At 46.9% G+C, this 142,160-nt stretch overlaps 5 protein-coding genes across 16 annotated transcripts in view; 2 read left to right on the top strand and 3 right to left on the bottom strand.

The window, feature by feature from the left end:
• SCN8A (sodium voltage-gated channel alpha subunit 8) overlaps positions 1-30,982 on the bottom strand; it is a 42,787-nt gene extending 11,805 nt beyond the window's left edge. For 2 of the 8 annotated variants that reach the window (XM_009992284.2, XM_086628652.1), the window contains exons 1-19: positions 30,707-30,982; positions 23,285-23,403; positions 21,749-21,838; positions 21,508-21,636; positions 19,045-19,136; positions 15,217-15,438; positions 14,409-14,472; positions 13,616-13,757; positions 12,727-12,933; positions 11,892-12,179; positions 11,146-11,505; positions 9,271-9,406; positions 7,113-7,351; positions 6,514-6,687; positions 5,238-5,594; positions 3,650-4,120; positions 3,158-3,275; positions 2,316-2,470; positions 1,268-1,441 (exon numbers count right to left, since the gene is read on the bottom strand). In XM_009992284.2, coding sequence (XP_009990586.2) covers positions 1,268-1,441; positions 2,316-2,470; positions 3,158-3,275; positions 3,650-4,120; positions 5,238-5,594; positions 6,514-6,687; positions 7,113-7,351; positions 9,271-9,406; positions 11,146-11,505; positions 11,892-12,179; positions 12,727-12,933; positions 13,616-13,757; positions 14,409-14,472; positions 15,217-15,438; positions 19,045-19,136; positions 21,508-21,636; positions 21,749-21,838; positions 23,285-23,403; positions 30,707-30,982 — 3,813 coding nt within the window. Of the gene's footprint in view, positions 1-1,267; positions 1,442-2,315; positions 2,471-3,157; positions 3,276-3,649; positions 4,121-5,237; positions 5,595-6,513; positions 6,688-7,112; positions 7,352-9,270; positions 9,407-11,100; positions 11,506-11,888; positions 12,180-12,726; positions 12,934-13,615; positions 13,758-14,408; positions 14,473-15,216; positions 15,439-18,815; positions 18,908-19,044; positions 19,137-21,507; positions 21,637-21,748; positions 21,839-23,284; positions 23,404-30,706 lie in introns of all 8 variants that reach the window. The other 6 variants (XM_086628650.1, XM_086628651.1, XM_086628649.1 and 3 more) reach the window with 5 other exon arrangements.
• A 16,411-nt stretch (positions 30,983-47,393) lies between these two features.
• TMT1A (thiol methyltransferase 1A) lies at positions 47,394-49,018 on the top strand. Its single transcript, XM_009978618.2, has 2 exons — positions 47,394-47,897; positions 48,782-49,018. The coding sequence occupies exons 1-2, from the start codon at positions 47,394-47,396 to the stop codon at positions 49,016-49,018; spliced, it is 741 nt and encodes a 246-aa protein (XP_009976920.1).
• A 723-nt stretch (positions 49,019-49,741) lies between these two features.
• TMPRSS12 (transmembrane serine protease 12) lies at positions 49,742-54,593 on the top strand. Its single transcript, XM_086628497.1, has 5 exons — positions 49,742-49,838; positions 50,436-50,634; positions 52,134-52,405; positions 53,349-53,491; positions 54,360-54,593. Exons 1-5 carry the CDS (start codon positions 49,742-49,744, stop codon positions 54,591-54,593), a joined length of 945 nt encoding a protein of 314 aa, XP_086484623.1.
• A 1,451-nt stretch (positions 54,594-56,044) lies between these two features.
• Positions 56,045-70,313, bottom strand: ATF1 (activating transcription factor 1). Of its 2 annotated transcripts, XM_086628487.1 has the most exons (8): positions 70,281-70,313; positions 65,437-65,553; positions 63,417-63,545; positions 61,559-61,659; positions 59,877-60,007; positions 58,917-59,096; positions 58,667-58,826; positions 56,045-58,268 (listed from the first exon to the last, which is right to left on the bottom strand). In XM_086628487.1, the coding sequence occupies exons 2-8, from the start codon at positions 65,548-65,550 to the stop codon at positions 58,124-58,126; spliced, it is 960 nt and encodes a 319-aa protein (XP_086484613.1). In that variant the 5' UTR covers positions 65,551-65,553; positions 70,281-70,313; the 3' UTR covers positions 56,045-58,123. The 2 variants fall into 2 exon arrangements, with proteins under 2 accessions (XP_086484613.1, XP_086484614.1); XM_086628488.1 differs by lacking the exon at positions 70,281-70,313 and having other exon boundaries at positions 65,481-65,512.
• A 3,746-nt stretch (positions 70,314-74,059) lies between these two features.
• DIP2B (DIP2 acetate--CoA ligase B (putative)) lies at positions 74,060-140,164 on the bottom strand. Of its 4 annotated transcripts, XM_086628603.1 has the most exons (38): positions 140,077-140,164; positions 110,903-110,974; positions 103,766-103,912; positions 102,637-102,762; positions 100,732-100,944; positions 98,268-98,411; positions 97,353-97,472; positions 96,567-96,764; positions 96,134-96,225; positions 95,547-95,657; positions 93,937-94,060; positions 93,299-93,408; positions 92,484-92,586; positions 91,440-91,504; positions 91,087-91,180; positions 90,406-90,525; positions 89,506-89,620; positions 88,722-88,861; positions 88,367-88,503; positions 87,981-88,061; positions 87,442-87,569; positions 86,560-86,674; positions 85,407-85,608; positions 84,890-84,999; positions 84,666-84,746; positions 83,985-84,108; positions 82,814-82,935; positions 81,983-82,094; positions 81,415-81,524; positions 80,631-80,761; positions 79,884-80,052; positions 78,717-78,887; positions 78,110-78,171; positions 77,929-77,986; positions 77,265-77,339; positions 76,479-76,656; positions 76,195-76,318; positions 74,060-75,670 (listed from the first exon to the last, which is right to left on the bottom strand). In XM_086628603.1, exons 1-38 carry the CDS (start codon positions 140,162-140,164, stop codon positions 75,418-75,420), a joined length of 4,725 nt encoding a protein of 1,574 aa, XP_086484729.1. In that variant the 3' UTR covers positions 74,060-75,417. The 4 variants fall into 4 exon arrangements, with proteins under 4 accessions (XP_086484729.1, XP_086484730.1, XP_086484732.1 ...); XM_086628604.1 differs by lacking the exons at positions 110,903-110,974; positions 140,077-140,164 and having other exon boundaries at positions 95,565-95,657; positions 103,766-103,905; XM_086628606.1 differs by lacking the exons at positions 74,060-75,670; positions 76,195-76,318; positions 76,479-76,656; ... (1 more) ...; positions 110,903-110,974; positions 140,077-140,164 and having other exon boundaries at positions 77,301-77,339; positions 103,766-103,905.
• Positions 140,165-142,160: the final 1,996 nt, after the last annotated feature.

The raw sequence follows: 142,160 nt of genomic DNA, 5'->3' as shown, positions 1-142,160 counted from the left end.
GAGATACAGGGTTATTTTTGGCAAAAAAAGAGTTACTGCTGCAAGATGTGTGTTAAGAGGAAAGGTGTTAAGGGGATCAGAGAGGATTTTTTTTTCTTTTTAAAAAAAAATAATTTAAAAATTCCGTTTTCCGCAGGAAACGTAGACATCTTGAGTCACTTCTGCCCCTGAATTCCAACTCCAAGCATAGTTCCTCCACCTACTCTGAAATATTTCCAGAGTGATAATGTCACTGAACAGCAACTTGGCATAACTGAATCATATTCAAAATGTTCCAAACGAGAAGCTTGGAAAAATATTTTATTTTTTTTTATATACTTGCTCATGGAGCACTCACTAAGGACACTGGTTCACAACTGGATGTGATGAAACATTTTAAAACGAATTCAAGCACTTGGGATTCCAAAGTTCCTTTTTTTTTTTGCAATTCTTTGGACTTCAAGCCCTATTGAATTCCACAATTTTCTGCCGCTTTTGACAGCATAAATTCCATTTATTTCAAATGCCCTTGCTGTGCTTCAGAGTCAAATGTATTTCTAGCACTTCTCTCTATTTTCTTTCTTCTTTTAATTCTGAGATTTATTTTTCCTACCAAGATGCTCTGCAGGGGAACTCCAGGGCGATCACCTGCTGGACCGTTTCCCTTGTTCACGCTACGATCTCTTATCAGCAAGAGATCTTGTTTGGTTTGTTTGGTACGGTCCTGCCTTCTCTCTCTGGGGCACTACATCTCTTTAACAGAAGGAGGAGGATGTTGAACTTCATTTTGCCCAAGAAGCTTTCAAAGTACTTGGGTTTTCACAGGTGTATGCACCCAACGTTCAGAACAACCAACCTGGTGAGGTGGAAGGATGGGAAGACTTTGCTGCCTCATCACCCCCCCAGCGTTAATAACGCCCGCAAACGATGACAGGAGGAGTGTGTCACCAAGGAAGACCACGTCTGCACAAGTTCTCCCACTGTTAACACCTTCCAGTAGCTCAACACGTGGGCAGGCCTCTTTAGAAACAGTATTTTCCACGGAGCAAAAGAGCCAAGGGCTGGAAAACCCTCCTCTGTCTCTGCAGGCTCATTAGGACCTGCAGGGCAGAAATTCCACAGTTGCACAGGAAGCGCTGGTGGAACTCAGAGGGCTCAAGGGGTTTAGATATCTGGGATCGAATCCTCATGATTCAGGCTAGGACACTTCTCAGGAGACAACATTACCCCAGCATTCTTCTACCTAACATTTTTTTCCAACCAAAAACAAGGAGGAGAGGATACATACAGCCACGATGAGGAAATCCAGCCAGCACCAGGCGTTCGTGAAGAACTTGACGAATCCGTAAGCGCACCATTTCAGCAACATCTCCAGGATGAAAATGTAAGTGAAGACCTTGTCCGCGTACTCCAGGATGGTCCGGATGGTTTTTCTCTGTTCTATGTAAATATCCTCAAAAGCCTGGGAAATAACCAGGTACTCGTGTCATTAGATCGGATTTATTCCGTACGTCAAGGCTGTTATCCAGAAGCTCATTCAAACAAGACTGAGATGAGCAGTGGAATTGCATTTCTTATCTGCTCTGGTAGTTGCAACACCAAACCAAAATTAAAAAAAAAAAAAAAAAACACCATAAAAAAAGGAAAGTCTGGAATAAATAACACAATAACTCTGCCTTTTAGGGATCTGAGTATAAGCTTTTACATCTAAACATTCAGGAACTGGTATCGCTACAGTAACACACATGGGCAGGTTTTCTCTGCAGCTCAGCACATCCAAAAAGGCTGAGTTTATTGGCAATCAGACTGTTAATTACTGTTAATTACTAGGAAAACCGTGCACGTCAAGAAAACCAGCCCACTGCTGTGGGACACGAATCGTTGTGGACTTCTGTCCTAGAACTCGTGCTTGAGTTGTTTGTTGTCTGACCCTGTCTACTGACCACGCACAACCACAGCCTTAATTTGGGTCTGCGTAACACCACCAGGTCAAGAGGGTCTGCAAGGACAGGAAAGTGAAAAAGGCAAATATAAATATTCTTGTTCAGGAATGGGAACAGGAGACATAGACACAGGCTGACTTTGTCCAAAATCTTCACGTTTCTAGCCAAGCTCTGATCAAAACCCACATTTTCAGGCTTTCAGTCTTCATCCTTCATTTAAACTAAACAAAAATCTTTAATCAAGGGTTTTGCACAGTACCCACCACAATGGAGCTGTGTTGCTTTTCCAAGTGAGAATCAGCACAGCCTTCTTTTCCACCAAATTTCCTACATGCAGCTTTCCCAACTAAACGCCCCACCGCTCAGCGACGTGTACTCCTGTACTTTACTCACCAGAGCACCGCTGCTCAGCAGGATCATAAAGATGATGAAAGTCTCAAACCAGTTATGTTCCACGATCAGAAAACAAGTCTTCCTCAAGGTCCACCAAGACTTCCCCAACCCTTCTTCAATATTGACCTGACAACATTTACAGCGCTGCATACAACCTGGAACGGGGACAGGGCACAAAGGAGTATGAGCCCGAATCTTGTTCAGGTAACGGATGAAATAATGTAAGAACTTAAAATTGTCATTGTCTAGAAGCAGTCTTGATGCCAACAATATTCAACGTGCTCAGTTTCAGTTAAAACTCTTGCTTTCTTGAGGATTTTAGGACTGCTTTTGCCACTTTGGTATCTGGGCACCCGAATTAACATCGATTTGTGAACAGATTAGGCTCGTTATGTTCGGAGAGGTATCCATGCACTTGATGGAAGAGGAATGGAAAACTTGATAAAATAACCTTGAACCATTTAGAATATCTTTGCCATGGGAATACCTGTAATGGATCAGCTGCTGAAAGACATTGAGGCCAGCGACAGAAGGGAAAAAAAACTCGACCAGAAGCCAGGTTCTTCGGCTTCTAAGTACTCAAGGCATCAATTGTACAAACGACCAACTTGCCCTACTATAGGTCATCTAGAGCCTTGCAATGGCAATAAGACCTCCAAGGCCTTCACGATGCAAATTCTTCTAAACTAGTTCACCTGTGATGCAGGGTCCAAGAAGGGTCTCAGAATGAGCTGACAGCCAGCCCTGATCCAGACTGAGACCCAGACTTAAGGCAGGCTTACAGCAGACATAGGTGCCCATAACAGCTCAGAGGCTTCTTTCTACTCTTACAGTCATCCTACCTTCCGTGAAGCACGCGTCTGGGTCCAGATACTCCTCTGGTGCCTCCACAGGGACTTCTTCCACTTCAGGCTTTATATCAATGGTGCTACCTTCAGAGGAGCTGGTATCATCAAGTTTCTTGAACACAAAATAAAACCCAATCCAATGTATAATTAGTTCTCAATAATATCAAGTGTCATGATGACCCAGCAATTTGTTCACCAGATTTACTGTAATAAAAGTTATTTCCTTGCTTCACCTCATTAAGATTCTGACCCATCTTACATCTCTAAGTTAACAGGAGAGACAGTATTAAGCATTTATATTATATATAAGTATTTGTGGCTCTCCACAGGGCAACTAGCACAAGAAAATTCCATCTTGGGTGCAAAGACAACATCATACTGTAAACGGAAGTTTTGTGGAACTATCTAGTTCTCCCTCCCAAGATGCTTCCAGGTGCTGACACGAGGGTCAAACGACTAGGGTGAATTTTTAGCATTTCATCCTACCTCTTTGCTGCCATCGGGATCTGTGTCACTGCTGAAATCTTCTGTGTTGAGATTTTCAAAATCCGATTCACCAACAGCAATAGGCACCCGGACAGTGAGGTTGGGGTTATTGATGAAGGACATGTGATCTTCATCTATTATGTACTTCTCCACACTGCTCCCGATTCCGCTCGTCGTGCCATTGCCGTTCTTCTGATAATCGATGTCCCTGTTGATATCGGCCCCGGTATGGTTAGCGATGCAGTTCACCTTCTTGTCGTACAACTCATCCAAGGGTTTGACCTCATCTGCCTCTCTCTGCTTGAAATGAGCCTGCATGAACTCCCGCACTTTCGCCTTGGTCCAGGCAATGCCCTTCTTGATGCGAATAACAGAAATCTGCAGGTTGTTCATCTCCCCGTCATCATCTGTTGCTGCTAAGTTGTCTGCGCTGAAGGAGCTCAGCAGCAAGGCCAAGAACAGGTTCAGCACCTGAAGGAGAAGAGGTCACGCGTGGCAGAGCTGACACACAAGGGCTGGATTCCCAAAGCTGACCACGAGTGTTCAGCCACCCGAGTCCTGCTGACGTTGAGAGGGGCTGCAGAGCGAAGTCTCCAAACCCCACTCTGAGAACCAGCTCTGGTGCCCCACGGACCTACTGAGGACTCGAGGAACAAGACCCTGATCCTGCAACGCCCTCCGTGAGCCGGGGAGCCCTGTGCAGCACAACTCTGCTGGCGTCAGCGGGGTTCGGTGCAGGAAACGGGGCCCCAAGACCCTGACGCAGAACCCCTTGCAGGATCCAGATTGGATCCAGGATCCCTCCAGGATCAGTAATTGGAGGGATTTAGGCAGGAGCCATCCAAGGGATTTAAATTCAGTGCTACTGGTTTAGTCCTGTCTCTGGCTCAAAGGAGAAGGGCCCAATTTAGGCATTTTGAGTGATCACTCCCAGCTCTGTTTCCTTACCCACATCTCGTGACAGTCCTCAAGACTTATTTTGTCAAAATCTCTAGGTGAGACGAGTCCCCTCAGACCTCACAACTGTTTACACCACTTCATTCTTGCTTACGTTTTCCTCCAGAGACTTTTCTTCATGAAGACCAGAAGGAAAACGTCATGATCCAGCCTGACCTCCCACACAACAGCCCGTGCAACTTCACCGGCCCATTCTCACACCCAGCTAAACCTCATGATTGAGCAGATTTTAGAAGAAATTTCCAGCCTGATTTTAACACTTCAGGACCTTCCCCTGCGTGCCACGTTATTTCCCTTCCCAGCATTTGAAAAGTCAGGTTGTGCTCCTTTGAAGCTTCTTTTACCCCCCCAGGCAAGGCTGGGTCTGTCCCCTCCGACTGAGGATTTTGGGCCTCCAGCTTTTGTTACAAAGCCTTCGGATGCTTTACTCATGGGCAACTGTTCAAGGTCCTTACCAGGCAAAGCACATCCTTAACACTGTGCTACCAAAGCCAACAGGACTGTTCATACGTCGAAGGCCATGAAGGACCCCAAGAGACTCACACATCATCACTCCCTAGTCCTGTGGTCTCCCCACGTTCTACCCCACCCAGAGGCAACCAATAAAGACCATCAGTAACCATTTACTGACCACTAAATTTCCGATGACCATGACCATCATGAAGACAATCAAGCACATGGCCTGTCCCGCTACTTCCATACAATCCCACATGGTCTCAATCCATTCCCCACACAACACACGGAAGACAATAAGGAAGGAGTGGAAGAAATCGTGCATGTGCCAGCGGGGTAGCTCACACTCCGGATTGATCTTGCAGACACACTCCTTGTAGCTTTTGCCGAAGAGCTGCATGCCCACCACAGCAAAGATGAACACGATGATGGCTAGCACCAAGGTCAAGTTCCCCAAAGCACCCACTGAGTTACCGATGATTTTTATCAGCATGTTCAGAGTGGGCCAGGACTTGGCCAGTTTGAAGACTCTCAGCTACAAAAAAAAAAAAAAAAAGCACAAACAGAAAAATGACACAATTTAATTTCAAGAAAAGCAGGTAGAACTTTCTAAACATCAACCATCTTGTATTTCATGTAAACATAAGCCCATGCTCTGCTACTGAAGTCAGTGGGAGTAGGGAATGCTTAACTTCTCCCTGAATTTGGCCTCCTGTACTTTGTGCTTAGTTATCCCTCACGTCGTGACCGCCCTTTACAAAGGACAAGTATGGAGCTTCCATCTTGCTTTGCAAACTCTGCAACATTAAGGAAGTCGGGAGATTTATTCAAAGGGGCTGTGTCACCAAAAATTGCTTTTTTCTTTCCTGAATGCTTCCCATCTTCCTTTGGAAAAAAAGGATTTGTTTTCCTGGCATATCCAGAACACGCAGTCAAAGTTTAATTCCTAGAGAATCTCATTTGGAGACAGACTGGATACAAGCAGGAGCTTCTGAGTGCTGTGCTCGTTGGAAAATCTGACCTCGGTTGTGGTTCTCTGCACCCAAAAAATCTAACCTTGAGGTTTTTATAATGTACTTTTTAAAAAGTTTAACCACTGACAGCACAAGTTAAAGCGCATGAAGGCTGTAGGTATCCAGCACTTACAATATACAATCCTTCAAATTTGGTCACATGAAGTAAGAGGCACATTCTAACACGCTCCATCTCCACCCATACTAAGTATCCTGCACCAAGGTACCTCCCCAGTCATCCTTCCCTGCCTAAATGTAACGAGCTGTTGCTCAGATCTCCTGAACAGCAGTTGTGAAGTAAGAAGAGACCACAAAAACAACGCTACTCCAGCTCTGTCCTCCACAAAACCAGAGAAAAGTGGGTTTTGCCTTTTCTTACGTAAAAAGCTTTCTAGCAGCTCCAAGATAGCAACATTCAAAAAGAAGCGGAACATGGAATACCAATCGGAAAGATCGCAGCACAGAAAGTCCTTCCACATCTGCTAGACCCAGCTCCATTAAACTGAGGGAGACAATAAATCCATCAAAGATGTTCCAGCCTTCCTGGAAATAATAGTAGGGATCCATGGCAATGAGCTTCAGGAACATTTCTGCTGTGAAAATCCCAGTGAAAACCTGGAGCGGCGAGGAGAGAGACAGACAAAGAACAGGCAAAGTGTCGTTTCTCTTCATTTTCTGACCTTCAGGCTGAACATCGAACAAGGCGACTTGTCACGCCGTGCCGAACGCGCGGCCTGTGCCATGCCACGTGCTTGCCCGCGGTGGTCTCCTCTCCCCTGGCACAGCACAAATATCACTGACCTACTCAGGCATACCAGGAATTCACTGATGGATTTTTCAGTAGGAACAAATTCTGACCAGAGAAGTGCACCCTTGGCAAACACCTCTGAGTGGTCACAGACAGCGGCGAGGGCAAACTCATGCTGCCCAGTGCCCTCCAGAGCCTGGAACCGCAGTTCTTTCAGTCTAATTCTACATTAACAAGCGATGTATCCCAGTAGGAGTGGATCTATAAGGAATATTTACCAATACTGTCTTACCAGATTTCCTACGGCGAGCACTTCTTCAAACTCTGGGGTCATAGGATGGTGCTCCATGGCCATGAACAAAGTGTTCAGCACAATGCAGATGGTGATGGCCAAGTCAACAAAAGGATCCATGACAATTAAGTTGACAATCTCCTTCAGCTTGATCCAGTAGGGGTGGCATTCCCAGATCAAGAAGGTGTTGGCGAATTTGTACCAGCAAGGGGGACACTTCCTCTGGGACTCTTCCAGCTCTACAGTTACAAAACAAAACAGCAACAGAGCTCAGTCTTCACCTCTGAAACTGCTGGATCTGTCTCTCAGCACAGCTAGAACACTGTCTGATCTTGCCTGTCATGAGCCCCTCTCATGGCTCCCTGCTTCCACAATTCCATATTCTTGGGCCAAATATATGTTTTGCCGTATGTACATACGACACTCCAAACAAAAGAACTTCTGGACACTTGGCCATAGTTTAAGACAGAGTTGCTAAGCCACAAACGACCACTGGCAATCGTGCAAATGGCCACGAGAGAAGAGTTGGGTCAAGTCTTTGTACTGAGCTTCACTGACATCTCCTTGGTCCCTGCTCCATCACACCCGCACGAGGCCACCAGGAAGTGAAGTTCTAAACCCACGTAACAGCCTCACGTGGACGTTGTGATTCAATCCCAATTATTTTAAACCAAGGGATATATTTAACCCAGAACTGATCAAGGTAAAACGGCTGAAATTGAAGTTACAGATTCTAAACTGTCTTTGGTGCCAGTTTTTAAATAACTTAAATGAATTCTGTGCTGAATGCAGACACGGTCTAAAAGAGGAAACACATGACGTAATGCTGCAAAGGATTTTAACAGGAACAACCTGATTAAGACAAACAGCATACATTTACAGAAATCAAACACGATTATGTGTCCATTTTTTTTTGTTGTTGTTGTTAAAGTGGCTTATTTTGAGTGCTTAGGGGGAAAAAACTAAAAATCAGGAGTTCCCCACCTCTATTCTTTGACTTGCAGTGGTTCCATTCAGACTACACAGCTGTTCATGCTGAAGTTTTGGGTTTTTATGGGTAGGGAAAGGACCACTGCGCTCTCTCTCTCATTGGTTCTCTGGTTGCTTAGGACTGAGTTGCCTTGGAATTTCTGAAGTTAAAAAAGAGGACCGTAGCACTGTAGCCTGTGGGCGTTTGCGCAGGAGGGAAGCAGCAGCAGAACCTTCTCTGTTTCTAAGTATATTTAGTTTTCATACAATTTTATTGCAGGAGACAGCAGGAATTTGAGATCATCAACCTCATATGGCTGCTGTTCACAAATTCTTGCTGGCTCCCGCATAACAGATTTGGAAATCTCATCGCCGTGTGCTGTCCGTTCCAGCATTTCCCTCCTGCAGAAGTCCCTTTCTCTTTTGACAGCTGTCACATCTCAGATCTTAGTGCAGCTCAAATCTTTTTCTCCCACGGACTGTAAGCAAAGGAGGGTCTCTCCAGTCCTTGGGAATGGCAGAAGACAGAACATTCGTATCAGACATTGTCTTAGTGCTATCACCTCCACAACTCATTATTGTAAAATTACAACTCTTTGTTGTCTTCACCTCTGTATCTATAGAATTCAGATGCAAAACCAAGTGAAATCGAGTCTAATAAATACTTCTGCATCAATAATGACTCCGAAGAAGCAAGTTCAGGCAGAACTAAAGCATGAGTGTGTACTCCTGGGAAGCAGGGACAGTCAGTTGTGCATGTCTGAAGGGCACAGGTCCTCTGCCAGCTACTCAAGGCTCAAACCTGGTCTCTGCTGTGCAGCACTTGCCCGAACAGATGGGGCCTGACCTGAGCGTGTGCTCCCCACCTGCACCCTCTCCCTGCTCCCTTCCAGACCTGCTATTGCTCTAATCCCCTCAGCCATCTCCTGAAGTTCACCATGACCATCCTCCATCACCTTGGACAAACGGAGCGGACGCCCGTGCCCGTACCTGTACTTCGTGCCCGGCCGCACCTCTGGCCGTGCAGAGGGACGGCTCCGGCACAGGGCACCCAGGGCAGATGTGGGGTGAGCAACCATCCCACGGCTGCCAGGTGGATGGTCCTCTGCCCTCCTACAACACACCACGAGAGGGCAATCGATACCCACACACTGAAACCCACCAAAGGCGACCTTCCAAGCACACCTACCCTCAACAAGGGTGTTTGTCAACCCAGTCATGACGCTGTTGGTTCGATCCTTTCTTCCATAGGATGCGTTCACCTGATCCATCGAGACCAAGAGAGACCCACCAGGCTTCTTTCTGATTTCGATTTCCGTAGTACCCTGCAAAATCCATATGATAATTAACACAAACTCGTCGTCTTCCCAGGATTTTACATACTCTCAGTCCAGAAATATGGCAGGCATGCCCAAGAGAGAAAGACATCCTTGTTCCTGCCATCCTTCTCACTTTCCTACGTTATGTAAGTGGTCAAACCAAACCTCAAGCCCTCATTTCTGCTACCACCAGTGCTTTGCAGCCTTAGACAAATTAAGGACCGTATTCTAAAGAACATTTCTAATGAAGACAGCTGCAGTACGAAGTAATTTACACTCTGGACTACTATCGAACAGCACAGACGGGCAGCGACTCTTTTAACTCGTTCACTTTACAACCCATCTGGTCAGAGCACGAACTCCACCATTAATTAACAAGGTTTAGCAACTGAGAATTCGACAGGATCAACATTTCTTTCAAAATCTGCACCTGGAAATTAGGATAAAAGCAGCTGGGCCACATCACTGGCCGAGATCCGGCGGAGATTTCTCCCACTCTAACCCACTATGAAGCTGATTTTCCAACACGACAGGGACGTGACGCCAGGTCTCGACTTCGCCCCTGTGCAGGATCACTTTGCTCCCCCTGGAGCAAAGACCATGCCCAGCTAAAGGCACCTCACAGCCTCCCTCCTGAGATGGCTCCGGAATGCCACTCTCTGCCAGGCACAGATGATCTCGTGGACTAACAGATAACTGTTTTTTTCCCTCATTTGTGAACCGCGCTCTCTGCGCAGCCCATGCAGCTCTCCTACCACGACAGTTAATTGCTCGTTGAGTGTTGAACTCTCTCTACACACAGAGTCAGCAAAACAGCTGCCAAGTAATCCTTTCTCTTCTACACATGCATCGTGCAGGTTACTGTTCCTACCACGTTCATGCTGTGTTAGAAAGGGTTAAATACTGAAGCAAAACATTGTATTAACATGCTAACCAGGGAAGAAAAAAAACAGGTAGCAACTGATGCTTAAGGTAACTAATTAGGGTCAAATAGGTTGCAAGAATTGAAATAATTAAAGAAAAAAATAGCTTGGAATTTATAGGCACGGTAACCAGACTTTTCTCAGAAACAATTGATTCAGGTATCTCCCAAAAGTTGTTGTTTCAATCTCATCCCAATTCTTTTACGCCCCACTCAGTAATACTCTGGTTTTTAGAGCTTTGTTTCTCTCCTGCATTCCGAAATGTTGATCCACTAAAAAGGTTACTCAATACCAATTCAACTAATTACAGAAAGTCACAGTCAAGGAAAACTCAAAAATTCAAAAAACTTCTTTTTAAAAAAATCCTTATTTTACTAACAGTTTCCCTCGCAAAATTCAGCGAGGGCTAAAAGATTGTTTGTATTTCCCTTTAAATCCCCAAATATTTCACTGTGGAGAGAGCATCAGCAACAAACTCGGGTTGGTTTCCCCAACATACGCCGAGGACTCCTGCTATTATTAGTCCTTTAATTAAGGACTCAATTCCAAGCCTTTTTTTTTTTTTCCCCAGGAAGCCAGAGGGAGAAGGGAGGCGGGTCGCTGAGTTGGAGAAGGGAAGAAAGGGGAAGTCAAGGCACAGGGTGTTTAACCCAACACAGACTTTATCGTCCGTGGTCAAGACAGACCAGCTCTGGTTTCGCCAGGGTCCTGGCTCGCTCCCAGGGCGGCAAAGAGGAGAGGAGAGGACGCACGGCCATGCCTACGCTGCCTACTCACTGCCTTCCTTACACTGCCATCGGGAGCTGCCTTATCTATTTTCACCTCAGGCAGAAGGCGTCCCCCAGGCATGCTGGAGGGTGGGCCACCGATGAGGGACACCACGCCGTTACAGTCCACCGTGCTGTTCCTCTTCACGTTGCGGCGGAGGTTGGGGAAGATGCGGGAGGAGCGGCTGCCTTGGCTGTAGCCGCTGTAGCCGCTGTAGCTGCTCCGGCGGTCGCGCCCGCGGATGGGGATGAAGAGGGAGTCTCTCCTGCCTTCGCTCTCCTCCACGGTGCTGTGCTCGTCGTCGGCGAACTCGTTCTCGGAACCCGGGTCACGGAACCGCCCTTTGTAACTGAAGATGCTGCTCTTGCTATTGTGTCGGGAGAGAAAAGGGGAGCCTGGGATACTGAGGAGAGACTAGGAGGGAGAAAAGAAAGAACGACAACAGCGTGAATAGCGTGGAAGGAAAGCACTGCAGTGCTGTCAAGTGCTGCTGAAGTGGTTTCGCTCCCTCTGCGGGTCTACACAAACCATCACCACTTCGTCGTCGGCTACGCTTGAAGAGCTGTTTGCTCTTGGCTGGCTGAGCTACATTGGTGAAGGCGTTATCCAGTCACATTCCCTACTCCCAGGAACCAGCCGTGCCAGGCTGAGCGTGCAAACCTGGCCTGTAAGTGTCCTCCTGGCCCACGGCACGTTTAAGACAGTGGGCAGCTTCCTTTGACACACTAATCAGGATCTAAACTAGAATATTATCCTGACTATAAGCAAGCACAAACATTAGTGAAGGAAATGAAAGCTACCTGGTTCATGATGGAAAATTTCCTCCCTAGCCTGTTATCCGGTAGCCGGAACGCTTTCCTCCTCATGCCGTCCTCCGATTCGGACTTGAACACCTTTTCGTTGTCACACTTCTCCTCTCCTTCCGACAGTTCTTTGTCCTTTCGTTTTTTCCTCCTGTTTCGACGCTCCTTGGCGCTCTTGGAACTGAGTTTGGAAATCTCCGAAGAGCTCCGAGACATCCTCCCCCCACCGTCATCTTCCACGGCCTCCTCCGAGACTGTCCCTGCCGAAGTGACCATGGCAGCAGCCTGAGGGGGAAGGCGAGAGAACGGAAAAATAAATCGGATCTTACCACGATCAATACTCGGCTTTAAGAAAGAGTGTGGCTTAATGCACGGAAGCACGAGTCTCTGGGACACGACTGAGATGTTTGTTCTTGCCCTCGGAAGAAACCTGCAGCCAGGACTTGTAGAAGTCTTTCCAGTCCACTTTTGCAGGTCCTAAAATCCCTCCAGTCTCTCAGCTTTGTTTGCAAGCGTTTGACCAACAAAGACGTACTCGTCTGTCCTGCAGAGATATTCCTGCACTTCACTGGAAACTCTGGGAACACTTAAAAATTCCTTCATGAAGGCAGTTTTCTAATACAGAATAAACGCAGCAAGCTTGCATATAATTCAGGAAAAACCAGCAGCAGCAGGAAGGAGATGAAGCACAACGTCAAGCCCAGGCAACAGAGGACGTGACACCAGGGTAAGGCAGCCACAGAGCTGCTGCGTTTTTTTATTATACATCACTGCCCTGTAAAAACAGGCAAATAAATCTTAACAATATCTGAATGCATCAAAAATCACCGACCTGTGCTTCTTCCTGCTGCTTTTTCAGTTGTTCTAACATGGCCTTAAATTCTGCCTCCTTCTGCTCTGCCTCCTCCAGCGTGGCCTGGTTCTGCTCTTCGTAAGCCATGGCCACCACAGCCAAAATTAGATTAACCAGGTAGAACGATCCCACAAAGATCACCAGGACAAAGAAGATCATGTAGGTTTTTCCTGCCGCTCGTAAGGTCTGGAAGTAGAAGAGCATGGTAGAGGGAAGAGAAAAGGAAAGGGGAAAGCAATTTGAGAGGGACACCTGATACGTGAACGGATCCCAAGTTTCTTGACCTGAAAGCTTCTATGAAAATATAGCGGTGCTGAACGTTTAACGTCTCAGCACTTCCCTGCAAAGCACTACGACACTGCACATTCATTAGCCATAAATGCAGAAGGTGACATCCCTCCTCTTCTCCTAAGGGAACATCCAACAGATGCAAACTGAAAAGGATTCAGAAGCACAGTGTGAAACTCAATGCTCGGATTCCTTTAAAACACAACAAAACAGAAGAAAAGCCATTTCAGCAAGGTCCCCACACCATCCTCAGGTTACAACGAAACACTCTGCCCTCCAAAGCGCCCGAGCACCTTCCGTGGGCAGAGCTGAACCGCACACCACCTCCCGCAGCACGCGGTCAGGTTCTTCCAGAATTAATTCACAGCTCAGCTGCGCTCACGCTGAGGACCCACCATCCCTTCTGGGCTTAAAAGTACGACACTGGCTTGCAGGTAATGTCCCCTTCCTCCTGAACACCCAACATCTCATCGTGCAGCTTTACTTGTAGTTACTCTCTCAGATAGGAGGAATAAACCAAAGCTTTTTGTGGTCCCGAAATTCTCATCACGTCTAACACTGAAGCAAAATGTTTACTTACTAATTGATACAAGTTTTCCCAAAAGTCCTGAGTCATAAGGCGAAATAAAGCCAGAAAAGCCCAGCTGAAAGTGTCGAAGCTCGTGTAACCGTAGTTGGGGTTCCGTCCTGCCTTCATGCACGTGTAACCCTCCGGGCATTGGCTGTGGAGAAGACAACGGCCGTTTCAGGGCATCGAGGCAGCAAAAGGGACAGGGCAAGTGGACAACATGCACGTTGGCCGTGCTTACGGGGATTTTCACAACCCTCCTAACAAAGGGCACGCATTTTGCTTTCCGGGTCAAGTAAGAACAGCAGATGAGGCACAGAGAGGATTTCAGAAGAGCCCTGTTATCTTTGTCCTACGGAAACACGACGTGGCAACGCGAGGCTCTTCACCCGAGGCGAGCTGGAAGGACCAGCTTTTGCCCAGGTGTCTTTAGAGCTTAAGGAGTGGGTGAAAAACCAACTGGAGGCAATAGCACATGGAAAACTTCCACTCCTGAACCTCCATCCCATACTTCTCTGATGATTCTTATGGTTGGGGTCAGAGGGAAGTAATGCCACTAGTTGGCATCATTAGCCGTAGCTGCCTCCTGAGATGACATGAAAAATGTCAGCTTACATTGTATTAGTCAAACAGATGGTAAAACAATGGATTAATAACTAGATTAAGAAACATGAAACCTTCTTACATTTGAAATAACACCAGAACCAACAAAGCAAGCAGCAGGAAATATTCCAAAGGTTTTGCCATCGTTAGCCAACACCAACGGTAAGGAGAGTCTCTACTTTTAATAACGCTCAACACTCACCCTGCGTCTGAGCTGTTACCACAGAGCAAAGGATCAGGGGCACCAGGAATTATGTAAAAATTTGCTGAAGAAGATGAAAAAGAAAAGATTACACGCACACACAAATGGAGTTAGAGGATTTAACACACTATAGCACTATAAAAACCTTCACTTCAGAGCCCTCTAGATCCCCCTACTGATAAAATCATCAGTAAACTAGTTCAGCCTTAAGCAACACCAGCCCCACTAACTGTGCCTGTGTCTAAACACCTCTCTGGAAGTCAGTACAGCATTTTGAATAAAGATTTAAAACCAGCTGACTGCAGAGTAGAGAAGCTCCAAGTGAGAAGGGAGGAAGAAACTGAGTTACGAAAACTCGGAGGCTGGTTCCTGGATCATCCACAGCTCGGAAGCCCTGCCAGCGTGGAAGGATGCTGTGAAGCACAAACAGGCACCAACAACTTCATGTGTGTTCTCCGAAGAACTCGGCAAAACTAAGTGAAGGACCCGAAGTTCAGCCCAAGGATTTAAACAGGCAGTTACTTCCCCTTTACCATATTTAAACAGTTTTTAATCGGAAACAAAACAGGAAAAAAAAATGCATTTTTGACAAAATACACAGCTGAAAGAGCACAGCCAAGATCTTCTAACAGGATGAACCCCACTAGATACACCTTAACAAAGCCAGGCTTCTGAAAATGGAAAATATCTGAGCAAGGGGCTTTTACTGCACAGAGCTGGACACACCACGTTACGAGCCAGAAATCCTGGTCAGCAGCGTTAAGTCAAAGGAGAAGGTTTTAGGGAGCATCAGTGCAGAAATACCTACACATATTGTTGGTGTATTCCTCCCAGTCAAAGCCCTTCGAGCCGTTATCCAGCAAAGTCTCGTTCACATTAATTGGCCATATCACACACTTGTTCCTCAAATTGCCCATGAACAGCTGCAACCCGATCAGAGCAAAGACACTGAGACAGAACACTGTCAGGATCATCACATCCGACAGCTTCTTCACAGACTGGATCAGGGCACCCACGATGGTCTTCAAGCCTGCAGAGAAGAAAACAAGACTAGAAATCGCTCCTGTAGGATGAAAAAAACCATTGAATATTCCAATACATACAGTACTTTAGGACTGCTACAGGGTGGCAAAAGATTGTTGCTGCAAAACAGACTACAACAACTCTGGAAGATCAAATGCCTTTCAGACCATCTACATCTCAAGTTTCTACTGCTTAACTCAAGAGCTGAATCTTTCATTTAACTAATGGGGTTTGTTCTGGGTTGGGCAGGATTTCAGCCAGAGTGGGTTTTACCAAGGCTGTTGGGATCATTAATAGGCAGGGCTCGATAATAAAAGTGAGCTCTGGCATAAGCCAAGATTCCTGCCCGTTTTCCACACCAGCCTGGTCTGTAAGAGGAACCATCCATGACCTGGGGGAAGAAGACAGCGCTAAGGCTTTCAGGAGGCAGATCTAAACAAGTGAGAATTTGGGATGCAGGAACAATAGAGCCCTTTAATGAGCCTTTCGGATGTTAAGTAGGACGATCTTGCGTTTTTAAATGAGTAGTGAAGGAGGCTGAAGGGAGGAAGGAGGGGAAAAATAAATAATAATAATAAAAAAATCACAGATCCAGCTGAATTTGGGGCTAATCAGATCCAAGTCTCTGGCTGAGGCCACGTGAGCATTCTGCAATAAACCTGTGACCATTCTGTACCAGCAGAGGTTTGATCCAAATCCAGAACGTAAAAGATCCAAAAATACATAAAGAAAAAAGAATTCTTATAGGAGGAATAACTTTTAAAAAAGTCTTTTACTTCAATCTCCAAAACTTTCAATCAATGCCAAGGCCCTACTCCAACACAAAGCAGTTTTTTGCTGTTCCTTCTGGCAGACAACCAACCATTCCAGCACTCATTGGCATGCTCATCTCCATCGCTCAAAATGCACCGCTCGGCACATGCAGCCATTTACACCAGTGCTCCTGTTTCTGGTTTGTATGTTGCTCTCTCAGAGGCATCTAAGGAGAATGGGGTTTTGAATCAAGATGACAAACTGGCAGCAAGATTGTCCCCAGTCCAAACACAACTTCGATAACTTTCAGCTGAAGCAATCGCCTTCGTGTCCCGCAGATCCAGATCCCTTCATGTACTGGGTCCTGTTTAACGCAGGTGTGTCACAGGCTGGCAATGCACGGAGACTGATGGCATTAGTCAACTAAAATACCAATAACTCCAGTGCCAATAAAAAAAAAAAACCAGCTTTAGAGCACCACAGAGTTTGGCACAGTCTACCAAGCCGTAAGACAAAAGTGGTATAAAATTCCCATTCCGTTCCATGCGCTGAAGCAGAAGGGGAATCCCTTTATGTTTTAATATTAAGCTTATTCTAAAAATCACTCCTTCCCTGAGACAGGACAGCACTAGAACCCACAAAGAGCACTCGATGCCTAAATTCACATTAAATAACCCAAAAGGCTAATTACACGAACGCTTTGCATTCCTCACATTGCTGAGCCACAAAACCCAGAGGGGAGCGAGGTCTGTGCTTTACCTACGTGCTGCACAATCTCAGCTGGGGCAACCCTGTCCCAGAGCCCAGCAAATAACCAAATAACCAAAGTTTTGCCATTTACAGCCGCGGACGTGTTCAGTGCCCATCACTCCAACAGGATCCCTCGGCTGCGTGTGCACCAGATCACCCCCTTAATAAAAAGCCTGGCTGCACTGAGGTTAGAAGGGCTCGGATCCACCCCCCCCGCTGTCATTTGAAATAAATGGAAAACTCCATGAATTTTGAGGAGTATGGAGAGAATGACACAAAACTGAAGGGCTCTGCTCCTTTCCACAGGGAGACAAGGCATGCTGTCACACGTTTAGTACCCAGCTCATTAAAGTTGCATCATCTTCACTTTGCTACGATTACGAAAGCAAAACACATCCCAAACTTATGTTAACATCGATGCTTTTCTTTGAGCAAGCCAGTTAATACCAGCAGCAGGCTGACAGAATCCCAACTGCACTTCAGATCCATCTGGGGCACTGCTAATAGCAATTACCAAATATTTTTTGCCCTTTGTGTGTGCGCTGCCAGACATTAAGGAGGGCTGAGTAAGAACGTTACTCCGGCATACTCTCATTCGGTGCAAGGGAAGCAGGTGCCACTTAAGAACATCATGCACAACAGCCATGTACATCTGATGGGTTTAGCAGTCTGGAATGGGGACAAAAGTGATGGGCCCCTACAATTCCATAGTCTCTTTTCTGGCAAACGTATATGCAAGCGTAGCCTGAGAAAGCAAAAGAACCATTATCAGTTAATGCATTAGGAAATAAAACACAAAAAAAAAAAAGAGAAGAGCAAAACTCATCCAGGGATTACTTAGGGTGCCTACCTTGAGACAGGTCAAGCACCTGAAAACTGGAAAACTACAGATGCTACAGTGCCTATGAAAATTGAGTCTGGAGCTTGACCTTAAAATTAGGGACATTTTTGAGAAACCATCTGCACGAGACCTTTCTACACAAGAATTCAGGATCAGAATCATACTCTCAGTCCATAAAGCCTCCACGGTCTCTTACACTGAAGGAAAGGCCATCGGTTATTCTTTGATTCCCAGATTGAGTTAAGAGTCTAGAAGGAGCTTTGTAACTGGTGGTCCTGCAAAGTCCATCTCTGGGGGAGGCACGTGAAACGGGCAGGTCTATGAGTCAGGACTGGAAATGGGCAGGTCTATGAATTAGGACTGGAAATGGGCAGGTCTATGAATTAGGACTGGAAACGGGCAGGTCTATGAGTCAGGACTTCTGGCTTACTGGAAGCACAGTCAGTACCTTCAGGCCACCCACTGTTGCATTAGCAGCTGGCAACTGGTTCCACTACAACACATAAATGCAAAAGCTGGTAACGCCAACACTCCATCCAGCTCAGGCTATCTCGGAATGGCAGCACCAGCCCTTTCTGACCACGGGGCAGCAAGTTTATTGTCATTTCCCTGGAAGACGACCTGCCCCAGGTCCCATCTGACTCCAAGTAACTGACGTGGCCTCACGCAGAAAGGTTTTAATCACGGTTGGGTTTTGCTCACTGATGATAACGGGATGACCCCCTGAGCAAGAAACCAGCCTCAGGAGGAAGGGAATGCCTGATCCTTTATTCTTCTGGAATTAAACTTTAGGCCTGGCTTTGTTTTTGGCAATCAGCTATAGCCACATGCGCAGGGAGGGATGAAGAAGTATGGAACAGCAGATGCTCCATCCCATGGCCCTGAAGCTTTAATTTCAAACTACTCTGTTTGTACAGACTGCAAAGCCCATCAAAAATATCCCAGTGCCGTTTCCAAGAAATAAGCAATGCAGGACGAGAGGGGAAGAGATGGAAAAGGGACACACGCAAGCCCAGCCTTTAATGCTTAATGGTTCTCACCTGGAATAACAGAGATAGTTTTCAAAGCTCGGAGAACTCTGAAAGTTCTCAATGCTGAGACATTCCCAAGGTCCACAAACTCTGTGACATATCTGCAATGAGGGAGGTCACACACAAAAAACACCATGACAATACACACACCGCAAGGAAACAACAACTACAGACAAAGCGATACGGCACTCACAGGGACCTGTCCCCAACAGCTAACACCAACCGGAGGCCGCCTTACCTGGAATTACAGAAATAGTTTTCAAAGCTCTCAGAACCCTGAAAGTGCGCAGAGCTGAAACATTGCCTAGGTTTACAAACTCTGTTATATACCTGCAGAATTAAACCAGAGTTAATGGCACCGTCGGGGTCACCTTCCTTCTCACACAGCTGGCTGTCTGCAGGAAACAGCTCGTCATTTCAAAACGCTTCAGAATTGGCATTTCAAAGAGAGAGAGAGACGTAAAATTTCAGAGCCAAAACGTGGTTTGAGTCTCTCCACACTGCAACCAGCTCGCCCGGGCGCTCGGTCAGACACCGGCGCTCTCGCCTACGCGGGACTTGAAAATTTAACGCTGTGTCTACAGGAGGGGTAAGTGTAACTGCTGAATCTGCGAGGGGACTTGGTGGCATCACGCCAGTTCAGTGGCTTCGGGTGTATTTGCTTTGCTTCATGTTTTTAGCAAAGTGTGATCACCTTTTGCTTTGATTTGTGTCCTTTGTTTCAATCCTTTACGCTTTACTGAAGCTGGAGAGGGACTTTTCCAAGGGCGTGTAGTGATAGGACAAGGGGTGACGGCTTTAAACTGGAAGAGGGGAGATTTTGATGGGATCTAAGGAAGAAATTTTTCACTCAGAGGGTGGTGAGGCACTGGCACAGGTTGCCCAGAGAAGCTGTGGCTGCTCCATCCCTGGAAGTGGTCAAGGCCAGGTTGGATGGAGCTTTGGGCAACCTGGTGTAGTGGAGGGTGTCCCTGCCCATGGCAGGGGGGTTGGGACTGGATGATCTTTGAGGTCCCTTCCAACCCAAACCATTCTATGAGTCTACTACCTGTTTGTGAGCTGCAGGTGGGTGTGATTATCCCCATTTTACACGGGGATAAACCTGAGATACACAGAGGATAAGTGCAAAGGGTAACGGAGTTGTATTTTACTGCAGCTTAGAACAGAATTATCTCCTCTGTGCTGTCTGGGGAGAAACACGGTATGAAAAAGAAAAGAAACGCACAAAATTCAAGATTTTGTGGTGTGGAAAGGCCACCACAAGCGCTTCATAGAACTTGGACCCTCTTAGTGGGATTTAAGGAAGGGTAAGGCTCCAACCCTTGTTGCAAAAAAAGGATTGTATTTGGAGGCTACAGTTGGAACTGGATGATCTTTAAGGTCCCTTTCAACCCAAACCATTCCATGATTCTATGACAGGCAACCTCCCTGGAAACGAGGAGGTCACGGGGTGGGATCACTTGGAAATTGAGCACATTTATTTGAGACCAACGCCCTGGGCCTTTTAAAGCCAACACGCTGCTACTCGTTCATTGATCCAGAAACAAAGGAAATAATCAACGTGCCGGTCGAATCCGATCGTGTGCGCAGAACCGGGGGCCCCGGCCGCGTTTACGCTGCGCACGGCAGGTCCGGTGAGGAATGGGTGATATTCCAAAGTAAAACTAAAGGGTCAGGGAGCTCCTGGTTATTTTGCCTTTTGTCCGACTCGTTGCATGTCATTTAAATGCACGACTAAAAGGCAAGTAGAAAAAGAGCAGAAACTCAGGTGAATCAACAACCTTGGATGCAGAATCCAGCCAAAAAAAAGGCTTTTTATATGATTAAAGTATTTTACTTGCAATTAAAGTATTTTATTAAAGTATTTTATTTGCAATTAAATTCAAGAGCTCTGAACCTTTGAAAATGAGGCTCCTGAGCTGCCCTACATGATCCCTCAGTTTTCATCGGCCGTTCTTGACTACGGGAGCCCAAACACACACATGTGTGATATTCCAAAAACAAATGTAAAAGGGGGGGGGGGGGGAAAAAAAAAATCTTTTCCACTGGCGACTCAGACTACCAGTGACACACACCTGGGTTTTCACCAGCAGTACTAAGCCTAAGCAAGCATCAACCCAGAAATCTGGCGTGCATCTCCCAGTTCAGCTGTGAATTCAGGCATCCCCAGGAATCCTCACTGTCAGCCCAACGTAAGCTGAGCTGGCACAAGAGAAAAGAACGAGGAAGGAAAATAAAGTGTCTCCTTTTCTGACACCACACCTTTGTTGGAAATGGGTTAATAACTGCCCGACCTTAAGTCGCAGCCCGGGAAATTTTAACATGCAAGTCCAGGGAGAGAAGGAGTGGTAGGGACTAGAGTAGAAAGATGTTTGGCTCCTGGTCTCAACAGAACAAGCTGCCACTCTGGCACATGAGCAATCGAAAATGCCAGACACTATTATAAAACCTTATATTAATACAGAATAATTTTTCAGAAAATCATTATTTTTTGCAGCAGCAACTCCACGGAGTCACATTTTACATCTGTGACCCCGGTCAGGCTAAAGCTTTCCTTTGAAAAATCCAGACAGAAATCTTTTGGGGATTCACTGAAGTTTTCTTTGGTTTATTTTTTTCCTTCCACATCCACCCTCTTCCTAAGGTCTCATCCCCTCCCGTGTGCCACAAAGACCTGAAATAATTGGAAAACACAACTTACGCCATCATGATCACACTGAAATCCAGCCAGTTCCATGGATCGCGTAGGAAAGTGAAGCCATCTATACAGAAACCTCTTGCAATAATTTTCACAAGTGATTCGAATGTATAAATACCAGTGAATGTATACCTGTCACGGGGAAGGAAGAGAGCCGCGCTGAGAAGTTTGTAGGAACGGATTTCTCAACAGAAGGAAAAAAACATTCCGTGGGATTCTTAAAAACACAAGAAGCGTTACTTACTCCACATTCTTCGACCATTCGGGTGGGTTACTAAAAGTCATGAATACACAGTTGGTCAAAATAGTGCACATAATGATCATGCTAAATACTGTAGGACACAGTCAAGGATCAAAGGGACACCAGTGCGGCTCTTCGCATCACCTGACGGCTCCCTGAAGATCTCTGTACCCCGAAAAATTCAACAACTTCCAGTCTATTCTCTGCAGGCTACAAATAAGAGCCCAGGTGCTTCCATGCGAAATAAGACTATATCTAAATAGTATTTTTATGTCACCGTTCAATTTATTTTACGTTTTCCGGTATGTCTTAGCAATTCCAAAACCACATGCCTGAACGAAAATGTCTCCCCAAATAATTCCATCTATTCAGTGACATCGAAATACATCCAAGAGGAAAGCAGTGTTGCAATCCATGGACACCTAGGACTGAGCCTGGAGAAAACCTCACGAATCTTTCCCAACATCTCTGCTCCCTCTGCATGTTGGGGATCTGGTGTGGTGTGTCTGCAGCTGGAAGGTGCTGGACTGACCGACTGGAGGAGCGTTGCAGGGACAGCACAATTTCAGAGTAAGAAATCTGATTTTAACTATTGAATCATTAGCAGAATGGTGAAAACCAGGGTCAGATCCAAAGCTGTTTGACTTCCAGAACTGTTTAAGCAGACTCAAATGGATCTTCCATCCACGCTCAGGATCCACTGCCAGCACCGCGGTCTCAACCGGACAGACCTGCACCTCCCAGCTGCATCCCAGCACACCCAGAGGGGAGGAAAGTCTACGAGAAATAACGCACGAGCCAAAGGAAACGTTCCCAGCCTCAGATCCCAAGCCGACTTTGAAAAGATGGAAAAGCTTTTTCTTCATACGAGATGCAGGAGGGAAGGACACAGAAGCCTCTAAAACAACAAACATGTTTCCGTTTTAGAGTCACTTTCTAAAAATAAATGAATAAACAGGGCAAAGCAGCTCAGCCAATACACTACTTTTTCTTTTTTTTTTCTCTCCTAATAACATGCAGATGATGTTTCAGAAGCTATCAGAGCTGTCTGAAGGCCAGCAGCGGAACGTTTCTCAACAGCCTTCCCGTTAGAAGGAAGTTTGAGAGACGCCAAAAAAGCAAGAAATTAGTCAGCGTCTAATTCCATACACGGTGTCTTTGGCTCCTTCTCCAGATACCAACTCTATTTAACCACTTTAGCAACTTGTTAAAGCTCAACTCCTTCATGTGAAGCATAACCTCAAACCATACCTGTTCCAACACTCACCAGTGTCCGTGCACTGATGGAAGCACGGACACGGATAAGTACGATTTAGCAGGGAAAATAAATTAGAAGTTTACTTGATCGGTTGTGTCTGAAGGGCCACGCTTTTTCATTCAAAAAAAGCACTTTTTTGTGTGTGCTCTGAGGCCAATCCAGCTTCACCAGGTGCAGAACTGCCACTCATACACATATTTGAATTGAGCGATACGACAACAGGCAAGAGATTTTTCAACGAATATACAAAGGCAAAAATCACTCGGTAATAAAAAGGATATGAATGTATCAAAATTTTAATAGCTATTCTTCTAAACAGATTAAAAGGACTTAAAATGTACAAGGCAGGTGTGGCACTAAATCGGAAGAGTGTTTTCCCTCTGTTTAGTACTACAAAGGTCTGTAGAGAAACAAAGAAAGAAAAAGAGAGAGAGAGAGAGTTAATGCACGGAAATCGAAGCATGAATTATACAAAAGACGATGAACAACCTCCACTGTAAAAAAAACAGCATTTTCTGCTTTTTTAAAGAATAATCCCCTTTATGAAGCTACCATTAGGGTAAGACATACCTACCAGTACATCATGAATAATTCTACTCCAAACCATCGGATTTACTGGACACCTCAGACGGAGCAGAAGCCCAGTGTGCCATCCAAGAGCGCCCGTTTCCATCACGCGAGGGCAGGAGCACCATCACCCCCACCTACCAGATAAGAACCGAGGCCCAAAGCAACTAAGGACCCATAAATTTGGGAGCAGAACTGGCAGCTGAACCCAGGCTTCACGCTATCACCCAGTGCACACCACCAACTTTAGGGCACAGTGTTCGTGTCACCTGTGCCTCCTTCCCAAACCTCCCACAACGAGCCGTGTTTTTACAAGACAGCACCTCACCTGCAAATAAAGATTGACAGGTAAGCAGAAAGAAAACGTCCCAGCAGAGTCCCCCACCCCAGCAGACACCAGTCAGGCACCCATCGTCCCCACTCGGTGCAATTCTGAGCACGTCCCACGTTGGTGCACCAACTCCCAGCACCGTCACGTGCTCTCGTTGACTTTAATTAGTGAGATGTTAAGGTTCCCTACTTTCTACAGAACCTGTGGAATGAATCATGTAAACGTGAGGCAGAATCGATCTCATCTCTCCATCACCAGCCTTAAAATCCAGACCTGCTATTTCATCTCCCCGCCAGCGAACACGCACACGGAAAAGCACCGGGAGAATCACACGCGGCCATCTGGAGAGGCAAAATTAGATCCGTGGTTGCTTGATACCAGCACGCTCACTGCACCTACCACTCAACTCGATGGAAAAAAGGCAATTTGTGGGCACTGAAAAGCCAAAGCCCTTTCCCCAGCACCATTTTCCCGTTTGGTCCCTCCGGGATGCTGTGGCATCGGCGAGGCAGGATGAATCCCAGAGCGCTGTGGGGGAACGGAGTGAAACTGGACCAGTTGCAGGCTCCGTCCCCGGCACCAGCCCACCGTTTGGCACAGCCCTGAGCTTCCCGGAGTCCAACACGAGGGAATCCACGAGGGCTTTCTGCCAACGCAGTCGCTGTGCTTCCCCAGGAGACTCACTCTTAGGAAATTTGTCATTTCCCTCCTGGTAAGTGAAATAACGTATTTTAGCTCGTTTGGCTAAATTAGACCGTTGAGCAGTAAATTATTTGAAAAGGAAATCAAAATCAGATTGTGGTTCAGCACTGGGTGAGAAGGATTAGTTAGCATAACCACTAATGCATCTCCCAAGAAAAGCACTTTGAAGACAACCCTGGACAGCTCTTAAATTGCAGCATCACGAACTAATGAACAGATCACCTTGGCGAGTAACAATGTTCTAAAAGTTCAGAAGTTTTCAAAAATTGGGGATTCCAGAGTGGTTAAGGGACACTCGATTTTAAGAACCGGCTGTTCCTCCTTCCCTGGCACCACAAACTTTTCCACTCACATACCATTCGTTTTTAAATCTTTCGCTGTCACCGGCAGAGGCTTCGGAACAGGACACCCATCCCGCTGGGATGCTCACAGGCTGCGTTTGTGTCCCTCGCCCAACACTGAGCTCTCAACTCTACCACATCTTTTAAGCACTGAAATCTCCGACGTGACTGTGCTGAATGTTACGTGGGCACAAGGTGAGCTGGACAAAGTCAGACATTCCCCCAAAACCCCATGTCGTGGTTCTGTGAGGTGGCTCAGCGTCCTCATGGCTCCATTTCTTCACGGGAAGGACCACTGCGGAGGAGCAGGATGGTTTGCTCAGATACAGCTCAGCAAGCCAGAAGTAAAACCGTTCCCCCCGTGGAGCCCCAGGCACTTGTGTGCAGCTTCACAGACCCAAACCAACCCAGAGACTCCAGACATGCACTAGCAGAGCAAGCCAGACCGTCACGGAAAGCGGACGTCACCTGCTCCATATGGACGGTCAGAGCAGTCCCTCCTTTGTGTGCTGGAGGGATTACTTGGAAATGCACCTTTTCAATAGCTATTTCATAAAAATCAACCAGGAATTTGGCATTCCCTGTTGTAACACAAGCTGTTTCATGCAACGATCAGGGCAGTCACCCACCAAACATGAACTCCACGTCCTGCTTGCCGGCTTCGTCCTTCACCTACTACCTGACCTTACATACGGCAGCTCCTTGTTTTCCCTTCTGTGCTCCGTCCAGTTTTCTCTTTTTAGACCATAATGCTGGTTGAAATTATTCCTGTCTATAAGGCCCATCATATCTGGGCCTCTCAGGACAACCGTAACGCAAACAAGGTGCGTACATTCCATCCTGCTCATCGATTCCCACGCTTCCGACATCCACTGCTCCACTTCCCCTGTGGATCTTATAAAATCCCAGGTAAATCTCCACTTGGCCTCGTCAATAGAAAGAAGAGCACAAAAGCCAAGAAGCATTTGGCAATTTAAAACCTTATCTTAGTTTTTCGTTATGCTGCTGACACAGGAAAACTCCATTTCAAAATGGCTGCGCGCTCTTAAAACGTTTGCTGGTTCAGGTCCAAGAACATCCTTAAGCCCTTTCAAGATCGGCTGAGGCAAAGCTCAGATCTCAGAGGAAGGTGCTACCTGGAGAAAGGCGTTTTGCAGTCTTCTCCTAAGAGAGGAAGGCTGGTGGAGCTTTCAAAAGGCTCAGTTTGTTGTTAAAGAGTTGGGAAAAAGACTCTGTCCGCTTTGGTTTTCTTACAGTCGGCTTTACAGACATCTGGGAAATAATTCCCATATAGAAAGAAGTAGGATCACAAAAGATGAGTCTTCTCTACATCAATTTGTGAAACAGCACGTTGAAGCAGCTGTGCCGGAGAGCACGACAGAACTGATCAAGTGATGGCGAGAAGCATCCCAGTTACACCAAGACTTAAAATACAGGTTTTATCTGAAGCGTTTCTGTAATGGCTGAGCAGTGAGGAGGAGTGGGCAGCAGATTTCAGAAGAAAACAGCTTTCTGAACAGCCTAAGAACATATGGAAGCATATTCCTACGGTGGTAACCAATGACTGTCTTACTCTTGATGTGGAGAGCGACGACTTTCCGATGGCACCCTGAGCACGTCCACAGAATCCCAGAATCCCAGAGATTGGAAGGGACCTCAAAGGACCATCTAGCCCAATCCCCCCTGCCGGAGCAGGACCACCTAGATCAGATCCCACAAGAACGTTGCTTGAGCACAGCTATTTTCAAAATTAATTCACAGGGAACTCTGGCACCCCGTAGGCTGAAGAAGTACATACCGAATTCAACGTCAACGCAAAATATTTGTCAAGCCTGTTTTGGCTCGCAGAGGTGTACTTCCTAATACAGAAAACACATTATTTAATATTTATTTTTACATCCCTTCCCCAAAAGGGGACGAATTTATTCTTTTTTAGTAACTTACTCTTCACCACTGAAAAGCTTATGCCACATTTTGCTCTTGCTTTAATCTCGTTTCAAGCCCAACATTGGAAAAACCCTTGACCTTTCTTGAAACGTACTGAATACAACATTTGAAAGATATATTTTAAAAAATAAATATTGTTCAACATGCAATACCGAGAAACTGATTGGAATCTAAGTTTCAGTGACATCACAATCTGCCTACGTAAGGAAACAGCGGGGAGAGGAGCGAGGAAGAGCACGCTCGCTTTTCCTGCTCCTTTTAAGCCTACTGGAGAGATGGAGCGGAAGAAAAAAATAACATTAAACATTCAAGACCCAGAAAAGGTAATTAGCTTTTGGAAATAAGGATAAAAGTCTGATTTCTGAGATGGTCCCGATTCTTCTCTCTGTTTCAGTGACGTCACTGAAACGCAAAACCCAGGAATGGCGCGGTGACCTCGCAGGGCCATCGCCTTGCTCTACAGAAGTCGTAAGCGAAGGCTCCTTGAAGCACACGTGTGCCTCCTGCAAGCTGGTCTCTCGCATCCCTGTAGTTTTCCCAGTTCCACGCAGTCAAGGTGACATTCTGGACCGGAGGGCCCATTTCCAAACCGTGCACGCGACTTGACGAAGTTGCAAGTCATTCCATTGGCACATATGCACCAGAGAGATCCTCAGGTGCTCATCTGCAAGCTATAGGTGACCTCAGACAATCCCACTCTAGCCTGAGATGTTCCTGGATGTACGGACCAGTCTTCTACAACTGCAGGGATTATTTTTTTCCATTGAAATCAATCCACCCAAGCTTATATATGGTCTCAATTCCCAAATATTCAGGGACCTTCTACTGCCTGGTAAATGGAGGCATTGCAGAAGCATTAGCAGCACCTTTACCTTGTTTAGCAGCAAGTATGAGATTCATACTGAGTGAAACAGAAGTTGCTTGTGGAAAATGACCACAACCTGGCAAAAGTCACGCTCAACAGGAAAGAACGGGGCAAAGAGTAGTTCAGTAGGAGCGGTAGGCTAGGCCATAGATGGAAGAGAAGGAAAGAGAGGTCTAAAAGATGGAAAAACGTTAAAAAGTAGAAATATTAATAAGGAAATAAAAGAGGATGAAGGTCTCTACCTCTTGCTTAAGCAAACTCTGAAGGAAGACTAGACTATGAGGCCATCAGCTGCGTTGCTTTCACTGCTGGGATGCACACCTAGGGAGCTTTCCCGAATTTTGTTTGCACATGTGCACAAGGAAGCTCATGTACCTGCCTTTGGGGTTTTTCCAATTGGAACGTTTCAGGTTTCCACAACAAGCACCACGGGCAAGTATCGCTTCTCCCATGTGCTTCAGGGTAGGAGCTGAAAGGTGATCCCTATTTGCAAGACAAAGAACCATGAGAAAATTCTCTCTGGTGCTTACATAAAGACAAAAAGGAGCTAAATTAGCTCCAAAATCTGCGAAGGGTGAGCAAAGGGACTTTCTGGATTCTGCTAAGAGTCATTACTCCCGTTTTGCAAAATGAAACTGAGCAGAGAAAAGAGAAGTAGCTCGGACAAAACCATCGCTGGCAGGGCTGGGCTCCAAACCCAGGAGTTCCGACTCCCTGTGCCACGGTTCTGTTTCTAGGTCGCACTGTTTCTCCTGCCAAAATCAGTTACAGGCCACGGGAAAGTCCAGCTTCTCCGTTAAAACGCAGTTTCAGTTTCCTTGGATAGACCAAGATCACTGTGTCCTGCCGCAAGGAAACGCTGGTTTGTTCCTACGCGTGCTGTACGTTCAGCTTTAGAAGGAAAGACCTATGATGCAAAACCTTCTGGCAAATGCTGGAGAGGGGGGGGAAAAAAAAAAAAATCTTGGAAAACTTCCCATGATTCAAGCAGATTCGCAATTCCTGATGATTCAGAGAAGGGCTTTTTTTAATGACCTTAAAAAAAAAATTCTTAGTGGGAAGTCACCGACTCTTTGAAGCACACACCTCGGCTATCGCCGCGCCGGGGCGGATGCGGAAGCAGCGGAGCCATAAAACGTGGATCTGATGTTCATGGGAAGAGAAGGCTCTTCACCCAGAACAGCAGGTACGAGGCTGGCAGGGCTGTGCCAGCCACTCTCCTGGCTCCAGAACCTTCCCCTCCACCCGCAGCTGCTCCGGCTCCGCGCAGAGCTCGTGTCTCCGCACCGCGGGCGCGTCGAGCGAGCAGGCGCTCCGCAAGCGGCTACCTGGAGACATGACAGATGCCTTCGAAGTTGGGAACGTGGCTTATTTTTCTCTAAAATGGAAAGATTTATTAATAGCGTTGTGTTGGGAGGCAAATACGGAGACTGACAAAGCGTGAGAGCTCGTGGGCTTTCCCTCTGCCTCCTACTTCTGGTAGAACGTTGAGCCAACCATGAAGCCTTCGCACAACGCTCCAGGACGTGGCAGTGCCCACTGGGCACTGCTCTCCTACTCCAGCGAGAAAGACCATGGCCCAATTCTCCCCCGTGCCCTGTCTGTTCAACCACATGAACACACGGAGGGCACAACCCACCCCTGCTCGGATCTGCAGCGACGTTCCGTAACACCTACTCCGGTTGGGTACGCACAGCCAAAGAGATCCTGGGAACTGCTCTTCAACTACAGGTCCCTTTTTCCCAGCCTGCCCACATCAAAACCAGGCAACACCAGGCTTAATACAGAGAAAATATTTCTGAGGGATAACGTAAGCCACCTTCTCAGCAGCACCAGCAGCTGTCAAGACGTTTCCTAAGTACAACGTCCACCTGAACACCAGTTGCCTGGTATTCAACACATACACAAAGCACCTATTTCGAGGCCCTGTTGCGAGTTGGTACGTGTACCCGTGGCGCTACTGACACCACAAATAAGCATTAAATTCACCAGTGTAAATGCAGAAAAGAATGATCCGTTGTACCCAACGTGAGCAGTAAATTCCATTGATTTCATGTGAATAATGCCCCGTCAGCCACAGAACCACTTCTGAGTGTGGCAAGAAACGTCTGCCTCAACACAAAGTCACAAAATACGTTGTTGCCCAGGACAACTCACGGATTTTACATGAGAGCCATTCTACCCAAGTTTTGAACGGTCACATCACACGTATGGTCAAACCTCCAGCTTCCCACGCGGCACAGCCAAGCCCGAGTGAGGGCTGGTAATCATCTCAGCTCATTCAAACTAAATTTCTATCAAAGAAAGCATTGAAATTAAGAGTAGAAAAGAACCTCGGTTTTAAGTCATCCAGTCTTCTACGAAAACCAGTGGTCATGCTTTTCCTTAATTCACCAGCAGAAGATCCCCCCCCTTCCATTTTGCTTACTCACCACCTCCCTCATGACACCATTTCTTATTACATCTCAGCACCCATGAAAGTCTCTGCCATATCGCCGTAATTCCACAGACAAATATTTAAAAAACAAAAATTACGAAAACGAAAGCAAGTTAATTGGTTTGTCTCACTTCTTTTTTGTCACCATTCTATATCCCACTGCTTCCTAACAATCAAATTCAGCCTGAATTCCATGCAAGTAATGAAATACACACATAAAAGTGTTACCTCTCAATTAAATTCTTCTTATTGCCCTCATGGTTAAAATTGGCACGTTTGCACAACTCCACCTATTTTTAGCTTCCAGACCTTGTTTTCCTAACTCCATTCAAGCAGGTGCTTAAAAAACTGATCATATAATCTTTATTAAACCTCAAAGGAAAATATATAACAAACCAAACCAAACGAGCCCCATCCAAAGACTCCGTTCTTTGTCTTCTACTTAAACCATACCCAAACCTGCAATTTCCCGAGAAAAAGGCGGTTTAGCGACTTCTTTTCTTGCAGACTCACTTTCTGGGTCATGTAATAAGGGTCAAAGTCCTCCAGTGGTACAGCAACCAGGCCTTTTGGGATGTCCCCGTAGATGAAAGGCAAATTCTTCCCCGCCTCAAGGTCACTGTTTGGTTTTGGTTTGCTCTCTTCATCGTCATCCCGGTGGCTGCTGTCTTGCTTTGGCCGCTTCTTCTTTTTTAACTCTGCGATGTGTTTCTCGATGTTGGCCAGAGACTCCGGAGTGAAGGGTTTAAAACTATCAGGGCCCGGTGGTGCGAGCAGCCGTGCTGCCATCTTTTCATCCTGCAGCAACTTCTTTAGTTAATGTCGCACCCCGGACCGGTCAGCTCTGCAGGGGAGCAAAGAGCAAAGGCAGAACAAAGTCAGTCACTGCAAAAAAAAAAAAAACCATGGACAAGCACGTAGCGTTGAAGATCCAAAGGCAACTCTGGTCTTCACGCCCTCCCTGCTGCTTCTCCATCCCAACCCAAGCTCCGGGAGATGCACGCCAAGCGCCGCACGCCGGGCGGACCTGCCCGTCCCTGCCCACCGCGCCGCTTCCCCCCGGTTTTACAGCGCAGGCGGAAGCGGGATGCAGAGCTGGATCTCCAGCAGCGCCGTGACGCCTGTCCCCATCGGGGTGTCTCCGGAACACAAACTCTATTCTAGACTACGGAAACCGTTCGGAAAAGCAACTGTACCAAAACCAGCATTTTCCTGCAAAAATGGTTCTACCAGTCATCGCTCTCTAGCAAACTGATTATTAGATAAAAACTGATTATTAGATAAAAATTCCAAGTCTGCTCTATTCCCAGGGTCGGGACAAAGTGTTCAGCCTCATCTAAAGGGGCTGGGGTTTAGCACATCCCTTACCTCGTTAAGGAGTCATTTAGCAAAGCACTCCCCTTCGTGCAACACAACGGAGGAGGAACGTGGGGCTGCTGTATGAGAGCGCAGCAGCCAATGTGCACGGAATTGCTGAGCTCTTCCCAAAAAAACGCTCCTTTGTGTCCTGTCAGATATTACTGCAGTTAAGGAGAAGTTTCCTTAACAACCTCAGTGTGTCGGAACGGGTGTGCAAGGCAGGTAGGAGCAAGATCGTGGTGGGTTCACCTCTTCCTACCCCGGGGCACGGCACATCTCTACTACAGGAAGTCGAATCTCATCCTTCCATTTCACATACACAGAATTATCAGGGTTTCTATTCATTTCAGGCCCTAAGAATGAAATAAAATTAGACTTTCATCAAGTAAAACGATCATTTCTGGAAGTTCCATTTCTATAACACACAAGTTAGACACTGAGTCTTCTCTGCATCAGATGCGACGCAAACGAGCGCTTCTCCGTGATAAAAAGAGAAGAAAAGGGAAGCACAGCTGAGGAAGACCTCGCAGAGCTTCCGACCTGCAACGGAGCGCAGACCTCTGCCAGGGTTTTACGCTGTCCCTGCAAGGAGCACCTCGCTCTCTGCCCCGGGTCCTACAAACGAGAAGAGCGGCGAGGAAGTTCGTTTGTCTGAATGCAGCCGCCTACAAACCCTCTGCAGCTCTGCACCTTCTGCCAAGCTCTCACTCGAGAACCAGCAGCAAGAATATATTGCATTTCGGAGCTACCGGCGCCTCTCCCAGCTTTCCACGCTCCGGGAGGAGGCCAAGAGAGGAGAGGAATTACAGAAACCCTGCACTGATGCAACAGCACTGCAGTACTGCAGGCTGGAATACAACCCAGCCCTGACACGCTTTGGCACCTCAGGGAGGAACCCGAACCCCAAAGTGGCAGCGAATCGGCGAGGAAAGGCAAAACAACGGCGAGCCTACGGCGCAGGACGAACCCGAAAGCTACGTGGGATAAGGTCCCCTAAGTGAGGGGAAAAAGATCATCAGAAAGGTCAGATCTTTCATGCCAACGCACACACAGCGTCAAAATAGATATGAAAGATTTGGAATGTCTGGAAGAATGACTTCCGAATTCCTTGTGAACTGATACAGGACTGAATCGTTACAACTCAGCTGTTTCAGCACGACGTTGGCCACCAATGGCCTCGCCAGCCCTTGGCTTTGAGGACTGTGCTCTCTCCATGTGGGAAGAGCTCACAGAAGCCAGAGGCATCGCCAGGACCGGGGCATGGTCCCACCCGTAAGGACGAGCCGGGACGCGTTTGCCCATCCTCAGCAACGGGCACGCTCTGAAACCAAGAATCACAACTTTCTCTGGATTGCAGTGGACTTCATGACTAAATACAACATAAAAAAACCAACTGAGTCCTTTTTTGAAGAACACCTGGGGATCCCAGCTGTTAACATAGTACCTGAGGTATCTCCAAAAGCCACAACGTCTACTGCAAAGCATCCTCCCAAGTGATTCCAGGCTACTCCTTGCCTCACTCCAGCTGTGACACGGCCACTCACACATTTTCTGAAGGCTCCGAGTCACACACAAATCTAAAGCTGCACCACACGTGTAGAACTTCATCCAATGCTGTTCCCACCTCAGGTTTTATTTGGAGATCCATAAAACTCAAGTATTGATCTCTCTCTTCACGTAACTACACAGCGTAGCCTGGGATTCTTCTCACATAAACTCAACCAGGTATTTCTAGAGTAGAATCATAGAATCCTGGAATGGGTTGGGTTGGAAGGGACCTCAAAGATCATCTAGTTCCAACCCCCCTGCCATGGGCAGGGACACCCTCCACTACACCAGGTTGCCCAAAGCCTCATCCAACCTGGCCTTGAGTAACAACAACAGATTCAAAAAAGATGGCAAGAGGGGGAAAGAACAGCCACGTCTTGGTCACGTTATCTCTAGAAACATCACAGAATAGCCTGCTGGTATTAAGGAAAAATTAATTTATTCTATTCTTGCAGCATTCGCATGCGTTTAATTACCAAATTTCCCACATACTGTGAAACTCCAGAGCAGCGTTGGGGATGTGGTCTAATTGAATGGCACAGATAAATATGTAAGGCCTGAATTTAGAAACCAAAGTAGCTCAGGGACACAGTGTAAAAAAGGGAAAAAACGAAGGCACAAACGAATGCCTGATTCGTATGCACGATCACACAACCGCCAACTAATCTGCTACGTGGCCACTTAAAAAACCAAACCAAACCAAATCCAGCAAAAAATCCTGAACAACACCTTCCCCCTAATCAGTTCCACAACTGCACATCACAGCGGTTTTGCAAAGATCCCATCCATTAATAAATCAACCTTCATTCCTTGGGAAGTTCCAACCTGTCCTGACTTCCTTTGTTTTCCCAGTAAATTATCCCACACTAAGAGAACAGACCAAACTAGGATGTAAATTGAAAGGATGGGAACGGAATGTTTATTTAATTCCTTAAATCAGACCTGTACAGCAGTTTTTAAATCTTTGATGGCACAGCATTACACGTTCTTACGGTGACGAGCCGAGCGTTGCGGCTCCAACAGCCAAGCCCTGACCTTCACCTTCACCCACCACACAGACATAACTACCCAAGATGTTTCAAAGAGCTAGTTTTATTTAAAAAACCCAACAACACACAGACAAACAGTCTGGAATGCCTCGGTTACATGGTCCCACCAAGACCTCCGGGCTCAAGCGCAGAGCAGGACACACGCAGCCATAAACCAACGCACTTCCAGCCCCTTCTGCCAGCAAGAAGTGGTTAAAACTGGGCATGTGGAGCATTCCAGTTGTTACTGGAGCAAAAAACGGTGAGAGTATTGAGGATTTCCACTTCTGAGATTTACCGTTTTTCTCAGCAGGAAGGAAAGAAAACCCCAGTAACAACACAAAATCTTAAATGTGTGTCAGCACTCACCCAGGAGGGGTTTTCCAGGAGTCACTAGAAGGACAGAATGAGTTTAGAGTGCATGAACATCTGCTAAAAACCCCCAAAATCCCCCCAAACCAGGCACATAGAATGAGGGTGTCAGCACATCGACTTCTTGGGTGAACTCAGGCTCCAGTCTGCCTATTCCAGTAAAACCTTCTCCTGTACAGGGCTGTGTGGGAACCACAACCAAGACGGTGAGTTGGTTTTCATTCTTTTCCCTTTTTGGTGAAAGGGAAATTCTTTTCCTTTTTTTCATTCTTTCCCTTTTAATTCTTTTAAATTAGTTACTAGAAGGTGTTGAAAAAACATCAGGCATTATCTAATTATTTGATTTTTAAAAAATAAAACTACTACTTAAAAACCTTTACTAAAATTAGTCCTTATCCACATGTTGACTGAATGAACAAATACTGAACTATCTTCAGCCTGAAGATCCTGGGATTTAGAAAAAGTTTTTGGAAAACTTTTTTTAGAAAAGTTTCTCTGCAAAGAGGAAGAGAAACACGGAAAGGGCGAATAATTTGTCCAAGGTCACCTGGAAATCAGTGGTAGAACTGGAAGCTGATCACAAGCACCGGGACTCTCCCAGGCTCCAGTCCTTAGGGGGAGGCAGGAATTTGTCCCTGGCACCTGGAGTTCAGGGCACACAACTCCCTGGGGCCATTCTGCATATTTACACCCATATTTTTCAAAGATTTTACACCAGAAGAAACGCTTTACTGAGGTGCCCAGTTGTTAAGACTTAATTATTTTTCCTAAATGTTCCCAGACGTCCATTTACTGGTGCATTATGAAATATTCTAATAAATTATTCAAGCTGATTGTCAAAATAAATTAAAAAAACCCCACTTTTGAGGAAACATCATCGCTTTAATACATTTCTTCATTTATTAATTTGCAAGATTCAGTCATTCACAGCACGTCTTTCAGTTCCTTCGAGAGAGAGCCCTTCTACACGAATTTTTATATAACGCACATGGACACACGTGGTGCTTGATTTGAAGGTGTTGGGTTGGGGCAGAAAGGAAAACAGCGCAGAGCAACAGTCCTCTGAAATTCTACTGCATGAGAGCCTAAAAAACTCCAAGCCAAACCAAAACATCCACGAGAAAATCCGTGGCTGGAAACGGCCTTCAGAAGAACTCGCCTGTCTTCTCCATCTGCAGTAAATTCTGCGCGCCTGGAACGGGCTGATTTTATCAATGAAAAGGTCTGGCCACACAGCCAGCTGAGATGCAGGAGGAACTTTTCCTTGGAAAGGCTCTGGTGTCACATAGAATCATAGAATGGGTTGGGTTGGAAGGGACCTCAAAGATCAACCAGTTCCAACCCCCCTGCCATGGGCAGGGACACCCTCCACTACACCAGGTTGCCCAAAGCAAACTCCGGACAGGGCACAAAGTGGTTACACTCTTGAAACAGCAGCGGCAGAACTGAACTTCAACACGCACCTCTAAGGGCAAAAAAAAATGAACAGAAACACAGGGAGGAGAGAGCAGCACAGTGACAACCAAAAAAATCTCAGAAAACACAATACTACTTAAAGATGCTTTCCTAAAGATCTGTACTGTGGGTTTCTCAGTCCCTACCAGTAGCAGCACGACTTGAGTAGCATCACTCAGAAGTTACAAGAACTAAAAAGAGCCAAGCCCACCTCTCCAGTTCCCTGTGTCCACCACTACTCAAAGCTGACTCCCACTTATCCCCAGTCTCACGTAGGAACCTGGAGATTCGCACCGACCAAGCGAGCTGAAGGACAGCCCTTCAACTTCCCCTTCGTAAAGTCCAACTTCTGAACAAAGACTTGCTCAAAACAGTTCTTGTGTAGTTAAGACACTAACCCGAATTTAATCCCTTGTCCAATTTACTTGGCCTACCAGTGACCCATAAAACAGGAGCAAGGTAACAGTTATTCCACACGATAATTTTGGAGGAGCTCGTTTAACGGTGTGGAGAACTCATATGGTGGGATTACAAATGGTACAAGTATGGTCAAATATGAAAGGGAGAAGAAAAAACCCTCCTTCTGGTTCTCTGCTCTTACACAACATGGATCTCGGGAATACATTCCATGTGAGCCTGGTGTTCCCTTACGGCTGCCGGAGTTACGCCGCCTTCATCTTTTCTTCTCACCCTGTGCATATCTCATCTGATCAGACAAAAATCCCCCTCCCCTAACGTCAGCTATTCCCAACATCACCATCCTGCTACGGATTTCACTGGACAGTCAGGAAAAAGTTCAGCTCCTGCTGGAAATGCCATTGGAATAGCAGCGCTCGTTGTTCGAACGCATGTTCCTCCAGCACTGAGGCTGAAATATCTCACACTGAAGGGTCTACACATCACCCAAGTCTCATTAAATCACTAAGGTTGATTAAATCCACAAATGGCCTAATGAGCAGGTATCCAGCTCCGCACCTTCGGAACTCCAGGCTGCTTTAGTCAAGAGTTGGGCTCCTTAGAACCGGTCTGATCCTAACAACATTGAGCACTGACATCTCCTCCATTTCCACAGAACTGCTGGGAACTCAGCGTGCCTGGAAATAAAGACAACTTTTTATCATCCTTGCCTTCAGAACAACAATTTTCTTGTCTGGCATTAGTTGAAGAAACAATTTAGTTTATGCCTGAGCATGTCCTTCGCCGTGAAAGGAAAACGAGGTGAGCTGAAGACACATAAGCTATTTGTGATGAGCTCCAACTGCTCTGTTTTGCAAGTATCCTTCCTCAAAACCCGACGCCAGAAATATCAACTCAGTGGCCAAGGAGAGCTGGATATGGCAGAGTTTGCCCCAACAAGCTGCAGGAGCTCCTGATGCCAAGCAAGAACCCCCTCCTCCCTTCAGGAGTGAGGCTGGATGGTTTCACAGCATCCCCAAACGGACATAACCGAACACCGGCAGCGCCTTTTATTCCGTTTCAAAATTCATATGGGGAGTTTGGGTAAAAATAAGTAAAAGCGTACCCGTACCAAGAGAAAAAGACAGGAAGGAGGTGGCTTTTAGTCATTTTCAAAATTTTCAGCTCCCTATTTCTCTAGCAGTTTTTTGGTTTTATTTATGTAACTTTAGGGCCACTACTTGTAGCGTTCACAATGCATTGTATGTACTCAACAATGAAAAATATTACTTTTTTTTTTTTTTTTTTAATAAACTCCTCGTACCTTCCTGCTCGCACAGGAGCTGCCTGAGTAACATGGAATGGGACTTTTAGGTCTCAGACAGCAAGATTTTTGCATCTTCGGATGGCTGTTTTCAGAAAGGAGCAATTTCACAGCTTTGCTACAGCCTGGTCCCTGCTGGCTACTCTTTCTACTTAAAATATCCTCCATGCTGCTGTGCTCCGTTAGGCAGGAATAATACTTTCTTGTAGGACAAGAGCGAGGGAAGAGAAGGCAGAAGTTACTCTAACTTTGTAACGGTATTTAAAGACAAGTCTTTGGTAAGACCAAAGTTCTTGCAAAGCGTTAAAGGCCAGCCTTGAACCTCAGCTCACAGCAGGGAGGATTTTTAGCAGCAGCAGCGCGCTCTCCACAACTGTCCACTCTGCACAGAACTGGAGTAACGGGGCATAAGGGGGAAAGTCTAAGGATTTTGTTGTTTCTGAACCCCACGAGACTCAAGCCAACAGTCTGGCGATGACGAGCTCTCTACCGCTATCACCACCCATCACATGGGATTTCCTCTCTGAGGTTCCCTAGATTATTTTTCCCCATGCTCGTCCTCGACTCCAGCACTTCTGCTTTGTTATTTTACCACATCTTCTTTAATCCAAACCGTTTCTTCGAACACAGCAACAAATGATCGATGCCAGTGCATCCCTTGATGCCAATGGCAGATGCGGCCGCGCCGGGAGGAAGGCAATCGATAGTGAATGGAAATCATGTGACCGCGTGAACACGTCGTGCCTCCGAGTCACATACGGCCCCCGGGGCCGACTGCGTCTCCAGCCATTGAAAAATAGCGCGGATCGATTGATATGTGAAGATGTATCAGTTCATTTTCATGAAAAAGCATGCTCAACGAGCCAAGCGAGCCCGCAAACGAACGCAGACACAACGACAAAAGGGAGGAAGGTGATACCACGCTTTAGATTTTCAAGCTACTTTATTTTCACCCAGCGCTGACTTTGTTTCTACTTTATTTCACCTCCTGTAACCGAGAATGAAAGGACATCCGTGCTCAGTCTCTTGCAACACGCAATCACTCTCCCTCCTCTTCCTCACAAAAGCAGCTTTGCACCTCCGTTCACAAAATCGTCACATAATCACACTTGTTCCAGTAAGCAGCAGAGGATCTATACCATGATGTGGGCATAAGCCATACGTATGAGCTTATATAACTGGTTAAATTATTGGCAATAGCTCCAGGTCCTTTCGCCCAGGGCGAATGACGCTGTAAAAGCATTCAAACGCGAAAAAAAGGATGAAGTAGCCCTTCGGTCTCGTTGTTGATTGTTTAAGTACCCCCGAAGCTGAGGATGAGGAGTCGGAACGCATTGCTGACGGACACACGAGCAGCGGCGCTCCGGGAGGCCCCGCGTTTCGCTCGCACGGAAAACGGCACGACGGAGCGCCGAGCGCCCGCTCGTTACTCCGAAACGCCTTAAACCGGAGCCTATTGATAAATGACAACCAGCTTCACCAACTTTACGTAACGGCACCCTGTTTCCCCCCCCGCCCTCCCCCCCCCGCCCCGAGATCCAGCGGGCGGAACCCCGGGGCATGGGGGGCGGCCACGGCCCCGCCGCCACCCCCGGGCACTGTCCGCTCCAGCATCCACTGGAGCCGGTGCCGCTTCTAACCAGCACCTCCAGCATCACATATTATGGGAAAACACGGAGCAACGGCGAGGGGAGCTCACCCCCCGCCCCCGCGGCGCGGCTCCCCCGGGAGCCCCCGTCGGGGCTCCTCCCGCATCCCACCTGCCCGGTACCATCATCTCTGCCGAGAAGAGCATCCATCATGGAGCCCAGAAAAATAAGGACTCCTGGTCAAGAACGTTTCCAGGCCCCCGTCCTCCCAAAGAGGCCAGCGGGCCATCGCCCATGGGAAAACTCCCAATTTCTTCCCTTTTTGCCTCTAAAGACACTGATGGGAGGGGGCGATCGGGCTCCTCCAGCACCCTCGTTGCTCGTAATTAAATCCTCCCCAGTGTGAAACGAGGACATACGGGTCATGGGTTCCCACTGGGGGTGGAATGCTGCAGTGTTCCAAGGACCAGGTTACACCAGAAACAACCAGCGCCCCGCGGACCGACCCCACCTGCCCGGCTCCTCCGGGATCTCACATCCACCCCTGCACCGCGGCGCGTGGAAGGCCGGCGGTGGGTGAACCCACCACACCGGGGATCCCTTGCCAAGGGCCAGCTCCGGGCCCTTCCGGAATGCCGGCTCCAGCTGCCGTGGCCCTCCCGCCCAGGCCTTCTGCTCGCACACGCTCCCCTTCCCGGCAGACTTTTAGACTTCACCTCGGATCATCTGCAGTTACTGCCGTGGAGCATCTCTTCCAGCATCCCCACCCCCACATCAGCTGGGCATAATTTGCACCAGAACGGAGCGGGGTGGGGGGGGAGGGAGAGGAAGAAGACACCCAGATTTTTAATAGAAAATGCTCGTGAACATGTAATTCCATCTCTCCAGGAAGGAAATAAATAACGATGAAATAAAATAAATCTGCCCTCACCGTTGCCCCAATATCTGGGTGGTGGAAGGAAGCAAGAGCGCAAAGCGTGGTGCCAACATCTGGGTCAGGCTGGAACCTCAAAGCCGCCCCATGCATCTCCCCCGAAAAAGTGTCCTCCAACTTCTCCCCCTCCCCGGCAGCGGGAGTCGCGGGATGCTGAGCAGCAGGAGAAGGGGGGGGGGGGGGTAGGGGGGTGGCGGAGGGATGTACCAGCGCTGCAGCGAGGGCTGGGGGGGGAAGGGACACCGAGGAGAACTCCAATTATCCCTCCTCTCTCCCTCCCCACAATGCAGACAAAGAGCACAGCCCCGAATTTCGGGGCCTGGCAGAGGGCTCCGCGGGCTCCCCGGGTTGTGGGATGGATGGATGGATGGATGGATGGATGGATGGATGGATGGATGGATGGATGGATGGATGGAGAGCTCCAACGGAGCTCCCGCCGCTCCAGGCTGGCTGCCCCCTCCCAGCCGGGGAAAGGCTGACCCCGAGGCCGCGGGGATGGCCGGCTGCAGGGCTGGCAGTGCCCCCCTCCCCACGGGGCGCGGGGGCCTCCGGCTGCAGCCGAGGCGGGGGGAGGAGGGTGGATGGACCTTCCCCCACCTGGGGCAGGGGCTGCCCCACGGACCCGGGCTGCTGCCGGGGCGCGGAGGGCGGTGTTGGATGGGGAGAGAAGCGGGGGCACCCCGCTCCCCCCTCCCTGAGCGCAGGACGAACGGGCACCCACCGGGGCGAGCCCTCCTCCGACGGGTGGCGAGCGGCAAGGCTCGCGGGGCACCCCCTCCCCGCAGCCCGCCGCTGCTGGAGAGGCGGATTTGGGGCAGGGGGCTGCCCGTGCCCCCCCGACCGCTCCCCACGCCGGCCCGGAGCTGGCGGAGCTCTGCGGCAAAGCCCCGGCGCGGGGCGGCGGGGGGGGGGGGGGTGCAGGGGGAAGAGTGTGTGCTGCTGTGTGCGGGGGGGGGGGGGAGGAATGAATTAAAAAAAAATAAAAAAAAAAATAAAAAAATGCGGGGAGCAAAGGCTGCGAGACCCCGGGCGCCCCCCGCACGGCCCGCGGGCTCCCCGCAACTTACTGTGGCCGCTCAGTCGCGCGTCTCCCGGCCGGCGCTGCCGGACTGCGGCGGTGGGGGGGCTGCAGGAGGAACTGCGGTTGTCGCCATCTTGGTGCGCTGCCGGCGCTGCCCCCCCCCCCCGCCCCGCCGGGCCCCCGCCCCGCCGCTGCGCGCCGCCAGCGGGCTTAGGGAGCGTCGCAAAACTCCCGGCGCCCGCACCGCGCGGATGCCGGCCGGGGAAGGGGGGAGCGGGCGTGGGAAAAGCCGCCCCCCGCCCTTCGCTCCGGGGAGCCCGCGCTTTCCCCGAGGGGGCGAAACCTGGGGGGGCGCGGCGGCCCGGTACCCCCCTTCCCGCCGGCTGTAGGGGCGCAGCCGCGGGCCGGGCTCTGGCCGGCCGCCGGGGGCCGAGCGGGGCCTGCCCGGCCGGTACCGGTACCGGTACCGCAGAGCAACGCAGCCCCCGGCATCGGCCCCCTCCGCGACCGCCCGAGGTATCGGGAACCGCCGCGGTGCCGGTGGAAAAACCCCGGGGCGCTGGAGACGCGCGGCCCGGGCGGCGGTGCCACCGGCCCGGGCACGGCCGTGGCTCGGGAAGGACAATTCCTGAGGATTAGAGCCGGAATTCCTGAGGATTGGAGCCGGAATTCCTTCAGACCAGCGCTTTACCGCGCTCCGAGGTGCTCTCCGCGCAGCGCGGGCTTCAGGAATAAGCGCGAAAGTGCAGAGCGGGATCTGCGGCAGATGTCAGCAGCCAAGGGAAAACTTGGGACCAGCCAAACACATTTTCTTGTTGTTTGTTTTTTTGGTTTGTTTGGTTTTTGACAATTCCAGGATGAGCTAAAACTTCAAACGGCCACGCGCATCACGGATGGTATCGCCAAGCAGAGCTCCGTGACCCCATCCCGGACTATCCCGAAACGGTACGATTTCACCAAGGAAATTAAAAAGTGCCGAAATGACATTTGTGTCACGCGTGCAGCGACGCTCTTTGCCCGGCAGATCCGGGTGCTGTATTGGCTCCTTCCTCCCACTTGCCACCTGGGCCATGAGATTTCTTTTCCAAGGTCCTTGCTCGGCTCCCGGCAGGATGCTCGGGGCGGTGGAGCTCCCAAAGCCTGGCAGCTCACCGAAGAGGTGGGAGTCCACTATGGAATTCTGCCCTCAGCTACAACCCCATCATATATGCAGATTTCGGTGGTTTCCAGTAAGACAGTGAATAAGAGTGCTAATAATTGACCCAAGTTACCCTTCTTCGGTTGAGAGACAACTCCTCTTCCTCCTTTAGACACAGAATTATATAATTTATGACTGCAAATTTAGGATCAATTTTTATCCTTATGTGGTTCTTGTTCTCAATGAGACTGTGTTGCTGAAAGATCACCCTGAAACACTGTATTTAAGGTTGCTGTTCTAGAAAAAAAAAAATATATATATCCACCTTGCAGAAATGTCCTCTTCACAGAATTTTTAATCTTTGCCCTCCGAGCAGAGCTTTAGGAGTTGTGTGCTGAGCAGACAAGGTGGCAGGACACAACGCTGTGCTGGAAAACTCATTTATCTTGCTTTGGGAATGACACAGGAACTAAATCCGCCCTTATTTACATCGCTGACTTTTATGGGACTACCCTACTGTAACACAAGGGCAGACGCAACCTAAAAAATGTAGATATCTCAGGCCATAACTAATCAAAAGCAGTTCAAATAATTTTTATTAAATAAGCTACTACAGAAAGCTACAGACTCCAAGAAATTTTCAGACCAAACTGGACTTTCCGCAGCTTGGTTCTCACTAGGGCTTAAATCGCCAGCAGATGTTAACTAAGTGGAAATAGAAACACTGAAATATAGGGAAAAAATCCAGTGGTGACGAACTGCTGAGAAACAGGATAGTATCTCCCAAATAGAGAGTGTTTAAGTGTCTGAACGTGAAAGTTAAGTCCCATAACATAAGAAAAAATTCCTTCTTTACATCGCTACCGGTGCTGGCAGCTTGGAGGACACGGTGCTGCAGCCGGGCGAAGCGGCCGGCGCTGGCCGAAGGGACCGAGGGATGCCAGCCCTGGGATGGAAACGCAGCAGCACACCCGGCCTTCCAAGTAGGGCACCCTCAGAGCTGCTGGGAACGGTGGGCACACGGGTCCCTTTGGGGAGGGCCACGCACCAGAAATACTTCAAGGACACTCTGGGGCCCCAAGGGTGTTATTACAGTTCGTATAAGATATCTTTAAGCAAAGCGCTTAAAGAAATAAATAGGTCAATGCCCTCAGAGGTTGAACAGCGATAAGAAAACAAAAAAAAATGTTCCTTATCTACCTAAGCGATCCTGGCACAGCCTTGGAGAGACTCTACCCCAGATAAGAGGCACAGAGTTCCAAACCATCCCTATGCAGAGACTGCCCCATCCCCTCAGAGCCATCTAATTCCTTATTCCCATCCAGGCCGAAAGGGAACCCCCAGAAAACATGCATACTCACAGTTTGGAAGTATTTCCAAAACAATACTGCCTTGTAAAGCACATGAATACTCCAACTCCAGCTACTGGTTTTGCTTGCCTGTAATTAGAACAGTAAAGCTAACAAAATCCATAAAACTTCTCCTTGGGTTAAAAGAGCACAAAACCACCCAGGACTTAGGCAACAGCACTGGGATAATTTTGTAATTCTCCATCTGGACAATAACTACCTGGCTGTGTGCTGTCTCTTTAAGGAGCATGCAGCTGCTCGATATACAAAAAAAATAAAAATTCCTTGATAAGGACACTGCCTTTTCCTTATTTCCCCACCACAGCCCGCGCTTCTCCCTTCCCCTTCAGCACAGCGACCTCCGAAGTGCCGCCGCAGTCCCTCCGCTCTGTGGACAGGGCTGTGTCACACACACCCTGCACGGCACACCGGCTGTCCGGGCTGTGTAGGAACCACCAGGTGACCGTACGTCTCTGCTACAACGGGCACGGTGCAAGCCAACTGCCAACCCCGGCCAAGCAAACTTCTTCAAACTGGAACGACTACGTGATTTAAACAGGTTGTTACACGTGAGTAGCCAGAGAGATTTCTGCAGTCTAAAAGACTTCTCCTCCATCACGGGTGCAATCCTTTTGTTACACCAGCGTACGGTTCCCTTACTCACGCTCTGCATCGCCCGTACGATGAGGCAGCACCTAAACCTGCAAGGTGGTGGGAGAGGTGAGGGGGATGGAGAAGGTGCACGCACACCGTGTCACAGCCACTCCGGAGACAGTCAGAGGGCTGATGCCATCACAAAACCGATAGGCAAAATACTCGTCAGGTTGGGACTGGTTGTTTCTCCCAGATAACCGGCTCGAACCAGGCAGGATCGGAGCTTTCAGCTTCAATCCAGTCCAATCAGGCAATGAATTCAAACAACTCACACATGCACAAGTGCAGCCTCGCACACTTGCTCCGCTCGGCAGGGCTTGCTCCTGCCCTGCCCTCCCCACGCAGGCATTGCCAGCAGTTCGGCACAGCCACAGTGCTGCTGCCTTCAGAGGGTGCCAGGTGCCCAGGCAGACAGACAGACAGACAGACAGGTTCAAAGGTGGCTCCAGCAGCAGCAATGGCTGCAGACTGGGCAGGGTATGCGGGGCAGGGTGTTCACCGGCCACCTCTGCTCCCAGCTGCCCACAGGGATGGTGCTCGTGCCCTTCCTCCAGCGAGGCACGCAGCTCCTCCTCTTGCCCGTCCATGTTCCTGCCTGCCTGGACTCATGGGACTCCTCCTGTAAGAAAATCTTTCCATATATTGTGGTCAAGGTGGCACCCACCTACAACTGTGGTCTACAAGCAAAAACAAGAGCTGTTCAGCAACTTAAGAATATTTGCAGGCCCTTCAGGCCAACTCACGTTGCTGGAAATGGGCACAGGCACTGGCACCAATTTCCAGTTCTACCCACCAGGCTACCATGCAGCAACCCTAATCCCTATCTCAGAAAGTTCCTCCTCAAGAGCCTCTTGGAGAACATGCACCTTAAGCTTCAACATTCAGCGGCTGCTTCCAGCAAGGATCTGCAGCAAACACCGGACGGCACCGTGGATGCGGTGCCATCCGGGCACCTTAGTGCTGGGCACCTTAGTGCTGAGCTCTGCGCCAAAACCAGGAAAGTCCTGACCGAGGTTCTGCGAGTGCTCCGGCCGCTGAGCTGGGGCAGAGCAAGGGAGATCAGGGACGCCGATTAACGTGGTGCCAACCCATGTTGTGGCGCTGACCTACATTCAGGGTAGATGCAATCACCTGTGCCAGGCCAAGAAAGAGTTTAAAATTCAACCATGATATCCACTTACCCACTCAAAGTAATTTACTTTTGTGCTGCTTCACCTGCAGGTGAAGGAACGAGCTCAGCCTGCTTCCCCTCTCCCTCCTCAGCACGCCCGGTGTGCTGCCACGCACGCAGCAGGTCTGGGGTACCTGCAAGGTGGTGCCAACTGCCCGGGCAAGCGGGAGACACAGCTACGCTGTCCGGGCTGCCTGGCTCCTGCACTTGCAGCTGGGCAACCTGCAAAAACTCCGAGGCCAAAGCTGTTTGAGAAAGAAAAAGAAAAGAGGAAAATTATTTTATTTTTTATTCAAAAATAAAAGTCCTAAACCAACTCAGGAAGTCCTGGGAGCTGGGAGGAGCAGAGCAGGACTGGATAAGCAGGATTGCTGCAGTGCCATGGCGGAATATGGGGAGGAAGGCAGAAAGGAATGCGCACTGTAACACGGGTAAATTATTAACAACTTCAGTTCACAGTTGCCATGTGTATTCTCCTGCTGTTCTCTCTTCTATCCTTAAAACTTGCCCACCTAAAGCAGTGTTTTCGTTGTAATCCAAGGTGACACTTGTGACATGCCACATACCGCTCTTCCAATACTTTTTTCCTCCAGTTCTGGGGAAGAGTTTAAATTAAACTTGTCCTTTAACTTAACCTTTTCTATGATTTCCTGCGGCAAGGAATTAAAAGCTGGTACAGATTACATTTCTAACAAAATAACGCATTAACATCTCTGTTTTGTGCTCCATACACATCCAACTGGTCTACACAGAAAGTCATTCCCACCATTCCAACCTGTTTCTCTAATGTAGCTGCCACAAGGTGGAGGTACGAAGGTACGACAGCGGAGCTCGTTAATAAAGCAGTCTGATAACGATGCTGGGTTTGATATTTGCTTTATTACCACTAGAGGGGGGAGGTAACTCATCGGACAACGGGACTACTTATCACTCAACAGGAAAAATAAATTCTCCAGTGCGATTCACAACAGACCTGCCTTTACTGGGGACCTTAAGTCCTCCCTCCCCTCCACTAGGCTCACCTGGAGCAGAGCAATTAAACGCTCGTGGCTAATTTACACCAAGTTCTTTGACAAAGCACTGCTGACCACAAAGTTGAAGTTTTACAGAATGCATTTAGCAGAGAATGGAGCTTATGAAGTGAATAAAACCAAACCATGCACTGCGTGCAGCGATTACTGAATTAATAAATTGTTTTATCCCTGTTCCATGATTCCCATCAAAGCTCTGAAAGAGAACCAAGAAGAGCAAGTTCATTCACTGCAAAGGAGCCCGTGTGTGCATACCAAGTATTTTAGGAGTCCACAAAGTGGCAAGACTGAAAACTGCTGTTGCAGAGAGCACAGAGCAAGCAGCTGACTGGCTCATCCAGCTGCTTACAACGAGGTGGTAAATTAACTCTTACACAAATGTGTTTTAACTGAAATGTTAAGGAAACGCCCACAGCAAATCCAGAGCTCAGAGAGATTTCCTTCAGCTCACTAAAGACAACATGCGGTTGCTTTAAGAGAGAACTTGTAACCACTGAACACCAAATCAGGGCATTTTCTGACGTTTTGCCAGCGGTTACAAAGTTGTACTGCCCAGTTCACCCAGCTTACATAACAAGCTGGCAGCTCCTCCTCTGCCAGAGCTGGGACGCTATGGTGACTGTTCGGAATGCGGTCCTGCTTCTCCCTTCTTTGCCTGGGACCAGACTTTAAAATCAGCTTTAGAGAAAAGTCTAGAGCGATCCAAGGAGCTGAATACACTCCAAGACGAACACGGCAAGTACCTGCGTGCGGCTCTGTCTGAATTTCAAGGCCTCTAACACACAGAAGAACTAGTTTTGCTCGGTTCGGATCCTCTGCCCCACGCTGGAAATGACAGAGGCCAGCGTCCTCTTCCTCCGCACCTGCCTCGTGCTGCTCGCCATGCCCATCTACTTACTATCGTTCCTGGGCATATGGCAGCCTTTCTGTAAGAAGGTATTTTTTCCTTTCTTCTTAGAGAAGCTTTTTACAATTCACGAAAGGAAAGCAAAGAAGCACAAGCAGGAGCTATTTCATAATCTACCTGACTTCAAGAGCCCCTCAGGAGAGCTGAAGCTGCTGGAGATCGGGACGGGGTGCGGTGTTAACTTCCAGTTCTACCCACCAGGCTGCAAAGTCACCTGCACTGACATAAACCCCAACTTCCAGCAAGCCCTTTCGAGAAGCATCAAGAAAAATCAGCACATCCACTACGAGCGTTTCCTAGTAGCTGCAGGGGAAGACCTGCACCAGGTGCCCAGTGGTTCTGTGGACGCCGTCGTCTGCACCCTGGTCCTCTGCTCTGCGCACAACGTCAACGGTATCCTGAAGGAAGCACTGAGAGTGCTCAGACCTGTGAGTATCTGAATAAAAAAGTTTTGTTGTTATCTTTATCATTCTTTGTCAGCTATTCGAGAGCCACTGCACCAAAAGAAAAAAAAAAAAAAGGTAAAAAAATTGGGTTTAATCTTACAAACCAGACCCAGTTTACTTCCCTCTGCCCTGCTACACGGTGCAAAACAGTAGCAACTGTCCTATTCTTAAAAGTAAAACCCAAAAAGTGACAGTCTGCTAACTAGAACTGCCACTAATTTGGGAAGTAATTACGGTATATCACCGAAAGCAGAACTGGTTCCTGTGGTGTTGTCCCTCCCCACACACACCAGATTTTCTTTGGTGGGAAGCTCTCTGATCCAGACTGAACGTCTGCATTTCCAATAAAGTGCTTTAGCCTCTTCCAAGTGGGGCTGATCTACCTGTATGACTAAAACTCTAATTAAATGCCTTCCTGCCCTGTAATATACTAATCAAGCTAAAGATTACAAAAAGCTGTTTTGTCAGGGAATTTTTGCAACAGACTTTCAGCCTTTAAAATGGTGTTTTCAAGACAATCCTCTGGGTCGTCACGCACTGACGAATTTGAGTAGGATTTATACATTTCTCCTAGTTTTCTTCGAAAAAAATGACACGCTAGCAACTGTAATTGAAACAAAAAGACAACAAACTATTGCTATAATAAAAGAAGGATCAAGTAAGTCCATCCTTCATGCTTTTTGCATCTCTGCAACTTTCCTGCTTACATTAATTCCAACCGACACCACAAAAGCAAAAAGCGGGCAGGGAGAATACCGGTGAACATGGATGCACCACGCGCACTGGTCTGTATCCAAGAGGAGGTGGGATGGAGGGAGAAGTTTGATGCAACCCCAGCACTTGCTGCTGCTCTTTGTCTCCCCCAGGGAGGTGCTTTCTATTTCCTGGAGCACGTGGCTGCCGATCATTCCAGCTGGAAGTACTTTTGGCAGCAGGTCTGCTATCCGACTTGGAAACTGGTCTTTGACGGATGCTGCCTCACGAGAGAGCTATGGAAGAACCTCGAACGGGCCGGTTTCTCGGAGCTGAGGTTGCAACACGTCAGCATCGCGCTGCCCTGGACGCCCATCCGGCCGCACATCATGGGCTACGCCGTGAAGTAGCGCTGCCGCCCTGCCCTCACCGCCATCCCTCGGCACAACCAGCATGGCACAGGCGAACCCACGCATCCCGATCTAGGCGACGCAGTGAAGGGCTTTAATTAAATTCCCGATTCAAGCGTCTCACGAGGGTCAGTTTTCCAAACACCTTCGAATCAAAGCAGCTCCAGCCACGCTGGATCCCTCGTGCTGACCTGGCACACCCCGGGCGGCAGGAGGGCACGACAGCCCAGCGGGCGGGAAAAATAAATGCATTAACTCAAGCAAACTTCTGCCTACGTCTGGTGAACTCCGGGAAAGGATTCCTTTGGCGATCCCCACAGCGGGAAGCAGCCGGGCCAGACCCAAACCCGCTCTCTGCCGCGGCTGCTCACACGAAGCAGCGACCCGGTGCAAACAAGGCGCAACTTTCGCTCAGCCTCGAGTATTTATTTGCAGAAGCCGGGGGAGGGCGGGGGAAGGCGGGTGAGGGCGGGCAGGGCCCGCCGCCCCCCTCAGAGAACACTTACCCGAAGGCGCCCGCTCGCTCGGCCGCCCGCCCCGGCGCGGGCACCGCCTCTCGCCGCCAGAACGTTCAAAGACTCGCGTTTAACGCGAAGGCTTCGGGAAGTTTCTGTCAGCGGCGCCGCGGTTCAGGCGGGACGCGCCGCCGCCGCCGCCTCAGCGGCCGTTGGCGGCGCCTCCCGCGCGCCGCCCGGCCGCCATTTTGTCCCCCCTCGACGGAGGATGCGGCGGGGGCCGCCCGCTGCCGCCCTCCTGCTGCTGCCGCCGCTCCTGGCGGCCGGCCTGCCCGTGGGGGCGGCCCCGCCGGCTGCCGCCGAGGGTACTGCGGCTGTACCGGGGCGGCGGGGGCGGGCAGGGCCGTGGCGGGCGGTTGAGGGGCCTGGGGGGGGCGGGAGAGGGGGTGTGGTGGCCCGCGGCGCCCCACAGACACGGGAGAAAACTCCCATCTGCACGTAATCCAGTGAATTCCTAAAGTGGGAGGGACTGGAACCCATGTGCCCTTGGTGTACGCAATAAATGTGTGCACAGTGCGTGTGTAACCAGAGGAAATAACACACGTTTCATACAACTGAAGAAAACAGCCCCGCGGTGGCCACAAGCTGAGCTCCAGCAGCAAACGTAGAATCATAGAACCACGGAATGGTTTGGGTTGGAAGGGACCTCAAAGATCATCCAGTTCCAACCCCCTGCCACGGGCAGGGACACCCTCCGCTACACCAGGTTGTCCAAAGCCTCATCCAACCTGGCCTTGAACACTGCAAGGATGGGGCATCCAAAGTCCTGCAGCAAGTAATGCTGTAGATTAAAAAAAAAAAAGCAAACAAAAAAAACCCCCACACCCCTAAAACGCTGCTAGTGCACCAAAAGCTCCGTTTTTCAGTTGGAACGATAGGACTGACTCCGTTCCGTTTTGCAGAGTGCGGGCAGCGGCCGGTCTCGGACGGCGTCTCCGTCTCCCGGATCGTAGGCGGACACAACGCCCGGCTGGGAGCGTGGCCGTGGGCCGTCAGCCTCCAGAGCCACCAAACCGGCCCACGCTTCGCACACGTCTGCGGTGGTGTCTTAGTTAACAAGAAATCAGTACTTACGGCTGGCCACTGCGTTACAGGAAGGAAGTACGTATTCCCGCTGGTGCCTCTTTATTTATGAAGTATGAGGAGGGCATGATAGATCAGCCAAGCATCACCTGTGGTGTCTCTGAACAAGGGGAATCAATCCATGGGACATACGTGGACTGAGCTCTCATAGTGCAGAACCAACACGCAGACCCAAACTGTGCAACTTCTGTTCACTGGGAAGACCCAAAGGAGGGACTGGTTGTGGCTCTAAGGACCACAGGCTGTCCCCTTTGCTGGGACGGTTGTGGCTGGTGACAGCCGCCAGCCCAGGATGCAAAGTTACATCTTTATAAGTCAACATGGAGAAGTCTTGGATATGTGCTTCTGGCTTGGCCCAGAACAACTTGTGCTATTTTTAATAAAGGGTCGTTTGGTTTTGATATAGGTGACATTTTTGTTAGGTCAGGGGCTTTTTTTTTTTTACCATGGAGCTCTAATTTTTCTGATTAATAGATTTTTCTAAACCAATAAAGCTCACTGCAAAAAGAAAATCCTGCCAATATTTAGATTAGAAACATTACAATTAGTTAGGTCTAACACTATTTCCATTTTTCCTGTTTAACAGAATCAATGATTTGGCACTTGACTACTATTATTTTTTTGACAATGTGGTAATAACACTTTTCAGAACAGGCCTTTTAATCGATCTGATCACGCTTGTCGTTTCTGTAGTCTTCAAAGTAGCTGCAAAATCTGCACGTGAGTTCATGCAAGTTCGTATCGACTATGTTGACATAGTGTTGACATAACCATGACTTGAGGGAAATGGAACTGTAAAAATCTCCGAACTTCAGAATTTCAACATTTATTAGGACTTTGTTGGATCAGCTCCTTGTTTCTCTAAATGCATTTCTACAAACTTTAATTTAGAGAGGCATTATATCGCAAATAATCAGTTTAATTTTTATCTAGCACTCTGGAGAATTTTGGAGGTTAACCTGAATTTTATAGCCTGCCCTTTGCTCATCACAAGCCAAATTCAATTCTCACTTAATGTCTCAACATACTTGAATAGAAATTAGGTCTGAATGACTCCGGTCTTATTTCTAAATTTAATATTGAGTTGATATTCATTATTTGTAACTTCTAGTTAATAGATTTCCCAAATCTAGCTACAAGCACAGTCTTTATAAGTACTGTGGGTATAAGCCTACTTCCATTCTGCAAAATAAATCCATGTGTTTACTTTTTTTTCAAAAGAATATCTCCTGGGTGGCCTCTGCTGAGATAGGGTGGGAAGGAAAATCTGAGTATCAGCTTAAATAATTTATCTGAATTCACCTTAACAGCCATAACCAGCATTAGGCAAACCCCGTGCTCAAAACAGGCAGAATGGTAATTAGCCAAATTTGTTCCAGAAAGTATTTACTACAGAATTTTCAATGTATATTCCTAAGGGTGCATAAGCCAACAGTAAAACAATCGGTTAAAACAGTGCCATCAAGAAACGTATTTACTTTAACATAATTGTAAAAAATACATGAATTCTCTCTCAGAGACCCATATTCCTGGAGAGCTGTTTTGGGCGTGCATAACCTTTGGAAACACGGCAAACACACGGCAAGAAGATATATCAGAAGCATCACTGTGCACCCAGACTTCAAGAGAGAAACGTTTGAGAACGATATTGCGTTGTTCGAACTCGATGCCGCGGTGCGCTACAGCGACTACATCCAGCCCATCTGCCTGCCTCCCGCACACCTCTACTCCAACACGGACAACGAGACGGAATGCTTCATCAGCGGCTGGGGGCGCACGGCGGAGAAAGGTAAAAACCCCCCTCGTGTTGTGGGTAGAGCTACAAGCCACAGAACCAACAGCGGGATCCAGTCCCTCAAGCTCACTGGGAGAACTGGATTTGTTCAGCTTATAGTCTCATCACACACCACCATTAAATCCTTCTATAACTGAGTATCTGCTCCCAGTGTTTTTTCCATTACGAGCAGATTAGATCTATGCAGATGTCACCAAAAGCATCAATTTTCCAGCCTTTTTTCCAAGTAGGACACGAAAGAAGGAAAATAAACTAGCCTTTCAGATTCATGGTACAGCTACTCAATAGTGTCTTCTAGAAATAACTTTTTTATTGAAAAACAATTCTGATGACGTGCATTATGAAGCTGGGGTCTCCATGTATTTTCCAAATGGCTGCACTCCCTCAAATTCTCTCTCAACTCACCACGAGCACAAACATTGCATGATGCCAGTCAGTGGTGTGCATCTGGTGAGGAAGTTTGAAGGACAGCTTCATAGAAGCTTAGGGATCATAGAAGCTTATTTGCTAAGTCCCCTCTGATGTTTTGAGCAAGGCTGGTGAGCAGTATTGTTATCCTCGATGTTTCTTCAGAACAAGAATTGCCAAAACCACATCAAACCCTTAACCCACTTAAGTTTAAATCATAGAATCATAGAATGGTTTGAGTTGGAAGGGACCTCAAAGATCATCTAGTTCCAACCCCCCTGCCATGGGCAGGGACACCCTCCGCTACACCAGGTTGCTCAAAGCCCCATTCAACCTGGCCTTGAACACCTCCAGGGATGGGGCATCTACAACTTCTCTGGGTGTAGGCACAACCTCTGTGTTACGCACGTGTCTGAACACTTACAGAAACATGCTTACGCTAAACAGGAGAATAAGAGCACAGTAAGAACTGCTACACACAACAGCATCAATAATATTTCACCTTCCCATATGCTGTCTTCCATTAAAGGTAAAATTTCGGCTGTGTTGAAAGAAGCACGAGTGGAAATCATTCCTTCCAGTGTCTGCAACAAGTCCGATGCGTACGGAGGCGTGGTTAACAACAACATGATCTGTGCTGGCTCTCGGTTCGGAGGCACCGACACCTGTCAGGTATGAACCACCAAGCCAGAGCCTCAGGGGCATCACCACGACCAGCACCACGACCAGCACACGCAGCGTAATTAATGAAAACGGCACAAATACCACGTATTTTGTATTTATACACCACTTGCCACAAAGATGGCTGTTACTGATACGGTGTTAACACAAACGTGTGTGGATACACACACGCATCACCGCGCACACGAGGGGTGTGTGAAGCACACGAGCATCTTGCCTGTTTTTATGCTTTTGAAAGAGAGCAGCAGCACGAGAAAGTGATACAGCAAGATTTTTATTTAGATGCTGAGCAATCGGCATCTCTTTCTCAGAAAAGTCAGCTCTCAGATCAAAAGCACTGGTGTGCAAAAGCTGGGGCACCAGTTGGGATATGGCAACACTGATAATTAAAACCCATAACATATTCATAAGTATTTTGTCTGATATACTTCCTGCTTTCCTTGGCAGTTTTCCTTTCAGTAGGTGATACGGCAAAGACTCGGGGTTGTGTACCCACTACCATCTTTCTTGGTACTTACACGTTGTGTGGACAATATATCCTCCTGTTAAGTGACGAGTGAGAGTTTAGGGAGACAAGCCTTGGCCTGAAAAGGTGCAGAAAGAAAAACAGAACTTTAGTTGAAGACACTGACAGTGATGCAGGGTGGTGTTCTAGTCAAGGGAGCATCCCCCAGCACCCCCAAATTTTATCTTCATTTGTCTGTGTACTACTGCCCGTGTATTGCTGTGGTTATTACTGTCTAGTTAGCTGATTTTTAAAAGTTTTTTTTTAAAGAAAGCAGCTGCGTTACTGACTTAATTCGATGTTGATTCCTGGAAGGGAATATGTGTCACTATTTTTGATGTTGTTTATTTACAGGGAGACAGCGGTGGACCTTTAGCGTGCTATCACCCCGGTACCAACAAGCACTACCTCATAGGAATTGCCAGTTTCGGAGTGGGCTGTGGCCGACCAAAATTCCCGGGGATCTACGTCCGTTTATCTCACTACAGAAGATGGATAATATCTGAACTGTTGAGTAACGAGGCCGTGAGTCCCGTGAGCATCCCACTTAGCATCTTTCTGACTGTGGTGCACACAGTACTTGTGTAGGCTGGGTAACGGGACAAACCGTAGTGTCACCATCGCAGGGGTCTGGGCTGCCTGTTAGAACTTTGAGAAGACAGAACTCCCGTTTCAGAATAAATCCAAGAGCCAAAGGACGTACACTTAATTTTCAGAAGTCATGTTTGCAATTGTCTTATCTTTTTTTCTTTTCTACCTTTGACAGCCATACTAACTATGTGGTGGAAATTGTAACAGCCTTGATCCTAATAACGAAATTGCACTTAGGAATGTTACCAAGAGAAAGTACTTTTTTCCTACCCGATTTCTATGCTTTCCCAGCTCCCAGCCGCTGAGGTTCTGCTCAGCACTCCCACTTTTGTCCATGGCAGAGACACTCCCTCTGCCGGGTGAACACGAGCAGAGCACAGAAGGTGTCTGGTCAACAGCGGCTCAGCCTACTGAGAGCTACAAAGGTAAAAAAAAAACCTGCAGAAAGGTAAAAGGTGTTCTTCACTACTTATTTTCAGTGATGACTGGAATTTATGCACAGATAACGTGGTACTCTGCTGCAAGGACATGTCAGATAAATGCTCTCGGGTGCTGGTTCACAGATGACCTACTTGCGAAAGACCCGATGCCACACAACGCCTGCACCTTTGGTCAGAACCACTGCAGTCCCACGTTAATGAAAAACAAAGAAGGAACACCAGAATTCTATTTTGGCGACTTTATTTACCAAGGTCAAAATTTGCAACCATCTAATTGTCTGACAAATATTTACAGATCATATAAAGCGCGCAGTTTTGTTTGGAAGTAACCAGCAGAACAGCGTTAGGTGCTCTGTCTCTCACTCTCGGGATATGGATTTTGTTCTCTTACAATCTAGATTTTGAAGTAAATCCAAAATAAGTACTTTGTGATAAGTGATTACTCAAAGAGCAAACTCATGTTACTGTTAAATATTTCCATGATGAAAAATAAGCTGCTCTTTCCAAAACACTATTTTAAGAGGATAAAAATTTCCTAATGTTACGTCTGGCAGCACTACATTTGTTTCACTTGCTGAATACAGAAAGAATTGGCCACCATTTTTTTTTTTTTTTTTTACAGTCTTAACACTTGAGAGCTTTTTTTTAATTCTTATTCCATATTACAGGAGAAGGTACAGGAACAAGAGCACACAGCGAGGATCAAAACCCCGTACAGAGCAGTTACCAAACCTGTTTCAGTCCTGCAGGTCAGACCCTCCTAAACCCACGCCGAGGAGTGTTCGCGCACCCGACGGGAGACAGAGCGAGAAGGTCCGATTCTCTGAGGTGCTCAGCACGGTCCCAGGTGCTCCATTTTCCTGAAATCCCACTGACAGAAACAGGAGGCCCCAAACACTGCTTCTGGAGCAGTTCCCTACCGCAGTGACTTTCTCAGCCGTGCTTGTCGGTTTTGACGCGCAAAAGCAGCGCTCTTTCTCGACACGATCGCCAGCACAAACGCACGCTCCCGTCTGGCCTCAAGGAAACACACTGTGGATCGTGTCCACAACCAGCGTGCATTTAGAGACTTCAGGAAAAACCAGATTTTTGTAGCCTACTAACAATGTGATTGTGGAATGCAGTCTTTCTCATACCGTTTGCCAAGAGCTCTGCTTGCTACGAAGTCCATTAAGTCAAAAATGAGTAAAACAAAAAATACTGACTGACCATATGGTAAGCATTACACATCGAGGGAGTGAGTACATCTCTTAATTCCATTCGGATCTGAGCGAGCACAACACACACACGGAGCTCTAAGACCTCTGTAATAGCGTAGTCCATAGTGCAATTCCCGCTGACATAACTGGAAGCAGGATTCAACCCTAACTATGGAAAATAGTGTATTTATTATTCATGCAATAAGCACTGCATACACATTTTTCTATTTCACAGAATCACAGAACGGCCAAGGTCGGACGGGACCTCTGGAGGTCTCCTGGTCCAGCCCCCCCTGCTCGAGCAGGTGGCCCAGGACCACGTCCAGACGCCTTTTGAGCATCTCCAAGAATGGAGATTTCACACCCAAAAGAGCCCTAGTCATGTCAAACATTGAATTTTCACCTGAAACAAATTAAAATGATACAAACTAGAATCTCTGATAGCAATCAGATCTAATGTGCAGATATTATCAACTGTGGGGAATAAAAAGCCCTGATCTTTCTTTTTTTTTTTTTCCTTTTTTTTTTTCCCCAATACTCTTTAGGATCTTTTATTTTTTTGCAAGTTGCCTACAGACATACAAAATTAATTCAAATATCTCCTACACCAAAGAGGATCTCATTTGACTTTGTACTATCCATAAAAATATATGCTTGAAAATCTGGTTCACAAAATATTTCATTTGATTACTAAAATGAAATATACAAACTGTCAAAATACGTATATAAACTCAATTTCGGAATTTGTAAAGATCACAATTTAGCTACAAAATATACCAACCATCTACCTGTTTTCAATAGAATATTTTCTTACAAAGATACCATTACTTTGCAAAATATCGCCTACCTTACAAAATTAGTCTGGAAATTTCGCACTACTTTCAGCATACAAACCATATATTAGAACCTCATTAACCCTTTGGTATATATCTTCAATTTTTTTTTTTTGTTTTTATCGTTCTTCCTTCTATTTGGTTTAAATGTTCCAAAGCACAGTAGAATCTCCAGACGGAATAAGCAATGCATGTTTAATGGTATATATAGTCAGCACACAATTTATTTTTTAATTATAGATGTTTATCATGCCCAGCAACTAAGAACAAACTATTGTGAGATCGTTCTGCAGAAACTTTTGCTCACCAGTACTCGTTCTACCGCCCCGTCCTTTAACTGGACGTGTTGAATTCTCTGAAGAAAAGTCAACACCTTCTCTCAAGTGCCTCAGACATTTGCAGGTCGAAGCCTCTCTCTGCTTTCTGCAGATCCTTTCCAAATTTGAGAAACACAGCAAACATTGAAAAAAAAAAACCAACCCCAACTTTTTAAACTGTCAGCTGAGAAAGAGTAAACATAATTTATACCTCTAGCAAAGTATTAGCTTTTTTTTATCATCTGCACCTGCAAAGAACAACTTACAGGTTAAAATAAAAATATTTACATACAAATAACTGAAAGAAAAAGTAAGGATTGAGAAAGAGTAAGAAATCAAAACAGAGACTGGTTATAAATGTTACTAATAATGTCAACTATGGCAAGGATTCCACTTCGACCACGATTTAACCAAATATTGCCTCCGTTACGAGAGGCATTTGTAGAAATTCTCAAAGAAACTCTAATCACCTGCCTCGAAAAACGTGACTGTCCTTTTATTGTAGATGCAATTATAAAGTTTCCAGTTGTGCCAGCAGGAATTTTGGTGAGGTTTTCTTGTTTCCTTTTTGTACTTTGTCACCCACATGTTGTAAATAAAATCTATATAGTCTTTAAGTTGTGAAATCTATGTAGAAAAGTTTCATTTTTGACCTTTCATCTAGTTTAAAAAATTCAGTATAAAAAAAAAATTCTCCTCTGAAATTTAAACAGTCCACAAAAGTTTTACCTTCTTTTCTTACACGCTTTTATGACAGTAAAGATCTTTCAAAGTTTTTAGCTCTTCGATTAGAGTTTTGTTCTGATTTTCCAGGACCGCAACTCGATTTTCCAGACATTTAACGTACTCCTTCTTCTTCCTACGGCATTCTCGAGCAGCTTCTCTGGAACAGACAAGCAGAAGCGATTATTTATTTTAGATTTGAGATGTGTCTCTTTTACAAACCTTCAGATCCCGGCCGGTGAGGCAGGAGGAAGCTGGCACCGCAACTGTGAAGGGAACAAACCGAAAAGCACACGAGGACGGGTGCAAGCATGAAATTCAGCAGCATCTGGTGACACACATGGTGGTCGATCTGCAGAGATAAACCAATTTTTCTCCAAGCTGCGCGAGGCAGAGCGTGGAGCACGTTTTGGTCAGAATTTCCGGCGTTCTCCAGCGCTGGATGCAGCGGCCGGGCACAGTCGGTGAAGTCACCTCCCGAGACTCGGGGTTTGTTCTTCGGAGACACTTCAGCACATCCACCGAACAAAGGAGAGCAGCCCACGTGCACTCACGTACCTGTTCTTCATCAGCCTTATTTCTCGTTTCAGCTGCGGGTCATCTGTCTTACTCGTCTGTGACGTCAGGGTGACGGGAGACGTCATCACCACGGTCTGAGGGAGGGACGTGGTGGTCGGCGTGGTGCGGATCTGGTAAGTCTGCATGTCTCCTGATGCAGCTGTCGCGATAACGGCACGAGACATCAAAACGTGGCAGTGTTAGAGTTACACTACGAGTATTTCCAACCGTTCACAGAAGGCGTACTCACTCTGCACCACCACCTGGTTGCTGGGGACGAGGATCTGTTGGCCGTCCGACGTCTGGGCATACTGCAGTATTGTTGTCCCGGGCTGGGCACCACCAGCGTTTGCCATCGTCAGCGTCTGCAGGCCTTGCACGCCGTCGCTGCCCGGGCTGGCCAGCTGCAACCCATTTGCAGCGATGGCAACTTCAAGAAAAAGCGACACGCACAACGTTTGCGGCTGCACATCACACCGCGCGGATAAAGGTAAGTCTGCAGGCTGCACGGCTGTTTCCACTGCTGAAAAACACTGCCAGTTTCAAAAGGCTTTTTTCTTCCATCACTTTCACTATCAGCTCTTGCTGTTGGGTTCTTACTAAACTTACTGGGTGCCCGCAGTGAGGTGCTGGTAGTGGGGGGAGCCACGGGAGGTGTGGGACTGCCCCGAGCCAGACCCCAGCTCCACACGGACCCCCACTGGTCACAGCCCCAGCTCCTCTGTGGAAACACACTTAAGAAAGGGGAAAAATCCAGACAGGTCAGGGATGGGAGGCAGGGAGTGAGGAACAGCTGTACCACCACCCAGCTTGGAGAACCAGGACGGAGAGGAGGGGCTCCAGGTGCCGCAGCACGATGCTTTTTGGATCACAAGCACAATACACATTTTGGTGTGGCCCTATGATATATATAATGCTGTCTCCACTGATCTTTCGTTTTGGACTAAATCTAACACTAGAAAACGGCTGTGTATTGCATAAAAACATCCTTTGAATCTCTCGTCTTAATGTGCAAAAATTAAGACGACGAATCATTTTTATCTGGAGTTTTAGGTACGAGTCTATTTCCATGTAAGAACAATACTAACTTTGCTGACGGTTTGATAAATAACCAAACCTCTGGAGTTCCCTCTTAGTCAAATCCATACCAGAAAGAAAACCTGTATTTTGAGGCAAGTTGAATCAAAAATGTGTCCAGTCAGGCACGTACTGTACTGTCCAGTGCTCGTCTGGTAGATAGGCGTGGGAACGGACATAGACGTAACAGTAGAGACACCAGGACTCTCCTCATCTCCTTTTCTATCACGTGTGTCTTCAGAAGAAAGATCTTTCAAAATTTTTCTATAAAAAAAAAAGAGTTTCTTGATCAGCTCTTATGCAAATCCTACAAGTTACTGCAATGACAGTCGCCAACCACTATCCCTAATTCGTAATACAGAAATAAACACTAAAAGTGTGATAACAACAGCTTCTGGAATTAGAAACATTTTGTATGAGGTGACTGCCTCAAACCCTTCCTGTGATTACACTTCTGTAGTTTATATAGTTTAGGTTTTTAGTTAAATATTTGAATAATTCTATGAGCGAAGAGCAATTCAAGTCAGCTACTGATTTATCAAGTATGTGTATGTGCGAATCAGCACGAATTCCAGATTTTCAATCATTATCCTCTAAAAGCCTTACACGTTTGGACTGTTCAGTCCGCGCTGAAAACCTGCACCAACTACAGCAGATTTTGGTAGTCTCCAGAAAAACGGTGTGCTGAAAACTTGCACTGCAGCTGCACCGTCTCGTTTCGGTAAAAGTTGTGTCAGAGTTTCCACCATGAACACTTTCCGGGGATATATCACTGACCTACGACGAGATTCTTCTGATTCACAACTTGATCCTCTAATTCTCTCAAGAATACGCTGCGTAGGTTCAATTAAAACCAGTTTGGTGTCAGAATACACTACAAAGGAGTAGGTTACTAGAGAGAAGTTCTAAAATGAGATCTTTTGCTCTTTCAGTGCACAGTAGGACTTCACATTTCTTTTCTGCATTTAATTCAGCTCTTGCACAGCCTCTCCAACGACCCACGTCCTACGTAACAACACCCTGTGACAACAGGCACATCCCTGTTTAACGAAGAACCAGTGGCAGCGTGGATTTCCTGCGTCCCACCCCAGGCTGAAGGAGGAATTGGGGGCAGTTTGATGAAGAGAAATGCAGAACTGACAACTCCTGATCCCAAAACAGTTCTCCCATAGGAGCTCTGCTGCCAGCTCACGTTTTCCTATCCTGCTACTGTCACTGAAGCCTCAGAATTGCTCTATTCCATCACCATTTTTGAGTGCATGTGAAATAATAAAATCCCTCCTAAATTATTTGTTCTGGTACATAATCCAAGATGAGATAAAGTCATCAGAAAGTACGAAGAAGAGTGGGTAAAACATTGAAAAAATGAAAGCAGTGGCAGAAGTGGGAACAGTCATCAATGACAGGAGTATCAGCTAGGCTCATAAACTGTCTTTGAAAATTTTTGGAACATTATTGTCAAAAATCTTAAATTTTCTGTAAGTTTCTAACAAATCTATTCTTTGAAAAGCTAGGACGTGGCATTTGACTGCACTCCTTATTTCAGTAAAATGATGTAACTGAGTAAACCACAGCTGATAAACAATTTTCCCTGTGCCACACCACGTTGAAGCTGCTCTCCAGCCAAGTCTTAGTTTCCTTTAGCAAACGATAGCGACACGGCACCCTCAAAAGGTTTCCTGCGTGAGCAGACCCAGTGAATGTTTCAGGAGAAAGGAAACAACTTGCAGGTTGACAGAATACACAAAGCTCTTGAAAGAAGTTGGGATTTTGGGTTCAAATAAGAATACAAAATATGTTACTTCTAGCACGTACCGGTAGGATGGACGACGAGCTAAGATGCCTCGAGCTTTCTGTGAGGAGCCTATGCTGTCTGATGAATCCTGAGAATCTTCACTCTCAGACAAAGAAGATACCTAAAAAACACATTCCGTGTGGTTATCCAGTACCTTCAGAAGAAATACCCAGGAGAGATTACACATTTTAGACATATATAAGCTGAAGCTGCATGAAAACTACACAAATGCAAAAAAAAAACCCAGCTCAAGAGATTCTCCTGAACTATTTAACACATTAAAAGCTGAAAAACGTCCACCAGCTGAAGGTGGCTGTTCCAGCTGATTAAACTGCAGGATTAATCAATGCAGAAAATTTAAAACAGCACTGTGAAGAAACACAAATGGTTTATTATTTTCATAAAAATCACACAAGCCTAACTATCTTCTTAGCCGATGTGGCCTGAAGAGATGAGCCACTCCCACACAGAGCTGTGTAAGGAGGTGGTGGGAATGGAAACAGGAACACCATTTATGTACAAACAGATAAAAACCTCAAAATCTTTTAGGCAGACAGAAGAGTAGTGTGTTTTGTTGGTCTGAATGTCAGAGCCAAATGAAAACAATATTTAAGGCAGCACCTTATCAGGGAGTAAATACACAAAGTATTATCTGTAATTTTCTCTTTATTCCACTGTGTACTCATCCAGTTGGCAGGTGTTATTTTTTCCTCTGATGCTCCTTATTAAATACAAGCTAACAAAACATTTATTTGTGCTTATCGGCGTGCCAGCAACACAAACTCAAGAAGAATGCACGCAGCTCTGGGAAAAGCATTTCTCCCTCAACTGCTGCTCCAGAGGCAAAAAGAACAACCCACTATCAACATTTTTAAAAAAAAAAGCTGCTCATGTATCACTTTTCTCCCCTTCGAGCAGCAAGGCCACAATGTTCATAAATCAGAGGAAAAAAGGAAAGAGCAGAGTCAGCGGGGACCCTGCAACTGGGGCAGGATGACAGGAAAGGGCTTAGCGGAGCCTCGAGTAGAGACAACCTCCCACAACAGGGGCTTAACTGGTTCCAGCAAAGGGAAACGTTGTTTCTTTTCCATGATCTACAGGAACAACGACAGCTGGAAACGCGTTACCAGTTTGCTTTTCACAGTTTATCAGTTTAATGTCATGTGAACAGGCAGGCACAGTACAGAGGACCAGTGGCAAGTTAATGAGTTTTAGCCCAGTTCCTCCAGTCCTCCGGCTGACTGGTGCGGCTGTTCCACAGCGTGACTCCAGTGCCACGCTGCCCACAGGGCTCTCGGCAGCCGAGGACTGAAGGAAGCAGGAACACCTCGACTGCAAACTCCCCACGGCACCTCTCTGGAGTGGCTCGTACAAAAATCACGTGGCAAACGAGTCAGAGACACGGCAGAACACTGAGGTGCCACGGGAACGGACCTACGGCGTAGGTGGGGTGAGCAATCCGCAGTTCATCCACCACCACTCGGGTCTCCCTTTTCCAAACCCACGTTCCTCTTCACTGGGTCACTCCATACCCTCCTCGTTCGGGTACGGACACCTCTGGTCGCCTGTTACGAGCAGCAACTAAAGAGCTGTGGGTTTGTTCCAGTTTCTGGTTTCATTTTTTTATAAAGGGAGGCAACATCGAACAGTTTAATTTCAAGTCTAAAGGCACCTTTAGCACTACAAATAGTTTCAAGCCTAAATAATCGTTAAGAACGATGTATCCCCAAAATACTGTCCCGGAGTTGCTCGCTGTCTCTCACAGCAGGGCCAGAAAGGCTGCACTGTGGCAGAGTCAGCCCAGGCAGATACCCCTTTACAGGTCTCTTCACGTACATAAACCCAAATTCGTGGTTATTTGGGATATTCCGTAGTTACCTGCACTGTCTGCACCTGCGGTGAGTGGATTACAGAAGAGGACTGTGCTGTCTGAATGACTCCCTGGACCTGGACTTGTTCTCCAGGAAGCTGAACGACTGTCAGGGGGGCAGGACCTCTTAGAGACATCTACAACAAATCAAAGAATCGTTAACAGAAGCGTTTGTTCTGCCATACTCAGGGTATATCCATGTAAGAGAACTGGTGGAGAACAGGCATTAGCAGAGGCTTCTTTTAAGTCTAATTAAGTCACAGAAGGCATCCTTTAAAGATACACGTTTTTGAGATACACATCTGCATACAAAAAAGGCTGAAAACAGGAGTTTAGGGCACTGAAATCTAAATCGTAGATCCATAGAATGGTTTGGGTTGGAAGGGACCTCAAAGACCATCCGGTTCCAACCCCCCTGCCATGGGCTGGGACACCTCCACTACACCAGGTTGCCCAAAGCCTCATTCAACCTGGCCTGGAACACTTCCAGGGATGGGGCAGCCACAGCTTCTCTGGGCAACCTGTTCCAGTGCCTCACCACCCTCTGAGTGAAAAATTTCTTCCTTATCTCTAATCTAAATCTCCCCTCTTTCAGTTTAAAGCCACTGCCCCGTGTCCTGTCACTACAAATCGAGATGAAACGATCCACAAGACAGAGCTCAGGACAGACCCCACTGACAGGAGCAGAGTAACGCAGAAGGCAGCACGAATAACGTACGTATTGGTGTTCTTGGATTGTTTTTTTTAAGCAAGCGGTACGAGGCTATGGCTGAAAGATTTCACAGAGGAGAAATTACAAGAGCCAGGCAGAGCAAAAGCTGACCCATCTGCTCAGGAAGATCAGGGCACGGGGGCTATATGAAAGACACCAGAGCACAAAAGGAACCCAAAGAGTTGAGGTGTGCAAGCTCTGGACAAGGAAGAAGGAAAAAGAGCTGATTCTTCCAAATAAAAATGATGGCATCTGTTCTTTAATGTTCTAAAATGCTCAGTTTTGCTAAGTGTTGTAGCTGGAATCCAGGTTTAATTGGCAAAAAGTTCATCACTACTGCTACTCCTACAGAAAATACTTTTTACATTCCAATAGATTTGCATTTTTGATGTCAAACTCTCACCAGCCTTTGCCCTTAAAAATCAATTACAATTATACACACAGATGCGTGAGCGAATAACCAGCTTCCTCCCCAAATTCCTTCACTACTTTTATTAATCTGGAATATGTGAAAAGATGAAGGGATCATGAAAATTCACACGGCTAACCTTCCGTTTAGTACTACTTTTGTATCACGCACCATAATATTAAGTTACGTTGGCAACTTTATATAAAAACAGATCAGAAGAACAGCCTGCAAACAAACAACAGGATGTTTGCTGATGTTCTGTCCGGTCTGTGCCTCGCAGGCGTCTAAATTTGCATCAAAATGTGAATCTCTGTGGGGCAGAGAGCAGAGGAGCTGCAAACTCCCTCGTTTCACAGCAGCAAACCCCACCCGGAGATGCTCCTTCAGCCGCAGAATCGTGAGGAATTCAGCTGAAAGTTTTGGAAGTGATGTTACCTTGCAGTAAGTACATCAAATTGCCAACTTTGTATGATTTATTACATTAAATATGTTCACGTTGGGCAAAAATCCAAGTGTTTCCGTGGTGCTGAGCACCCAGGATTGCCACCACCACAAAAGGAGCTGTAAATGGTTTTTCTGAAAACAAAAATTAAAATTAGGCCTCGATTCACTACGAAGCAGCTCCTGCATGTCAGGTCGATGCCTGTTTCAAAGGATGCACAACTTCATGAAAACACCAGGCTGCATTTTTGCACTGTACAAGCCTGAAAATTCATTTGGGTCTTTTGAACACAAGCCATTTTATTAACTTTGTGTCGTCCATCAAGTAACACGTACATTTTTCTCAACCTCCTTTTGTTTTTCCTTCTCTGTGCGTTTCTAGAACTCGAGAATTGATATAGTTTGTAGTACCCAAAAAATGGCTCTTAACTACCTCAAATTTGCTGAGATTTGGCCCAGGCTTTACCTGTTGAGCAATATGAGAGAGCTGAGCTGCCTGTAGTGTTGTACCTTGTGCAGCTGGTGTTTGGGAAGGCGTCGCGGAGCTGTTACTGCTGCTCTTGTGCACCTCTTCCATCATCAACTACAAGAAAAGGAAGGAGTTAAATTCCGTTAATGACAAACTGGAACAGCAGATAGGTGCCAGCTTCCACTGACACGTCACAGAATCTCCATGCACGATGCTTTTAGCTTTACTTGGACATTTTTCATTTCTGTTACGGAGCAGCACAGCATTTTTGTCCCTCTCCCTACAACACCTTGAGCATCATTAACCCTTCTCGTGGGGACACGGAGCCGCACGATCCCCCGTTTTGGAACGGGAAACGAGTCCCATTTCACCCTGACAACATCCGTGCTTCAACCGTCTGTCGGCGCAGATTCAGACCTACTCGGTGCTGAAGTTTACTGTCAAACGTATTTACCAAATTTCCTGTTGTTTTCACAAAAATAAAGTCAAGTCATGAGATCTAGGAAGAAAACCAAGACAAAGCATTTACACTAAAGAGTATCTTGCTGTAAGTGAAATAATTTTCCCAAATATTTCACCCAAGCTACCAGCCAAACCTATTTTAAAGCATCTGAAGGTGTACAAAACCAAAGCAAGGATCCCAAATCAAAGTAGAGAGAACGCAGTTTTGCATTTTAAACCCTGTAAAAGTCGTTCCGTCTCCATGTAATACAGTCAGTAACACTTCTCTCATTTCTAAGATTTTATATTTAACTGTTCACCATGTCTTGGCAGCATCTCCTCTCCAATACTGGGGGTTTAGTGGTGTAAAATGCATGCTTTAGGTGGGGTGAGTGGGTGGACCAGCCTAGAGCATTAAGAGATGATCAGTGAGTGTTAAACATTTTGTCACAGAAGGTTTGAAACTGTTGAAAGGACAGTTGCTATGAGACTGGAAATTACATTTTCTTTCTGTGGAAATGAGTCACTGATTTTTCCCTACTGAGATAAACCACAGCTCTTGCAGCCTGACGTGTGCTCAGAGGGTAAAAAGTCAACGTGCACCAAGACCAGGGTCTTGTTCTTGCAATCCTTACTCATCCGAGGAGTCCCGCTGCGCAACTGCTCAAATAAGTTACTAAACCAGGACTTTGTGGAGACAAAACTGACAGGAAACCGATCAGCATGGAACAAACCTTCTCCAGCTCATGACACAGCTTCCCAACATGCTTATGTCTACAGACATCCAGGAATTCATCCCTAGTGCAAGCTGGAGCAGCAAAATGAAGTCTTCACTCTGGAATACCAAGCTGACGGACGCCAGGCAGTGCTTCAGCTGCTCCCAGCTTCTGGAAACCTTCCGCTAATCCCAGCTCTCCCGACTGCCTTTGCCAAGATGGTCACGTCGCCGCTGCTGCTCACACAACGGTGCTGTCGCCTCCGCGGCGTCGGGAGCGGGGATCGGAGCTGGGGACCCCGACTGGCACCTGCCCGGCTGCGCCCTGCTCCTGCCGGCGCCAATCTGGCCCCTCGTGCCGGCACGAATCCGGCCCCGCCGCCGGCGCGCAGCGATGCGGTTCTAACAGTTCCTTTTTCTCAGTCGCTACTGCTGCAGCGCTCGCTGGCAAGTCAGACAGCCTGATTGGGCTTTTTCTTTTTCCAAGGAAAGAAAATTGAGAACTAAAGTAATTTAAGTATCTCGAAGCTACAAAAAACGAGCAGAACGAGCAGCAAGCACGTAGAAGGGACGCGACTTTATACAGCCTGAAATGTAGTTTTATGGTTTTTCATAAAGGAAAATCTGCTTCCTACCTCTGCAAAGGGAGACATACCAAGTGTCACAAGTAAACAGGGCACTGTCAAACTGAAATCCAGTCAACAGCAAAAATTAAAATAAATTTCCAGTGCTACAGAAACACCCAATTCATTTCTGCAGTGCTAAACCGCATTCTGTCACCCTCTCTCTCTTTTACTGTTTTTCTCTGCCTTATTGTCCCATGAAAGACTCACACCAGCACCAAAATAGACTGCAAGAAACAACGAAACCAAGATATAAAACCACCCAAAATAAACAAACTGGGGAGAAAGCACAAAGGTTTTTGCTGATCTTTCTCTCACAGGCGTGAAGTTCTACTTACAGGAATAAAATATAAAGTATTTCCCATTATAAATATGATTTTTCAAGTTCACTTCCTCTCTGCTTGCTCTGCAATATTTCACTGACATCTATGAATAAGAATATTCATCTATAAATCTCAGTCAAATAACATCCAAAAAGATGGAGCAAGAGATTTTAACAACCACTATGGCATCGTGCATCCTCTGCTGGATAAAGGAGGTGCGCTGCGCCGTCTGGCCTCGCCTGACTGCCTCTGTCTTGTTAGAACAACTTATTTAGCTGGAAAACCACGGATTTTCCATTGGAACGGCCTTCTGGGAAGCCCTCGAACAGCGATTAGCATCTGTCAGTTCCAGTGAACTCAACCTGCAAGTTCTTGAGATTTGAAAAGAGGCACGAAAGACAGAAACCAGACGGGGGTTTCAGCTTTTTACACCACGGTTAAAACTTCTTCCAACACAGAACATGTGTCCAGCTCAAACCAGCTGCACGGTTTGGGGTGAAGGAAGAGTTTTTCCTGTCACAGAGGGAATCTGCAAAAGCAACACCCAACGTTTTATTGGTCAGAAAATAATTATTGCTCCAACCTGCATGAAACCCATGTTTTTGTAATCGGATAGGTCAGGATGATGCTCCCCAGAACAAAGCCGCCGCCTCCATGCAGCTACATCTCAAAAGCAATTTAATTTAAATGAAAGGATTCGGCGGCAGCACCATTATGAAGTTCATTTTGAGGGACTTTTAGACTTCTGAGAACTGGCTCTCTCCAGCCAAAGAAACTTATCTCACCTGAAACATGAGTCTGAGTCTCAAACATGCCTTCCTTTCAAACACAAACAGGAACGTTGCGTTTTACTGTGGGCAAGTTTAATTTATCACCCTAACATTCATCCATTCCCTCTTAATGCCACATTCCTTCGATGGAACCACCAGTCAGGAACCACTGAAAAACCCCTAAATAGCTGAGAAGCACCAATTTTAAAACAACAAATAAACAAGAAAAAACAACTCCTGAAACTTTTGCTAATCCTGACGAAAAACGTCCCAAAATGCTGAAGAGACAGCCCCGTACAGACATCCCACACCTGTGGAGCAACCATCTCCACCAGATTTTCCTCGGAATCGCTCCGTGTCCCGCAGAGCTCTGCTCTCCTGTCCTTACTATCATCTCTCTGCTTGTTCACAACGCGGATTATCGGAGACAGTGACTGCCTCGAGTGAAACGCTCATAAAACGGCCAAAATCGTGGATTCCCAGCCTCAGATCGGGCCTCGAGGCGCAGTCAGGAGGTAAAGACCGAGATAACGGAAGGTAAAAGCTGCACATGGAGGCCAGGAGAAGCGAGCTGCAGCGGGATGACGCCGAAGGAAGGAACCAAGTTCTGTTTTGTGCTTTAAATCCTGCAGAGGGAAGGACCGAATGGGATTTCAGGACTGAAATCTTGTAAGAGGCGATTAGGGTTTTTTTTAAAGACTTTATAAAAAGTCAGAAATTAAAGGATACTGGGCACAGAATTTTATTCTCAGACACTGACAAGAGCCAAATTCTGACGTCTACGAATCACAGAAAGTCATTTAAACACCTGGTGAAAATAAACCCGGGTGACCGGGCGAAATTTCACACTTTAACGTCTCGAAATCCGCTGCCTGCACCGGCTGCGGCGGCTCAAACACCATTTACTGAATTTTGCAATTAAGCCGCTTGAGGAAAGTTTTTTCACCCAGGAGACTGAGAGAACTCCAGTTTTTTTCCAGGAATCGGGGAAAGAGGCAAAGGACAGCACATCCCACCAGTCCATGCCAGCAGGCCAGTGAGGAGACTTGAGTCAACGTCCCCACTTGGTGTTTTGGATCCCATTCCACACGCACACACGCGAATGCTCCTGAAAACTTCGGGATTACTTTCCATCCGCGTTTTCCTCCCCTCCACCCCGGCCTTCCGCAGCGAAACGGGGCTCCGCGAGCATTCCCGGGACCGCGGGCTGCAGAAGGAAAAGCCTTCAGCCTAAAAACGTGCACGGAAAACACCCCCGAGATCCTCATTCCCGAGGGGAAAACAGCCCCGCGATCGTTTACACACCAGCCGCGTCCCGCCGCCCCGAACCGACCCGAGTCCCCGCCTCGGGCGCGGGAGACGCGGCTCCGAAGCGGTTCTGAGGCCAAACGAGCAGGAAAAAGGTGCCGCCGCCATCCGCGGGCGATCGCTCCGTTCCCACGGGTTATCCCGGGGGTCTCCGGGCGGGAAACCGCCGCCGCCCCTTCGGCGCGGACCCGAACGGGGCTGAAGCCGCCGCCCGAGGGCTCCTCCGCACCCCCCGGCCCCTCCTCGACCCTCCCCCGGCCCAGGAGGCTTCTCCGCGGCGCCCACCCGGCCCGGGCCCGGGGAGAAGCGGCGCCCGGGCCCGGCGGAGCCTCTCCCGGCGCGGGGGGGCGGCCCGAGGCCGCGCGGGCCCGGCGCACCTGGCGGGGGCGGCGCGGCGGGAGCTCCGCCGGGGTCCTCCGCGGCGGCCGCCCGCCGGGACGCGGCGGGGCGGGCTCCGGCTGAGGGCAGCGGCTCCCGGGCCTGTGGCGGGGCTCCGCCATTGCCTCGCGGGCTGCGGGGAGGGGCGGCCCCGGCAGCGGCGCGGCGCGGCCTGGCCCAGGCCCCGCGGCCGGCGGAGGCGGCGGGAGCGGCGGCTCCGGGCCCGGCGGGGGCGGGCGGAGGGGGGGGCGGCCCGCCGTGCCGCGGCGGCGGCCGCTCTTACCTGGGAGGCCCGCCGGGCCCCGCGTGGGGAGAACCGCCGCCGCCGCCGCGCCCGTCTCCGCCTCAGGAAAGCGGCGCCGGCGGCATCGTAAACACGGCGGGGCCGCGCGGGACGCTCGGGGTGGGCGGGCGGCGACCATAGAGCGCCCGCGGAGGCCTCGGCTAGAAATCCCCACCATAGAGTTCGCGCGGCATGGAGCCGCGGAACGGGGGGGGATAGAGCGTCCGCTCGGGCCCCGCCCCCACGCGGCGGTTTCCGACCTCGGGGACCATAGAGAGGCGGCGGCAGAGCGCCGCTGCCGGCCCGAAGGCGGGAGGGCGCCCCCGGCCGGACCGCGGCTGCTTCGGCCCCAGGGGGCGGGGGCGGGATTCGGGCCGCAATTCCAGGCGGCGCGGCGGGACCGGTTAGTTTTTCTCCCAATTAAAAGTTAAGGAATATCGTGACAGGGCGACAGCGCCTCTTCCCAGGGACTGAGAAACTCCGTGTTTCCTGTAAAACACGTCAACTCCATCGCCATCCCGATGGAAGCCCTTCCCGGGATTCCCAGCATCCCCCAGCCATCATTCCCAACACGAACCATTGGATTAAAGCTTTGGTGGAACACACAAATCTTTCCCGGGATTCCCAGCATCCCCCAGCCGTTATTCCCAACGTGAACTTCGGTGGAACACGCTTGTTCTTGCTGCTACACGGAACTCTCTCATTTTTCCGTCTGCAGTTTTCGGTGTTTTGCCCTCCGGAGGGCAAAGCCTCTCACGTCTTGTTGGGAATCCCAAAATCCCAGATGTCAGGGATCGGAAGGGACCTCAAAGGATCATTGAATCCAATCCCCCTGCCGGAGCAGATCCACCTCGATCAGATCCCACCAGAACGCATCCAGGTGGGTTTGGAACATCTCCAGAGAAGGAGACTCCACAACCTCTCTGGGCAGCCTGTCCCAGTGCTCTGTTCCCCTTACTGGGAAGAAGTTCTTCCTCATGTTTAAGCGGAACCTCCTGTGTTCCAGTTTAGATCCCATTTCCCCTTGTCCTATTGTTGGATGCCACTGGGAAGAGCCTGGCTCCATCCTCACAGCCGTCACCCTTTCCATATTTATAAACATTAATGGCAAAGGTTTAAGGGTCTCTCCCTCTCACGGAATTCCATTCAAAATGAAACACACCAATCCCGAATCCCAACCAGAAACTGCATAAGGAATATCTAATACTCCAGTAAAATCTTAAACACAGGGAGATGGTGCTGAACGCGGCACCGAGCTCATCCTCGGCGCTGAGCTCCGACCCAACTCCGATTCCCAAATCCGAACGGCCTCATGCCGCGGGTCCAACTCCATCCAGCCCCGGCTGCGCACGGAGCTCCGCTCCTCCCAGCCGCAGGTCCCCAACGCTTCCACGTACGAGGGATGGAACACACCTGAAACAACCCTCACGAGTTCTCCCTCCCGCCAGGATAAACGCTATCCCACGTTTGCTTCCTTAAAAAAAATCCATCAAAAACCCTCTGGAAAAGCGGCGGAGGGAGGAGGCGGCGAGCGATCAGGCATCAATATTTATTAACACGAGACAAAGGATGCGGTAACGGAACACTGTCCAGGCGGATGTTAAATTTAAAAATGTGTCTCTAATCTAATCTTAAATAAATAAAAACTTTATACATAATTACATAACGCTGGAGTCTGAATCTGACAATGGTTGACAGAAATTAAAGAAAAATTGCGTTTCGGGCTAAAATTCCTCATTTTTATCACCTTGTTTTTCGGACGGTTAGTGCGCCGCATCTGAATTACGCTTATTTGAACCAGAAACGCAGTGCAAATTGTAACAAAACAGGATTTGTTGGTGCCTGTTCCCACATATTTTGCTCAGGGAATATTCATAAGCAGTAACATACAAAACATTTTAGTTCCAAGTGTTAAGAATTCCCAGTTTAAGTTTCGCTGCAGCTGTTAGATTGGAATCTGATGGACAACAGAGGGAAATAATTTGCCTTCTGCAACTGGGGAAGCTGCCACGTCCCACCGGCACGGCGAGTCGGCTTCCTGGGACTCAAGGCTTGATCCAGCAGTTACGGAAAAGCATCCGACTGACCCGGAACGTGCAGCATCAGTGGCCCTGCCAGTTTCCTCCCAGTTTGTTCTCGTACGGAACGATCCCAAGCAACCATTGTAAAGCAAAAAACGGGCCCGTCTTTTTGACGGCCCTCCCACGACATCCAAATAATTTTTGGCAGAACAAACTGACCCCAACCTCAAAGAGGCAATGAAAAACACCGAGCACTTCCTGCTGCACGGGTTGTCACCTCAACAGGGATGTTGCGAGGGCTGGATAGTCATCCTCATCCATGGATGAAGAAACAGAGGGAGCGAGAAGACCTCGTGGCAAGCCATGAGCGGAGCTGGAGTTGGGAATCGGAGTTTCCAGACTCGCAGCTCCACACTTCCTCCTCTCCAGCACACTGCAAAAACATTCCAGTGAAGTGAAAACTGGCCAGCTGCTCCGTGTCACTTACTGGCCACTGGGAATGGAATGTTATCCCATTCTATGGGCAGGACTGTAAACTCTCCGTTCTCCAGCACGGAGAAATGTGACACGCCAGAATAAAGACTGAGTACACAGTGAGCTTGCAAGATAAAACCCCAAACTGTAAGAAGCTATCAACACCTAGCCAAATCGAAACCAAGGAAAAAAATAATTAAAACCCCAAAATAATCCAGTATGTCGTTCAAAATGGCCATTTCAGAAAGTCCACCTGCCACATACCGGGAATCTTCGATCAAATCAACACGTGCATTTTTTTATTGCTGAAAAATCGCACATAAAAATAAAAGACAATCCTAGAATTGTACTTAAAATCCACTTCAATGGGTGAATAATTTGTTGAAACAATTTCTCTAAAGCTTCGAGTAAGAAAAAAAGTTGAGACCACCAGAATTTTTTCTGAAATGGGCAACAGTGAAGCGAAGCTGCACCAAAAGCCGCTTCGCTGTGCGAGAAGACACAAAAATAAAAGTGATGCCCAACGGGTCAGAACGGGACCCTGCTGGCGGAAAAGGGAGAACAATTTTTGTGCACTTCGCGCCCTACAGAAGCTGCAGCACCAACTGTGTCACCTGGTGGCCAATTTGTAAAAACTGAACATATTTGAGACTTCATGCACAGGTGTTTTGGAACGCAGATCTTACGGAACAAGACAGTGTCCCTGCTGCTGGCAGAAGCACCTTTCCCACCCAGGAAGCAGCACAGGATCCTGAAAACTACATCCGTGGCGGTGTCCGACTACTGCAGCAGAGAAAAAAAAAATTGTTCCAAAACACACACCTCTAAACTGAAGAGTTTGCAAAGCCTGGACTTGCCACAGTGACTTTCAGTCTCTAAATCTATTTGCCCACCAAATACTTTTCCAAAATATTCAGAACTTCTTATCTAAATGAGTTTTTCAAGGACAAAACTGAGGTTTGTTTCCACATACACTGGGTTCTGCTCTGGTAACTGCCACGAGATCGCAGAGCTCGTACTATCAACCTCCCAAAAACTGCCTAAAAAATGGTGAGTGAGGTAATCTGGAACGTTTTAACACGTTTATTGACACTGTATACCACGTTTGACTCAAAAAACCCTGTTGTGATACCTGGTGTCAGCTCTCATTGCTTCCAAAATCGTATTTTCTTACCGCCCATAGGGATTTCTAGGAATTCTTAAAGGATTATTAAGTATTGGACAAAAGAAAGGTAATTTTGGGTCCAAAAGAAAGGTAATTTTGAGTCCAAAAGAAAGGTAATTTTGAGTCAAAGCTTAACCCCATCTCTCCCTCAGCCCCGTGTGCAATTGCTTCCTAACTTCCTAACTCCCTACTCTAAGGCTTCTGTTTCTTCACATTGGCTCATGTGAAAACGGGCACAGGATGCCAAAGGCTGGGACATTAATTTCCACAGAATTATTTAACCATGTGTTTACCAGAATCGCTCTGTCTCCTTTTTGTACCTCCTCCTGTAACAGAAAAACTGCATTCGACTTAAAACCCAGGATTGTCTCCTCCTTCCTGGCGAATGCTTGGAGGACAACTGGGCTGCTCCCTCCCAGTTTACATCAAAGCCCATCTGCGATATTTCCTGCTCTGCCCAGAGGGAGCTGAACGGAATAACGACCGAGCTGCACGAACGGTGACTTTGTGTGTCAGATCTAAAGGATTTTTTCCCCTTGAGCAGAGGCTGTCACTCAGGCGCATCGTTTCAGTTCAGCGTTTGGGACGTGCGCTGCCGTTTCTCCCAAATCCCGTGTCCCTGGTGGAATTCAGCCTCTTTTAGAAGGATGTGCCTTAAAATCGGTGGTTTCTACCCGCTCTGCCACGCTTCTGGCCAGCAACACAAGACGACGTGCTGAAATAAGGAAACTTGGGAAAGGTGTGTGTGTCTCCCAGGAGCTGTCTAACCAAACGTAATTACACCAAGCACCACAAAAGTTACTTGTCCTTAAAAACTTCTACCTTCAGCTGTCATCATTATCCAAGTTAATCTTCTATCCAAGTGAATTATGTATAATAATATTTACATATTTAAAATATAGGCAAAATTCTTTTTAAATTCAAGAAATATCTATATGAATAAGTAACTCTCAGATTCCCTAAGTTATTGGTTTGGTCATGGCACAATTTTAAATAAGTTGTGTGATCCCGTGGAATGAACAGCTACAGTCCAGATGCAAAGAACGTTATATAGCAGGGAACTGCAGAACTCTGGCGACCCTTTCCTTAATAGTTTATTATCTTAACTAAATAAACCCTCCCCTTATAGAATCCTAAAACGGTATTAGATAAAAATACAAATATGTACAACAGATGAAAAAAGTAACACTACTGTAAAGGCCTTAGGAATTTTGTAGCTCACACACTTGTCAACTTTGCATTTTCTATAAAGCTAATATTTCAGTAAACTGTGGCAAATGTTTTCCATTGTCTGCCACGTTTCCTTTGTCCACTGGTAGTTAACGTCACCTTACCACCGCGGGATGAGATGAAGGGAACGTGGCAGCAATCTCAAACTTTATCTCAAGTATTAGTAATTTTCACCAGCTTCGTTTCTCTAGCCACCCTTGGTTGGTCAGTGGTCCCGCGAAGTTTCTGGCCACCACTTCCCCCCGCGTTACATGTTATAGGCCACGTAGATGGGGTCTAACTGATCGGCCAGAAAACTGTCGCGGAGATGCATTCGCTGTTTCTCTCCTCTGGAATTGATAGGAATAACTCCAGGATCTACCACCACCACCACTCCCACAATCAGGTAATGTTCTTCCAGGACCACGTTGGTAACTAGAGGAACTAAATCCAGAGCTTCTTGTTCGCAGCCACACAGCTCCACGACCACCACGAGCAAGTTGGTCCATGTGAATACAGCACTAAAAATTGAGAAGAAAAAAAACAAAACAAAACAAAAACAGAAAACCCCAGTTATTTTCACAAGCACAAAGATCCCAAGTTTACGCTTCTTTACCCTTAGATGGAGTTTACCACCTGCTTTGGGCTGCATTTCCAAGGGACCTGACTCCAAGACCTACTCCTGACGTGCCAAAGGTCAGATCAAACATATCTCAGCACGACCCGGTGCGACACACGACCTAAACGCCGCTTTCACCGCCTCAAACCTCACTGGTTCTTTGCACTACGAAGCAGGAAATCATCGTTTCTATTTTGAACCCAGGCTCGTGAGAAAACATTGAGTCAGTCAGCCCAGTATTCTGATCTACAGATGGGAAACGAGGTGCATGACTTGCTGGTGGTAACACAAAATACACAAGGCAAATTCAGACACTTTTTTTTTTTTTCCTTTTTTTTTCTCCTGCTATTAAATCCTGCATCTTTGCCTAAGGATGGCTCCGTGCCAGCCAGGTTAGGGTGCATTCCTTTTCCAGGGCTGTTTTACCATTCAGCAATGCTCCTGTGCGTTCGAGACACAGAAGTCTCGATATCGATCGGGTGGTAACGCAGTCCCCTCAGTTCCAAAGTCTCATCCAGTGCTCCAACAACATACAGTGCGTCGTGGCGCTCTGGAAAGGAGAGATGGGGAAACGAAGTCAAGAAATGGAATTCAGATAAAACAAATTGTCTCTTGTATCCAGACACGCGGCTCAGGACTTATTCGCTGCACAGGACGAACGAACACTCTTCATCTTCACTTAAAAAGATGAAGACCAATTTCTGCCGTACCTCCGCTGGCGGCCGTGAGCTCCGTCCGACGCACGAAGCCGAGGTACCCGGTGCGAGCCCAAAGCGTCTGGGCAGCGTCGCCAAAGCTCAGGCGGGTGTTGAAGTGGTCAGCTTGGAGGGTCTCGTTGTCATAGATGGTGTAGTAGCCACTGGCCGTGTGAGGACTGTTCACCCAAATCTGTACAGGACGTGGAAAACGGTCAGATCCACACACCACAAAACCAGAGCGTCTGCTGGGTGTTAAAGTGAAGCAAGTAATAAACTGGAACGAGAAGGTTCTCTTGTTGTCTAAGATCTTCCAGATCCAAAACCTGTTTGCATTTAGCTCAAACCTCCAAATATCCTGTAGAATCTTAAAACCGCGTCTGGCCGATCTACTCTCCTAATAACAGCGAGCTGAGGATTAACTGAGTAAATAAACTGTGGATTTTTGTAACATGTGGAGTCCAAAAATTGGTAATAATCTATCAACACAGATCAAATATACTGGTGTGTCATCAAGACAAGGGAAGTAAAATGTAAATTAGATTATTTGGGAGCCAGTTATGCAAGACCTAGAGTGGAATAAGCCCTCCTTTCTAGCAGGCTTTCTTCTTCTTCTTTAAACTTGACAGTAAAATAACACATCCAAATCCTGAACGCTCCAGCAAGAATCCAGCTTCGAAAGGCTCTGGAATTACTTCCACGGACAAACTGTCACCCAGCAGCCTGGATAACTGAACAGAGAACGTGGCTCAAGCAGCAGACAGCAGGAGAAGCCACCCCAGACAGCGACTCCGTGCTTACCTCCCCGAGATGAGAGTCTCCCAGAGGCCCTTTTGTCTCAGGATTAACAATGACCACTTTGACTCCCGGTAAAATCTGCGGATCACAAGAGGGAACACGTAATCCGTACGTGAATTATCTCCACGCGCAGCTGACACACGCAGGCTGCTCCCTTGCTTCTGGAAAGGCATGCTTTCACCCACAGGAGTTACACACAGGTGTAAAACACGCTGGGACACGTACACCGAAGGATTTTGTGACCTGAGAGCCACCTAAGTAAGGGATTCTGAGCCTGTGAATGCTGCCAGACCTTGATTTTGAAGAATTCAATGTTAAAAACTACTGGGATACATCCTAATCCATTTAAAGAAGGGAATAAGTGAATCCCAAACACGTGCTGATTTCAAGGATACGACAGCACTTCTGATACGACTCACTTGCTGTAAACAGAACCAATGCTCCCAGTTGTTTCAGCAAACCATGCTGCTCCTCAACCAACAGATACTTTATTATCAATTAAACTAAACTTCCCAGAGGAACGGTGTAACCAGCTATCACCTCTTATCATGCCACACCACACATCTGCCTTTCCCAGCTACACATCTGTATCACGGGGGGGGGATTACAGCGAACGGGTGGTCACCAGAGGCTGTGTGCCATGCCTCTGGTGGCAACAGGAAATTACCTTCCCAGATTCAGAAAGCAGCAGGCTTTGTGGAGCTCCCCTTTCCACCAGACGTACTCTGAAGGTGAAGAAAACATCGTCAGGGAAAAAGAGAGCTGGAATCCATCAAGAGGTGTGCTAGCTCAGTGCCACTGCAACACTTCATAGAGTTATTAAATAAGTTTAAGTAAACTTACTGTACCTGTCATGTCTCAAGGACTTCAGATCTACATACACCGTGGTGGGATCAGGCCCAGATGTTCCCTGCATTTTTAAAAAAAATTAATGTATCTACAGAAGTCAGGGAAACTTCTGCCTGAGCTCATAAACGTTTCCAGGAGTTTCTTACTGGCAGCAAAATTCATGTTCACATTTCCCCCCCCCGCTGCAGCTGCACTAAGGGAAACTCTTCACTGAACGTTATCTTCTCTCTATGCTGAGTGTAACACCAGGGCAAGATGCATCTTGGGGAGGGGGAGCTGCTATGGAGACAGCCCCAGCACTCTGAGCTATCAGCCCTGGAGCAACTAGAGTCCTTGTTTACATGGAAATAAACATTCCCTAATGTCATGTTTCAGTTGTTTTGAGCACCTGTGACATGATGTGGCAGCTGAAAACAAGAGAAGCTGCTTAAATCTTGTGCCAGCTGCTCTAGAAAGTAGGTGTTGGGCTACGCCAACAACCAGAAGCGTGTGCGGATCGGGAAGTTTGCCGATTCAGCACACAACGGAATCTGGAAGTCTGGTGCCAGTGGCACAAGAAGAAAACAAAAAGGTTTTCTTTTTAACTTTTTAAGGCACGTGTGTTACCTGCAAGCAGATGGCAACGTTGACTCTCGATCCGAAGGTGGTGCTCACAGCCCGAGAGGACAGGCCGATGTCTTTGAAGAGTTTGGAGAAGGAATGAGTGAGAGAAACTCGCGGCCGTTCCTCTGCAACGACCACACAAGTCCGGACACAGGACAGATTAATTCCTCGTGCCTGGAAAAGGGACAAGTGAGTGCAAAGGACTGCTTGTGTTCATCACCTCCGCCACACGGCACCCAGATCCGTCCCCTCACAAGTGACGTTTGCTTTTTATCCCTGGAATCCCAAAGAGACCACTCAAGAAATGCAGGATAAACCCTGTTCTTTTATTCGAGTCATTTCCTCTTTCCAGCTTCTATTTGTAACTGTAAAACGTGTCTGACCAGAGCCTGGAAATGCTGCTGGGACAAAACACGCATCGACGGCGCTTTCCCTCTGCGGCAGAACGTACAGCACACGCGCTGCAGCGCTCTTCTGGAAACCAAACTAAGTGAGAGTAAAGCCACGGACTGAGATTACACCCAGTCTTCAACAAAACCGGGAGCAGAATCCCTCATCATTTCCGGACACGATCACGACGGCAGTGAGCAGCACGAGCCAGCTGTTCAAACCTGGGCGTTACTCTAACTGGTGCCGCGCCACCGAGCAGACACCAACAGGACAAGCCTGATCCTCAATCCCACAGATGGAGCAGGCTGTTTCAGTAAACCCCATGCAAAAAGCCATCTCGAGTGTTTTATGGGGCTATTTTCTCATCTCCAAGGAGAAAACACCTCGCTCTGGCAGATGCCCTGCCGTGGGTGCTTCGCCGAGCTGCTCGGAGCCTTCGCTGCAGACTGTTACATAAGCAGCTCTGCAGAGCGCTCCGCTGCTGGCATCCTCCCGGGAGGGTTTGCCCAGCAGCCTCTGACACTCGCTGCCAACGGGCCACCTACCCTGCGACACATACACCCTACTCCATTTCAATCCTTTTCATTTCCTGGGGCTGCAAATGTGGTGGTTTTGTGTTTGTTTTGTTTTTTTTTGTTGTTGTTGGTTTGCCTTTTTGAGCGAGCTGTGGACTGGGGACTTCTGCAGCTGGAACACTCTTATATTTAACAATCATACCACTTCACTTGACTACCAGTTTCCTTGGTTTATGTCACATAACATTCAGGAAGCATTTCTTACCTTTAACATTTCAACTTGGTTTCCAAGTCCCTTTGTGCACAGTTCCATGACTGAATAGGAACAGAAAGTGTCCCTTATTTTATACTGGCTGACAGTAGATAACCAGAGAAAAAGATTGGATTCCAGCTCCATAGGAGGAATTAAAATTGACTGGTGTCCAGAATACACACTGCGAAGAACATAAAGGAAGAAAACGTTTTTGTGTAGCATGTAGTTATCTTTAAATTAATATTGACTGTATTTTCACATTACATTCCCAGCTAGACCAAAAGCAGGTTGTGGGACTGTACATCTGAGGCAAACTGGTAATAGCTCAATGCCCACCTTCTGTAGCAACATGGTTTTAAAAATACAACTCACTGCACAACAATTTATATACACACCACCGTGCACACGTGCTGTCAGAGTGAGGGAAGAGAACTGGCTCGACCACACAGTTTACAGAACAAAAACTCCCTTGCTGCAACGTATAATCAAGGAAGAAAGGCAAGAGCAACATTCTGGAGCCAGTAATACTTGGCAGCACAAATACACATGGTCAAGACAGGATAATATCTTGTTAATCTGCAGGAAAAGGGAACGTACTATTGTCAGTTCAAAGACAAATTCTCCCCTCACTGTAAATTAGTCATTTTGGAAATGTCAACATATCTGCCTGTAATTACAAAAGATAAAGATGTGGGCTGCCACTTCCCACTATAACCAGCTGAGAGCTAATCTTTCCCTTTTTCCCCTTAAAATTCATACCTGCAAAGGCACCAGAGCACAAAACCTAGTCCACAATAGGGGTCAAGACAGATGGCAATCTGCCGAGAGGAGTAGAGCTCACACTGCAGCTTGATCGCCCTGCAAAGGCCACTCACCGCTGCGTGGGACATCTGCAACACGAGAGACAGAGACTGCGCTGAAACCCAGCGACACCAAAGCAGGACTTCACCGAGACACGTAGATAAGAATAAAGACAGGTTTGCCTTGATAAACTTTTCCATAAACTAGGCATTTTCTTCCCTTACCTTCCAGAGCAGATGCAGAGCACTGCAGAACCCTGTGAGCTACAGCAAAACCAGAAACAGTGACACCAACAGCTATTGCTCAACAGTTTTAGGCATCCCGGACTCCAAACACAGCTGATCACTAGTGACAGTCTACAGCTTTCATCTTCCAGTTTCTCATCCTCTTCCCTGCCAACTGCATTCCCATCCTGCTCTTGGCGAGGGCAGAGCAGCAGCTCCCAGCTGTGCCGCTCGCATTGCTCGCTGCTCTCCCAACAGGCAGCTCTCCAGTGGGAGGCAGCAGCAGAATTCCTGATGCCCACTGTAGGGACCTGTCTTCCAGCACTGCAGAACTAATTCTTCAGCACAAAGTCACACTGCATTGTCTGCAGCGAATCCATAGCTTTACTGGAAGAAAAGCAAGGTCTTAATCTAAGCTAAGAGCCAGCTTTGGTGGAGGTCGAGGGGACAGGGGGTTCAGAACATCAGCCAGAGACAAGACATCAAAACTTTCCTCTTCTAAAACCACTTTACTGTACCTTTACTCCTGTAAGCATGCCTGTCGTGGAAACACTAAAATCTAGATATGCTAACATTTCGGGCGTAGGTGGCTTGTAGATCTGAGACAGGCGCTTCCTGGGCAAGTCATCTGCACAAGAAAGGAACAAACGTGGTTAGTTTTTGATTATTGAGCTGGTATCTGAGAGGAGAACACAACTTGCAAAGAGCCCGTGATGGACAAGAATGCTTTAATTCTCTTTCCAAAAGAGGCAGATGACAAGACTCTTGCCAAAGTTCCCATGTTGAAAATTATTTATTCTCAGAAAAAGGGAGAAGAGACCAACTCGCTCTTGTCTTAAGGAAACGAGCAGTTGTCTGCAACATGGCTTTCAGGAGAATTGTTTCCCATGCATAGCTCGACAAGTGCAGAAGGGACGTCAGTAAATGAGGTCAGCCCTAGCTTCTGTCTTGAGTTGGTTTTCCATGTATTCAAACAAATGGGTAAGAGCCATCCAGTTAGCACCCGAAACGGAGGACAGTCCCTTTGGAAGTCCCTGGAAATGCCTACAGGGAGCTTCAGAAAGTCTTTCAGCCCATGGAGCGCACCTGTGTCAATGATGGTTGGCCAGGTTTTCACATCTACAGCAGCAGCTGCCTCTCTGGACTTCAGCAGTCTCATTAAGGTCTGGGTTGTGAGAATACAGGCAGCTTTGCTGACCTACAAAGATAAACACTTACTGAAAAAAAAAGACAGACCAAAGCACATCCCGGTGGCACTGCCACTGCAGGGTTTGATTCAGAGAGTGTATTTCACCACCGGTAGCCAGCTTCCTCTAACTAACTGCATTAATTTCTTTGGCTTTTGCGACACTGCTCTACTCTGCCTTCACTAAAACCCCAAACACATATGATCTTTAGAGCAGGCAAGAACATCACACAGCCCACATCCAGCTTTCTCCCCATGGTTCCACCGGGGAGGTGGCTTTTCCTGGTTACTGGGCTTGGAAAGTAACCGGTAACAGGATCTGCACTTGCCCAGCAGTAAGCAGTGCTGAGGTGGAATTTTGGGTGGTAACATCACACATTAGTACCTCTCAGAAACCATCTAGCAATTCATCTCACCACATAAGGAACTGAAAGGAAGCTGTGGGGAGATGGGGGTCAGTCTCTTCTCCCACGTTAGGAATGACAGGACAAGAGGGAATGGCCTCAAGTTACGCCAGGGGAAATTTAGGTTGGATATCAGAAAGAATTTCTTTCCAGAGAGGGTTGTGAAGTATTGGAACAGGCTGCCCAGGGAGGTGGTGGAGTCCCCACCCCTGGAGGTGCTTAAAAACCGTGTGGATTTGGGGTTGAGGAACGTGGTTTAGGGCCCCTGACAGTGCAGGGGGAACGGCTGGACTCGATCTTGAGCGCAGCGAGCGCCCCGTCACCCACCTCCACGATCATCCGCACGGTGGGCAGCGTAGCAGCGAGGCTCTGGGCATGAGGTGGCCTGACGGTCACGGGGATGCAGCCAGCATACAGGCAGCCATAGAACGCCGTGATGAGCTCGATGCCTGCAAGGACACGACGGGCGGTAGTGTAGGACACTGGTGGGTGGACACCCTGGTGACACCAGTGTCTCCTCCGAGCGCTTTCTCTCCAAGCATCAGTTACAGTTTTCATTGGAAGGTACCACACACACTGGTCATTTCCAGAGCACAGATGTGCCACGTAAGCAGTCCCAACCCCGAGGGCAGCACAACGAGGAAGCTAAGAAAGCTTGAGATAGGGGACTGGGAAAGTGGAGAACACTGAGCACACAGCAAACCATATCCGTCTTACAGGAAAAGAGTGTCCCCAGTATCAAATGACTCAAAAGTCAGTCAGGACAAGGAAGAATTGTCTGGTAGAGCAAGAAGTACACACACCAGAGAGCGACTCCCACCAGTGGAGAGCATCTTGCACACGCCAAGTGACAAAGCTGTGTGCTGCTGGGCACCGCGGGCAGATGCACTGCCCACTGCTCCCAGTGCAACGCTGTGGAAAAGGCACCCAGCCACAGAGGAAATGCCCATTTTTTGCACAGCTGAAGACGATGGCACCAGTCTCTACCAGAAGCAACTCTGCCATTTCTCATAGCAAACTAGGTGCTTTCCCTGGATGGGAAGCTGCCAACTGGCAATGTCACTTCAGACAAACAAGACCTGAACAGACCAGGAGCTGAGGAGTCTCTGGTAGGGTGACTGGTGCAATTCTCCAGTGCGGTCACATGTTTCTAATATCCTTGTAGTGAACATATCACACCAGAAGATCTGTGATAACCACCAAAGTCTTTAAAGTTTTTATTCTAAACATCATGACAACAAGATCTAGCCAGGAACAAGAAGGTACAAATTGGCTTTTCCAAAACTCCAGAGAAACAAAGTTTGAGTCCTGATACTGCAACTGCAAGGCATTAGGACAGCCCTCTCTGGAGTCAAAACTGGATCAGTGCGTTACGTCATCCCTAAGGCATTGCTGTTTCAGTGATCTCTCCTGTGTTTTCCAGATCCCAATGAGATTCCAAAGAAAGACGATGCTGCATTTCCACAGTGGGTTGCAGTCATTATTAAAACTTGCTTACCAGGAGGATAAAGAAGCACCACATTGTCTCCTGCATTGAGATGCCCTTTGTCACACAGAACTGATGCAATTCTCTCAGCTTTTTTGTGCAACTGAAGGCAGGTGGCTGTGCACACAGTGGTTCCCTTGAAAAGAGACAAAAATGCTCTCAACAAGGCCTGGCACAACACATGTGTCAGTAAAATGGCTGCTGGAAAAAAAAAAACCAAAACCATCCAACAACTTGCTCGCTAGTGTCAGTCTATAGCTGCCAGTTATCTATACCTATAGGCTGCTGGCATTCCATGAGCCATTATCCACTACAGCAGCACAGACTGAGATGGAGTTAGATCTGCTCTAGAAAATTCCACCTTCCAGGGAGTCAGTTCAGGTCGTCTGGTTGCCCCAGAACCTTGCCAGAATGTACTCAACAGGGATACACCATTAACTGATACAGGAACCAGTGGGACCTACAAACACGCCCAGTTTGAAAACGAAGCACTGAACCATGACAGTGATTTAGATGCAGTGACCTATAGGTTCAAAGGTGCAAATCTGAAGTTACAAATCTACGGGCAAAATTTGACAGAGAGACTAAACAGAGGACACTGGAATCAGCAAAAGATTTTAAAGATAGTCTCAAACTTGTGCTGAATAACGTGCTGTGGACCTTAAAAAACCAACAACTCAGCACTGACTGTACCTTGGCATTTAATAAAAGGAAGAGTGGGTGGTCAGGAGTCGCTTGAGCTCTCCACTGCAATACCTCTGTCAGGAACTGGTGCTGGAAGAAAGAGGCAGCAATTAAATACTCGTACTTCTACTTCAGAAGTAGCTTCTACTTGAGCCTGCTTCACATGGCTGCTTTGCATTCAGCTGTAGGGTAAATTCTTGCCCATTCTCTAGCTGTAACAAATACTGATTTACCTTTTTAACTAAATCATTGTCTTCTATTTGACCAAGATCTCTTCCAGAGGCTTGAGCAATACGCTTCCCAGCAACCAGGTTCCCCACCATCACAGAGGCAGGGCCAACGCCTGTTGGGAAGGAACAGCCATGTGAAATCTGGACTTTTAATGCAAATGAGAAGGAACTGGCCTAACAGCAATCTGCTGGAGAGCAAAGGTACAAAGATTCTCTCTAGGATCCTACTGCTCCTGGGCATGGATGCAAGAGGAGAGGTAATGAAACCCCACTGACAGAGTTCAGAAGGCATTGCTAGTCTCCTGTTCGTCAGCAGAGAGAATCCCAATGAGTTCAAAGGTAGGAATCAAAATTCCTGGCTGCCACATGCAAAGAGAGGCCTCAAACGCACACCAGTCACATGCCACAAGGCAAGCTCTGGTCCCAGCAAGCAGGGCACTCGGTGTCGGAGGCACCGCACAGCCTCACAGAGACTGTGAGCTTCAGGTTACTAACGCTGAACAAAAGGGGCTCGTGTTACCTGGCTGTTTCTGCCGGGGTTTTGGCAAGTTCGTCACGCACGTGTGCGGGCACATGAGGATGTTGCACGGATGCAGAGAGCCTTCCAGAAAGTGCTGCTTGGTTTGAGAGATATGGATCCCTCCCAGCGGAGTTTTTGGCAATGTATTGGCTGGCACAAGGGCAAGGCAATACACACCCACTTGGTGAATGCTGTCAATTGCCTAGAGAAAGGAGAGACGGTCACTTGAAGTCTAAGTACTGCTGGAGATGGTCTGCTGTTGCTGGCTGCACTGACACATGGCAGGAGAAATCCCTGTGTTTATAAGGTACTGGAGGAGCAAGTCAGTCGCTATCATCCCATTTCACCTCTGTAAGGTCAGCGAGCCCTACAGTTAAGAGTTAAGTGCTTGTTAGCACCCCTGCCTTTATAGTCCGTTTCATACACAAGAAATCCCTTTTTAAATCTTTCATGACCAAAATCCCAAAATACACACTGATGCTTGATGAATCACATGAGTTTGATCTCAGGATTTTATCCATCTGTCTCCTCTGAACCATCACACGCTGTTCCTTTTCGTCCGCCTCAACACTCAGGCATCTAATGTATTATTCAGACCAGCAGGTACTTCCCTGATTTTTCTCCCCAGTTTGCATACATCACAACCTGAAACAGCATTCCCAAGAACGACAGACATGCAACGCAGGCAGCTCTCAAAGTAAGTATTTGCTCCTCATTCTGCTTTCTTGGGACTACACTCACTCGGCTGTTTTAACCTTTCCCTGCTTAGTGTCTCCGGGCTGAAAACACATCTCCAAAGATAAGGGCAGCTTTAAAGCCTAACGTTGAGCACCAGTATGATCCAAGACTAAAAGCAGAACTCCTAAGCTTGAGCACTGGTTCTGCTTTGCAGTGCTGAGAGGCAACTGGGTTTCTCTGCACAGTCGTCTTGCCAGCGTAACGCTACTCTGCCTTTCCCAGGACCTTCAGGACGTGACAGAACAGCTTGTACACAGCAGATGTACCCAGCTTGTGACCCTGTAAAAACACCTTGTGCCAAGAGGGATCGTGAGCCTGTGCTCTTGCCATCTGGGGCGTGCTGATGGCCTCTGATCTGCCCACACACTGAGAAACGGCACCAACTCACCCCGTCCACCCGTGTCGGTGGGGTTACCTGCAGCACTCGACTCATCCACTGAAAACTGTCCTCCTCGGATGCATCTGGCCTCTGCTCTGCAACCACCACAATCCTCTCATCGTAGAAGACAGATACTGAGAACACAGCAATCCTAAGGAAAAGGGGAGAGCCATGTTGGCACGATTCCAGCTTTACTCCTTGGGAACAGGAAGCCAAGGAAACAGACTAAAGGCAGAACTTGTGAAAAAAAACAAACCCACAGGGCAAAGAGAGAAAAACATATGACAATTAAAATTGAGTCCAAAAGGAAAGACTTTGTAAGTATGTAAGGGATTAATTCCACCTTCTGACGAAATTTCTACACAGCAATAGTCCCCTGTCCTCTCAGCCTGTTATCACATTTCTGTTCCAACCTGTGGCAAGTCACCAACAAAAGCTTTACAAGTATCCACATGATGTAGGGGCTTAAAACCTCCCGTAAGTCTTCGAGACACGAGCTCCAACCCTGCCTGAGGATCTAGAAAATTATATCCACAACTACTAAACGAAATTAAGTACCTTCGGACACTAATGAAACCCTTCCTCGCTGCAGAGCGTCAGCCAGCAGCTAACTACTACAGAGACCTAGAAGCAAATTCTACAGAGAATTAAATTATCCACCTGGCTGACTTATCTCGTTACGTGATTCCTTCCCCCAAAGTACCCAGACTCCATGAAAGGCCAGACAGGATACTGGGAAAACAGACCTGTGTTGGTCAGTCTCAGGCCAACTGCTGTCCAAACCAAACCCCCATTTACTTTAACTGAGCTACCCAAACAAACCAGTTACTGAAGAGAAATCGAAGATGGGACCAAAGATCCTGTTTCCCTGTACTACATGCAGGGGCTCGTGGGCAGGGGTAGGTTTATTTCGCTGACCTTCCTCTGTAAACTGTTTTTATTGACTCCACTGCCAATCCCGTCGCTACAATGTCATCGGCATTATGTCGACGGCCGCTAACTGTCAGCAACCCATCCATCTTGCCAACCACAAACACCAAACTGCCCTGAAAGAGAGAAAGGTATCAGTGAGTAACTTGATGTTCAAACGCCCGACGACTTGTGTATTTCATGTCTGGATCGATGGAGTTTGTATAAAACACGTTTTCTTCCTCTTTACATCATTTATGACTAAACCAGGAGAAGCATTGCAGCCACTCGGTGAGACAAGGCACTCCAGCACAACAGAACTGTCATACCAAAAACCTTCTCACATTTGGTTCTAGAAGAATTAGCAATCTAAAAATGTGACAAGCAACACAGCGCGGCTCAGGCAAACCCATTAACTCTCGACTGTCTCACCCACAGCCAGCTGTCCTGCCACAGACTGCTGCACTCAAATGCTTTTCTTCCCAACACTGAAGGTTATTAGCACGAACAAAAATACAGCGATGCAGTTCAAAAACTGCACTACATACAGGTCCAACAAATCCCAGCAAGCCGGAACGGACAAATGGCACATCGCCCACTGGAGAGCCAGCCGAGTTCACGGGGATAACCTGCAACAGAAGGGAGGATGTTGGAAGCAAAGTGGATTTGCCTGAGGATAGAAAAATATTCCCCACCTCAAGAACTGAACTATATTCGAGTGAAGTGATGAGAAGGGGAAGGAATCCTTGGTACAGACACCGTTATAGCACTGTGGGAGACCTCTGTGAAAGGGGAACACTGACTATATCTAACTGTAAGGAGTTTTCCAGGGTATCTTCTTAAAAAACATTAGCACAAGTTATGAAACCAAGAGATTGTACAAGGCTGTCAGTTGTACACAGGAAACAGGGAAAGATGTATGTACTATACACACCTCGAACGTATTCTTTGTCACCCCTGCCAGCCCATAATACATCATTCCTCCTGCTCTGGAGCTAACACAGATTTCACCAATCTCATCTGTTTTACAGAGCTGGGGCGGCCCATCGGGTTTGACGATACACATCATTCCTAGGATAAATTACACGTTGTTAAAACAGCCCCCAGGAGCTGCCTTGGGTAAGAACTGACACGTTTAATCACGACAGAAACGACAGCACAGCACGGGGGTGGCCAACCCCCCCCAGTGCTGAGGCTGACTCCGAGAGAGAACATCGACCGGTTCTTCTTCCAAAAGATTCCACATCATTTGCAAAAAGGTCTCATAGGGCACTCCTGCACGTCCTTACCTCCTGGCATCACATGGCCAACATCCTGGACAGTGAGAGCAGAGTTTTTATCTTCAGTGTTGACACGAATCACACCAAAACTCAGCCCGTTCATGGACAGGATGGCTCTTCCAGGCAAAGGTGCCCCGGGGACTCCAGGCCTTTGAAGGACACAAAATCAATACACTAAATCAGGCATGCAGGCTGTTATTAGACTCTGATGAAGATATTGCAGCAACAGAAAAATGCATGTTTCAGTGTCTCTTCTGTGCATAACATTTAAAACCTCCCAGAGAGGTTGCCTCCTGCCAGAGAGGAACCTCTCTCTAAGATTGCCTCCCAAAAGGAGTAAGAAATTGTGTTCTTGGGCAAGTTCAACTCTTCTTCCAGCTCTTTAGCTTACCCTGTGTTAAACACCTACTCCCAGGTCAGATGATTATGGGGCTATTTGTTACAGAGGGCAGCAATGGACAGAAACAGGCTATGAAAACGACTGTCCAAAGTGATACCAAATTTACCTTCAGACTCAAGAATCCACACTAGCTGTGTAAATCAAGAGTAAGAAAAAGCAGTGGACAGTTCCTACAAGCCCTGTTGAGCTGTCACACGTCTTAGATGGAAAAAAAGCACTCATATCTGAGAAGAAGTGTTTAACAACTTAGCTACTTGAACACCTGAGCACACACAGTAAATGTCAGTGGAGCTTATTACATGCTTAAGTCAACTACGACCGAGCGATGCGTGAACAAACCTCAGCCTGGACCACTTAATCTGGCAAACAGCCTGCAAGCTGCACGCCCATTACCTCCGTATCGCAATAGTCATCGCTTCTGGGGACGTGGCACATGGACAAATTGCCTCTGGTTTAAGCCCATGGCTCTGAAACAAGCTCAGGAAGGCATCGCATGAGGAAACAGACCCTGGAAAGAAAGAAAGTGTGCCACTATGACTTTACATAATTTGATTTTTAAAATTGTCTGTAAAATAACCTGAAATAAGTGCAGTGTATTTGCAGAGTATATATACTGTATCACTTCTACAAATTCCAGGTAGCATCTCCCAAGATACCAGCCACAAAGGAGCTGATGTGCCAACTGAACGTGGCTTGGGAACCGGCATGTTCTCTCCAACAAGTCTGCTCTTCTCTCCCAACTTGCTTCAGAGTTGTTACAGGCTCATGGTACAACAACAGGCTTAAAACACTTTCCAAACCTCCAACAGTTAGTGCACACATGGAGGGTCTGTTTCCATACAGCATGTGGAATTGAACAGGTCTAATGGTATTCCAAGTATCCCTTCCAGCTGGTGCCATCTAGACAAACACTCTTTAACCCTTTTCACTACCAGCATTCCTTGCAGATTTTTCTGGGGATTTTTTCCCCTTCAAAGTTCTTCTTAAGAGCCTTTACGTTGTCCCCTGTGAGTAACTTAAAACCAGTCTCACCCTCTCTACCAGAATTCTGTCTCACACACACGAGCTCCCCATTCAGCTCCCCTGTTTCTCTGCAGTATCTTTCACGACGTGTTCTCAAAGGATAAAGCACAGAAAACCCCTTGCCCTGGTGCTCCAGTACCACAGCCCACAGCTCTGTGATACTGGACAGCTGCCCTAACTGAGATCTTCTCAAAAGGAGGGAAGTCTGAGCCTGCGAGACAAGGCCCTGAGAAGCCCCTCTCCTGAAACGGGCAGGATGTGCACACTCACAAGGGTTTGCACCGTCGGTTACAATCAGCATGCGCAGGGAACTCAAGCTGACGTCTCTTTGGTCCCGATGGGCCATCATGGCCCAGTGCAGGTCTCGACACTTCACTAAAGCAACTTTTGCTGCAAACCAACACAAAAAAAAAAAGAAGACATAAGGACAAATAAAAGCTTTCCATGAGTCATTTTCATAGGAGCATACACTCCAACACCCCCAAATGAGAAAGCTGTCACTAAAGCAAGCCCTAACTAATTGAGCCTGCAGTAGCAGCAAACCCTGACACACAAGAGCATCTGCTGTGACATACCAGCCATTTGCCCACCACCTGAGCCAGGGTCTGTCACTATTGCAGTCCCTCCTCCAAAACGCATAAATCATTGTCACCATCTGAATGTCCTCGGAGAGGACTGGGGATCAATGGATCTTGCTGTGCTCAACTGTTTTCCCGGTCTCATAAAAGGCACTGGCTTCAAGTACACAGGTCATGAGGTCCCCATCAAGTCTGCTGACACTCACATGGCATTAGGGCTTTGTGCACATTTAGAAATAAGTTTTGAGTTTTGGCCCTTGTGATTTGTCACGGAAAAGCAAGAAGACAGGCTCCAAAGCATTTGAGATTTTAATGTCCCTCACTCCTTTATCCTGAGAACTTCGAGGTAAAGTTGTGGAACATACACAGGTACCTTTGTGGGCATGAACTCTCTGCACCCATGAAAGTGGGCAGGTTTTCATCACAGAATAGGGCACACTGATAGTATGCAGTTTGTTCATTACATTCTGAAAAGCAAAAAAAGCTCTTTAGAAAAGGGCTCTCAAAACCCCTTATGAAGCAGAAATAGGAGTCACCCTCACTCCCTCCATCATGAATTCACATCGGTTTACTGAGGATGCCTCTACACTTCCTCCAGACCATTCCAGTTCTAGCAGGGAGAGAAATGGTTGACCTAATAGGTAATGGTCCTCAATCACATCCTCAAATGTTGCAATGATAAAGAGTCATGAAATGCTTCAGGAAGTCTTCACAGGCTCAACTCACCGTTAGAATGCCGTGCCACAACCCTGCATCCTTCTTAAAATCCAAAACATTCACTATCGTTTCACCTGGGAAAAGAAAAGTTGTAATTTTGAAGTGAAATGTGCCAGGACGGCTGTGACCATTATTTATGCTAGAATTTGCATACATTTGAATGTCATTTGAATCCGTCAGATCTGCTCCAAGAGCCTTGTTTGTCTGATGATACGTTTTACGAGTCAGAGCTCCTTGTCATGCAAAATAACACAACTGAACAACAATTTCGGAGAAGGAACACATCCAGAAAGCTGCAAGAAAATTACACTCCAGCCCGTAACGCACACCAGTAGAAAAAAAAGGGTCTTCACCTCGTTATGCACGAGCAGTGGCAGGGGAAGAGAGCAGAGCACCCCACTGAAGCACTGACTCCCAGAAGCAATGGAAATTAAAGCGATGGCTTCCAAAAGAAAACTCTGCATGAGAAAGTACTGTGACACACAGCTCTAAAAGAAAGTTTCCGCCGTGGATTGTAAGTCAGCTTGACTTACAAGGCAGACCAGACTGAAACCATATCCTACAGCAGAACTCGCTGCGCTCCCACCAGCCATTTCCAGTCTCCGTTTCCAGGTTAGCCAAGAAGCCTCACACGACCAGTACAGAACCAGTTTATGCAACAGGTGCTTTGATATTTACACGCACCATCAAGAACAGAAGTTTGGAAAGACATTTTCATGGGCGACCCTTCAGTACTCCAAGAGAAAGACCCAAGCTCGTTGAAAAACGCTCCGCTTCTGATTCCTCAGAACAGACTCGTTAACTTTCTAGACATGATGCAAATCCTACTTTTTACTCCTCTTCATTATGGCAGTAAAAATGATGTAGTTTTGGATGGAAAAGATTGCAGATAGTCTTCACTTTTGGGGGAGAGTTAACCTGTTTTTCTTTTTCTCAAAGTAGATTTTATTGTGTATTGGTTAGTCATAGACAGCTGTTAAAAACATGAGAGGCAACCACCAAAATGATGTTGCTGAACCTTCATTCCTTTGATGTTCCTGTGACATCACCTACCTTCAGAATAGTTGCAGGCCTGAGACAAGGCTTGACAGTGAGACAGCATGGCAACCCGAGACACTGTAACACCCATCACACTGCCCTCTTTGCTCGTCTTGTACTACGGGAGAGAAAAAAAGTCAGGGTGTGACTGGATCCCACATATGAAGGAAATTACATCACAGAATCCATATTAAATAAAGTTTTGTTTCTCTAAAGCTGCTGAGACACTCAAAAAAGTACCTACTTGTAGAAGGGTATCGGCAAGGTTCACCACCGAGAGGACAGTTATTCAGGTGGCAAACAGCTCAGAGAACTCCAGAGAGATACGAGATGAAGATGGGAACTGAAGGTGTGTTTATTTCACTATCCCTGTTTCTCTTCCTGCTCCCATCAATAAACAGGAAAGCCAATTGGTAATTTTGGAATAGCCAAATTACTGTTACTGCTTAAACCACCGCAATTCCTAGACGCCGCCTGACTGAGACGTAGTAACGACAATAAGCTCTGCTAGGAAGAACAGAAACTTCAAAAATTTGAATTCAGAAATCTGTGCTATCAAGTACACTGTCTCGGGGAGCTCGGCTGCCTCAACTGGTAGCTTTCTGGAACAAGACCAGTGCTCTCCAACTCATTTTGAGCAGTGCTCATGGCCACGAAGGTATTCCAAACCAAAATAAGCTTCACAGCAGGTTGTACACAGTGGAAGATTTGTCTCAGCGGCTAGAAACGGGGAAGTTTAAGGTAGTGGGGTGAAAGGATGATCTCTCTGGTGATTAGAACATTAAATTCAGCTCACATAAACTGCTTTCTATTCCCCATTCACTACCTACCTCAATATATGCTGGCTCAGTTCCTGCAGCTGAGATGTTGGGCTGCCAGTCCTTAGGAGATTTGGAGAGGTATTTTGAATCTGTCACCACCCATTTGAGTCTGGGCCAACCTAAAGCCAAAATTAAAGCGGAATATTAATTATCATTTTATTTGAAGGATTTATATTCTGCAAGAATGCACTAAACCCCCATCACTTGTCCAAGTTCAGTTACACAAGCAAAATACCAATCCAAGACAAGCTCCTAGCCAGAAGGTTCATCTCGATTCTCATCGGGGAGTTCAGCAGGCAGCAAGGCACTTCCTCTTCTCAGCAAAGATCCCTGCAGTACTTCCAAATATAGCTTGCTGTATCGTTAACCAAACTGCTTTTGAACCTGCCAAACGCCACCGAAGGGATGTGAGGACAACCCTGGCCTGTAAGGGGGATTCATTGTGACTTGCAGAACAACAAGGCAGTTCTGTCGGACTCACGGGTGAATCCACACCCTACACACGAAACCTGCAACAGTTACGTGACACTATCAGCAAAGCTGCTCACTTTGCCCCCCCCAAATGCATTCAAGCTTCTGACAACCACTTTCAGAGAGTTCAGCTACAGCAAAAGTACAGTTAAAAGCAAGTATATAACTGATCTAACCTTTAAACTGCACGATTTCTCCATTTTGGGTTTTTGGAAGCCCTTTCAGACAAACTTCAGTGGTGAGGGCCAAAGCAATACCACAGCTTCCCAGCAGAAAACCAATCTGCTGACCACCAGCATCCTGAGGGAAGAGGAGTGGGGAAAAAAAAAAAATCATTCCTGCTTAGAGACGACATAAGTCAACTTTCCCCTTACCAAAATCCAAGGTTTGGTGATGCTCTGGTAACTGGATGGTAACATTATGGATCACATGAGGAGGAAAAAGAAGAAACAACCCATGTCCACAAACACTCTTTCCTTTGGTTTGCCCTTCTCCCCCTACATCCAGTGGCTGCCAATGGTGTGAAGCTCCAGTGCCAACTCCTGGCTGGCAGGGATGAACACCCCTGCTTCTAAGCTGACAGAATAACGTATTTTGGGAGATGACATATCCAGCACAAAGGCCTGCTGGGTGGCAACGCAGACAAACTTGCCAGCCAAAGAAAGTCCACAGGAAAATAAGCCATCACGAAAATGCAGGAGGGCTACTTCATCTCCTGCACACCCAGCCTGCTCTCTTCAACTCGTTTTGTTCAAAAATGAAACCATTATGTAACTGGGACAGACTGCAGAGAAATTTCATGATTCTCAAAGGGATCCCTTTAAACATAAAACCAGTGTTACGCTGGCAAGACTGAAACGCACTGGATGTGAAATCCTCCGAAAACGAGTGCTCGTGCCCAGCATCCAGGCACCAAGCAAACATCATCTATTTTCATTAACGGAAGCCCAGATGCTCCAAAGAAATCACGAGGCCAAAAAAAAAAAAGCAAAATGTATAATTACACTGAAATAACAAGGCCTCTCTTTTCCCCAGGAACTAATTTATATCACAGAATGATAAACCACTGCAATGAGGCAGCTCACTAAGAAACCTGACTGGGCAAATACTGGGAGAAGTTTTAATTCTGGATTTGGCTGCTGTAGCAGTTGTCCCATCGCAGGCAAGCGGAAGCAAAGCTCTGTGACCCCCACAGTATTACCAGACCAGCTCACCATTGCATTACCACCTCTCCTGCCATAAGTTTGCCATTCACCTGTTGTTTTTGATTCCTCTTACAAAACCTAAAGTTTTAGATGGTTCTTGACACGGCAATAATATGGCAATATCACAAAAATTCTGGTAAGGGTAAAGAAAATGCTTCGTTGGGCAATGAATTTACAAAAAACACCTCGAAGCCTTCAGGAATACTTAGCACCTGCAGTCTGCAGCAAAGTCAAAAGACTGGGAGATGCTAAGCGTGGCTGGAAACGAGATCCCCGTCACATTGACCAGAGGGCAGGTTCACACTATTCTCTGTACTGTATAAATTATCTGCAGTAACAGGATGAAGACTACAGCACTGAGGTGAATCGACCGTTTCGAGCTACTCAGCACAGCTCTCTGGTCAATATGTTTTTCCATTTTTAAACAGCTATTCCAGGTCCACAAAGGTCTTGCACATTGCGTTGACACAGAGCTGCTAAGGCAGCAGCTGGATGCTGTGAAACCCTTTCAGAGGTTGATGGTCTGACCTGGTTTTCATGCCACATCAGCCTATCACTCCTCTAAGCTCCATCAACGTTACCTTTCTGGTAAGAGGTACCTCTATAGGCACTGGTATGACTTCTGCTAGGAGACAGCCGTAAAACGCCACCATAAACATGACTGGGTCATTGTTGGGATAGACAAGGGCTACCTACAATTCACAAAAATGTTTTGTTAGTTGAAATACAAGGAAAAATTGCAAAGTTCAGATCTACAGTGACTAAAAGTCAGAAAACTTTGTGTTATTTCACGTTCTATCACAGCATTTTTTCACAGGGCATCTTCAAGCACGTTCTTCCACAGAAGGCACGGTACGTGCACGAGTTCCTCACGGAGCAATGTCAGCATTCCCTGTATGCCCATACACACGAAGATGCACACACTATTTCTCTCAGAGGTGCAGTGCTCTTCCTCAGATGTATTTCAAAGCCCAGAGCCAAGAAGTTGCTTACAGAGGAGTCAGCAGGACTGAAAAAATCACAAAAGTTTCTTTCCCAAACAGCCTGTTCCTGAGATAAGAGTCTCACTATTAAAAGAACAAGATTACAGCATCTGTGGTAAGTTACAGCCCCCCCCAAACCCTCTTTTTATTTCAGAGGGAGAACCAGACAGTCCCAAACTCATTACCCTATCTCCAGGTTTTAACACGGGTTCATTTTTGGTCCCCAGTTTATTAAGCAGTGTGTAGGCCAGCTTGAGACTTCTGCTCCACAATTTGCCTAGAACACAAAGAAGAGAAACTTGCACATCTCTAAACCAACCCAGCACACGAAAGAATATTTCAATTCTTGACTGCTTTCACCGTCTACAGTCACGTCCTCCGTTTCAGTTACTCTGCCTGGACTACAAAGCTCTCTCAAACTGGGAAGGTATTTGCAACCACACTAAGACCACCAACCCTGTGTTCAATCATAGAATGGTTTGGGTTGGAAGGGACCTCAAAGATCACCTAGTTCCACCCCCCCTGCCCTGGGCAGGGACACCCTCCACTACACCAGGCTGCCTATCCACTGCTGCTCTTTCAGAGCAGTTCAGCAATGGAAGCCAGGGCTCAACTCACCGTACGTGAGGGTATAAACTGGTTTTCCTGTAACATCCAGTGCTGTCAGACAGGGGCATTTAGCTTGCGTGGTTCCCCAGCGCTGCAGTGCTGCTTCTAAGGCAGGAGGCCAGTTACAAACAACTCCCAGGGGTTCTCCCTTCACAGGGGTCATCTGGCGTCCCTCCGGCTTGGGCTGATTTGGGTCAGGCTGTGGAACTGAAGGAAATTCAATAGTGTTCCCAGTTTGTCTTTGCCCATTTGTTACCAGACAGCTAAGCTGGAAAGACCCACTGAAAACAAACGCTTTGCTTATCACAAGGTCTATCACGTTTCATTTTCTAGGAAGCCCTACACAAAGCAAAACATCAGCCTGAACATAGTCTTCTCCTCAGGTGCTATTACAAGGTACTCAACTCAACAGTGAGGAAAGTAACACAGGACTGGAGAAAACAAAAACAATCCTACAAAATAAGGTTGTAATGAAATTACCAGTAAAGACAATCCTTTTAGGAAATCAGAGTAGCCTAGGCAAACGAAGGGGTTTTAAAAATCTGTTTAAATATTTCTGTTAATAAGCTTGAGTCATTGTAAGAGGTTTAGTGCTGAGGAGGCCACTCAAAGCTCGGCAGTACAGTGAATTATTTCAAAAATGGGTTTTGTATCAGACTTTGTGAAGGCTACTGCTCGCTGCAGACAGCAAATCAGAGTTAACTTCGAAAACAATGGCACGAAGGAATTAAGCACTGGGTATGGCTGTGTACTTACAACAAGCAATTAATAAAAGACATTATTTGGTGCAATTACCTTCCACAATTTCTTCAAAATCATCCACAAAAAATTCTTTCAGGGGTGGTCTTTTAGGTCTTTTCAAGGTGTTAAGCAACTGCTGAATTTTCGTGGAGACTCTACTACTCACAGGAACACCTGGAGGGAAAGACTTTGTCTAATAAAAGCAATCATCGTCTCTATTAACATTTATGTCTTGCCTTCTTCCAGCAGAGGATGCTTCTCTTGGTGTGCCTACTCATTCAGCTACTGGTTTCCATTATTAAAAGCTGTGCTGGTGCAGGATGACATCAATAAGTATCGTATCAGTTCTATATTAACTCAGCGGTCAGAAAATGCTAGTAATAGAAATCCATTTTTAAGGCATTTACTCCCTTCCAAAGCCTGATTCCCATCTGCCTCATGCACGGAGCGTGCTGTAGAACACAGCCTGCCTGCAGCATCGATTGCCTGCAGTGCCACACTGCACAGAGGGAGGGCACAACCAGACCAGAGGCATTACTGCCACCCCCTCTGCACAATCAGCCTAGAGTGAGTACTGTCAGCTTCCTGGGAGCTTAATTATAGTTAAGAATTACACTGTTTCATTCACCTTACCTTTCCTTCGGGGGATTCAAGGACAAAAGCTTTTAAAAATAATGTGCCTACCTATGCATTTGTAATTTTGTTCTTAAAAAGTGGCAGAAAAAAGTCTATTATCTCTCCCATGATTTTCTCCTGTTCAGCACAGAGCAGGTAACTGCTGCAGCACGGGAATGTGTTAATGCCAGTGTCACAACTGGGGCACACGAATGTGTTAGTGCTAATGCCACAACCATTCCAAATTTGGGAAGTGCTTAAATGGGGTAAACCTGAGTTGGGAGAACAAATCATGTGCCTCAAGTCCCTCCTTAACACCATTCTGATTTCTGGGTGCTCTGCAAGGCTCCGTACCATCAGCAGTATCCATGAGACTAGATCGATTAGATCCCTTGTGCATGCCTTTCACGATCCCTGAAGGAGGAAGGTCAATCGCTGCCGGGCGTGCGGAGGAAGAGGAGGTAGTTGCTGTGACATCTGGGGGGACTGAGAAATTTTCTAAAAAAAGGGAGAAAATTGAGATGGCTGTTAACATATGACATTTATTACGAGATGGAACAAGCAAAGTGTTGTTACCTGTCACCAACAATCTTAAGAATTTAATGGGCTGAATGTATGGGAGCTCTTATTAAAGCTACACACACCGCTTCCTAAATGTTAAGCGGCTCTAGGAGGTGCACGTTATCTGTTCTGGAAAACAGAAAACAAAGGCACGGGATGAATCGCTTTGTCCACGTCAGGAAAGCAGCTGAGCAAAACAGAATTCCTTTTCTTAGTTTCTAACCTTTAAGTCAAGCTCAATCTCTTGACATTCAGTACCACGAAAAAGAGCTTGAGATCCACGAGCTCTGAAACACTCGAAGCCCCAGAACAAAACCCTCCATCACCTACGCAGTCATCTCTTGCTGGAATTATACTATTTAACTGGTTTTGTCAGTGAGGGCTTTCTAAAACAAAACCCGGGGTAGGCTGTTGACTAAAGCAGATCAGCAAAAAAATCACGGTGGGTTTAAATTTCTTCTGGTCCGGTGGCTGAACAGCATGAGCTCGGCCAGTAGTTAAATAACACACTTAAAATCTAATGATTTTAAGTCTTTGGGTCTTATTTTCACTCTAAGTTGCAAGACGCCGTTCTGCTTTTCAGACGAGTTTGTGAGCTTCCAAACTGCCAGTAACTCTGCACACCTCGGGAATCCTCTCCCTAACTTTCAGTTAAATAAGCCATTTCTGCTTACGTGGGATTTCTTTACGCAACACAGCAGGTTCGATCATCTGATAGGGCAAGAATATTCTATTCCAGCTTAATAGAACCAGCAACTGGTGCTTACGAAGGAAAAAACCCAACAATTTTGCAACTGCACGTTGGCTCACAGAGTCAGAGGGAAGCCAGACACTGTATAGTTCCCACAAAGGTTTTTGCAGTTGATTCTCGGTGCTCCTCTTTCTAAGGGGGGAAAAAAATGCATTTTGCATACCTTTGGAGATACGGTGGCAAGGAATATTTCTCACATATTGAGCTTTTAAGGTCACTAGGAAGGACCTAGATTTTGTACAACTCCAAATATTTTATTTTATTGCTCTCTCCAGAGAGATGTATAAAATTGCACATATGAGTTCCTATTCATTTAAATTAGGTGTTAACAGAGAGTGAATGTGGCATCTACATGGTAAATATAATTCCAATGAAGGTTTAAAACTTCTGTTTTGCATAAAATGCTAGTTATATTAGATAGTAGTTATTCTGTAGGTAAAAAGCTAGATTACCTTAATTCATTAACTTTCTGTATGCTCCAATTAAAAACAGCCTCTCTGCTTCAAGGACACGTTAATTATATTGACTACATTTTAGGAGCAATTTCCCCAGTTTTCCACTTCAGAAAACAACTTGCATCCCAGCAAATAAACAAACAAAAATAACAGCAATAAAAAAAAAAATTAAGTGAAACAGTGAAAAACACCAGCACTTCTATGCACTGCTTGCCCCAAACCAGTTAAGCAGAAGCAGAGAGCACACAAAATACAGACATCTCCTAGGATGCAGTAATATCCTCACAGCAGATATAAAAGACAAACATACACAGAGCAAAAACAAACTTTGCAATTTCATACAGAAGCATCAGCAGCAAGGAGCACCTCAGAGCCTCAAAAGACTGAGCCTGGGGTATCCAGATCTGTACATTTTGCTCCGTCTTCTCAATACCTGGATGCTCTGATTATTTCTCGGGCTCGTCAGGAAAGATCTGTGCTAAATCTTGGCTCTGCTATAACCATTTTGTGGAATGGCATGCTCATTTGTTCACATATATGGCTGGTTCGGGTTCTTTCTCTTTTCTTTTTTTCCATCTCACACGAACAATAACCATTAGGGCTCGCAGCAAAATGAGAATGTTAAAACACAGTATTTCCCCCCCTCGACAGGCAACGACACCCCTATGGTATCCATGAGGGCACAGCTGCCAAATGCTGCTTGCACACGGCAGCTTTGCCCACACAGTAGCTTGGGGCAGCTGTAGACATGAGCAACACAGGATCCGGAAATCAAGTTGTGCCTACGGATCCTGCCAATACTGTCATCACACCCCGGAGTCTTTTCCACTCTGATCAGCTCCTGCTCCCCACTTCCCCTTTTCCAACCAACTCAATATTCTGGAATTCTTCAGGTAAACATCGTGATGGTGCAACTCCCAACAAATCCTGGCAAGTTCCATCAAAACCAACTAAACTCTTGATCCGAATTTCCCTTGCACAACGGACAACTCCAGCTTTATTCACACAATCTGAACTCGAAGCAGTTTTTCTGTTCATACCCATCTCCTACCTATTCGAGTATTGGCAAATACATCAGCTAGTGACCCACTGGTCCCTTTGCCTTCTCCATGGGAAAGTGTAGAAGATGCTGATGAAGATGTGGATGACCCCTGAATAGATCGGTTGATCCAAGACTCAGCATTCTGTAAGCTCTGATGCAATGCAGCAGAAAGAGCAGCTTGGCGCCTTAGCGACCCCTCGTCCTCGGATGCGGAAGACGTGTCTGTGTGGAAGCAGAAAAGAAAATCTAGCTGCTTAGGGAAAAGCACATGGCACTGAACATGCTCTCTCTCCAATTCACATATCAATGGCACAGGCTTGTAACAGGAAGATCTTTTTTTCACAGGCTGCATCAAACGAGGTCACATTGGCCAAAACAGAAGTTAAAGCAGCAGATGTCTCCAATGGGAACACATTTACCCCTGGTGTTTTGCCCCTTGTTTAAATATTCACATAAAAGATTCACCTCCTCAGACAAACATCCTTCCCCTGGGTTGTCTGAGTTTATTGACTTATCTCTCACTACTTTGCCATTCGTATTCTGTAATACCAGATGCTGTATTGCCTAAATTTACTAATTCTGGAATGGAAAGTGAAGGATCAGGATCATTTCAGGATCCTGAAAATTCACAGGAACAAAGCAGAACACAGGCACTGGGAGACAAATGTGCCAAGGACACATGCAGAAAACGCTTTGTCTGGCATTCTGAATGGCTCTTTCAATAGCAGGAAACAACCAAACCAAAAAAAACCCACCCCAAAACAAAACAAAGAAGAGAAAACTACAACAAGGAACTGCATCCTGCATTTCCCAGAGAACAGATACCTCGTCTGTCCTAAAGCTGTGAACTAATTATTGCTTTATCACGCAGAAAGCACTCATTACTTGGTACCTCAAGTTGTACAGCCCCACACATAAACACCCAGTTAGGCTTTGGCTTAAAATGATGCTTTTTTCGAAGCGACTGCCTGCCTATACTCTAGTTGTCAATCAAACTATTAAACCATGTTCCACCTACATGCCCAAGGAGAACGCAGTCACCAGCTGAAGAAAAAGACTCCAGACACGCTGTAGGTGACCACCTTATTTGTGCAGCACCCACAGCTCAGACGTGCTGTAGTCCTGGACAAGTTAGTACACAGCTGAGACCCAAGCAGACACCAGGAACATGCACTAGCCCCCAGCAGAAAGGGAAAGAAAAAAGGAAATATGAAGAAAAGAAGGAGGTAAAAGAGCAGTCATGAGTGAAGTGGCCTGGCAGAGCTGCTTCAGAGAGATGAATTCACAACGAGATATGAATTCATAACCTTCAGAGGGCTTCGTCAGTCCAAACAACTGTGATGCTTCTGCACAACGAGAGACAAGTCGCTGCTGAAAATTACACGTGTTCATCTTTAAGCGAGTGCAAACAGCTGCTTGGAAACAGAGAGGTTTTCCAGTATCTGATGCACATGCACCGTGACAGACACCACGTCATCGGAGGCGTTTTGGTTCGGAAGGAAAAGTCCTGCAAGTCGTGGAATCCCACAGGACCACCTCCAAGGTCCTCGCCCAGAAACGTACATCGCTGCAAATCCTTTTCCTGTGTTTTTCCTTAACGAAACCAAAACGTGAATTATGCAACCGAAATAGGTGTGAGGGAAGCAGAAGCAGCAGCCTCGGTCCAGAAAGCCCGCTCAGCTCCTGCCAACTGATTCTTTAAAAGCTTCCAGGAGGAGTCACTTCACAGCCCTAACAGCAGCTCCACGAAAACAAGCAGCTGCTCAAAGGAAGCGAGAGCTCCAGCAGGAACAGCCTACCTACAAACGTGCTGAGCAGCCTGACTATTTTGACAACTGCAGCCTCTTGACTGGGAAGCTGCTACTAACGTGCTCCTCACCATCCCCGCAGACACACACACTGCCAGACCCTGACCTGGGGGGGTGCAGGCATCAGCTGGAGACTGAACGAACGTAGAGCGTCTTTTCGTCGGCATGGGCAGGGCCATCTTCTGTTCTTTGTGCTTTGCCAGCGCTGCCTGAACCGCTTCCGTGTGGATATCTGCGAAGTGGAAGTTCATTGACTCGGTTTTGCAACGCCAGAGGAGGGAGAAAACCACACAAGGCTTACACACGTGCAGCTACTGCCAGCCACCTGTCTTTGTGCACCCCCTGTTTCACAGTACCTTCCCAAACAACTACATTTTGCCATCTCATGAGTAACATTTCCTTTTTTTTGTTTGTTTTTAAACAGGGAAGCTAACTGAGGTTTCTCAAGTTAGCAAGCTATATAAGCATGGCCAGCTGTTTTGGTCTGGAATCGTCTGGATTAGTCATCACGTTCTTGTGTCTCTAGTGACTTCTTAAAAACCCAACCCCATCAGCTTGTTCCCCTCAACCCAAGATTATTCTAAAATATGCTTGTGCATAATTTAAAATATGCACATAAAATAACAGTGTATACCGTGCCAGTTGCAACTCTGGTCTATAAACGGACAAATTCTGAGCCAGTTGTTTGATTCAGGAAAAACCTTATGTTCAAAAACCTGAATGGATGCAGATTTCCTGTAAATCCTGAAAGTTACTAACTGCAGCTGTAAATATATGCTGATTAGTAACTGAAACAGGCTGGGACATGAGGCTTCCATCCCTCTGCAAACATCCAGAACTCTTTAAAGGAAGACACATCAGTGGTGATGAGAAGACATCTTATTAAAAACCTACTATGACAAGGGAGAGCTGATCTACATGAATTTCTCATGTTAACATATTTTAATTATGCTTTTTGAAAAAAAAAAAACAAACAGAAAACTAGGCTCTTCTAATGCTTTCTGTAATGGTGGTACATGATAGCAGTGTTCCTGGAGAAGGTGTAGTTGATACACTTTATTTGGCCCTGTTGAGAAGAAAACTTAAATCTTGTTAATGCAAAACCACGTTTCTTTAACCACCAAAGTAGGACTTTCCACCAGCGGACGAATAATCAGGCTTGGCTCCTTGAGAGGACACAGTATGTTCTTCCCCACTAACAGGAACCCCAGGTGAACTCTTGCCCCTGTCCTTACCAGATCGATAGCGTTCATCTCTGGCTCCCCCTGAGCGAGCTCGGTGATATTTGGATGAGGAGGATGATGATGATGAGGCTGAGGCTGGAGCTGCAGATGGAACAGGCATCTGAGTTCTGGATTCCTTCTGTAATGCTGGATCAACCCCTGGAAAACAGCCCACAGTTCTCTGAGAGCAGGAAATCAAAGCAGCCTTTTTTGACCATGCTCTTCTCTTTTACCTTATAATCACAGGATTTCCCCCCCTTTTTTTTTTTTCTCTGTAGCGAAGAGGATCTAATTAATATATTAATACATCTGTCCAATTATACCCTAATCAGTTAAGATACACCTGTCCCTTCTCTGACCTTACTCTTGAGAGGTTTTTTCCAGCACTTGAAGTAAGAGACAATTTACAGCCAATCTGAAGCAGGTGACATAACACACAATTTCACATAATTTAAGGAACCTGTCAGCCATAAAGGGAGATGAAGTCACCTTTAAAGAATTCATTACGAAATACAAAAGCAACGGTGATAAGATTCAGATAAATCTTGATAACTGAAACGGGAGAGAAGGCAGGTAAATCCTACACTTCCACACACTCAACAGGGCCATCTGCCGTGAACGTTTCGTGATTCAGCGTCTGTGTGGTTTGCTCCCTCTTTTGCCAGGTTTCCAGTGGGAACAGGAGGGCACCAGGCTCTCGTTATTGCGTTAAGACGGAAGAGAATTAGCAGTTTAACCCATGGTAAAGCAACACATGCAAATTGCTTCCAGAGATCATGGTCATTCCCACCAGCCTCCCCGTAGACACCACTGGTATGGGCACAATGGGTAAAGGGGTTTGACTGATGCAATAAGTCATTATCCCAAATTAAGTTGGAGTTGTGAAGAGCAAACTCAGAAAAATACATTGAAGAGCCGAGTTCGTTACTCAGTGTTCCACTGACCAGTGCACATTATTGACAGGAAAACCAGTAACACACCAGCAGCAAGAGCCTTTGCTGTTTGTATCGACTACTAAACCTCCAGCTGTCCGGGCTCCGGCTCCTTTCAGCGTGTTACGGAGTGAATGGCTTTGTCATCCTGGAGCAGTGTGTGTTTCCCATGAATACAGGGAGCTGAACAGATCATCTGGCCTGAAATTATCATTTTACATGATTCAGCAAGGGACACCAGGAATCGTCGCGACTGGAGCTTCCACTCTAAACCAAACTGTGCATCAGTGGGAACTTTCTTAAAACTAAAGGTCATAGAGCCACGATTCCCTCCAGGTTGTCACCTGAAGTCATGCAAAAAGAAGAGCAGCCGCTTACGAATTCTCACAAACTACCAAAGGATTAGAGAAATGAAGAGGAAACCACAAATCCCCGGGTCCAATTCCAGTTATACCACTTTCTTCGTGTGCGGTTTTAGGTAAACAACTCAAGGCAAGCGCCTCCAGCTCGGGGAACTTACAATTCCAGCAGATCACACCTAACTAGTTCCAGAAATCTTCAACCATCTCCTGTACCTTCCAACATCCTAAAGAGCAGAATTTACTCGAATGTTACAGCAAACTAACCATCCGCTTAGCCCAGCGTGACGTGCTTCGGAAAAAGTTCCGGAATATGGGGGCAACACGCTCCTGGAAGAACTTTTCTCTTAACTTCTAGCATTACCATTTGGCCTGGAAACTTTTTCAAAACTTTTCACTTCTCACCTAAATTTTTATTGCAATATCAACATTCAATGGAGACAAGTTACTGAGCTTATGCACTGACAATTCTTTAAGCTATGATGCCAAAAAATCAGAATCTTTATTTCTAGTTAAAAAAACCCCAACATATCCTGCTAGAAATTCTCAAGCTGCATTAGGGGGACAAACAAATATTCCCCATTTTCACTGGTATTTTTTGGATTTCATAACATATAACAGTTCTGTACTTGCTTGTCAAAACATAACCGTCGATGGTATGAAGATGTCAGCAGCACAAAAAGTAGAACGGAAAAAGAAAAGAGACTTCTGTGGTTTAGGTGCAGGATCTGGTAATCAGAAGACCTGGACTTCGGAGCAAGATTTTCAATTCAAAATCCCAGTTTACCCACATCCCAAAGAATCAGTGTCCATGTCCCCTTCCTGTCGTTCTAGAAGGCATTTCGTTGATGAATGGTTTAACAGCTTTGTAACATTTGTTTTGCTTTCACCAAAAATAAGACCCAGACCGAGAAGAAAAGCTCGTTGCTTTCTGATCACTCCAGTATTTACCAATTCAAGTTCCCACTAGATGTCAGCAGCAGATTTAACACTATTTTAAACGAATTATTAAATTCATATTCAGTTCTCTCTTGTGAGTGTTGCAAAAGCATCTCATCCACTGTGCAGGGCATCACAAGGCAAACATGACATTCCATTTACAAAGGGATCAAATGTGGCTGGAAGTGACATGACACACCAAGAGCAAGCTCTTTGTTTAAATATTTTGCTATGACATAACAACATGTTACAGTAGCCTAACGAAGCGTTCAAGCACAGCGAGGGAAAAAGTGTACAGCTGCAGTAAATCCCAACTGGAGATAGAACAAAGCAGCGTAAAGAGCTCAGCCTGGCAGGTGACAGGTGACTTATTTAGCATTCCCTTTACAACAATCCTGCTGGAGCTGCAGTTTCTGCTGGCAGGATCCGAATCTACAGACACATGAAAAAGAAATTATTTCAGATTTGCTTTTGAAGGATGCTATGGATTTTGTAACTGTCATTAGTTTTGAAGCAGAACTGACTGCTTTGTGATCCCTGCATTTTGTTGAAGGGAAAAGTTCAATGATTTAGAGATTTTTTTTTTTTTCATTAAAAGGTTTTCAGATTAAAAGAGTCAGTATAAGCATCATGTAAGATCAACGTTTACCCTAGTAACAAGGACAGTAAGTGCTGGATTCGTTTGGCAGAAGAAAAGCAGCAGGCAAACCTGTTACTCTGCTGCTTTGCATACAGAATTGAACAGAAGTGCTACTGTTGGACTGGTTATTCCTTGTAACAACAGGATTTCTTCTCAAGCAACGTGCCTGTAAAAAAAATCACATCAATAACACACTCCAGATACTTGAGTTTGCAAGTTCCCCTGCTCAGTGTGACTGCTGCTGTCTTCAGTGCTGAGAATTCCCTGGACTTATGAGACCTGTGCAGGAAATTCCAGCTAGCCTCATCTTAACTCTGCCCTGCACGCAACATGAAAGGAGAATTTGGGTGCTCCATTGATTTAGCCCTGGAAACGATTTTGAAGATGGAGAAATTGATTTCCTAGAGCCAAGTGATAAGCTTTATTTGTAATTGTGATACCCCTCAGACTGAGTAAGGAAGAAAATAATTCCCCATCTGTGGTAGCTGCAAGTCAGATCTTGCAAACGGGTGAAACTCTCTCAACAACACTAAGCTGGAGCACGTGTGCACGATTTACAGGTTTAGACAAAGCTGTTTGATCACTGGTTACTATTCCACATGAGCTCCCATTTGAAATAACATGATGCTGAAAGACAAAAAAAAAAAACAAAAGAAAAAAAAAAGGAAGAAAACCTCCCCCAACCCTTTCAAAACTGTACAATAGAGTTCTGCTGGCGTTTCGGCAGCTCACGACACACGGGGTGGCAGGAAGGACTCCTCTCAGACAGGAAATACAGGACAGCCCACTCAGGAAGCAAAGAAGAAATGTTTCTTTTCCAAAGTGCCAAGATTTCAAAGAAATGGAACAATAAAATAACAGAATCTATAATGTTCCCACCGTGTGCTATCTATGAATAACATGAAGCAGAAAAGAACCTAAAAACCATGCATTCACAACTAAAATTCACAGCTCAATTCAATTAGCTTCAAATGTCATCAATCTCAACAGGTTTACAAGCATATTACTCCTATCTTCCAACACCTTTCCCTGAGGTACTGGAATACCAAACACACTGGACCATATTCATCTTGCCTTTTCAATAAAAAAAAAAGTAAATACTATAGTATTGTCTTTGCTTGTTTAAATATTTTATTTTTTTTTAGTCATCCTGAGAATAGAAAACAGGAGCAAGAGCACTCTATCAGTTACATATAAAGGTTCTGATAGTGGATCAGAGCTTAATAAATATAATTTCATTTACACATCAGCAGAGGAACCGAATGCATTATCTTAAATAGCAAGAAAATGTACCCTGCCAACAGGCTGTGTGCGAGGGCTGCCAATTTTGGCAGAAGGCACACCTGCATCTGCACCGTTCGAGCTAAAAAGGTGTAAATGCTTTTCCAGATTTGCAGCAACTCACATGGACTGGAGCTCTGTCTCTGGGCAGAAGTTTGCCAGTGGTCTGCAGCAAAAACTAGTTCCAAAGGTGGTGAGTTACCATGTCACGGTGGCAGAGCAGTTCATCTGTCCATCCAAAAACAGATGATATACAGATCCATCCAAGAACAGTTTTGGAAGAGAGCAAAAACCAGCCTTGCATTCCATCTTTTCAAACAAGCATAAAAATATTGAGTCCTCACAAACGACTCTGAGGGTTTTTGGAAAACGCCAGCGCTACTCCAACAAAAGCAACATTTCCTGAGTACTGAGACCCTCTCCCTGTTCCAAAAGGGACCTTATGGCTCAGCTACAGCCATGCACGTTCAGGAAGGCACCACGGATGGCACGAGGAAGGCACCACGGATGGCACGAGGAAGGCACCACGGATGGCACGAGGAAGGCACCACGGATGGCACGAGGAAGGCACCACGGATGGCACGAGCGTCGGGCAATCCACCTGCTTCTGCAGGGGGCCCGTCAGCAGTGCGACACGGCCTCAGCGTGTTTGTCTCCCCCGTTTTGGTTGGGGTAACAGCGAAATCAGCAGCACCACCTGCTCGAAATTCCTTCTGCAAAGCCTTTTTGTGCAGCAGCCAGCACATAACAGAGCAGCACCGACTCCGGTATCTCAGCTCCATCGCCTCTCTGAGCTCCATCTACAAACATGGATGTGGCACCAGGAAAACACATCTCTTTAGGTAATTAACATTGTTGCCTTAACTCTAAAATAACAAGGCAAGCTCCCAGAGGCGATGGGAATGGAGTTCAGATTTAGCAGTAAGAACCTCCCAAATCATAGTGCTGGCATGCCCTGGCACATCCTCGCACCCACCTTCGGCTCATTTCACATCTGTGAAACGGAGAGCACATCAGCCAACATCAGGAAGGTGCTTTGAGAAATGCAATGCATTAAATGCCAGGAGTAAATACTTTTTTGTTGTTGTTGTGGACTACATTAGTTTTCTGCTCATTAACAAGGTGACCTGATTCCGAATCCCTCTCGCATGATGCCGACGGGATTTTTACAACAGGAGATTCGCAGATATAGGGGCAGCTGGATGTAAGCTATATAAAAAGCTGGAGGGCTGAGCCAGAACTGCAATCAAAATGCCATCTTAATTGGTGACCTCCTATGAGCCCGTGCCTCTTCCTGACCTTTGGCTCGTTCTGCAGCCCTGAAAAGTGTCAGTTAAAAACAGCAGGGCCACAGTCTTGCCAAACACTTCTTTTCCTCCTAATTAAGCAGTATTTTCCAAAACAAACCAAACGTGTGTGTACAGTGACAGGCACGAGGGGCACAAGATCACGTCGGCAGATGAAAAGCAACTTGTAGAGCTGCAGCCTCCACCGGGCTCCAGGACAAGAGCAGATCTGCACCTGAACATATGAAAGGAGCCCACGTTTCCTCCTAAGGCTCGAGTTCTCCACTGGCACACACGCTGGACTGAGACTGTAAAACCTGCTGAGCAAATATCTACTTATGAAGACCACAAAGAGGGATTAGTCATGTGTGTTACTTCTTGGTTTCTTTAAATAACAGAAACAGATTTGATACAAAGGCAGCAACAGAGCCTTCAGAGATCCCTATCACATCGTGGGTCAGGGAGGCAGTCCTCAGTACTCACTGTTTGTAACAAAATCTCGAAAGTTGAAGGCTAAAGCCCAATTTTTGCTTGCCTGGCTACCTTCAGTACGGGAGCTCAGGCAGAACATGCTATTCTTTTGTGCATAAAGCACCCACCACCACCCAGTAAGAGTCTCGCACAGAGAAGGAGCACCAGCTTTTGTTGAAAACACAAGCAAAACAAAGTTGAGAAACAACTGGGATGCAGGAGAGCAGGAACGCAGCCATCAAGTGCTCTGGAGCCCGGAGCCCAGAAGCCATCCCATGACAGTGGCACAGCCCTTTCACGTTCCTCAAGCAGTTGCCTGAAGTGAACTGCTGTAATTTCAGCAGAAAAAAACCCCACGAGCTCTCCTCAGCGGAATCAGTGCTGATGGTCAATAAATGCACTTTCAGCTTTCACTTTTTTTCTTTTTTTTGGCAGCAGTTCAGTCTCAGTAAGTTACAGTAAGTCCAGTCATGACTGCCTGTCATACCCATTCACTCCCTGAGCTGCTAAGAGCCAAACATTAGTTTTTAATGGTTAAGCATCTCAGCATATCAGTAGTGCAATTATTTTGGGTAAGCAGCCCCATAATAATTACTGGGCATACTTTCAGCCATGTCCTTCAGTTTACAATTATATATAATTATCCTACATATAATCAGCTCTCCTGCTAAGGATCTTCGAACCAAAAGAAACAGATGTAAACGAATTCAGCTACTCTGGTAAAATAAACCAACAAAATATGAAAATTCCAATGTTTCTCCAACAGGGAATGAAGATGCCTGAAGGAAGGACACAGTACAGACCAACTCTGCAGTGAATTCATTTTTAAGAAGGTTGCGAGAATGATTCTTGAGGAGCTCACACTTGGTGATTGACTCAAAACTCCTGAGTTCTCAGCTGACAAGGGAGCAGGACGTGATTTACGTACACGGGAGATAAAAGACAGGGCACCCAAAGTGTTGAAATACCCAGCACTCTGCAGAGTCCCACCAAACAGCTCTGGAACTACCAGGAATCCCTGGAGCTCCACGTGAACAAGTGAACTAGAGGCAAAATACTCCCCACGACTTCAGGGCATCCGTGAAAATACACTGAAATACTAAACAGCAAAGGAAACACGTATGAAACAGAATGTTCAGAGCTGGCAAATGAAACCTCAGCACTCCACAGCCATCATTCCACAGATCCCTTCAGCGTCAGGGCTATGAAAAACCCTCATCCCAGCCGAAACAACCACCTACCTTGGGTTTGTGGAACAAATGGAGCCAGCAGCTTTGCTCTCTTCTTTTCATACCCCTTTTGTGTGATGTCCCCTAAAACCAAGGAAAAAAAAAAACCTCATTTAATCATGTCCTTGTTTTTCAGTTTGAGGTCTGTGCGCTTTTCTTCTCAGTGACATGAAGGTTTCACCTGAACACAGCAAGGTATATGCTGCAGAAAACCTGAAACCAAAGAAATGCAAGCACCTTATGATTTCAAAGCCTCCATGTTACAGAACTTCTGCAGTTTCCCTTGGGATCAGAGATATACACTATTTAAATGCAGTAATTTGAATCAGAACAGCTATCTAAATGGAATATCAAAGCAGTGAAAACCTAAAAAGGGAAATTCGGAATGCATGAAAATGTTCTGTAACCACAAAGCCAATTTAGGCTGACAATATGGAATAATTCCCAAAAAACAGGGCAAAGGGAAAGTGCAAATTCAGAGCCTTGTCTTAAACTAATCAAATTGAGAACAGCTTTTAGCAAATAAAGTGAGCTCACTGCAGGAGCTGTTTAGAGCACATCTGAACACCGAGGCAAGGATGAAGAGAGCCAACCTCTAGACCACTGCCCAGCAAGTGCATCCTACGATCCAGAAAATCAGACTTTTAATCACGTCTATTTGATATTCAGTGAAAGCAAGCTAGGAGGTTGTGATTTTTTTCTAATTCCACTGTTTACCTACTGGTAGAAGCACGCAGAAGATACATGATTGAGCTCCACAGCAGCAAAAACTCCAGAAGAGAATAAGTATTAGTAAACTTTTCCCTTTTTTATAAAAACTAATCTGTCTGATCCTGGAGATGTACCATCTGGCTGCTGTCTTTTGTTTTAATTTCTCACATTACATCAGAACCACAATAAAGACTGAAACCTTGAAGGGATTAAAACAAAAAGCCCTGCAGCATTTCAAGCCTTTTTGTAGCCTGACCTGCACTTGCAACCTCTTATCTCTTGGGGCCGAAAGACTGGAAGCGACCAAACACGTCGCGTTAAGAAAACAGAATTATTTGGTATTACTTCGAGCTAAAATTAAGCCCACATTTGTATTCCAACAAGAAACTAGTGACCGTAAACAGCACGTTTTCTTTGCTGAGAGCCTGATTGTCGGGAGGCAGCGGAGTATTAGGCACGGAGCAGCACAGGCCAGTGCACTTGCTGCCTTCCAGCATCCTTCGGCATCGGAAAAGGTGATTACAGGGTTTAGGCTCTAAGCTCCCACCACGGCGTCTCTGCCGAAACATCCCAGCCAACAGGCCATCCAGGTTACCAAGGTGATTTTGCAGTACTGGAATGCTTGGAAAGGGAATGGACTTCGCTCCTTTGTGCTGGACAGTCAAACGCCAGTGTCACTGGGAACGCCCAGGCTGAACTGGGTACTCACACCGCTCAGCAGAGGGTGTGCATTTGCACACAACATTTTATCTCGTTCCTCTTACACTGCGCTTGAGTCAGGCCCCAGCAAGTCCAAACAAACCCAGCGACTGAAAATTAGAATGTCCATGAAGCACTGAAATGCCAAGCAAAGCACTAATTTCAATGCTTGATTGCAATACATAGCTCAGCTAAATTAATCCAGCTCACACGAAAGGTATGCTGCCAGCGTAGGAAAAGCACACCGTCAAAAAAAGGAGCTACACAAAGAGCCTGTGCCAAAAGGAGAATATTTTGATCGACTGCATGAGCTACAAAATCCAGCAGCTTTTCTCAGATTTGCCTCTCCGTTTTAGTTCCCCCCAGTTGTTCACCTGGGGGACTGCCGCTGCAGGAAAACCAAACCTGCACAGAAAGTGGGAGGGATTTTTCCCCATAAGCCAAGCCACAGATTTGTCTGTAGCTTGTTATTTTGTGATTAATTTCTCCACAAGATTTAATTGGACTCTTCACATTAGTGGTTACACACTATATGTAATGAAACATGCGCCACAGAAAATTGTTGGAATTACTAAGAAATACCAGTACATTACTAACAAATACCAGTACTTTCAGTTTAAGCATGTCATTCTGTTTTAAGCACTGGGAAGCAAAGAATTCTCTTGGATCATTTGCTCCACACTAATATCCTGCCAATAAACCAACCTGTCCTCACGGGAACGCCAGCACTACGTGCATTTGGAGATCTGAAGTTGAGCTGAGCTACTACTGCAAAACAAGGAGGTAACTCAGGGCAAAACATTATTTACAACCTTAACTACCACGCGACGGTAAAGAGGATGCTTGAAAAAAGGATTCTCTGAGCACAAGCTAATAAAAAAATTAAAAGCCTAATGCTGTTTGGCAAGAGCAGGAAAGTTTCAACTAGCAAAATCCAAGCAGTAGAAATAAGGGTGATAAATTCCTGGGACTTCCCTGCAGCACTGTGGCTTCCCATCGCTGAATTTCCAAGCAGAGTTTGTTAAAACAAACCAAAAAACCAACAACAAAACCCAACCATGATTTTGACAAACAGCTTGACAGTCTCAAGCACCGGCCCACGTGATTAGAAAGTAACACTTGAATTTTTAGCCTAGCCCTCCTGAAGTGAACTAGGCAGTAGGAACTGAGAAGGTTAGAAGGAAAATGAGAGTTCTTGATCTCAGGACAGCCACCCATGCAGGTTAGAAACAGAACACAATTATCTGAAATAAAGCTCCAGCAAGGCACAGGGACTAAGGCGCTGGGAAGAAAAGCCTGTGCGTAGGCACGGGTGACAAGCGTAAAGTCATCCCAATAAAACGATGATCCGATTACTGCGGCCAGAATAGTTATGCCCAAATTGACATCTCCAGTCCTGGAAGCAAGTGTCCCTTTAATACGCTGCACGAGTGGAATGAATTTATTGTATAAAGCCTCTTCTCTCTGGTCATACATAGTCCAAACTTGGGTCAATCCACTGAGACAGAAACTAAAGATTCACTAGGAGAGGAGTTTTCTTTCACCCTATACCTTTTCTGCTAATCTACAGGAAATGGGAATGGCTAGAACTGAACATAAATGCAGACTTCCTCACCGAATACCATAAATTACAGCAACAGGAAGAGAACCAAGACAATAGGACTGCAATCTCAAGAACCATTCACTCCTGCTACATAAACCTGGTAAATCATCGACTCCACTGCCACGAATCAAACACTTCGTGACACTGGGTGTGCTAAATTCTTCCAGATAGCTGAAAAAACAACCCAAGAACCACAACCCCTCTCTGGACAGATGCAAGACAGAGCACTACAAAGAAAGTATTAGCAAAGCAAAGGAGAGCTGACAATTTAGCTCTCCAACGGTGCTAGTGTTTGTTCATTCCTAGGAAAGAAATGACAAAAACACTTACTGCTGAGCCATTCTCTTGGCCCTCTCCCAGCTCCAACTGTTTCTGTTCAGTTGTACTCTATATTTATCTATACCCTAAGCCAGTCCTGGTCGTGCCTCCACACGGAGGAGGCCCTGCGAAGGAATTGGGAGTCTTGGCAAAGGAAAGCAAAGCTTCGTTTCTTCTCAGTCAAGGCCCTTTCGCCATAACTAAAAGATTCCTGTATGTCCTGATCTCTCCTAGAGCCTCAAAACGTGATGTCAGGCATCTTTAAGAATCACAGAATCCCAGAATGTCAGGGATGGGAAGGGACCTCAAAGGATCATGGAGTCCAATCCCCCTGCCAGAGCAGGATCACCTAGATCAGATCCCACCAGAATGCGTCCAGGTGGGTTTGGAACATCTCCAGAGAAGGAGACTCCACAACCACTCTGGACACATAAAAACCTTTTTTTTCATAAAAACTTTGAGGTTTTTATGTTTTAAAGGACACACGAGAGTGCGCTACGCTATGATGCAGCAGAGGACCAGGCTCTCCTTGACACCTCTGCTGCCACGACAGCGGCCATCAGCTCAGGTGCAGCGACGTCTTCAACTTCCGCAGACAACCCACACGTTAGACCAGACTGAAGGGTAGATCCAGCCCCCCACCACCGCCATCCTGCTCGTCAGCTCCACGCACCGCCGTCTTCCTCTCCGTGCTCCTCAAACTCACAGTTTTTCCACCCCCAACCAATGCAAAGCTCTGCTCCCATCCTCACTGCTCACAGAGGTTCACTCATCCCAACACGTGAGAAATTTTCTCCGGCAGAGCCACCAGCTCAGTTTTCCTGCTCGTTTTCAGAGCACTGGATGGACCAGCTCCAGACAGCTTCACAGAACAGGTTCTCCAGTAGAACGCCGGCCCCGGTATTCCGTTGCTCCAGTAATTCCTCATCTCGCTACGTATCACAATACTGTTCCCCTCTTTCAACTCTCACCCTGTCCCTTAATCTTTTCTCTCCTTGAACGGTTTTAAAAGAAGAATTTGAAAGAAATCCTATTTTTCAAGACACAGCAGGTCTTGCAAATATACAAGAGATGCCCTTCTGTGGATTCAGAGTAGGAAATAACTCTAGATTTCTGGTTCACAGAAACAAGACAAGTTCCATCAAGGAGCAATGACTCTTCCTCACTTGGAACCCCTGGACAATAATCCCAACTGCAGACACCTCCATGACAAAATTCAAGAGGCCCTGGTTGTTTGTGATTAAACAAGTGTATATTTGAGAAACAGAATTCCCTAGAAAACCACAAAAAATGGCTTCTGAGATTCCTTTTTCGTACGATTCTCCTAATTTCTTGGGAGGAAATCCAACCTGGATGTTCTGACTATTGAGAGCGCAAGAGAAAAGACGCACTTGGCAATGACAGAAAACGAGGGGTAAGGGCTTGCCCAGAGCAGAAGGAAGCCCAGCGAACCACAACTGATCAGCCTCGGCGTTACACCTATATTCAAATCCCAAAAAGTCCGGAGCCTCACCACCCTGTGACGCCAGGCTGCTTTTCAGCAATTAGAGCTGATGATCTATTCCCAACAGTGGTGCTCAATCAGTGCAAGGTGGTAACACCAGCTAATCCTGCTACGCTCAGACAATGCTCCTCTTTCAACATCCTTGCTCCCCTTCCCCCCATGGAATGAGAACACTGAATCATTTACTGTCTAACAAAACCATAATTGCTACAGTGGAGAAATTAAGGAAAATGATCACGTAGCGCGCAGCATCCCCAACAAAGCCTCCTAACACTTGACTGTATCAAGCAAAAGATTCAAATTTGAAAGCAGTTTGGATGCATTTTTAAAAAATGTTTGTATGCTTTTTTTTTTAAAAAAAATGTTGATATTTGTAGCAGTTTATGCTAACAGAGAATCATGGAAATGCTTCTGGTACATCCATCAGCCCCAAAACACAGAGAGCTACTCTCTTTTATTTAACAGCCAACACTGTAACAAGATAATAACAAAAATAAGGAAATCAATTCGATTATCAGGACCGCATCTGCTTTTCAGGTCTCATCCCTACAAATGACGTCGAGGACTTTGCCTTTCTTGCCTACTCCCCTGCTCGACCTCCAGGCACACACGACAGGCGATGCCTCCCTGTAGCTTTATCATCTCGGACTTCCTCTGAAAGAACACAACGTAAAGCTTGGTTTTGCAGAGCTTGATTTTGGATTTCCTGTCCCTGACCAGAGGCAGACACCAAACTGGAGATACCGAAACCCCTAAGTGTAGCTGAAAGTCCAAAACGTTCTTTCATTGCACGCGACCTTCCGATAAGGTCTTTCCAAGCATGCTTGGAAGCGTGAAGTGGTATGATTGAGAAATCCAAACTGGGGAAGGTACACACTTCAGCACTCCAGACTGGCTCAGTTATGGCCAGGCAGAAAACAGATATCAAATCAATCAGATCAGCACCTCGGTAAGAAACGTTGTCACCACTCATTTATTTATTTCGCAGCTAGAGATCACCTTTCTTCCATTTCCTGGAGGACTGGCAACTTCTAGACACCTCCACCCCGCAATGGTTTAAAGCCAGGACGTCCTCATTCCCAGGCTTCAGCAATCCAAAAGACAACATTTAAATCTTTTTTCTAAGGCTGTGTGTTCAAACAGACTGTACCTGTTAAACTGTCCTGCACTCCTGGCACTCTTGGGCTATAACTTCAGCACAAAAACGATGTTTGAAACAAGTTTAGACAATTGCCTCTTTCTGTTTGAGGCCAAATGATGATGCAGCTTCAAAGATTCCCTCCCTCCTTCCTTCTGGAGAAGCTGTATATCAGGTTTGCTCCTTGAAGACAATACCAAGGTCTGCAAACTATACATTCTTCCAGAAAAAAGACACTGATTTCTTGAAAGAAATCAAGCCCTACTCACTCCACGTCACCCCCTAAATCAAACAGTAAGAAAACCAAACAGAACAGGTTTGTGCTTTGCAGTTTCCCTTTAACAGCACCATTCTGTTCCCATTAAGAACATGAATAGGCTCCTGAAAAAACAGCAAATCTCACAAAGCTCTGTTTGTTAAACTCCAGCATTATCCTGCTACAGTTTCAGTGCTAAAAGTTTCACAGACAGATCAGCTCCAGATTAATTTATACACACAGTTCAAGTCCACTTGGCTCCAGCACTGTGGGGACTCTGTTCCACAGTTTCAAAAATCTTTTCTAAAGGCTTATGAAGGTTTCTTTACCGAATTAAAACTATTTTAATCTCAACATGTATTGTTTTGAAAGAATGCAATTCGAGATCAGGATTTTGTGAGGTCTGGGTCTGTGTCATTTAAGGTCAGAAGGTGCACTTTGCCACAAGTCATTCACTTAAGAATTTTTAGGTTTTTTGCTGTCTTACCTTTATACAATAAATCCAACTACTGAAACTATGTCTTTATCTTACAGCAGCATTTCAGAGTTCCAGATGATCCACTGTCCTGGATTCACCCGTCTGGGCCCATGTATTACGGGACATAATCTTAGATGCCATATGTGACACATCACCAAACTGGGTGAGCTCAGGACAGAGTTCAGTTTTCTTTGTGTGTGTGGGCAGGGAGTGACCAATGAAAAGGAGGTGTCACCAGATCAACGGCAGCTGAAGTCCCTCCGTCCCTCACAACAACAAAAAAAGACACATATGGTAACTTATCATTACCATTTCTGCTGAAAACAGCACTGTCCAGGATCAGTAAAACGAGTTCTCAAAGGCTTCGCAAGGCTGGGACACTGAAAAACACTTGGAAACTTACCAGTGTAAATGAAAGAGCCTCCTGTAGATGCACTACACTTGTGGTGATTCTTCTCCTTGCAGCAGATGAGAACCCCCTTACACGTGACGGTGACGGCGTGCACGGTGTACGCAGCACCACCGTGACCCCGGTGCTCTCAGCGGTGAGTTTCTTTGGAAAACTTCCCCATGGAACTTGCTCAAACGACCACGAAGCCAAACTTCAAGCCAGTGCCTCCAGTTCATTTGTGTGCAAGAGCTAAAAGGCCGGAGATACTTTGCCTCTCAGACCCTCACCTGTGACAAAAGGATGCACCACGCACTTGTGCACCAGCAACTCAAAATCACAGCATCAACACACGGGTAACATCTACTTTTACAAAAGCTAAAAAGTTTTTTAAAAGGCTGTAAAAACTCTTGAAGATAACCCTTTAAAACCTTTAAATACATCACTACATTCTGTCAACCCTGATGACCCTAATAAATACAGGCTCTGCTCGCTGCCACTAAAACATCTGCAAAATACAGTCACTGAAGTCAACTTTATACAAGCTATTACGTTGCAAAAGTGCAGCCATATAATTTTACATGTTATCCATAAAACCAGCACATATACATCAACAGCTTAATCCCATATACACATAACGAATCTTGCATGTAACCTCATCCTGGGGAAAAAAAAAAAAATCTTTTAAATAGCTACAACTTGTCACGGGGAAAAAATGCATTTTCCCTTCTGAATGCTATAAAGGGCACAAAACCAAGACCTCACCACAACTAGGGCTTTACAAAATCTACTCAAGAGAAATGTTTTCATCTATGTTTAATAAGTGGTCAATGAGAAGAATGTGAGTTTAGATGTAGGAATGCTTAACAGTGTTCCTAATATTGGTCCTGGATCAGGAAAATGCATTTAAACGAGGAGAAACAAAGCATCACACACAAATATAGAAGTAGCCCTACTCAATCTGAGCTGAATAAAGCAAGACAGCTCACACCACGTTTCAGAAACCCAGAGCAAGTGATTCTGCCCTGAATAATGCTCTTTTCTGACTAATCTCTGGGTCACAGACCCTCGCAGAAATTCGCAGGTATTTAACCCTCAGCACAAACGCACAGACCTAACCTGAAAACCAGACTGAAACCAAAAGTTTCCCAGGAAATGACTAAACTTTACGCAAGACTGACCGCCCTGTGACTCAGCACTTATTCAGCAGGTACATCATTGTCTTCCTGAAGGTAAAAGCTGAATTATTAGAGCAGTGAGTGCTGATAACCTTCTCCTCGGAGTCGTCCGTCCAGCCCAGCTACGCAGGATTTACACACACGCACACCCTTTGCCTACTCCAAACACTAAGCACTTTCTCCACTAGATAGGCTGGTGTGGACAGACCGTTTTCCAAATCAAGCCTGTTTTTAGCCCAGGAATAAAAACAAAAACATGCAGGCACCCGAAGAGGAGTTTGTATCTTGCTGCAAAACACTTAGAAGCCACGCGGCGAGCCGGCCACAATTAGAGAGCCAAACGATATCTTCCTGGGGTTTACCAGGACCTGCAGGAAACAGCATTCCGCCAGGATCTGGGGCTCTGGATGCGGGGATTGACTGGAGGCAGACATATGAAGCCACCAGTGACACCACCATTTCCATCCCAAGGTATCCAGTGAAACCAGACAGCCCTGGCACTTCATCTGGCCCCTGGGATCCAGGGGAGGACGGGCCCTCGCCGGGGCTGTTTTCTTCTCAGTCCTCTCGCACAAAAACCTGATCACGTTTTTGCAGTTGTTCAGCAGCTAACGTGGCCACACAAAACCACCAGAACCCTGCGACCACAGTGGATCTGCCTGGGATAAGACTAAAACAGAAGTTACCGTGGGTTTTACTCTGTGGACAGTTCCTATCACCTACTCGTTCACGGCTCTCGGATGCCAATATTTAATAATTCTCTTGGAAGAGCCTTCGATTTTTCTAACATAAGCCAAGTGCCTCAGGTACTCCTTGCTGGTAACTCGCCTCCAAATCTGACACCACAGCAACACGTTGCCAAATCATCCCAAAGAGAAGTTCGGATACACAGCTCATTTCAGCCCAACTGTACCTGAAGTTACTTTTCGCAATTAAATTCTAGATTCTTGAATGCCAGAAAGGGAGAAGAAAGAAGTTAGGAGCAATTATCCCCCTATCTATTGATCAAATGCAGTGCTTCCCCCACAAAGTACTCAGGGATGGAAATGCAGCTCTGACCTTCCTTCAAACACAGCGTCACCAGAGCACTCACCTAGTTGGCAGCTCACACTGCACAGTGGCACCATAATTACATATTTCCAGATGGGAAAATGCTATTCCAAAGCACAGTGCGATGAGTGCAATGACCATGCATGATGAAACAAAGAAAGATAACGTGATGAAAACATCACCACTTAAAAGATCACTCCCCAAACAAAAGTCAATTAAAATATAATCAATCATAAGAATGAATTTTTCAAAACTGAAGAGGTGAGACATCTATCACGACATGTTTTCCCAGATGCCCCCTACCCTGCTTTTCCCAAAGAGGCAGTGCCAAGTGTGTTTGTAAGAATGACACTCTCCTTTCACAGAAAAAAGCAGCAGAGGAAACGATGCCTGCTTGAGAGAGCAAAAAATACTGTTTTTCCCCAAAGCACTGAAATCTGAAACACAAACCACAGTCATTTTACAGCACGAACAAGTGTTTACTCTGGGATAGTTACTACTGAACAGTATTAGTCACCACAGCAGGATTCCACTACTTAGAGTTAAAGCAATACAATTATTAATCGGTTATCCAGCCCCAAATTAGTGTGCAACACCAGTAATTGGACTTGTGGAAACTCCCACCAAATTCCCGAAGCGTCCCTGACAAAGACAGGAGGCAGGCTCCGGGAGCAGCTAGGAAACCGTGCTTGGCTTTGCTATTGATTTCTTTCCAGCCTGACCAGTGGGAACCAAAGCACTTTGTTAAATAACCTCACGCCTGCGCTGCACATGGTCATTTAAAATAACCCCACCTCCACCCCAAACACAGCCCAACAAAACCAGAGCTCTATTCCAGTCACCGGGAGGCTGCCCCACGGGATGGCCCTCGCTGCGTGCAAGCCCAGGAGCCTCTCCAGGCTCCTCTACGCAGAGATCAGGCCATCTTTTCTGGATTGAAGAGTATGACCCACTCAAGTGGGTTCCAAGCTTGGGAAACCGGATTTCAACAGGAAGAGCAGAAGACAAACGCACTGTACGGCACGGCGTGAGCAGCAGGTTTCAGGCCCCGAGCTCAGTGCGGGCTGTGTTAAGCTTTCAGTTATGTTTGCATCAGCAGCCGTGGCTTCTTGAGGAATTTCACTGCTAAGGAAACCATGCTGGCACGTCACCAGCAAGCCTAAAAAACCCCATTATTCTGTCAGCTGCAATGCTCTTCACAAGAAAGATCACGCAAGGAACGACTTCTGTCCGGGGCTCTTTCAGCATGCTGAAGAAGAGTCAACATCTGCTCCAGCAGCACTTTGTCCAGGGGCTGGAGAGCAGGATGTGGCAAGATCCTTCTCATGGGAAAGCCTTTCAGTGGTGTGGAAGATCAAAATAATGGGCAAAACGTACTACAGCAGCAAATCCGAGACCCTCCGAGCACGGCTCGACCGTTCAGCTGCAATGCTGCACATCCACCACAAAGCTCCTGAAGTTGGCTGCTTCAAGGGAAAACACACACCTCTCCCAGCACACCGATTCCTCCGAATTCTGCTCACCAACAGCCCTTTACAGAGAACGACATTCAATTTTTGGTACAAAGTGGCCCTCGCTCTGTCTGCCTTTAAGGAGAAAAAGCATCCTATTATCATAAAGAGAAGGAAAAGTCAATCTCTGTTTGCTGGCCTCGTTATGCAGGATACTGCAATATCAGACAGGTATTTCTGTTGTTCCAAAATGGCAAGATCCTAACACATGGATTTTTCTTGTCTTGTATCAGTACATCACCACTGTCATAACACCTTTGAAAAAAACTGCAAGAACAAATATCCCTTCTACAGCAGCAGGAGTGGACCTTGAACCTAAACAAACGGGCTTAAAAGTAAGAAAGATCTTATTCAACGAGCTACCTCCAAAACCACAATTAATGCCTACAGTGAATTTTCCGACTGTGACCCCTCTAACGGTGCAATATCTCCTTTTCCAATTTAAATAAACTGAATTCTCAAATGTCTTACTTGTAAAGGGAAGGAAGCATGGAGACATCAGCAGGATTATTTAAGAGCACATAGTCAGCAACTTGACAAAAAGAAAAAAATGCAAACAAAAGAGCTCACAAAAAAGACACTGCAGTTATAGACGTGATTACATTTGAAAACTTCAGTCTTTGACAGCAAATTAATACAGGAACCATTTATAATACAACATGCTTCCAAAATACTGTGTGTTAAAAAGCTGCTTTTGAGATCACATTTTCTTGTCAAACATTCACCTAATCAAACTCTCCATGAGAAAATGTCTATCCTGCTAATTTTTCCCTAACAAAAAATAAAGCAGAGGATAACAGTGGAATAATCACAACAAATGACTCCCAAACACCTTGCCTGAAATTCTCTCATTTGATACAGTGGAAATAAACTCCTTGTGGTTTATTTAGGATGAAAAGGGAAGAAAAACAAACACGTTCCCCTAGAAATGACACAGCTTTCGGCAGGGAAATGAAAAACTCCCGTTGATAAATTCAGCGTTCAAGTACCAAAAGACAGAGTTAGCTGTAAACAAATTGTTTTTAAACAACAGCGTGACTGGCCCAGCCAACAAGCAGTCAACTGGACAGAAATGTCAACTGGTAAACACCAACGGCCTCTGCCAGGGGCCAGAATGCCAACTGCATTTTCCCTTTGCTGGTTCCATCTTGAATCACCACCACCGGATTTCGGGAGGCTCGAAGTGGGACTTGGCCACGGCTGAAAAACACGGACTCCTGCGCAGGCTGGAGGGAGATCTTGGGCAAAATGCAAAACAACTACGGGCTTGGGTACCAAAGGCAGCTGCACAGTCAGGGTGGAAACAAAACAATCAATCTCTAAACTGGTTCCAAGAGTTTTTCAGGCCAAAGTACCTCATGCACTGAAAGGCGACCTGCCTACACGCCATGCACTCTTCGCTTGAACAAAGCATCTTGAATTTGGAAGACAAGAACCTTTGTCTTGTGACAGGTAAAAATCTCATGGCATATTTGTGTTAACAAGCTGCAATCCCTCCAAGATCAAATTTATCATAAAAACGGGTCGAAATCACGAAGTATCATCTACAAACACAACAGCAGTGTAAATAACCACAGTTGAGCCCACCCCGAGTCCCCAAAACGCCCGTGTTGGCACTGCTCGCTGGCATGAAAGCGGCACAGGGCTCGAGCTGAGAACAGAGTGACTTCTGTCATGGCAAAACCACTCTGAGATTCAGGAGTCCAGCACCAGCACCCCTCCATGTACAAACGATCAGTGGCATTGGAGGGTTTCACGCCACGGAGGGTTTCCTTGAAACCTGCCGCTCCCCACGCAGCACAGCTGCCTGCTGGTCATCCGTGTTTTTCACTGGAGAGCAACAATACAGACTGGTCTTTGTGGGGAAGAAAAAGGATTACTTGGATGTGACACAGTATTCACGTGGCTGGGCTCTAGCTGGAGGAAAGGAAGAACTGCTGGATCTATGGGGAAGTTTATGGCAAAGTTACTTATGAACAGGATGAGCTTCTTGAAAGTATTGCAGCCATAAATCAAAATAAATAAAACCACTTGCCATATTGTAAGTCAATCAGGGTGCTCTCTCAAGTTGTCCTCACATACACTACCACAGGGAAGAAAGCCTGACAAATCTGCTAAAAGCTTTAAAAAGCTTAAATTAAATATTAATATTCTGAAAATGACGAAGCCAGCACAAAACCACGTCTCCTTTGCCACTCCAGTTCTGTATAGCCCAGAGCTAGAGACGAAAGATTTCTTGCAAACAGTGGTGCCTAGATGGAATTATGGCTAAAACTAACAAAAAACCAACAACCAACAAGCTACAGCTGTACAGGTTGGGAACTGCAAGCTCTCTGAAAGAGCAACAACCAGCAAAACGTATTCACAGTGAACTGGTAACAACAGTTAGTTGTTGTAATGCCAGCTAATGAAACGCAGACACAAGAGGTTATCAACACTGGCCTTACAGTTACGTTCAGCACGATGAGAAAAACTTGTGCTGAAGATAAAGTCAGAATCGCTCCCTCCAAGGTCCCACTTTGGATGCACGTGCATATCCAGTCTCCAAACTGGGTACCTGGAGAGACAAGTGCATTAGGAGCAACATATCTGACTTTACTCCAGAATCATGCTTTGACTCTAAGTCATCTCCTGCTGGCAACCTCCATGAAGAAGTGCCCTGGTGGCACTTTTTTTTAATTAGGCATCTTTCGGCTGCTTAAGAGAACAATCCCCCAATTTCCTCCAATTTAAGGATGGTTGGTTGGTCAGAGCAACCTGGAATGACTTGCCAAAAGCTCCCAAAAAAATCTTTTAATTGAATGATGACATCAATTAGTTGATTTTAATGAGAGTGAGATCAGATTTTAATTTTTCATCCCGCAAGAAATTTAAAGCAAAGGTGACCGTGCAGTTTCTCTAGTAATAGCCAATCTCCCTCAAAGGTGTGAGCAGAATTACTTTAAATAACACCCTAATCTTTACTGCTTTATTTCCCACTAGCACTCAATTCTAACAGCATCAGCCTGCTTTTATTACTATGCAAAAAAAAAAACCAGGTAAGCCCTCCAACTTAATAATCTAATACAGAAGTCCAAGACTTTGAACCCTCTGTTTCTTGCACAGAAAAACCCTGAAGTGCTAACTAATTTCCCTCTAAGCATGGATAGAAAAAAAATTTAAGAATATACAACTCTAAAATGTCCAGAAAAAAACAAAACAACAAAAAAAAGAGACAAAATTTAACATAAGCATCACCTGAAGAAGCGAGCTAAGAACTGCAGAGGGTGTTAAATTAAACTTATCTTAGGGATGCTTGTGGGGACACAGAGATCTCCAGTTCCACATCATGCCTGTTGAAAAAACCCACGATGGAAGCCACAGCCGAATGCAGGTGCGCAGGGCCACTGCGGATCTTTGGCAGAGCTGCTGCTTCAGCTCCCCAGTACGACCTTGGCAAAGTTACCTGTGTCCATGGCCTAATTCCACCGCCAGCAGGTCGAGGGAGGTGATTCTGCCCCTCTGCTCTGCTCTTGTGAGACCCCACCTGGAAAACTGTGTTCAGCTCTGGAGTCCCCAACATCAGAAGGACATGGAGCTGCTGGAGAGGGTCCGGAGGAGGCCATGGAGATGATGTGAGGGCTGGAGCACCTCTGTATGGAGACAGGCTGGGAGAGTTGGGGCTGTTCAGCCTGGAGAAGAGAAGGCTCCGGGGAGACCTTCCAGCACCTCTCAGTCCCTAAAGGGGCTACAGGAAAGATGGAAAGGGGCTTTGGACATGGGTGCATAGTGACAGGACAAGGGGCAATGGCTTTAAACTGGAAGAGGGGAGATTTCAATGGGATCTAAGGGAGAAATTCTTCCCTCTGAGGGTGCTGAGGCACTGGCACAGGTTGCCCAGAGAAGCTGTGGCTGCCCCATCCCTGGAAGTGTTCCAGGCCAGGCTGGATGGGGCTTTGAGCAACCTGGTGTGGTGGAGGGTGTCCCTGCCCATGGCAGGGGGGTTGGAACTGGATGGTCTTTGAGGTCCCTTCCAACCCAAACCATTCTATGATTCTATGATTCTCTCTTTTGGCTGATAAAGCAGGCAGGGACTTTCCAGGCCTCTCCCCCTAACTCAGTACCTGCCAGAGTCCCACCTCCTCTAAAACCTGGAAATCCTACAGAAAACTGTGGTCTAGCCATCCAAAGATCATCCTAACTGTAGTCTTGCTCTGCTGGCTTACAATCAATCCCAGTATACGTGCTCTCTACTGCCTTGCTCCAGCACGATCCATTATTCCTCTCCAGCCCATTCTGCATCATTCTAGATATTAGTTTACCTCCTCCTTGGTCACACAACCTGACATTAACATGAGATCCTCCACCACACCACCCGCTGACTTCCCTAGCCTCACCACTGAAGAGATGAGAGACATTCCCTTTCCTTTCCGTACTTCTGCTGTAGATGACAGCATAAAAAGTACTTGTGCATGAACCATCTGTCACTGTGCCTAATGGAGCCATAATCACCAGATATCAACCATTCCAAAGAGCACTGAGATGTTTATAAAACCAGTTTGTCAATGTAATAATATTAACAGCGAGATGCTTCTCTCTTTTTGATAAAATATTGTATTCACAGCAGGCTTTGCTTCCAACTACAAACATAATGGCCTCTTTATAGCAATCTGAAGCACCACCACACAATTTAGGGGGACGGGAGGGAGCAGGAAGGGCTAAGGACGTGTTGACAGCAGCAATTTAAGACAAGATATTCTGCCAAGAAAGAGAAACTGAAGAATTAAAGTCCAAATAGAAAGCTTGCAATTAAGCAAAAACTCTGAAAAAGGAGGACTGCAGACAACAGGCATCGGTTTGGATCGTTGCCCTCCAATTTGTCCAGTAAGACTTGGTTGCTGACTCCACATGTTTCATATAAGTAAAATTCGTGCCATGCTACATAATAGTCTCTTAGGAGAAACGATATTGTTTGGGAAATAAAGCAACCACGTCTCTTCAATATCCTTTGTACAACAGGATCACTCCTTACGCACTGGGCATTCTGGAAGCGTAAGACAGTACTGTATAAAAAAAATATAGGAACAAAATTAATTCTTTGGGGTGTCCCAGCTTAGATCTTCCTGCCAAATAAAACGCTGACCTGCCTTTTCAGTCACAGCCAATCTGGAGCACCCATAAGCACCACTTTGTAGGCTGTACTATCTCAGACTCTATTCCAGAAACTCTGGAGAGATGTTCCCTCCAGCCCTAGCTAATTCTGCTGGAGGAACACGCAACAAAACTTCTCCCCAAACCCCAAAGTCACACTTGGGTTGCTACTATCTCCACGAAAACACACAAACACATAGAAGCCACAAACACAGGATGTGCTCACAACCCGACACCTTCCGCACAGTTCTCTGAAACGTGACACCTGTACCAACTGAGCGGTGCAGATAGGACTGAATATTTCATGTTAAAAGCTCTAAAAGGAAAAAAAAAAACCAAACCCCATCCCAGAAATGCAGTCTGCTGAAGTCAACGACTCAACCACAGACAGAACTGTAGGTAGCAGTCCTGATGAACCTGGCCTAACAGCTCTACAACACCCCAAAATGATCTTTCCGCACAGAGCAAAGGGAAACGGCAGAGCAGATGTGACAGCGAAAGTGGACCCGTTTCTAATCTGCTTGGTTGCACTGGTTTAAAATTAATACTTCTTGTGACACTGGAGTTTGTCTCTCCTTTTTATTTCAGCATACAGCAAGCTGAGAACAAGGAACTGATCACATGGGGAAAGAGGGGCAGACACTTTTCCCCAAGGTAAGGTCGCAGAGCCTGACCACTGGAGCCATCTCCTTCCTTGTGAGCAGAACGAAGCTGCTTACGAGCTCCGAGCAGTTCAACGACTGGCTCTGCAAGCGCAGAGAGACACTTTCCTCACAGTTGACTTTCAACAGATGGGTTACGTGCTACACTGGCAGACCCACAGGATGAAAAATCCTCAGCTTTAGCACAAGACTTTCGCATTCAAACGCAACAACCGGGGCCTGAAGTGCTAATGCAGACTGACATGCAAAAGTGTGCAATCATTTCCATGCCACTGCCTTCATCGCTGCCTTCCTCATCTTTCCATAGAGGCCAAGAAAGCCCCCGGGGCTGCACTGGTGCCGAAATGGGCGCAGGTTTCCTTCGGTCTCTAACAAAGGCTTGAAGCAATTGGCAAGCTGCCCCGGCCGAGCTGCCTTCTTCCTTTTCATATGTGCCTCCATCCACAGATAACGCAGGGCGGCTTTGAATGTGCACCCTGCACAATCAGAGGTAAGGGATATCGCAGGAAACCCAAGTCAGCTTTTCCCCTCCACGAGGCAACTCCCCGGAACAACCAGCACCGTACCTAACAGTATGTAACACTTAAATAGCAGACAATATGTTCAAAGCTCACATGTTAACTGGTTTAGTCAGTTAAGAGGAGAGATGCTGTCTGCGATGCTTGGGGCAGAATGTGCTGAAGGAGCAGAAATCTACCTTTCAACTAGGAATCCATGAAACGGCTTCAAACAATCCCTTTAAAACGTGGAAACGATCCAACAACTGCTAGCTGACTCCAACGTGACAGTAGCTCTTGGAGACTCCTGGTCACACCTCACCCACGGACAGTCTAAGGTGTTCTTCATCAGCTATTCTTGATAGCAGAGCTACAGAAAAATACAGCTCCTGCATCTCCCAGACCTCTGCACTTCACCAGTTCCTTTCATTCTTCCCTTCCTGGACTATTCTGCAGGCTTTCCTCTCATGAGGAAAAAAAAAAAAAAAAAAAAAAAGCATTCAACAGCAATACTGTGAATTTTTTTAAGCCCATCAGCTCCTCAGTCCAGATCCCAAGACAGAGCCACGAGCAGCTGTCCCAGCACAACCCAGAGGTTGTCACTTCGCACAGCACGAGCGACAGAGAGCAGCTGTACTGCTGCCAGATCTCTCGTAACCTGAAGCCAAACTCAATTCGAATAGAAGACTATTTACTCCTTCTCCAGTTCTCCATGCCAAGTCTTTCCTTTTATCCTTCTGCCCAAATGGTTCTGTCTCTGCTGGAAGAGGAGCGTGCCTGCAGTGCCGTGCAACACGTCTGTGTCTTTCGCACCGTTTCATTGTTCACAGGAAGGTATGCTGTAATTTTAAACAAGAGAACACGAGAAGTAATTATTTTCCTAAGAGAAGAGACCAAGGTATGGCATCCTGCATGGCACGGAGAACTTCGTCATCATCACCTGCCTTACTTGGTGCCTCTCCCCCTTGCTGCTTTGCTAAACCCGTTTAAATCTCTGGAATGTGAAAAAAAAAGTATCACCTTTGCTACAGACTCACAGTAAACAAGAGTGAGCCTCCATGAACAAGCTGCTAGTACACGAACCTTTATTTCTGTTCGGCTTTCCCCATCAGGTTCAACACGAGAAACTGCCTTTTCATCCCAAGGAAAGGAACGGGCCGGACATCGGGAGCTGTCCCACTGCAGCACCGACGAACCCAGAAGGATTCCCGCAGGTAAGCGTGCGGGGGGCGAATCTCTACAACTCTCTTGAGCCAGAGGATCACGTTTCACGGGCCACATCCCAAGTCCGAAGGAGAGCAGCCAGTACAGAAGAACAATGCAAAGCAAATTGTGTGTGTGGACAAGAACCAAAAAACAAACCCTAACTTCTGTCAAAAAACCCTGAAATTAGCGGCAGTCGCACTTAACAGACAGGACTTCAGTCCACCTTTTAAGGGAGCTACCACTGAATTAGAATTGGAGGGAGGGGAAAAATCTAAATTTTCTTTATTCTTTAAGTCTCATCTGAAAAATAGCTTCATTCAGATTTACTACCAGTCAGCTTATCCACCGTGGAAGAGAGGAGAGGCAGTAATCACAACACATCTAGTATGATTTCGCTCGATCCAAACGCTGTTCTTTACACCTTCCGTGCTATAACCAGACACTACTAAAAGTGTTTTACCAAAGCTTTGTACAACCAACAACATTTTGACACACAAAAGCCAAAGCCTAATTACATCTTCCTGTTTGCTGCTCCAGCCAGCCATTTTTTTAAAGGCCTACTGCAAAAGGAATCGCCTTGACAGCCTTCCAAGGCAGCACCAACTCCAAGGGTTTGTGTTTTTCTGATTTTGGGGAAATACGAGAGCAAATTAACCATGCTCTAGCACAGGCATCCGTGCCTCTGGTCAGAATTGCTAAACCAACGTCCGTAACTAACACCACTGGTGACCAGCCCAACACAAGTTTCACATGCTGCAATTTTAAAACAGGACTTAACAAGTAAAGTGTATCAAACACAGGAATAACTAAACAGAAGAGCAATGTTTGTTCAAGGTTTCTAGGTGTGGCTGCAGCCAAGACATAATAGGATTATTTATATCTGACTCATTTGCCTTGTCTTCATCCATGATTCTCCCTGTTTGGGACTTTTTTCTGCACCACAGGACTTTTCAAATTCAGGTTATTTTCAAGAAGGACTCAAGAATTTAAAGCAGGGAGGAGAAATTCCACAAATACAGTTGGTCTATACTGTGTTCAACCAAAACTTACTATCATCATCATCACCGCTAAACTTCAGATTACCCGAGCACGTAGAAGAACACGCAAACTCCCAGCACAGGTGTGCATTTCCCAGTTATCAGACTGTATTTCCAAGTCTCTTCCCTGGTCAGTGGCTGCTCCCTCACCCATGGAGCAGAGGGTCAGAAGGTCTCAGGTCCACGCCTGGCTCTGCTGCTGGTTTGGGTGATGGAGCAACTCACCTCCGAGCATCGCAGCTTCCGGACCGTGCTCTGAAAACAACAATACTTCCCCCTTCCCCTGCAGCAGCTTCCAACCCAAAATTGCGTAAGTATGGCGGTTTTCAGCCCAATTACAATAAGAATTGTTCTTGTATTTAATCCACAAGGGATCACTTAAAAGTTTCTGCCCTAAGAATAAACACAGGTCTCAGTCTCAAAAAACATTTCAAGAGCACTTCACTATTATGAGATCTACTTTTTGCTAACACAAGACAGGCTCCAGTCCTGTGTTCCTTTTTTTTTTTTTCAGGATTGACACGAAAGCTTAAAAAAACCCAAACGTACCAAAATAAATCGTAAACTTAGTTACCTACAAATGCTTTCACTGCTCACGAAACAAAGTCAATGGTTCAGTATTTTTTTTAAGAAAGGAAGCTTACATTCCTAAAAGTTCCACCAACTGCCCTCTCCAGTTCACCAAAGTTCACAGCTTTTTCTGCGGTGGAGAAGAAAGTGCTAAGAGGTGAGAGCGTCTTGAGCCAACACTGCTGCCAAAAGCTGTTACGAAACCAGGGCTGTAGCTCTTGAGGACACACCGTAGGAATATCCATGCTTTTCTCCAGCCTAGAGACACAGTCAGGAGTCACCTGAAGCAAGCTTTTCGGCAACACCCTTCTCCTTTCACATCCCAACAGCACCGCAGGAAGCCTGGTGTGTAGCCATCCAAATGCCACCAGTGCCTTGGCAGAGCCATGCCATGGGACACAACTATTTTTTTTTTCAAGGCCTGAAATGGAACACCTTTAACTTTCCACTTGAGGGAAAAAAGAGGAAGAAAAGACGGCATAGCTTAGCGAGCTGCAGATCTGTGTGTTCCTCTACCAGCACCGCTGAGGACCAAGGACATTTTATCACCTCTCCATCCCATGGTGAACCACCACAGGCTGGAATTTGCCATGTCACTGCCCAGCTCTTGGAGGAACTCTCCTTCTCCTTCCCACAGGGACAAGGCACACTGAGCAGGAACATCAGGCAGCACACACCACCCCGCTGCCCATCCTGCCTTCCTGATGGAAAGGCAGAGTGACCTTCTACAACTGCGTGTTAACTTTGCTCACACCTCTTTCTAGAAGGTGAGCAGAAAACTTCAAAGCCTCTTTCTCCTCCTCAGGGCTCCCGTGGGCTGTATCCATGCGATCACTGTTTCCAGGGAAGCACACACAGCTTCCAGAGCGGGTAATTACAGCGAAAGGTGATGATGAAGACACAACCAGGAGGCAAAGAAAACACGTGTTATCAGGACATCCATCCTGACATCCGTGCCCTCACCGCTGCTCCCAGTGAGCGAGGAACAGTATTTCCAGAAAAGGCGTTTCACACTGACACAGCTCTCCATGTCGCAGATTAACCGGCGCTGGAAACGAAGAGTTGAGGCAGCAGAGGTGCCGGTGGGACAGCAGGCAACACAACACCTTCTTTAACACATCCTCATCTGACCACCCTCTCTGGCACGGCGGCTGTGCAGCTACGGAATGAAGGGACACACGCCCTGAAACCAAATCCTTCAGCTCCCAAGCTGGTGCTTGATCTGCTGTATCCTTCCCACTGTAGATCCCATCATTCCCTCCTCACAACTTCTCTCCTTGGTATGTTCCAAACTCAGCACTTCTGTACCCCCCAGGCTTGCCCCACACCAACAGCTCGTCCTCCTGGGCACTCCTGCCCACTCCCAGCAGCACGGCTTGACACCCCACCCCGTCACCCACAGCCCATCCTTGCAGCAACCACAGCAACGGCTCATATGGAAAATTATCAGTGGGAAAACATTTCTTCTTGGCTTCCTGTAATGGAATTCAGCCGCTCGGAAGGAGAAGCTGGAAGTGGCACACGACGATCAGCTCCCAGGAGAAGAGCGGGCTTTGTCTGCAGTACGGAGAGGCGAGTGGCTGCAGGGGCAGTGGTGTCTTCCCTCTGCACAGCAGGGCTCTACTGGGAGAGGCAGGAGAGGCAGGGATAATGCAGAACTTCCTCCAGCAAGTTGCCTACGCTGGTCTCAGAGAAATTTATTGTAAACTTGTGTGACAGAAACACCAACGCTGCTTCTCCTAAATAAGTTTCCTTAATGCAAAGTGAGCCACGATCTAGAAATACACGCACCAACTCCTCCTCTTTGAAATTTACACTTTATTTCCAATAATAGGATGGTTTAGTTCCCAGACTCCTTTAGGACTGAGGCACAGGAACAACATCCCTGTTAAGAGGGAAAGACAGCAAAAACATCCCAAACAATTCTTTTCCACCGCTGCACTTTAGACCTGATGTTTGACATCAGTCCTGATCCCAGAGGCAAAATGGGAGTGCTTTATCCACCAAGCCAACCAGCTCCCACGGCTATAGTCATCCTAAATGGGATGCATTATTCCTGCATTAAAACATATGTTTTTCAAGGCAGCTAGCCATCCGGCTGTTCTGAGAAAGATTACAGAAGACCTAATTTTATCAGGCAGGGATACAATTCTCCCAGTTGGTTTTGCTCCCTAGGGACACGGGGCCGGTGAAAGCAGGTTGCCTGACTGCTGGGGAACAATTCCGAGAGGCTGATCAGCTCAGTTGCTGATCACTGAGGCAGCAACTCACAGCCTGGGCTCTCAAAATACACTAATGTATGCCCCGTGGGCTCGGTGGGCTCCCATCCCCATGGAATTCAAAGTCCAGGAAGACCTAGTTTGCATCAGCAGTTCTCAAGTCAACAAGAATTAGAAAAAGTTTATGTTGGCAGAGAAGTGCTTAAACTTGAAGTGAGGGGTTTTGGTGTTTTTTTTTTTCCCCTTTTCTTTTAATCAGCTTAAGTTACACTAAATAAAACCAAGTGTTTGCTCTCAAGAGCACCAAGTGAAGTTGCTCTTACACCTACTGTCTCTGGTACAAACAGAACCTCTGCTCCGTGTGCGTATTCCGCACAGGGCTCCAGAAACTCTCAGCTTTGAAGTCTGGAAAAAACGCAAGCTGATAGAAATGAACATTTCACTCAGAAATATCCAGGCGAGAGGAACAACCCAGCACTGGCAAACATTACTCGGAATGAGAAATACAGGTATGAGGCTCTTCCCAAGACTTTTCATCAAAATGTAATGGGGAAATTGGTGTAGCAGATGGAATGCTGCTGCCTGCAGAGCATCCGTTAGCTATAAATCACCGTTTCCTCACACATGGTGCAAATTTAAGTCTTCCATTCTAATTAATAGAAGGAGACATCCTGGCCTGATGACTCTTCCCTGATTTCATAAGCTCTAAGAAAAATTTTGGATTGAGTCGACCTCAGCAGAGGAATGCTTCAGTTCCTCTCTCTATTAATTCAGGCCCAAAAAGCTGCTGAGCAACTCACTGAGAGATTCAGGAAATGCTTTTTATAACTTTGAGGCATACAGTTTCGAGCAAACCATTTTAAGAAATTATCTGACGGCTGTATTAGAAACAAACACAAACAGGATACTATTCAGCCTCTGCTTGCACCTCGGGGACTTCTCACCATGAGTTCACTCTTTGGCTTCTGAAACTTGCCACTGAACAAACATGATAAATTCAAAGAGTAGAAAGTTTCATGACAAAAACTAATCAGCTGGAGGGAATCCGGAAGGAACCCATCACCCTTTCCACAACACTTCCAACCAACTAGAACCACGAGGGTCCTGCACACTTTCCTGCGGGGTGCCAAGTGTTGCCTAGTGTGATGCATGTCTGAAGGACCAGCGACCTGGCTCCACGCAGTTACGCTGCCATCCATCACGTTTACTACTTAATATTTCATGCTACAGAATTTAAAATAGAAAACTGACAACCAGTTATGTAGGACACCGCAAAAAGAACACCAAACGCGGCCTCGGCGCCCGTGTCAGGCTCACAAGGCTGATGAACGCTGCCAGCCTGAGTATCCAGCTGAAGCTGCAAATGCCACCCATGTTGGAAGTAGCAAGAATCATAAAAGACAAACCAGGAATCGCTGCTACCAGATGTCCCCCCACACAGCTGAGGAAAACTGGTTCTAACTCTACCAAAGCTTCGGAGAAGCAACCAGGGAGGAGGTGGAAGATTCTCTTTAAAGCCTCGAATCTCCTCCTCTCCCCAAGGCAAAGGGTCAGCACTGCAGCTTTTAAAAACAGCCCCCAACTCGCTCCTCATTTCCCAAGTATAAAAGGGAGAACACAAAAACACGCACATCCTTGAACTCTCCTGGTTATTCTTTACCACACCAGCCTGGATGCTCCAAACCCCTTCCTTTTCCTCGTCGTACTTACATGCTTCAGTCATGCACCAACGACAAAATCTACTGCCACTCACAGCAACCAAAATATTTCTTTCAATATTTGCACTTAGCTCACTCTCTCCAAGCCATTAATCATTTAAATCACTCTGCTTTGACCATCTGCATAGTATAAATTCCTGATCATCTTACGGACCTTCTGCTGGATGCACTCGTGACGGATTTGTTACTTTGCTCCTCGTGCTCATGACTTGGGCTGTCTTTCCTCTTCCTGCGAGACACGGATACTGCAAGGAACCCACGTGCTACCACGCTCGCATCGCTTTTTCTTGGGTTGTAAGGCTCAAGAAAACACAGTATCATCTGAAGTGAAGGCTCTTCTCAGAATTTTTGTAAAGCCAAACAAGGCAGGAAGGATCACCCCGGAATTTGCGTAAGCAGCTCCCTCTGACACGCTCCAAAATGCTTCTTCTGCATTTCAAAGCACTGCCTCAGAACGTACCTCTGTTGGCTGCGTGCAGAAACACTGTGTCAAAGCCACACGCAGATTTCTCAGCAGATTTGGTACCATCAGCTGTCAGTCCTGCAGGTAAATTAAGGAAGCAACATAAAAGCTTTCCCATTACTGGTTTTGCCTAATGCAGGACTTGTGGGTGAGATGCTGCATAAAAGCACAAAACCCACCTGTGAGTCCTGCTAGTTACAGGGCGATCACATCTGACTTGCTCACGTTTATAAGCTCTTCTTCCACCTTTGCTGGGCCACAGCCACAGCTCCCCTCTGAATGGTAGGGCAGAAACTGCAGTGAAACCTTGCTGCTCCCTCAGCACAATCCACACAGCCAGTCCTTACTTGGACAACTCCTTCTTTTGACTCTTCTCTAATCTATTCAAATTCTGTGCTTCAGCTATTTAATCTACGAGAAAGACCCTCACCTACTGTGACAGGCACCTGGCAATCAAAAGAATGAAAACAGAAACGCACAGTTTTTGAAAGAACAGAAAAATACCACGATTCCATAGGAAACATCCAAGCCAAACAAAATAAAGACTCTACCCACTTGCTTGAGTCAACATGTTTTTTTTCCAGTAAGGTTCTATCCTATTTGGCTGGCCTTCAGTCCTCAGCTTCAACTGTTTTGCTGATACTACTATTTCCAGCCTTGCCACTTCTTCAGCTTCTGAGAATCTCAACACACAGCTCTCCTCTGCAGACAGAGCCTCAATTCTTCAGCAGGAGACAATCAGCTTTAAAAGGAACAAACACAGGTGCATGAAGCCATTCACAGAAACACCCCCACAAAAATCACAAACCAGACAGCCCAATGTATGTTTAACTGGAAAAAGCAAACAGAAACCAGCTCCTTCTGTACATGAGGCAGGAACAATGACATGATAACCCTGTCACACAACCCCCAAGCAACTGAAATGGTGTTCAGGGCTGACCTGCTAAGAGGGGAATTCCTCGTTACTGCTCAGCGGAGTCCCCTCCTCCCCTTCCCTCACAGTAAAATAAAGATAAATTTCAGATAAAGAGCTGAAGTTCACCCCTTTACTAGCTCACAACACCAGACAGGACAGAAACCACAGTCAACCACAAACCAGTAGCCACACAGGCTCTTTACGAGCACCCTTAGCCCTCCCAGAGACACGCTGGCCCGCGCGGCCACGGAGACGGCGTCCTGCCTGCAAAGCAAAACCTCTCATTGCACCAAGAGAAGGAACTTTCCTGCACAAACACTAACACAGTCTCGTAACACGCACTGCACAAAATAAATCCACTGAACGTGCTTTGAATCCAGCTATTCCGGAGTTTCCCAGCTCTGTTAACACGGCTGCGATGAGGCTGATGTGAGAGGAGCTGCTGGAAAATTTCACCCCAAGTGTAAGAGCACCGAGACATCCCCAAGCTGAGTGCTGAGGTGCTTTAACACCAACATTTTCAGCAGAATACGGGACAAATCCAGACATTTACCTTGTTCTGTGACCCCACCAGCACACACTGCAAACGTTTTAAGACACAGCATGGTACAGTGGATACAAAGCCACCTTCGCGCACCGCTGCAGTTCAATCCCAAAGGCGTAAAACCGAGCTCCGGTACTCGCGGAAACGTGAAAATGGGGGTAAAAGTCTGCTCTAAAGTTAATATCCCTGGCGTTTTCACTCATGAAAAAGAAGCAGATGCAAATACAAGACAGCCCTTCCCATCATTAGCGATGCATAACGTGGGTGGTACCGACAGATGAAGTGCTAGAAAGAAGGAAAAGCCAACAGTGAAAAAAGGAGGAAAAGCCAACAGTGAAAAAAGGAGGAAAAGCCAACAGTGAAAAAAGGAGGAAAAGCCAACAGTGAAAAAAGGAGGAAAAGCCAACAGTGAAAAAAGGAGGAAAAGCCAACAGTGAAAAAAGGAGGAAAAGCCAACAGTGAAAAAAGGAGGAAAAGCCAACAGTGAAAAAAGGAGGAAAAGCCAACAGTGAAAAAAGGAGGAAAAGCCAACAGTGAAAAAAGGAGGAAAAGCCAACAGTGAAAAAAGGAACAGGAAGGAGGAAAACAGGAGTGATGAGCAGGTTCCAGGTTTCACACAGTTCACAGTTTCACACTGGTCCCTTCCGTAAGGGAAAGGGATGTCTCTGCAAAGCAGGATGTTTAAGACTGGAGCAAAACGTACTTCACGTTGACAGAAGACGACTGAATTCTTATCTACACTTAGAAATAAATAAGTTAGACTCAAATTAAAGACTGAGGCCAAATGAAGACACAATAAAAGACTAAAACCCATAAAGAAATGCAATTTCTGTAGATAAATAAACAATTATTGTTTCCTGAAACGCATTCCACTGTTTGACTCCGTCTTTTCCAACCTAAACGATTCTGTGACTCTATTTTGTTCAGACATTTCAAGTGCACTCAGGAACAGGACTACTGTTACTTCCACGCTGACCACACGGCTCAGCCAGGAATAATCCAGGGATGCCAGAGGTATAATTAGTCCTGTTGCTCCGTCCGCACAGATTGTTCCTGAAGAAAGTCTCACGGCTCATCCTTGCGAACCATGATTTCTATTTTAAGTGCACATCAAACTAATCCTGCTCCACTTTGCATCCTACTTGCTGACACAGCACCTTTCACGAGCGCAACGCCAGATAAGATTTTAACTGTATTTCCCCTGGATTGGGACAAATTCTCTGCTCTGAGGTGGTTAATGGCAACGCAGCCCTGCACAAAACTCACTGTGAGGCTCAGCACACAACTTGTTTCCGCTCCCAGCCTGCAGGCTCCCGCATCCAAAGCCATCTTCCAAACAGAGCTCAGGTACTCCCCGCTATAAGATCGCACATCCAGGTCGGAGCAACCTCCCAGTTCCTGCTGCCAGGGACCCTGGGCTGCCCGTATGAACTCCCTGCAAGTGCAGCTCCTCTCCTGTTCCAAAAGCGAGGTGTTCTTAGGCAGAAAACCCAACAGAAACATTTACACAGCAAACAGCCAAGCCCAGGGACAAACAAAGCCGCAACAAGAGGGGGGGAAAAAAAAGATCAAGTGTTCTTATCTGAGCAACAATAATCAGCTAAACACGAAGCACGCCTGCCCTTTTTAATAAAACGCTTCTATTCAATATTGTTTACTACAAACAGTCCACAGCTCTGTTCAGTTGAACAATGCACACATACGCCTTAAATCTTCATGCTTAAGCCTCAAACTAGGGCATATTTTTCAAGAAGTGTACAATGACATCACCTCACTGACTCACTCACCTCCCGCACAGGTCAGACCTCAGTTATCTCACCGACGAGATACTGTGAAAGACGTTTCCAAGAGCTTGAGGACACAGTCACACAAAATTCTTTGTACTCATGGGTTTTTTTGATATGAAAAAGTGATCTGCACAAATAAATCCATAATATGCACGTTAAGAAATCCGAGTGTTAAATCCACAAAGGGGCAGTGGATTTAATATTCTGAGAATTACTTACACAAAGTAGAAAACTTCACTCTAACACTGAAGTTTCAGCTATTAGAGAAGCTTGTTAAAGATTAGCATGATGTCACAGTCAGTCATTCTGGCAAAGAGATTTAATTTTTCTAAAAGTTTTCAGTAGTATGTGTTACAGGGCTGAACTATACTGCGCCTTCAGAATCACAAGAAACGAGTTTCAGCAAATACAAGCAAATGCTTAAAACATTCAGCACGTTTTTTAAAGAATTACTTCATATTACATTTCGAGACACACAAGAGAATGTTCTTCCATTCTTTGTTATCATGGAGTACCCAAAATCAAACACCAGACAGCATTACCACTTTAAATGCTTACAGAAAGTATATCTGAAAAATATTTGACAAAAAAAACCCAAAACACAACCCACCACCGAACCCGAAGCAGCTAACAGGAAAAGTTTAACTACAAACCAGCTGTTTTAGGAAAGCACGGCCGTGGCTTTTTCATCTGGCAAAACACCAAGCACTGTACCCCACCGTGGGCAGCGGGGTGACGGTGCCCAGCTCAGTGGCTGAATTCCCAACCTTCCAAACAGTAAATTGGCCTTTTGTACGTTCCATGTTCTGGGACAGAGTGACAGAGCACAGACAGACGTTCCTGCAACTTGATTTTTCATGTGTTTTCGCGCTAAAACAGAGATTATGGCAGCCATGCAGTAAACCCTCTCGAGAAGCCACTGACTACGGCATCAGGTTGCATGCCCTGATGAAGAAATAGAATTTAAAGGTACGTAAAACAGAGCTACCTGCTCTGCAACCTTCACCCTCCACCTCCGATTCATCCCTCGGGCTTCACGAGGGAATTTACAACAAAGCTGTCCTGAGAACAGCATTTTAGGCGCCAGGAAACAAAGACAAACCTCTGCAAAAAAAAAAAAAAAAAAAAAAAGGAAACAAAAAAAAAAAGTGCCTGCTCTGTCCCGACGATGGCTCCGCAAAAGAACTTACTGGGAAAGGAGACGCAACACCGGGTACGCCTTCGTTACACATCCCAAGTCCCTTCGTCTCGCCCACCCCAGGGCCACCAGTTGTCCCCAGTTTCCCCCTCCCGCTCCACAGCCAAACCACAGGAGAGGCCGCGAGAAGAAAAACCCTCCCGAGAGGGACCAGCGCCGGTGAGCGAGGGGTCCCCCCGGCGGGACCCGGCGGACGATCCCCCCGGGACACGGTCCCCGCGCCCCCGGCCCCCACACGGGCTCCCTCACCCGCCCACCACCCCCCCTCTCGCTCCGGCCCCCTCCCGCCCACCCCGCTCCCTCACGCGGAGGCTCCCACCGCGCGGGCCGCGGGAGGCCGTGGCGGCGGGGCCGGCGCCCCGCGGGCAGGGCAGGGCGGGCGGGCGGGCTCCCGGCGCCGCTCACCTTCCGAGAGCTCCAGCTCCAGCTCGGCCAGCTGCTCACGGACCTCGCGGGGCAGCGAGGAGACGCCCACGGCCGCCGGCTCGGCCATGGCGGGCGAAGGGAAGGAGGGAGGGCGGGGAGGGGGGAAGGCAGGTCCGGCCGCCGGCTCGGCGCGGCTCCGGCTCAGCGCCGGGGGCTCCGGATCGCGGGCGCAGCGGGAGCGGTCGCCACCTCCGCCATGCTGAGCCCCAGCGCCGCCGTCACGTGACGGGGCGGGGCGGCGCCTCGCCGCCCCCGCGCGCCCCCGCGCGGCCCGGCCCCGCGCCGCAGCTTCGCGCCTCCCGCCGGCCCCTCGGGGCCGCCCCGGCGGCCGAAGGTTCCGCTCGTCCAGCGCCCGCAGCGCTCCGGGCGGGGCGGGCCGAGAAGCAGCGCGCTGGGTCGGGCCCGTTCGGCCGCGGACCGCGAGCCCCCGAGCTCCCCTCAGGGCCGGCCGCCGCTTCCCGCGCTCCCCTCGGCGCGTGCCGCGTCCCCTCAGGTGCCGTCGAAGGAGCGCGCGGCGCCCGCGCTCCCCTCAGGGCGGCCGCCCCTCCCCGCGCCCCCTCAGAGCTCCCCTCGCCCCCGGGGGCGAACGCCCCGGCAGGGGCAAAGAGCTGCGGTCCCGCCCAGCCCCGCTCGGGTGCGGCCGCAGACACCCGACGACACCCGCAGAAGCGTTTGCGGTTCGTCCCGTTCGCGGAGAACGGGACCCTCAGACCCGGCTTCCCGGGGAAGGCGGCGGCAGGAGCCCGCGGCGCTCCGGGACAGCCCCGCGGAGCGGGTCAGTGTCGCAGCGGACACGGAGGGTCGCAGCGGACACTGCGGAGCAGCTCGCAGGGTCGCAGCGGACACCACGGAGCAGCTCGGAAGGTCTCACCGGACACCATGGAGTGGGCATGGAGGGTCTCACTGGACACCATGGAGCGGCTCAAAGGGTCTCACCAGACACCACGGAGCGGCTCGCATTGGACATCACCGAGCAGCTCAGAAGGTCTCGCCGGACACCATAGAGCGGGCATGGAGGGTCTCACCAGACACCGCGGAGCGGCTCAGAGGGTCTCACCAGACACCACAGAGTGGGCATGGAGGGTCTCACTGGACACCGTGGCTCCGCTCAGCTCCAGCCGCCACCGGCAGCAAAGCCCCAGGGGTCGGGGCACCGCGGAGCGGCGAGTGTCCACGCTCCGGCCGCGGCCCCTTGGAGGGAATGGAGAGGAACGACACACGCATGGAAGAGCCTGGGGTTTGGCGTTTTGTGGTGTTGTGGTTTTTTTTTTTTTCTTTTAAATCAGCTTTATTTTTCTAACTGTTATTTCAATTTCCCATAGCACCTTGGCAATGTCAAAAACAAATACAAATACATGTATTATCATTTGAACATTTAAAGCATGAACCTACTTTACACAAATTTCCTTTTGGACAGTTTTGACAACAGGAACATACCAGAACAGACGAAGTATAGAAGCCAGATAGGTCGCGTTTTTCTCCTCTCACTGAAGCCCTACCACTCTGAAGAGACATCATAAATGCCAAGGGGAAGCTGGATTCATCCGGGAGGAACAGGATGTCTGTAGTAACTCGAGCTCAATATATTATCTGAATATTTTGTATTCTATAAAAATTAGAACAAAAACCATTTATGCACAGTCTGTTTACATTTGAAGTTGCTTTTTTTTTTTTTTTTGGAAACTGTATCCGTAACTGAAGCTCCATAAAAATAAACCTCTGGTTCTTAAATATAAAATTTTAAAGTTGTTACAGGTTAGTTTGCAGATGGATTTTTTTTCAGAAATAAGTTGCTTTAACTCCATTTCAAGTCCTCCCAACTGTACATTAAAACTCCATGAACCTCTTGAAGTGCCCACTAAAGGCACTGAAGAGAAGAGCCAACTAAAACACTACAACAAACCCAAATTATGTACCACCCTAAAGGAAGCTCAGACTATATGTAATATATACACACAAAGAGCATGAGAAATCATTCGGATTAATGGCAACAACCTCACGTTTCAGAAGGAAATATCAAAGTTAGAAACGAAAATTCTATTGCATATCTGTAGGAATCAAGG

Source organism: Tauraco erythrolophus, chromosome 31 (assembly GCF_009769465.1).
Source record: "Tauraco erythrolophus isolate bTauEry1 chromosome 31, bTauEry1.pri, whole genome shotgun sequence".
In the NCBI taxonomy this organism is placed as follows: Eukaryota; Metazoa; Chordata; class Aves; order Musophagiformes; family Musophagidae; genus Tauraco; species Tauraco erythrolophus.
Note: the sequence above shows the minus strand (reverse complement) of the source record. Positions and strands in the feature narration are given on the sequence as shown.

What these genes read in the sequence shown, in the direction of transcription:
- ATF1 (XM_086628487.1), bottom strand. Translation starts at nt 65,550, where the DNA reads ATGATGGAAGAGGTGCACAAGAGCAGCAGTAACAGCTCCGCGACGCCT. An exon ending in GACGAGCACTGGACAGTACA is followed by an intron (nt 59,097 to 59,876) that starts GTACGTGCCTGA and finishes TTTTTCTTGAAG; the next exon opens with TTGCCATCGCTGCAAATGGG. An exon ending in CAACCAGGTGGTGGTGCAGA is followed by an intron (nt 58,827 to 58,916) that starts GTGAGTACGCCT and finishes TTATCGCGACAG; the next exon opens with CTGCATCAGGAGACATGCAG.
- TMT1A (XM_009978618.2), top strand. Translation starts at nt 47,394, where the DNA reads ATGACAGAGGCCAGCGTCCTCTTCCTCCGCACCTGCCTCGTGCTGCTC. An exon ending in CACTGAGAGTGCTCAGACCT is followed by an intron (nt 47,898 to 48,781) that starts GTGAGTATCTGA and finishes TGTCTCCCCCAG; the next exon opens with GGAGGTGCTTTCTATTTCCT.
- DIP2B (XM_086628603.1), bottom strand. Translation starts at nt 140,164, where the DNA reads ATGGCCGAGCCGGCGGCCGTGGGCGTCTCCTCGCTGCCCCGCGAGGTC. An exon ending in TGATGCCTGCACCCCCCCAG is followed by an intron (nt 100,945 to 102,636) that starts GTCAGGGTCTGG and finishes GCTTCCACACAG; the next exon opens with ACACGTCTTCCGCATCCGAG. An exon ending in GCCAACCATCATTGACACAG is followed by an intron (nt 81,525 to 81,982) that starts GTGCGCTCCATG and finishes TTTCTTGTGCAG; the next exon opens with ATGACTTGCCCAGGAAGCGC.
- TMPRSS12 (XM_086628497.1), top strand. Translation starts at nt 49,742, where the DNA reads ATGCGGCGGGGGCCGCCCGCTGCCGCCCTCCTGCTGCTGCCGCCGCTC. An exon ending in CCCGCCGGCTGCCGCCGAGG is followed by an intron (nt 49,839 to 50,435) that starts GTACTGCGGCTG and finishes TCCGTTTTGCAG; the next exon opens with AGTGCGGGCAGCGGCCGGTC. An exon ending in CACTGCGTTACAGGAAGGAA is followed by an intron (nt 50,635 to 52,133) that starts GTACGTATTCCC and finishes ATTCTCTCTCAG; the next exon opens with AGACCCATATTCCTGGAGAG.